We start from the raw sequence: 108551 nt of genomic DNA on the forward strand, positions 1-108551 counted from the left end.
TGCACACCCAATGGAGAATCAGAGATTTTTTTGATTTTTCCTTTATTTAACTAGGCAAGTCAGCTAAGAACAAATTCTTATTTTCAATGACGGCCTAGGAACAGTGGGTTAACTGCCTTGTTCAGGGGCAGAACAACAGATTTTTACCTTGTCAGCTCAGGGATTCGATTTTGCAACCTTTCGGTTACTGGTCCAACGCTCTAACCACTAGGCTACCTGCCGCCCCATAGATGAGGCACACATCGAAATATAGCCTAATAAGCAACACATTCTAAAACATTGAGAAATATTGAAATGTAATCAATGATAAATTACATGACACTCCCCTGGACTAGATTTAAAACATACTAAACCCTCCACTTGACTGACATTTAAAAAGCATGACCCTCCCCCATTTTCCTCCAGGTAACCATACTGTAAATTTTGATCTGTCCCTAACTCATACGCATTTAGGTACTGAAAATAATAATGGGAATACCTGTGTAAATAGTTAGTTTATAGATCATTTGTAAATCCGTAATAAGAAAGAATGATTCATTACATATAAACTAGTATCTATATCCCACTTATACGAAGTTGTATAAACCCTAAAGATAGGTCTTAAAAAAGTTATGTCCTTGTTTCATGGTAGGTAGCCAACCCCTAACTTTTCTCAAATTTCTCTCAGAGAGGAGATAATGAACAATCAATTAAATTGCATAACAAGGCAATGTACACAGCTAGTCACCAAATGTAGGCTAGGCTACCATTTGGTTACCATCTGCCTTTGCTAGGCCTCTTTGTGAATGTTTTGCATGTATGTGGTTGCTGATGTGTCTGTCACAAGGTGGAAATGTAATAGGTTCTAGGGTTGGTCTAGGTTGAGTAGGGAGACTGAAGCAGAGGCAGACAACAAACAGGACAGTTTTCAACATTTATTTTCACAAGGCATGGTTTCATTTCTGTAATCAAGTTTCAACACATTCTCAACTCATTTTTCACAATTCACTTAGAATGCTTCATTTCTGTATACCATTTTTCTCTTTGAGAAGGAGGTGAGGAGAGAGGACATGGGGAGTATGCAATTGGAGTTCTCCTTTGGGCAAACTCTGTCCTCCTCAGTGAGCCGGAAACTGAAAAGTGGTCAAGGAATGTTTCAGTTCATTAGTGGAAAAACGGAAGACGGTCCCTTCCTCAATTGCCTGCTTTTGGTGAGGAAGCACAACCTGAGTCCTTCGCGGAAGAGTTTGGAAAATATTTTACACCCTTTGAAATCAGCTATTGTTTACTCGAAGTAGAAAAGCATGCAACCATTTAAAAAAACAATATGCTAATGATCCTTTTATCTATAAAATGTATTGTACAACTATCTAAATTAGTTTTCTATCACTTTATACATTTATGACACACGATTGGAAAAAGAGAGTCTGATTTCATACAACCTCATCTTCGTTCACTATCCCTCTCCTAGCAGCATCTCTTCAATTAGCTTTGACCTTTTTCAAAAGGAGGTTAGAGAGGACAGGGGAGAGCGGATGCAGGAGTTGACCGAATCTATTTCAGAAAAGGGCATTGAGATTCTCCCAGTCATACAGCACAGACCCTGCGGCAAGGTAAAGTGACTAAGGGGACAGTTGAAATCGGTGAGGGGGACACACTTTTGGGGGGGGGTTCTTGCATTGGAAATCTATTGAATTCTAATTATATCATGCTATACCACAATAAACATAAAGTTAAAATGCCAAAACTCTGAGACCATTGAGTGCTTTTGAAGTGACAGGTTGGCGCGAAATCTATAAACCCATCTCCGCTGCACTGTATCAGCACAATGGACAGCGCCTTACGCAGTAAAGCAAGGCCTATTTGGCAATGAATATAGGCTACAAGATAGATGGGGTAAATCACCTATTATAAACAGCCTAAATGAATGCAACCGAATACAATTAGTTTTTCTTTCCACAGTGCAGTGCATTTCAAATGCTCCATGCTTGATGCGTGCCTAGCGAATCCTTTGGTTTCATCAAAAGCTTGCTTCTAGTTAGAATACCCGCTTTGGGTGAAGGCCTTGTCTGCATTAGCAATGGACCCAATACTGAACTTTCGACATTGGAACCAAAATGCAGCATCTGCAGTAACTGAGTATTCCAGCCACTCTCCTCCTATGAAGCAGTTGATATTAAATTAATGTTTTTGGACAGAAAACATGCGGTTATGGTAGGATTCTAGGCTAACCTGGGCTGGCTCTTCCAAGATCGTCAGGAACAGTCAGGGGTGGAGGGGACTGTGGAGCCATTATCCTGGTGGCATATGTGAATGGGGGGGGGGGGGGGGGGCTCTGGAGCTCAGCATATGGAGCTCAGCACCATCATTGCTGCTGGGCTTGGCGGCATCCTCGATGGTTTGATTTCTGATATCCATCGTGGCAGTGGCAGATTAGCTGGTTAGCGCTAAATAGGCTAATAACACAAACACCTTTTACAGCTAACTAAAAAGCTAACTAAACTCTGTAGTGGTGGGGCGTGAGGCAGAGTTGATTGAAGCTGCTTCAACTCTAAACTTGATCCCGTCCTTTTAAATAAACAAATATGACAGGCTGAGGCTTATCTCGTTATTCATAGCATACCACATTATTCACTAAGCAGCGTTTTTTTTCACACTTTCTATGGAAACCCAAAGAGTCATATCTAACTGCCCAGTGGCTTTCCATAGCTCCCCTACACATCATTTTGTTTAATGTTATTTAACCAGGCAAGTCAGTTAAGAACAAATTCTTATTTACAATGACAGCCTACCAGGGAACAGTGGGTTAACTGCCTTGTTCAGGGGTAGAACAACAGATCTTTAGCTCGGGGATTTGATCCAGCAACCTTTTGGTTACTGGCCCAATGCTCTAACAACTAGGCTACCTGCCGCCCCAAAACACACACACACTCCGCAGCACACCCTGTCCATGGTGCTGATATAGTGCAGCGCTGATTCAGATTTCGCGCCAATCTGTCACTCAATCATTTGAAAATGTCTGCTATTTTTATATGGGGACATAAAACTAAAACTACAACACAAGTTTCAACTTAGGGGGCTAAGCCTCCTAGTGGAGCCATGCCTGATACAGCGCAAAGTCCATTTGCCATGTGCTCTCATCGAACATTTCAGCCTTAATTTGGTATATTATTAGGATCCCCATTACCTGTTGCGAAAGCAGCTGCTACTCTTCCTGGGGTCCACACAAAACATAGCATAATAAAGAACATTTATTGACAAAAACAGCTCAACGACAGAACTACATACATTTAAAAACGGCACAGATAGCCTATATATCAATACATACACACAATTTCTAGGTCAAAAGGGGGAGAGGAGTTGCTTTATCAGTTTTTTTAAACTAGGTTTGCTGTTCATTTGAGCAATATTAGATGGAAGGGAGTTCCATGCAATAACGGCTTTATATAATACAGTAAGCTTTCTTGAATTTGTTCTGGATTTGGGGACTTTGAAAATACCCCTGGTGGCATGTCTGGTGGGGTAAATGTATGTGTCAGAGCTGTGTGTAAGTTGATTATGCAAACAATTTTCACGTTTCTTATAAAAAGAAGTGACACAGTCAGTCTCTCCTCAACTCTTAGCCAATAGAGACTGGTATGCATAGTATTTATATTAGCCCTCTGATTACAATGAAGAGCAAGACATGATTGGTTCCCATATGGTCTAGCGGTCAGGATTCCTGGTTTTCACCCAGGCGGCCCAGGTTCGACTCCCGGTATGGGAATTAACTGTTCTAATATTGGGCTCCCGAGTGACGCAGTGGTCTAAGGCACCACATCTCAATGCTGGAGGGGTCACTGCAGATACCCTGGTTCAAATCCAGGCTGTAACACAACCAGTGGTGTTTGGGAGTCCCGTAGGGTGGTGCACAGTTGGCTGGTGTAGGCTGTCATTGTAAATAATAATTTGTTCTTAACTGACTTGCCTAGTTAAATAAAAAAACATGGCACTATGTTCTTGCTCAACTAGGTCTTTCTTTGCACCACTTGACCACATGACTGGACAATAATCAAGATAAGCCAAAACTAGAGCCTGTAGGACTTGCTTTTTTGAGTGTGGTGTCAAAAAAGCAGAGCATCTCTTTATTATGGACAGACCTCTCTCCATCTTTACAACCATTGAATCTATATGATTTGACCATGACAGTTTAAAATCTAAGGTAACACCAAGTAATTTAGACTCCTCAACTTGTTCAACAGCCACACCATTCATTACCAGATTCAGTTGAGGTCTAGAACTTAGGGAATGATTTGTACCAAATACAATGCTGTTAGTTTAGGGATGTTCAGGACCAGTTTATTACTGGCCACCCATTCCAAAACTGACTGCAACTCCTTGTTAAGAGTTTCAGTGACTTCATTAGCTGTGGTTGCTGACACGTATATGGTTGAATCATCAGCATGCATGTACACACAGGCTTTGTTTAATGCCAGTGGCAGGTCATAAGCTCTGTTGCAACAAGGATCCACCATGCCTCTGGACTACATCCCTTCCTGTGGGGAAGGGGGATTTAAATAAACAATTCAATCACTTGATACGTTAACCATTCAATAGGAATGCTTGATTGTTGCACATGTAAAGTAGTGACTCCTGTGGCATTCTCACCCACTTTAAAATTAGTGTTTCCTCGCAGAGTGAGTGAAAACACTGCAAAATGACACACGTGCAATATTATGTTTGACACACCGATTAGCAAAAGCACTTTTTTTTAAATAAACCCCCCATATTTACTCAAAACAAACAACAAAGTCCCCTTGAACATAAAGGTCTCCAATACCTTCTAGCTAGCAGCTCTCCCACATGGTGTCCTAGGGCACCATTCTTGTTATCGTCTCCATCCACTGTTTCCTCTCTCCTGGTAGACCTGGGGCATCAGGTGGCCCCATCTTGGTCGCTTCAGCCCCATCGCTCACCTACTTTGAGTGGACCATTCCATCCAGCTCTCTGCGGGCCCCCATGGCAGTGTTATCCTGTCCTCTTAACTGGAACTTCCACCTCAGCTTCATCAGACCACACACATCCTTCAGCCATGTCCACAGAGCTGCTCAGTCTTCACTTATAGGGTACCTTAACACGCCAGGCCAGTTAGGTCGCACAAAGTCTCATAGACCAGCAGGGGTGGCTTCCTCTTCTGCCCCAGCTGCGTCCAGACCACCACGGGAGAGACTGCAGAACCTGGGAGGACACAGAAACACAAGACAGTAAAAGCAAAACAAAACTGTCCCCTGCTCCACAACTGCCCCTTCAATGGCCCAGACCCTGCACTTGTTAAGCCAAGTCTCACAAGGTAGAAAAGTGACAGGTTTTATAGGGACTGGGTTGAGCAAGCAGAGTGAAGCAGAGGCAAACAACTAACAGGACAGTTTTCAACATTTATTTTCATAAGGCTTGGTTTTCAAGTCACTGTTTCAGTAATCAAGTTAACATTCTAATAACATTTTCACAATTCAGTTAGAATGCTTAATTTCCATATACCATTTCCTCTTTACTTTTAACTTAATAACCATGCTACTTAAAATCATTAGAAAAACATACAAACTAAACCAAAGAAACAAAGGGGCACAGGAAGCAAAGCAGCCAGAAGGCAGGTGGCCATTTTTTCTCAAAAACGTAGTCATAAAGTGCTAAGTCCATTTGCCATGTGCTCTCAAACATTTCAGCCTTAAAGGGGAACTGCACCTGCTGATTTGGCCTCTTTTTTTTACTTGCTCCTCAAGAAATACTGGCGGCCATGACAGAAACCAAACGTGAGTTGACTTGGGGATGTGGTTTGATGTGGGTGTTTCTTGGGTGTGTCCTTGCCACCTCCAAGACACACCCATCAGTCAGAACCTTACCTGCAGCTTTTTCCACCCACTCAGTCACAACAAACAAATCTCCTGCAATGTTGAGTTCTACAGGCAGATGTATGGTGAGATTCCGGGGGAAGCTTTGGGCTTTATTAAATCCACATTGCAGAAGTTCAGCTAAGTGTGATTGAAATTTAAAGACAATGTTCCTGCTTTAGCGGAGACTGCATTTATGATAAACGGTGCATATGTCGGCTCAATCAATTTTGCTCTCAAGTGGCACAGCGGTCTAAGGCACTGCATCTCAGTGCTAGAGGCATCACTACAGACCCTGGTTCGATTCCAGGCTGTATCACAACTGACCATGATTGGGAATCCCATAGGGCGGCGGACAATTTGCCACCGTCATCCGGGTTAGGGTTTGGCCGGGATAGGCCGTCATTGTAAATAAGAATTTGTTCTTAACTGATTTGCCTAGTTAAATAAAGGTAAATTGTTTATTTTTTTTACGTCTGGCACCCAACTATGTACTTTGTCTAACAGAAAAACAGGGTCAACGATTGTCATCATCCCTCAATTATACATTTAGCTAGAGAAATAACAATCTCATTTGGAAGCTAATTCTATGGTTTACAGATGGCCGGTGACACCGTTACGCTATGCAACAAACTGTGACATGTTTTGCTATGGCCCTGGGTTGGTTTCAGTTTGTTGCTGCCAGTTAGTACAGTGTTGTAGTCAGACATGAGTTAGCTATTAACACGATAGCTGCATCCAATATTTATTTGTGTCCTAGTAGGCTGGACAATAGAACGAGTCAAAACTCACCCAAGGCTTAAAAATGGCCAAAGAACGTTGGTTGAGCTGCAACACCAGCGCGAGGTCATAGCAAATGAATTGATACGAACCATCGCTGAGCCTCTACTGACTGGAGTGATCCTTAGAATTGCATTTTCCCTAAATGGCACCAAAAATTGTCTACCTTTTATTTTACAACTACAATCTGTCTTTAGGATTAAGCTGAAAAATAACAACTTGTGTAGAAAGTAAACATCCGCACCTTTATGTTGCCAAGTGTGCTTTTGTCGGCATAACAAAGAGGTAGAGAAAAAAAGCTTTTGTGGCGCGATGGGTAACGCAGTTGTTGATGTGTGCAGAGGGTCCCTGGTTCAAGCCCGGGTTGGGGCGAGGAGAGGGACGGAAGCTAAACTGTTACACCAGCATGCCTCTCCATAGGAAAACAATGGGGGAGCTGTGTTCTAGGGCTAGCATTTCATGACAATAGAGTACGCTGCCCAGCCTTACATCATTACAAAGAGGAGATTCTCATTATTAAAATGGTGTCCGACTTGAAAAAATATAAATATACACATTGCGAGATACTTGGCGAAATAGACAGGCATTTCCTTATTTCCCCAAAACAATGGCAGTCTGAAAGTTCTAAGAGCAGTCTTTTTTATATAATTAACTAAATGTATGGTGTTTTTGGTTTGTCAGTTTCATTGTTTATTGTTATGCTATAAATTGTTATTTAATGTTTTTAACTGATAAAATGAACTACAGCATTTTATATTTTGGAATTTTTAGTAATTACGACATTGGTAAGTATATACACTTATTCTGTATTACTGCAATTAATAAATTATTCCAATAGATGGCAGCATAAAGACAATGAATGACATTTTGGAAGATTAGTTATCTCCCTGGATACACCACTCCCACACACAAGAAAACTCCCGCACACGTTTTTTTCTGTACCTTTCCACACTGCTAATGCAAGAGGAAGGACTGAAAAAGCATTTAACAGATTACTGTGAATTAATATAATGATCAGGGGTGTAACATTGGTTTTAGAAGTGTGGGGGGGGGGGGATATCCAGTTGAAGTGGAGTGTTTATCCAGTCGGATAAACACTCCAAACAACCTACCCTACCGATCGGAGGCGTCCGCATCACATTCCAATGATAAAACTGGGGGGGACAAAAATGCAATTTCAGAATGTGGGGGAAGAAGTAAGAAGAAGAGACTTGCTTGGGCCAAGAAACACGAGCAATGGACATTAGACCGGTGGAAATCGGTCCTTTGGTCTCATGAGTCCAAATTTGACATTTTTGGTTCCAACCGCCGTGTCTTTGTGAGACGCAGAGTAAGTGAACGGATGATCTCCTTATGTGTGGTTCCCCAATGTGAAGCAAGGAGGAGGTGTGATGGTGTGGGGGTGCTTTGCTGGTGACACTGTCAGTGATTTATTTATTGTTCAAGGCACACTTAACCAGCATTGCTAACACAGTTTTCTGCAGCGATACGCCATCCCATCTGGTTTGCGCTTAGTGGAACATTCATTTGTTTATCAACAGGACAAGGACCCAACACACCTCCAGGCTGTGTAAGGGCTATTTGACCAAAAAGGAGAGTGATGGAGTGCTGCATCAGATGCCCTGGCCTCCACAATCAGCCGACCTTAACTCGATTGAGATGGTTTGGGATGAGTTGGACCGCTGAGTGAAGGAAAAGCAGCCAACAAGTGTTCAGCATATGTTGGAACTCCTTCAAGACTGTTGGAAAAGCAGTCCAGGTGAAGCTGGTTAAGAGATTGCCAAGAGCGTGCAAAGCTGTCATCAAGGCAAAGGGTGGCTACTTTGAAGAATCTCAAATATAAAATATATTTGTATTTGTTTAACACTGGTTACTACATGATTCTATATGTGTTATTTTATAGTTTTGATGTCTTCACTATTATTCTACAATGTAGAAAATAGTACAAATAAAGAAAAACCCTTGAATGAGGAGATGTGTCCAAACTTTTGACTGGTACTGTATATATATACACACACACACCAGTCAATTTATTTATTTATTTTTACATAGAATTAAGCATAATCATTATGGCTCCAGATTGCAGGAAAAAAACTGTTTCAGGTGTTTGAAAAATGCTAAATTCAGGACACAGCCCCCCTCGGGACCAGCCCCAAACCATCCTCATGTACTTTGTGCCCCTCAGATTTTTGGGAGCATGGCGCCCCTGCACATACACGCACATGCATACATACACCCCCCCCCTCCCCCGGTCAGGTGACCTGGCACTCGAGCAGCTGTGCAGCCTCATTATCGTTCTCCATTAAACCAACACAGTCAGCCGCACAGCCACGGAAAAGAGCTCTGAATACATACCGACGGAACATAGAATAAACCATACATAGGACGCGTTCTGACAATAATTCGCCATGTGGGACCGTATGGCTTTGTTGCTGCTGGTTGTTGCGACCACGGCGCTAGCAGTTGAGGTAAGAAACCGGGGAAAGAAAGACGGGATAAGGCTGAGCTCCATGCCTATTCTTCTTCTCTTCCGCTGCTATTGATGGAGGGAGCAGCCGGGTGATTCCAAACCATGGGGGCTAATTACGCATGAATAGAACAAAATGAAACCAGTTATTCAGCAAGGCTGTGAACATATTCCACGCCTGAATACATGCTGGACAGCTTTTTATCTAATTTAGTCTGACTCGAAATGATAGTAGAATAGCCGGTGTTCAGATCCCTTGTTCTTTTTGCTCAGTGCTGTTATAAACTGCTCTGTCATTGCTTGAATTGAAATCTAGTTCTATAGCTTTTGGATAAGTTTTACTTTTAATAATTCAATGTGAGAAATCATTACATTTATTTTACACAAAGACCTGATGAAGCTTTCCAATCTGTAGGCTACGGCTGAGATTCCTGTGTAGCCTATGTAAACGAACGTGATTTGTTTCTGTGCATAATTGCGCTTCAACACAGCCTAGTCCAAACAGGTTTCTGTAGTGGCAATATTGATTATTGTATCCGGAGTTTATGGGTAATGTGATCACCATTTTGTAGCCACTTGTGCAGTGGTTTTTTTTTTCTTCTTCATGGCTCAAATATATATTTGAGGTGGTGGGCGTGAAAATAAACATCTATACTGGGTTATTCTTTTCCTTAGATTGAGCTTTCTGTAGCCTAAAGACATAAATTACTCCACAAAAAAGAGCCGAAGAGTAGACCTATGGCCCATTAATTCTGCACATTGCGTCCTTGGATAAGGGTAAAATCGCCTGTTTTCCCTACGTCAACCTGTTTCATGTAAGCTAGAGAATAAAGATAATGTTGTGAGACAGAAGTAAGATGGCGGCGGTGCACTGCAGCATTCCATGAACACAGGCAGAGATTTTGCACATAATCACCGATCATCCGTCTCTCTCTCAGGCGATATGCGATGTCGGTGTGAATTTGGCCTTGTAAAGAGAGAGACCACATTTTGTTCTCTTACGACAGTCTTAGTGTTACACAAACGTTACACTGCAATTGCGGCTGAGTTGCTAGATTTGGTATGTCTGAGTGTGGGAACTGCGGTTTGAATTTAACAAATGATTGCAGGCAGTAGCGGATACATTTGATGTGGGTGATACTTGTAACAGGTCGATGCCGGTCTGTGGGCTAGCTAGGCTAACCACACAATAAACATTACTCTTCACCCACCTCAAGTTCAAGATGTCAATGTCACTCAGGTTTTACTAGGCCTTTTCACCTCCAGACAGCTTACATATCTAGTTGTTGTATGTAGTACCCCTAGTGTTTCTGACTATGTATCAATTGTTCTTAATCTTAGTTCAGTATAGCCAAAGGGTGTTAGTGATATTTCAACATATTAAGAGACTTTAAATCAATTAAATGCCAAATGGGCTATGAAGTTGATGTTCAAACTTCCCAATACAGAAGTTCAGTTAGTTGGTATTTCCCCATATTGTGGGTTGTCAATAATTGACATTTCATGATTTTTTTGTGGGGTGAAAAGAAAGCTGATTTAGGCTATAATGCTTTATTGCTTGGTTTACACATGTATAAGCCACACATTGAACAGTCTAAGGACTCAGAGGACAGGGCTCTTGTTAATCCGGCCTTTATACAGACTGGAGTGTACGGTGTGGGAGCTGAATTCCAGTTTCCCATCCTTGAAAAATTGAAAATATAACCCAGGCAGTCTGTCAATGCACTGCAGTCATTCAAGCCCAAAGCAACACAGCCTCACGCCCATTAACGTACATTATAACCATTGTCTCCCTTTGGCATCCACTGCTCATGTTGCAGCTTCGTCCAACCATCCATTTAAAGCGCCAGTTTCCAATAGCGCTTTAAAGGGACAATTAGCTCTATGTTGCAGTCTCTACAATTCTTACCCTTGTAATGGTTAGTTGTTGTGTGCCAATCATTGTCTCTGTTTTGGGATGTTTCTCATGCCATGCCAACCATCCTCCATCTTAAGCCTCTTTTTATGTTTTGGTGGCGGTGCCTCTTTTTCTGCCTGCCAGACAGAAATTCCTGGCCCTTTATGGTGTTGTCATGTTACGTTTGTGTTGTTATGGGCTGTTGTGTTCTCCCCACGTTGGGATGTTCCTCCCCTTTCAGGATTTGTTTTATTTTGAACCCTCTCTCTCCCATGTTGCCACACTGGACATCCTCACCTTTAACCTGTTGAGGACAGATGTTCCGCTAGCGGAGCCCCGTTCCGTCTGCGGAACCCCTAGCCAATGGCATCGCACGGCGCGAAATACAAAACCAACTAAAATACCAAAATTCAATTTTCTCAAACAATCAACTATTTTACACCATTTTAAAGATGAGACTCTCGTTAATCTAACCACATTGTCCGATTTCAAAAAGGCTTTACAGCGAAAGCAAAACATTAGATTATGTTAGGAGAGTACATAGACACAAATAATCACACAGCCATTTTCCAAGCAAGCATATGTCACATAAACCCAAACCACAGCTAAATGCAGCACTAACCTTTGATCTTCATCAGATGACACTCCTAGGACATTGTTATACAAAACATGCATGTTTTGTTCAATCAAGTTCATATATCAAAAACCAGCTTTTTACATTGGCATGTGATGTTCAGAACTAGCATACCCACCGAAAACTTCCGGTGAATTTACTAAATTACTCATGATAAACGTTGACAAAATACATAACAATTATTTTAAGAATTATAGATACAGAACTCCTTTATGCAATCGCTATGTCCGATTTTAAAATAGCTTTTCGGGGGAAAGCACATTTTGCAATATTCTGAGTACATAGCTCGGCCATCACAGCTAGCTATTTTGACATCCGCCAACTTCGGGGTCACCTAAACTCAGAATTAGTATTAGAAAAATTGGATTACCTTTGCTGTTCTTTGTCAGAATGCACTCCCAGGACTTCTACTTAAACAACAAATGTTGTTTTGGTTCCAAATAATCCATAGTTATATCCAAATACCTCCGTTTTGTTCATGCGTTCAGGTCACTATCCGAAGGGTAACACGCGAGCGCATTGTGACAAAAAAATTCCAAATATTCCATTACTGTACTTAGAAGCATGTCAAACGCTGTTTAAAATCAATTTCTCGTAAAATAGCGATAATATTCCAATCGGGCAACGTTGTATTCATTCAAAGAGAGAAAGAAAAACATGGCGAGTTCTCGTGACCTCGCATCTCCAGTCTCACTGTCCCCAGGCTGACCACTTACAAACTCTGCTCCTATACTTTGCCCAGAGACAGCAGACACCCCATTCCACTTTCTGGCGGCTTTAGAGAGCCAATGGAAGCCTTAGAAAGTGTCACGTTACAGCACAGATGCTGTAATTTCGATAGAGATGCAACAGAAGGACAACAAATTGTCCGACAGGGCACTTCCTGCATGGAATCTTCTCAGGTTTTGGCCTGCCATATGAGTTCTGTTATACACAGACACCATTCAAACAGTTTTAGAAACTTTAGGGTGTTTTCTATCCAAAGCCAATAATTATATGGATTTTCTAGTTACTGGGCAGGAGTAGTAACCAGATTAAATCGGGTACGTTTTTTATCCGGCCATAAATACTGCCCCCTATCCCAAAAGTTAAGTAATGTGTTTGTCTGAAACGGTCATGTCACCTATCCCTTCAATGGCATAGGTTTTCAGGGGAGCTGATCACAGTGAAAACACCTGGCATGGCGGTGTAAGGCCGGCTTTGTGCGCTGTAACCTGGCCTTTCACATAGCATACATGGCTGGTTATCTCTTGCTAGCCCTGGGCCGTGTTCAGTTGGCATGAAATGGAGTGAAACAGGGAGTGACTACCTGTACTTGTCCAATAAGAGATGTTTGTTTTCACGTTGCAAAACATTTTGCGACGGTGTGTCCTAATGAACACAACCCTGAGGAGCTTCCCAGAGCAAATATATCATGGTATCATCTGATATGAATTGTGCAGCAGTCTCTGGTGCAGACCACATTTAGAGGATCTCACAACATCAGGATGGGCTCCATTGAGAAGCGACTCAAGCCCACTCTTCACAATCCCTCATCTATACAGATCGGTGGTTCTTTGCAGGTGCTGTTCCATTCCAATGAAACCTGGATGAGTTATCAGGGACCCCACCTCCAACCAGGAGAGAATGGGTGTGTTCCAGGGTGTCTTTTTGCAGTCACGCTGCACACCTCATCATAATAAAGTAGCTCCTGAATCGTTAAACGCTTCTCCAGGCTTTGTGAGTTCTGATCATCTGCAATAATGATGACCTGGAACGCACCCTATAGCCCTGCTGCTATGACAACCCCAGTGGATCACGTCTTAACCTGTTAGGGCTAGGGGGCAGTATTGACACGGCCGGATAAAAAACGTACCCGATTTAATCTGGTTACTACTCCTGCCCAGTAACTAGAAAATCCATATAATTATTGGCTTTGGATAGAAAACACCCTAAAGTTTCTAAAACTATTTGAATGGTGTCTGTGAGTATAACAGAACTCATATGGCAGGCCAAAACCTGAGAAGATTCCATGCAGGAAGTGGCCTGTCTGACAAGTTGTTGTTTATCTTGGCTCTTTTTATTGAAGTCTGAGGATCTTTGCTATAACGTGACACTTCCTACGGCTCCCATAGGCTCTCAGAGCCCGGGAAAAAGCTGAACGATATCGAGGCAGCCTCTGGCTGAAACACACTATCGCGTTTGGCAAGTGGCCGATCAGAGTACTATGGGCTTAGGCGCGTGCCCGAGTCGACCCCATGCTTTATTTTCTTTCGTCTGTTTACCTAAACGCAGATTCCCGGTCGGAATATTATCGCTTTTTTTAATGAGAAAAATGGCATAAAAATGGATTTTAAACAGCGGTTGACATGCTTCGAAGTACGGTAATGGAATATTTACAATTTTTTTTTGTCACGAATTGCGCCATGCTCGTCACCCTTATTTACCCTTTCGGATAGTGTCTTGAACGCACGAACAAAACGCTGCTATTTGGATATAACAATGGATTATTTGGGACCAAATCAACATTTGTTATTGAAGTAGAAGTCCTGGGAGTGCATTCTGATGAAGACAGCAAAGGTAATAACATTTTTCTTATAGTAAATCTGACTTTGGTGAGTGCTAAACTTGCTGGGTGTCTAAATGGCTAGCCCGGCATCACAGGGCTAGCCATTTATCTACAGAGAATATTGCAAAATGTGCTTTCACCGAAAAGCTATTTTAAAATCGGACATATCGAGTGCATAGAGGAATTCTGTATCTATAATTCTTAAAATAATTGTTATGCTTTTTTGTGAACGTTTATTGTGAGTAATTTAGTAAATTCACCGGCAGTGTTCGGTGGGAATGCTAGTCACATGCTAGTCACATGCTAATGTAAAAAGCTGGTTTTTGATATAAATATGAACTTGATTGAACAAAACATGCATGTATTGTATAACATGATGTCCTAGGGTTGTCATCTGATGAAGATCATCAAAGGTTAGTGCTGCATTTAGCTGTGGTTTGGGTTTATGTGACATTATATACTAGCTTGAAAAATGGGTGTCTGATTATTTCTGGCTGGGTACTCTGCTGACATAATCTAATGTTTTGCTTTCGTTGTAAAGCCTTTTTGAAATCGGACAGTGTGGTTAGATTAACGAGAGTCTTATCTTTAAAATGGTGTAAAATAGTAATGTTTGAAAAATTGAAGTTTTTGCATTTTTGAGGTATTTGAATAACGCGCCACGGGATTACACTGGCTGTTGAGTAGCCCATAGAGGTTAACCGTCAGTGTCACCGTCATGGCAGCTGCGTGACTGAAGTGGCGTGTCGTGTGTATGTGTGAACTTCACGTCCGCACATACAAACCTGGAACTTGATAATCTGAGCGACCAAGCGCAGTCAAAGAGCCTGGTGGAAACTAATCAAGCTGTGATGGTTGTTCGTGGTGATTTCTGTTCTTAGGGGGCTGACTTACTGTGGCTTATAGTTTTATTGAATGATTCCCAAATGGCACCCTATTCCTTATGTCGCCTTTCCAATAGGGCTCTGGTCAAAGTAGCGCACTACATGAGGAGTACAGTGCCATTTGGGACGTAGACGTAGTCCACCGTTAACCTGTTAGGGCTAGGGGGCAGCATTGACACGGCTGGATAAAAAACATACCCGATTTAATCTGGTTACCACTCCTACTCAGTAACTAGAATATGCATATACTTATTACATATGGATAGAAAACACCCTAAATTTTCTAAAACTGTTTGAATGGTGTCTGTGAGTATAACAGAACTCAAATGGCAGGTCAAAACCTGAGAGATTCCTTTACAGGAAGTGGCCTGTCTGACCATTTCTGGAACTTCTTTGCCATCTCTATCATTTACTAAGGATCTCTGCTCTAACGTGACACTTCCCACATCGTCCATAGGCTCTCATAGCCCGGGAAAAAAGAGAATGTCGTCATTCCAGCCCCAGGCTGAAACACATTATCGCCTTTCTCAAGTGGCCCATCAAGAGACACTAGCTTATGCGCGTGACCCCGACCGCCCCCGCCTTTGGGATTTTTTCCTCTGTTTGCCGAAAAGGAGATTCCCTGTCGGAATTTTACCGCTTTTCTACGAGAAAAATGACGTAAAAATTGATTTTAAACAGCGGTTGACATGCTTCGACGTACGGCAATTGAATACTTTGAATTTTATTGTCAGGAATTGCGCCAAGCGCGCGACACTTCTTTACTATTTCGGATAGTGTCTGGAACGCACGAACAAAACGCCGCTATTCGGATATAACGATGGATTATTTTGGACCAAACCAACATTTGTTATTGAAGTAGACGTCCTGGGTGTGCATTCTGACGAAGACAACAAAAGGTAATGACATTTTTATAATAGTAAATATGATTATGGTGAGTGCTAAACTTGCCGGGTGTCTAAATAGCGAGCCCGTGATGCCTGGGCTATATACTTAGAATATTGCAAAATGTGCTTTCACCAAAAAGCTATTTTAAAATCGGACATATCGAGTGCATAGAGGAGGTCTGTATCTATAATTCTTAAAATAATTGTTATGCTTTTTGTGAACGTTTATCGTGAGTAATTTAGTAAAATGTTAGCGAATTCCCCGTAAGTTTGCGGGGGGTATGCTAGTTCTGAACGTCACATGCTAATGTAAAAAGCTGGTTTTTGATATAAATATGAACTTGATTGAACAAAACATGCATGTATTGTATAACATAATGTCCTAGGGTTGTCATCTGATGAAGATCATCAAAGGTGAGTGCTGCATTTAGCTGTCTTCTGGGTTTTGGTGACATTATATGCTGGCTTGAAAAATGGGTGTCTGATTATTTCTGGCTTGGTACTCTGCTGACATAATCTAATGTTTTGCTTTCGTTGTAAAGCCTTTTTGAAATCGGACAGTGTGGTTAGATTAACGAGAGTCTTATCTTTAAATGGCTGTAAAATAGTCATATGTTTGAGAAATTGAAGTAATAGGATTTTGAAAATCGCGCCACAGGCTGGCAGTGGATGTTACGTAGGTGGGACGAATTCGTCCCGCCGGTCCCATAGAGGTTAACATATAGCCACAGAGTACCAGCGAGATGGAGAGAAAAAAATAGGGAGGGCAGTAAGGTCAATATGATGTACATCGATGTATGGGACAGTGATCTGTGTGACCCGTTGATTGAGCGTACGTGGATATATTAATTAATAATACATCCGATGGCAAAATGCTCCTGACATACACGCAGACAGTTAGACACACATGCACACTCACTCTACACAACGCCAATACACAATCACACAAACGCAGCAGCATGTGTCTTAGGAATTATGCTGCGCACTTGTCCCTCTGACTACAAAATGGCCACTTCTTCTTCAGCCTCCTTTATTCTTCATTGATTTGACCTACTTGACCAAATGTCTCCCAAAGCAATCAAATAAATACTCTAAAACATGTATTTTCTGAATTTCAAATCGACCCCTAGCCCCTACCGTGTACAGGCTACACACCTAGACACTCCTGTAGATCTGACTGTTTCTGAAAGAATTTGGTAGGTATTGGTAATAGCTTACTTTTACCTTCATTTAGCTAGGGTGTAAATATCGCCATGTTGATTCTACCGACCTAACCATCCAATCCTCTCAGATCGACAGGAGTGTATAGGGAGTAGGGGGCTATTCCTTCCTTCATCATTTATTCCTCCTTCTCCCATGTTGTTGGGTCTCTTTTTGAAATGATTGAGCTGCCCACCTCCTCCCTCCTTCTCCTGTGTTTTGGTGGCGGCAGTGCCCTCCCCGGTCGCCTGGCACCCTTGCTATAATTAGAGCACCGCCTCCCAGAGATATTCCTGTCTCTTCTCTCTCATGCTTTCTTCCTTTCATTCCTTCCTTTTACTTAAGTCTTCTTTTTTTTCACTGCCTTTTTCTTCAGAATGAGCAGGCCTATGTCTTCCCTCGTTCAATATCTGCTCTTGCTCCCATTCCTCCCTTTTCATTCCCACCTTATCTCTTTTTACTGCCTTTTTCTCCAAGACAGGCCAATCCTTCCCTCGCTCAACCCTGGACAGGGTCCCTCTGTATATTGGCCTTATGTATATTTATTGCTACATGTACTGTGAAGGGAGTTATTATATGCGTATCACTTTACAAACTTTCAGTCAACTATGACCTGACATTTGCAGAATCGAATCATTGCAGGTCTAAATGTTGATTTAAGCTTCGACTTAATGCGGTTGCTCAAAATTGCGTTGTTGATTATAGTCTGCTGTTTAAAATCTCTAATATCTCTAAAAGGTCCTCTTTGTTTCATGAACTAAATTACTTAGCAGAACTGTGAGTAGCATTGTGTGTGGCGTCAAGGAGTGGGATATTTTTGGCTGTGCCCTGCTATTCTCACTTCCTGTTTCCTTGTCCCCACCATTACCTGGGATAGGTTTCCTGTATTTGTGTGACGCATGAGACAAACAGCCTACTGTGTGCATGACAGTAATGGAACATGGGTGTGTGTTTACATTTGAGTTTGTGTGTGCGGGCATATTTGTCTCGCACTTGATTAGTTGTGTATCTCCCGTGGGTATGCATTTACATTTTACTTGATTAATTTGTTTGTTCAGTGCCCCACTAAGATATGTGGGACGGGTAAGCAAAGCATCACTGCAAGGGTATGCTGCTGACCCCATGCATTACCTTAATTTTCAGTATGGGGAGCTAGTTCTTGGAAACATGCAAACATATATCATACTCTCATACATTGAGACTTCACATAGTAGACTTGTTCCATTGTCCTAGGCTTAGGCGGTATCCAGAATGTTATACCTTCATTCCGACACTGAACACAAGGGGTGGTGTTTTCAAACCCCTCTGATACTCTGTAATTCGAAGGTTAGCAATGCTAACAAGTACATGTAAAATCCCATAGAGATCGCATTGCTAACATTTTATACAGTTTCTGACCTAAACTATGCAAGTGACTCAAAAATGCTACTCACAGTTTGCTGCACGCACAAAACAACTATTAGCCAGCAAGGTCTCTTGATCCAAAAGGGGTTTCTCTGCTGTTACCAAGCCTCCCGAGTGGTGCAGTGGTCTAAGGCACTGCACCTCAGTGCTAGAGGCATCACTACAGACCCTGGTTTGATCCCGGGCTGTAACACAACCGGCTGTGATGGGGAGTCCCATTTGGCCTAGCGTCATCTGGGTTAGGGGATGGTTTGGCCAGTGTAGGCCCTCATTGTAAATAAGAATTTGTTCTTAACTGACTTGCCTAGTTAAATTAAAGTGAATGCTTGATTTTGGAAGAAGCTAACCACTTACAGTACCTAGATAGCTACTAAATCAGCAAACCAAATGCGTAACTGCAAAGCATTTAGCACATTTTAGACAGTTAACATAATTGTTGTGAATTGCATACTGTAATTAGATCACCTGGCGCATGCTGCACAAAAGTGAGTGATTCAAAAGGCTCCCGTCTCTTGTTGTGTGCTTGTAAACAAACACCAGGTGACTGGGGACTACTATAACATTATTATGACTAGTGAAATGAAGAACACAATGTTCATCTCGTAGCATATTGCACAAGTTGACTACAGGTATTTACTTAAGTAGCTACAAATATTTATTTATTAAAAAACGCTTTTTTTCAAACACCCCGGTACACTGTATACCGCCCAAGCCTAGCTTGTACACACACACTAGGGCTGTCCCCGACTAAATAAAAAGTTGGTCAACCAAAAGTCGTCTGTTCTTTTGACCATTTGATTGGTCGAATTTTAAAAAATATATATATATTTTGGGGATTTACATTTTTTTTAATGTGTTTTTAATAAAATCAACTATATGCATTGAGCTTGTCTGATGCTTTAAGCGCACTGTTTGATGAAATAAGACACAAATGACTTGGGAGCCAGATATCTGGATAACCATAAGAAGGGAAAAAAAAAACTTAACCTGACCCAACCATTCTCCTCCCGCTCTTGCTGACTTTTGCAGATTCTGCCATTTACTCTCCTGAAGTGACCGGTAATAGGCTACATGAGGATTCGTCAACCTTTCTCATGTGGAATGCAAATTTATCTTACAATATCTACAGATCTGCGTGCCAGTTCTGGTTTTCATATTCATTTCGTACAACAGATTAATTTCATTTATAATAACGTCTTCATATCTCAATCATTGTCGTGGTTAATCAAAATTCTATGCAAATCTGAATGTAAATGATACAAACCTAAAGTCATTTCTGGCCTCCCGAGTGGCGTAGCGGTCTAAGGCACTGCATCGCAGTGCTTGAGGCATCACTATAAAAAAATAAAGAAAAACCCTTGAATGAGATGTACGTGTCTATCTCACACAGTTGATTCAGAAAGTAATCAGACCCCTTGACCTTTTCCACACTTTGTTACAGCCTTGTTCTAAAATTGTTTTTTTAATCAATCTACACACAATACCCCATAATCACAAAGCGAAACAGGTTTTTAGACATTTTTGCAAATACAAAACAAAGACCTTATTGTAAATAAGTATTCAGACCCTTTGCTATGAGACTCAGTTGAGCTCAGGTGCATCCTGTTTCCATTTTTTTTCAGAATCTACAGGGAACGCTAAGCAGTTCAAGACCCCTTGGGTGCTGCCGTAGATTTAGATTAAAAGTGCCCATATCCAAGATGGCTCAAGAATGCCACAGACAAAATCACATATCTAACATAGCTTTGCTTGGACTGATCATGTCAACATTGAAACTTTTTAATCTTAGCTAGCAAGCAGTCATGAAACATATCGACAATCTACTGTCAAATCCTTTTCAATCCCTGTCTAATTAAGAGAAATTATAGATAAAAACGTATCGGTGCTCATCAGCCAATGGTCCTATACATTACACAAAGTTGGATCTCGCAAATTCAACAATGAGTGTTTTGAAAGAATCAGTGTCTAACTGCAAGCGTTGCAAAGCAAACCCTATTTTGCTTCCCTGCCTGCTAGTCGGTGGAGAGGGTCTATAGTCTGAGTGTAAGGATTTAAATCTCTTTGGAAGTATTCAGACCCCTTGACTTTTTCCACATTTTGTTACATTCCAGCCTTATTCTAAAATGAATTAAATTGTTTCCCCCCATCAATCTCTACACACTACCCCATAATGACAAAGTAAAAACAGGTTTTTGCTCATTTATAAAATATCACATTTACATAAGTATTCAGACCCTTTACTCAGTACTTTGTTGAAGCACCTTTGGCAGCGATTACACCATGGTGTCTTCTTGGGTATGATGCTACAAGCATGGCACACCTGTATTTGGGGAGTTTCTCCCATTCTTCTCTGCAGATCCTCAAGCTCTGTCAGGTTGGATGGGGAGAATTGCGACTGGGAGACCCATGCCTGGGAGACCCATGAGGCAGCGAACAATTGTCCCAGTGTCGTCCGGGTTTGGCCGGCTGGGATGTCCTTGTCACATTGCTCTCTAGCGACACCTCTGGCGGGCCGGGTGCATGCACGCTGACATGATCACCAATTGTACGATATTTTCTCCGACACATTTGTGTGGCTGGCTTCCGTGTTAAGCGAGCAGTGTAAAAACCTGTTTCGCTTTGTGATTATGGGGTATTGTGTGTAGATTTATTTAATCAATTTTAGAACAAAGTGTGGAAAAGGTCAAGGGGTCTGATTACTTTCAGTGCACTGTGTCTATATACACACGCATTTATGCAGTACCAGTCAAGTCTGGACACATCTACTCATTCAAGGGTTTTTCTTAATTTTTTTATATGAAATAACACATGGAATCATGTAGCTTTGCACACCCTTGGTATTCTCTCAACCAGGTTCACCTGGAATTCTTTTCCAACAGTCATTCATATGTGGAGTTCCCACATGGCCACTTGTTGGCTGCTTTTTCTTCACTCTGCGGTCCAACTCATCCCAAACCATCTCAATTGGGTTGAGGTCGGGTGATTGTGGGGGCCAGGTCATCTGATGCAGCACTCCATCACTCTCCGTCTTGGTCAAATACCCCTTACACAGCCTCGAGGTGAGTTGGGTCATTGTCCTGTTGATAAACAAACAAATGATCGTACTATTAACCTCTCTGGGAAATGTGGGACGCTAGCGCCAACAGCCAGTGAAATAGCAGAGCGCCAAATTCAAAACACAAATCTCATTATTCAAATTTCTCACATACAAGTATTATACACCATTTTAAAGAGACTTCTCGTTAATCCAACCACAGTGTCCAATTTCAAGAAATCTTTACGGCGAAAGCATAGCATTAGATTGTTAGGACAGCACCTAGACAAGAAAAACCACACAGCCATTTTCCAAGCAAGGAGAGGCGTCACAAGACAGAAATACAGCTAAAATTAATCACTAACTTTTGATCTTCATCAGATGGCACTCATAGGACTTCATGTTACACAATACATGTATGTTTTGCTCAATAAAGTTCATATTTATATCCAAAACCCCATTTTTACATTGGTGTGTAATGTTCAGAAATGTTTTGCCTCAAACTTCCGCTGAATGAGCACATCAATTTCCAGAAATACTCAAACTTTGATAAGATACAAGTGTTGTGCACAGAATTATAGATAAACTTATCCTTAATGCAACCGCTGTGTCAGATTTCAAAAAAGCTTTACGGCGAAAGCACACTTTGCAATAATCTGAGTACAGCGCTCAGACACCAAAACAAGCCATACAGATACCCGCCATGTTGTGGAGTCAACAGAAGTCAGAAATAGCATTATAAATATTCACTTACCTTTGATCTTCATCAGAATGCACTCCCAGGAATCCCAGTTCCACAAATGTTCGATAAAGTTAATCTTTGTCTAAATACCTCCATTTTGTTTGTGCGTTTAGTCCAGCACTCCAAATTCACTAAGCGTGAGTTTTAGTCCAGACAAAGTCAATAGTTACATTACAGTTTGTAGAAACATGTCAAACGATATATAGAATCAATCTTTAGGATGTTTTTATCATGAATATTCCAACCGGACAATTCCTTTGTCTGTAGAATTGAAAAGAAAGGCAGCTCGCTCTCATGGCTGCGCGCATTATTGAGCTCATGCCAATTTTCCAGACACCTGATACAATCAGCTCTTATTCTCTCCCCATTCATAGTAGAAGCCTGAAACAACGTTCTAAAGACTGACATCTAGTGGAAGCCTTAGGAAGTGCAATATGACCCCACAGACACTGTGTATATTGGAGAGGCAATCACTTGAAAAACTACGAATCAGATTTCCCACTTCCTGGTTGGATTTTTTTTCTCTGGTTTTTCCCTGCCATATGAGTTATGTTATACTCAGACATCATTCAAACAGTTTTAGAAACTTCGGAGTGTTTTCTATCCAAATCTACTAATTATATGCATATTCTAGCTTTTGGGCCTGAGTAGCAGGCATTTTACTTTGGGCACGCTTTTCATCCAAGCTACTCAATACTGCCCCCCCCCTTTCCCAGAGAAGTTAAGCACAAACCAGATGGGAAAAGGTATCACTGCAGAATGCTGTGGTAGCCATGCTGGTTAAGCGTGCCTTGAATTCTAAATAAATCACCGACGGTGTCACCAGCAAAGCCCCCCCAAACCACCTCCTCCATGCTTTACAGTGGTAACCACACATGCAGAGATCATCTGTTCAGCTACTCTGCGTCTCACAAAGACACGGCAGTTGGATCCAGAAATCTCAAATTTAGACTCATCAGACCAAAGGACATATTTCGACTGGTCTAATGTCCATCGCTCGTGTTTCTTGGCCCAAGCAAGTCTCTTGTTATTGGTGTCCTTTAGTAGTGGTTTCTTTGCAGAAATTTGACCAGAAAGGCCTGATTTCAAATAGTCTCCTCTGAACACTTGTCTGTTTCTTGAACTCTGAAGCATTTATTTGGGCTGCAATTTATGAGGCTGGTAACTCTAATGAACTTATCCTCTGCAGTGAAGGTAACTCTGGGTCTTCCTTTCCTGTGGCGGCCCTCATGAGTACCAGTTTCATCATAGCGCTTGATGGTTTTTGCGATTTCTTTTTTTTTTTTTTATTTTTTTTTTTCACATTGCCCTAAAGTAATGGACTGTCGTTTCTCTTTGCTCATTTGAGCTGTTCTTGTCATAATATGGACTTGGTATTTTACCAAATATGGCTATCTTCTGTATACCACCCCTACCTTGTCACAACACAATTGATTGCTCAAACGCATTAATATGGGAAAAAAATCCACAGATAAATTTAACAAGGCACACCTGTTAATTGAAATGCATTCCAGGTGACTACGTCATGAAGCTGGTTGAGAGAATGCCACGAGCGTGCAAAGCTGTCAAGGCAAAGGGTGGCTACTTTGAAGAATCTCAAATCTAAGCTGTATTGTGATTTAACACTTTTTTTTTTTGGTTTTGGTTACTACATGATTCCATATGTGTTATTTCATAGTTTTGATGTCTTCACAATTATTCTACAATGTAGAAAATATATTTTTTTAAATACACAAAAATGTAATGTGTAGGTGTCAACTTTTGACTGGTACTATGTGTGTGTACAGGGGGTAGGCTGCCATTGTAACTAAGAATTTGTTATTAACTGACTTTCCTAGTTAAATAAAAACAGTGCATTCGGAAAGTATTCAGACCCCTGACCTTTTCCAGATTTTGTTACGTTACAGCAGTCTTATTGCTTGCCGACGAGGTTGTCAACTGTCATCATAGGGACACAGTAGCACATCTCGACCAGATGGGAATAGACGTCATCGTCATGGCGATGGCCACTGCAACCAGTCTTCCGTTCCCGGGTGCAGGGTGTAATTGGAATGTTGGCAGGCAGGGCGTGAGGGAAACGAGGGGCTGACTGCCCTCTAATCACTGTAACACACTCTCACACCCAACCCACCGGAGAATCCGGTCCCAAAGACTAGCAGATAGACTTACACAAACGCACGCACACACAGCCACACACTCCAAAGACCAAGCACATGTACCATTATACACTCTCATGCATGGAGTGTCTCTCTCACACGCTCACACACTGATAGGGTTCAAAGATGAGCTCAGGCCAGGGGTTTAAGTCACAGCAGGCCCTGCTTGGCAAGTGATTAGTGGATGTGTGTGTGCTTGCCTGTTCACGTTTCTCTGTAATTCTGCCGGCTGTCATTCGGTCACCTCTCCAGCCTTATCTAATTAAGTCGTGACTGATTTCCTTCCTAACTAGTTTCCCATGGCGTCCAACCGGTATTTCAAACATAAATAAGGCTCTGTCCTCCAGGGCAGTGGTGGGAAAAAGTACTAAATTGTTATACTTGAGTAAAAGTAAAGATACTTTCAGTGGAGTCATTTTCTATGAAGTTGAGTCAACCAGTAAAATACTACTTGAGTAGAAGTATCTGGTTTTTAAGGTACTTAAGTATAGTGGTGGAAAAAGTACTCCAATTGTCAGACTTAAGTAAAAGTTTAAAGTAAATGCTATTCATCAAATTCCTTATATAATACAAACCAGATGGCACAATTTACATTTTTTTCCTTTTGATATAAGGACAGCCAGGGGCACATTCAGACACAATTGACATACGCAATATTTGTGTTTAGTGTCCAACAGATCAGAGGCAGTAGAGATGATAGGTGCGTGAATTGGACCATATTGCTCTCCTACCTGAGCATTCAAAATGTAAAAAGCTATTTTGGGTGTCAGGGAAAATATATGGGAGTAAAAAGTACCTTTTTTTAATTTTTTTATTTTTGAATGTAGTGGAGTAAAAGTAGTTATAAATAGTAAAGATAACTACTAAAGTAGTAAGTTCAAAGTATTTTGACTTATTTAAAAAAAAAAGTGTGTTTTTATACAAGGCCTCTGGCTATTTCTCTTTCCTCCCCAGTCATTGTTGATGTGTGTCTGTCTACTCAGTATCTGTCTGTCATTCTTATCGATCTGTTTATGGTCTGTTTCTATACTGCCTGGCTGCATCTACAATGGCATCTTATTCCCTTTTAGAGTGCACAACTTTTGACCAGAGCAAATTTCAAACACAGCCAGGGAGCTAGACAGTGTTGTACTAGTAGTGCACTACATGGGGAATAGGGTGCCATTTTAGACGCACCCGCTGTCTCTGGTGGGTAGAGACAGGCAGAGGACACTCTCCAGACATTATAGCTGATCTCAGGCGACACTCGCACCGCCAGGGGGTCTCCCTAGGTCTGAAAGCTGATCCCAGATCCCAATGGCAGGCCTGGGACACAGATAACAGCTCACCGCAACAGAGCCACAATTAATGCCGCCCCGGGACTTTGGGACTGGTTCACAGAACAGGGCCCGTGAGGATTAAATCAAATCAATATTATACACTTGGTCTTTGTGTGTGCGCGTTTATGTACAACACTGCACGTGCATGCACGTTATGCATATGAGTGCGGGCGTGCATCTTCATGCTAATGTGAATAGAATGACTAGGGAGAGGGTGGACCCAGCCAGAAGAAGATTTAACCCCTGGTCAAAACCCACAAGATCCCCATGCAAACTGATGGGAAGCACCCTATACCCATTGGTAGAGCTAGAGGAACAGTCAGTGCCCCACCAATAATAGCATAAAGACACACACAGAGACACATTCTCACTGGACAATAGGTACCAGGCAAGTTTTCTGTTTAACCAAACGAGTCAATACTGACTCAATGTCTGTGGCTTTTAGATACAATATGGAGCAAAGATCATGTGTGATAGAGACCTGGTATGTTTGTCTGGTTTCAATATAGGTCACCGAACGAGGTCACCCAACTGAAATGCGGCCATGATCCAATTAAAAAAAACTTTATTTGTCCTGTGTAGGGCTGACCCCATTTTGTCGACTGGTAATGTTTTTAGTCGAGCAGTTTATTTTTTTACGGTATGTGTTTATTGACACCTTTTTCTCAGTGGACTAATCCATTGCGGAGGCCGCGGGGGATGGCTCACCAGTAGTACATTTACCATTAATTCCCATAATTTCAAATCTACAATGTTTGTTTGGTTACTGTAATTTCTGTTAATGCAATATACCCAGGTCTGCTTCCCTTACACACTGTCCTAGAAAAACTATCAATGTGGCTTCTTCTCTCTGTGTTATGGTGGATATGTAAGCATGTTGACAGTACGTTCCTACTAGCACCAGCTGGCTAGGCGCATTCCAAAGATTGGACGTGGGTTTAGGATTGACTGACTTTATTTTCAGAAACGGACACTGTCTGTTTCATTGCCTACATTTTAGGATGAGGCAAATCTTCCCTGTGTTTTCAGGCGGTGGCCGGCTCTATTGTAATGTGTTCTAGTTTCCATGGCATCAACTTTTTGTTGGTGGATCTGTGTGCAACTGGGATCATTAACCCATGCAATGCATCAGGGCGAAAGGCATGATTGATTAGAGTTCTCCACCAGTGCTGTGCTAGTAAGGCTAGTACCACTACCAAGCTTTGGATTAAGGTCGATTTTTACATTGTGGAGTGCTGAGTAGACTTGGCCGCATGTCGAATGCCTTTCTACCCAATTCTCCCAGAGTCACCCGATGTGCTATCACTTTTCATTTGGTGTGGTTGACCATTAATTGCACAGGTATAAATTGTTTGTTGGCTGTGTGGGGGGGGGAAACTCTATGTTGCGAGCTGTGACTGTTATTCCCATATTTTCCTGATTTTTAAATTAAACTTAAATCAACTGTATTAGCCTTTTACTGTGTGCTTACGACAACAGTACATAGGTCTGTTACCTCAAATATGGTCCTATATGGGGTACTTTACATTAAATATCTAGTTGGATGGAACAGTATCTTGTTGTGACAGCAGCAGGAGGGTACCATGGGTGGTATCAGTGTGGATTGGGACCACTGTGAGATATCTCAGCCAGGCAGCTCAGCGTAATCCCCCTACCCAGATTACTGCCGGCAGGCTGGCCAGCCGATAGATGAGATTGCAATGCTGGCGATGGATGAGAGTGGGCAGAGGCAAGCGAGGGAGCAGGTGGCTCAGGGAAAGCCCTGTCTCCTCTCATAATGTCCACTACTCCTCTGTTCTCTTTTTCTCTCTCGCTTTCTCTCTCCCACTCTCCCATCTTTCTTTCCTTTCTCACTTATGTTTTGAACCCTGCACCTAGGAAACCATTACTGTTAAACCTCTCGACTGTTTTGTGCTCCAGGGTGAAGTTTTCCCTAGGTACATATCTAGGATCTGCTTTCCCTCCCCCAATCCTAACCTTAAACGTTGGGTCAGCTTTATATTTCCTGTACTAAGATCAGGGTCTAGGGGCAACTTCACCCTACTCCACTGGGGCTCATAGTTTATACACCTTACGTACATCACCTTACTTGAACCTCATACGCACAAAGCCTCATTGTCCATTTATATTACGCCCTCTTTCGTCTCTCACTTTGTTGCTTTCTCTCTTTCTAACCTTTCCATTCCAAACAGTCTGATTTATAAGACTGCAGTGGGATTTGGCTGCTCCCCAGGACACCCCCCCCAACTGTTTGCAGCAGGATGGAGAAGAGAGGGAATAGAGGAAGGACATTATTTACAAGGCAAAAACAGATGAGGTGATTTTGAATACTGGGAAAGTGGTTGAGTGCAAGGGAGGGAGAGCAATTTCCCTTTAGTGTTCACACATCAGAGCAGCGGGTAGGTCTAAAAGCAATATGGGGATTGCTCCACGTAGGCCTCCATTCCAATTTCTTCACGTTTAAGACACTTAACATCTAAGTGATAAGTAGGGGGTGGGGGGCTGACATGGAACTGGGTCAAATTTCAAACAATTATTCTAAAGTCCTTTTTACATCAGCAGTTGTCCAAGTGGAATTGGGTCATCGTATAACAATAACCTTTTTCAAACTCGTGTCAACCTGAACTGTGCTCTTTTGGCTCGCTTTCCAGTGAGTACTGACTGGGATGATGGCCAGCCTGCTTCTTTCCAGCATGATTTGAATGGGGCATGGCAAGCTAACTATGCCTCTATTCACTCTGGGCTGGAAATAGAAATGTTATGGGGCCAGCTCAGCTCGCTTTTAGTGGCTGGACCTAGCCATGTGAAAAGAAAATATCCAAGCAATACGGTTTGGGTTGGGACGATAATGTGGGTATAGGAGCATCATGTCATATCTGACCCTATCTACTCCAGGGTTCTACAACTCCAGTCATTGTTGTGCATACTTTCGATCCAGCCCTGCAGTAATGCACATTATTCAAATGTTAAACTAATGAAGGTTGTCTCTCTGGAACTGAATTAGCTGAATCAAGTTTGTCAGTAACTGCAGGGGTGGATCAAAAGTTGGAAAACCCTGTTCTACACCATTGATTTCTTGTAAAGCAGAACTAAGACTCTCTGATCTTGCACACACATCACAAGCGAGGTATATACAGAAGACAATGCTATGACTGACAAGTAGATGTTTCCTCTAACTGCATATCTACCCACTGGGCAAAGACATCAGTTCAACGGCTGGTTTTGATTTACATTTGAGTTCAATGTGAAATCGACAAATGTTAACCATGAAATTGGATTTAGTCTTAAAGTTGAGTGAAAACACAACAATTTCCCAAAAACCTTTTACGTTGATTACATTTTAGCCATTTAGCAGATGCTCTTATCCAGAGCGACTTACAGTAGTGAATGCATACATTTCATTTTTTTATATATTTTTTTATATTTGTACTGTTGATGACTTCGTATCTCACAGTCATTGTCATGTGGTTAATCAAAATTATATCGAAATGAAAATGATACAAACATTAAGTAACTTCTATTACCATTGACAACTATGTAAAAAAAAATTCAAAAAAGCCTACATAAAGCCTTTCAAATATAAACATTTCATCCTGCAGGTAAAAAATATCCGGATTTTTAAAAATAATATCCTATACAGCACAGTGGGCTGTCTGCAACGAACTTGAAACATTGTATCAGCTTGGGTCTGGCCTGAAGCTTGCAGCATTGTGTAAACTATGAATGTGTATATACACTTTTAAAAATAAATGTGTGTGTGTGTGTGTGTGTAAAATATATATATTACACACTACCATTAAAAAGTTTGGGGTCACTTAGAAATGTCCTTTTTTTTGTAATTTAAAATAACATCAATTTGATCAGAAATACAGTGTAGACATTTGTGTAGGTTGTAAATTACTGTTGCTGGAAACGGGTGATAAAACATTTTTATTTTAATGGAATATCTACATAGGTGTACAGAGGCCCGTTATCAGCAACCATCAGTCCTGTGTTCCAATGGCACATTGTGTTAGCTAATCCAAGTTTATCATTTTAAACGGCTAATTGATCATTTCAAAACCCTTTTGCATTATGTTAGCACAGCTGAAAACTGTTGTGCTGATTAACCTCTCTAGGGGGTGTGAGACGCTAGCAGTGAAATTGCAGAGCGCCAAATTCAAAAACAGAAATACTCATTATAAAAATTCATGAAACATACAAGTGTTTTACATGGGTTTAAAGAAACTTCTTGTTAATCCAACCACAGTGTCAGATTTCAAAAAGGCTTTATGGCAAAAGCATACCATGCGATTATCTGAGAACAGCCCCAACAGACAAATCGTAACAAGCCAAGTAGAGGAGTTGCATAAGTCAGAAATAGTGATAAATATAATCATTTACCTTTTGATCTTCATGTTTGCACTCACAAGACTCCCATTTACTCAATAAATGTTCGTTTTGTTTGGTAAACGTCCATGTTTATATCCAAAAACATCAGTTTTGTTCAATAATCCACTGTCTCAAACAACATCCGGTGAAATTGCAGAGCGTGAAACTCAACAAAACAGAAATTCTCATAATAAACATGCATAAAAGATACAAAATCAGTCTTCAGGTTGTTTTTGTCATAATCAATAATATTTCAACCGGACAAAAGCTTCGTCAATAGAAAAGGAGGAACAAAGAGAGCGCGCTCCCGGTCATGCGCTGGACTCATGTCTGGAAATTTCCACTGTCCACTCATTGAAAGTGCTGTATCTCCCTCATGTTTCAGAGTAAAAGCCTGAAACAATGCCTAAAGACTGGCTACATGTAGAAGAAGCCATAGAGATCGTGAACTGGGCCCAAAGTCTTTGTATGGTGGATAGGCTTTCAATGGAAAAACAGCCTTTTAAAATAAAAGCACTTCCTGGATGGATTTTCCTCAGGTTTTTGCCTGCCGTATCAGTTCTGTTATACTCAGACATTATTTTAACAGTTTAGGAAATTGAGTTTTTTTCTATCCAAATCTACCAATTATATGCATATCCTAGCTTCTGGGCCTGAGTAGCAGGCAGTTTACTTTGGGCACGCTTTTCATCCAAAGTTCCGAATGCTGCCCCCTACCCTAGTGAAGTTAAAGAAGCAATAAACTGGCCTTTTAAACTAGTTGAGTATCTGGAGCATCAGCATTTTTGGGGTTTGATTACAGGCTCAAAATGGCCATAAACAAAACTTTCTTCTGAAACTCATCAGTATATTCTTGTTTTGAGAAATGGCTATTGACACCCCCCCCCCATTATTCAATTTCTGTTAGTCACGTGTCTGTGGAACTTCTTTTCAGTTTCTCAGTTGAATCTTATGTTCATACAAAAATGTACACGTTAAGTTTGCTGAAGATAAACGCAGTTGACTGTGAGAGGACGTTTCTTTTTTTTTGCTGAGTTTATATATAGCTTTGAAAGGCTATACATTTATTTTTATTTAACTAGTCAAGTCGGTTAAACTAATTCTTATTTGCACTAACCCGGACGACACTGGGCCAATTGTGCGCCGCCCTATAGGACTCCTGATTACGGCCGGTTGTGATACAGTCTGGGATCGAACCAGGGTCTAGTGACTCCTCTAGCACTTCGATGCAGTGTCTTAGAACGCTGCACCACTCAGGAGCCTCCACCCAGCTTTGGAGTAGTTGGAAGGTCTATTACCCGACACTGGCTATTGTACCGGGAGACTTCTAGCAATTGCCCTAATCTAGTGATATGCTAACTTCAATAATCTCTAAACTGCATGCAGAGACACAAAAATTGTATTCATGAGTTTCTCTAAGTAGAAAAACGACCTGAATCTTGCAGAATCCCTTTAACCCTGCACTTTGAGAGTTGTGTGGGGAGTTGATTCTCCACCCCTCTCCGGCTCCCAGATGGCACTGTAGGAGTTGTGGTGCGGTCCCCATGTCACCTCCCTCACATCCTCTGCGGGATCGGTAAACAACTAGATCCCGGTTTTCAGTAGAAATGGAAATAGAGCCTGTGATGTGACTTCCACTTTTGGACATTAGCAAGGCAACACTCCATCTTAACTCCTCCTCCACATTTACTGGATTGGTTGAACAGTGCAGAACAGAACCTCTCCCAACAGGAGTTTTTTTTTTTCTCATCAGGAGCTGAAAGGAACACCGCTCAGGCATTTTATGTTACACCTGCTACGTTAGGTTACTTCCCTCATTACAGATACCGGGGTGTTTTGAAATACACACTATGATTTTCAACACTGTTAAAAAATAATATATGTATATACTTTTTTGGGGGGGCCCATCACTACTTAGAACTATAAGTTAAGTATAAATCTAAGATGTGACCATTCCTTGGCCTTCTACACTCTCTTTATTGAAAACTGAGGATCTCTGCTGTAACGTGACACTTCCTACGGCTCCCATAGGTTCTCAGAAGGCGGCAAAACGTTGAATGATGCCTTTGCAGGCCATGGCTGAAAAACAGTAGCGCATTTGGATAGTGGTCGATCTGAGAACAATGAGACTGGGGGCGCGTGCACGAGGAGACTCCATGTTTTTATTTTCAGTCTTTGAACGAAAACAACGACTCCCGGTCGGAATATTATTTCTTTTTTACGAGAAAAATCGCATAAAAATTGATTTTAAACAGCGTTTGACATGCTTCGAAGTACGGTAATGGAAATTTTGAAATTGTCACGAAACCCTTCGGATAGTGTCTTGAACGCACAACAAAACGCCGCTATTTGGATATTAACTATGGATTATTTGGAACCAAACCGACATTTGTTATTGAAGTAGAAGTCCCGGGAGTGCGTTCTGACGAAGAACAGCAAAGGTAATCCAATTTTTCTTATAGTAAATCTGAGTTTGTTGAGGGCTAAACTTGGTGGGTGTCAAAATAGCTAGCCCGTGATGGCGAGCTATCTACTCAGAATATTGCAAAATGTGCTTTCACCAAAAAGCTATTTTAAAATCGGACATAGCGATTGCATAAAGGAGTTCTGTATCTATAATTCTTAAAATAATTTGGTTTTTGTGAACGTTTATCGTGAGTAATTTAGTAAATTCACCGGAAGTTTCGGTGGGTATGCTAGTTCTGAACGTCACATGCTAATGTAAAAAGCTGTTTTTTGATATAAATATGAACTTGATTGAACAAAGCATGCATGTATTGTATAACATAATGTCCTAGGAGTGTCATCTGATGAAGATCATCAAAGGTTAGTGCTGCATTTAGCTGTGGTTTTGTTTTTTGTGACATTATATGCTAGCTTGAAAAATGGGTGTCTGATTATTTCTGGCTGGGTACTCTGCTGACATAATCTAATGTTTTGCTTTCGCTGTAAAGCCTTTTTGAAATTGGACAGTGTGGTTAGATAAAGGAGAGTCTTGTCTTTTTAAAATGGTGTAAAATAGTCATATGTTTGAAAAATGGACGTTTTTGGATTTTTGAGGACTTTGTATTTCGCGCCACGCCCATCATTGGATATTGGAGCAGGTGTTCCGCTAGCGGAACGTCTAGATGTAAGAGGTTAAAGCAGAGACATTCAATCCCCTCCTGGAACAAGATCCCTGTTTCCTAAATAGCTTTGTGGGTTGCATTTTTCTTTTTTAAATAGCGACCCTTGTGTGCACATTCTGTAATGAAACGGTATGACTGAAAATCTAGATACCGCCCAACCCTAGTTTACTGTACACATGGACGAATACATTCACACACGCTAATCTTTTAACTTGTTTGTCGGTTTTATAACAATCTGGCCTTAAAGGGCCATGTACTCTTATCTCCACCCAGCACAGCCAGAAGAGGACTGGCCACCCCTCAGAGCCTGGTTCCTCTCTAGGTCTCTTCCTAGGTTCCTGCCTTTCTAGGTAGTTCTTCCTAGCCACCGTGTTTCTACATCTGCATTGCTTGCTGTTTGATGTTTTAGGCTGGGTTTCTGTATAGCACTTTGACCTTTGCGGATGTAAAAAGGGCTTTATAAATACATTTGATTGATAGAAGACACTAACACAAGTGATTTCACGTGGTTTTTCTACTGATTCCGTATGAGCGACCGTGTGGGAGTTACAGATTTCCATGGCGCTAGGGCATGTGGCCTTGAACTTAACTTCTTTAGGCGCCACATCCGTCCCTCATAGAACTACACTGCAATCTGGTCTGTCTGAGTTTGTTTGTGCGTGTAGACGTGCATGCCAGAATGTGTGCATGCACAGTGCACTGAGTGCGCATGCATATTAATGGACGTGTGTGCGCGAGTGTCTGAATGAATGTGCGTGTGTGTGCATGCGTCTGAATGAATGTGCGTGCACTGTGTGTGTGGATAAGGATTACATTGTGCATTAGCTCGTAAGAGAATCAACTCCATTTACAGTACGTCATCCTCTACTTCACAAACATTTGTTTTACTGCCAAACCACTAACAAGATTATAGAAAAACACAATGCAATCGGTCTCTCTTTCTCTCCTCTCGCTCTCCCTCTTTTTCCTCCCTCGTTCCCTAGTACAAGGCTGTCTTTCAGTCTTTCGTTTGTCCCCACCTCCCTTACAGGATTCTCATTACAAAACCTCCTTATGCAGTAGCAATGGACACACTCACATACTCTCAGATAGCTGTATACAGTTACATAATATAATTAGTACCCGTGAATAGGCACCGGATGGACAACAAAGGCTCGCGAAGCCAAGCATGAAAACCCCTTGGCAGGCTGGCATACTACAGTACGTATTCTTTCTCAGTGCTGCCACCTGTGGGATATCTAGGATATGTGTGCAGTGAGTGTGTGTGCATGCTATCCAATATGTTTGCGTGCGTGTGTAAAAGCTTAATAGGTTTGGGAAGGTTTCGTAAGAGTCTGCAGTGGTGCTATGGGTTTGTCAATCACAATTCAGTAGGAAAGTCTACAGTAATCTTTTCTCTCACCATCAAAGATCCTCAAAGAAAGCCTCTTTTACCATTGATGGGTGGGTGTAGTGGGAATTTTCCCCTAGGACGCAGTATTGCATTTCCCACACATCGTTAAGGTTAGGATTGGGGGAGGGGAAGCTAATCCTAGACCTGTACTAAGGGGAAAACTCACACCGGAGCCTTGTTGATGTAACAAGTCAATGCCTGAAACGGCACCCAAACTCTAATCTGTGCCTCTATCCCAAAGGGCACTCAATTGGGCCCTGGTCAAAAGTATTTTACTAATAAAGGGCCTATATCTCCTCCCTCAACCCTTTTGTCTTTTCCCCACTTACACCTCAAGCCATCTTCCCCCTATTTTTCCATCTTTGTTCTCCTCTTATTCCTGCCTCTCCCGCTTTTTTTTTCTTTAATCATTGCCCCGTTCTCTCCCTTTCTTACACATTTGTAGTTTTTTTTTTCTCCAGTCTTCCATCCCTCTGTCCTGTCCATCCCTTCTCTACATCATTATGATGTTTTACGAAAATGTATTTTTAAACATTCTTTATTATATTGTTCTACGTGTCATGTATTGTCAATTCTTTGTGGAGCATCTGTTAACCCCTGGTCGGGTGGGATGGACATCCAGCGAAAAATCCTATCGCCATTAGCATAACGAAATTTAATATTTTTTTTCAAATATAGGACTATGTTATATCGTTTTATAGATACACCTCTCCTGAATCGAACCACGTTGTCCGATTTCAAAAAGGCTTTACAGCAAAAGCAAAACATTAGATTATGTTAGAGGAATATATCGTAAAAGTAGCCACACAGCCATTTTCCGACCAACCACATGCATCACAAATAACCAAAAAACAGCTAAATGCAGCACTAACCTTTGACAATCTTCATCAGATGACACCCCTAGGATATCATGTTACACAATACATGCATTCTTTTGTTCGATAAAGTTCATATTTATATATAAAAACAGCATTTTACATCGGCGCGTAACGTTGACTAACTATTTTCCCTCAAATGCATCCGGTGAAACAGCGCTACAATTTACTAAATTACTATTCGAAAACATTTTTAAAATGTAATATTGTCATTCTAAGATTTATAGATGAATATCTCTTGAAAGCACCTGTAATGCCAGATTTAAAAAGAACTTTACTGGGTAATCACACTTTGCGATAAAAGGGGATGCGATACTCAGAAAAATAGGCTACCGTTACAGGTCAGCGCCATCTTGGAACAATCGCATATCAAATCTAGTCTTGTATACTATTGTCAATAATCCCTTACCTTTGATTATCTTCATCAGAAAGCACTTCTAGGAATCCCAGGTCCACAAATGTATTTTCGTTCGAAAAAGTTAATCCTTTATGTTCCAATAGCTTGTTCTTGTTAGCGCGTTCTGAAGGCTGCACCAAAAGTTCCGTCGGCTGCGGGACTACTCTTTCAATAAAATGCATTTTTTTTTAATTTAGGTTCGTTCAAACATGTCAAACGTTGTATAACAAATCTTTAGGGCCTTTTTCAACCAGAGCTCCAATAAGATTCAAGGGGGACGATTGCATTGTGTTTCAAAACGTTTCAAAAGGGGAGGGTTGCCAGGGGCACCGGCGTCATAATGGTGATGGCCCTCTCCGTGTGACCACGTTCCACTGCGTCTCATTCATTCAGTTTTCACAGTAGAAGGCTCAAATCACTTTGTAAAGACTGGGGACATCTAGTGGAAGCAATAGGAAGTGCTCAATGAACCATTGCTCACTGTGTGATTTACAGGCAAACTGATGAAGTTGAGTCTGCAATTCAGAATTCCACTTCCTGTTACGATCAGTCTCGGGGTTTTGACTGCCATATGAGTTCTGTTATACTCACAGACACCATTCAAACAGTTTTAGAAACTTTAGGGTGTTTTTCTATCCACAAGTATTAATTATATGCATATCCTAGCTTCTGAGTTTGAGTAGGAGGCCGTTTAAAATGGGCACGAATTTCTTTCAAAAATCGCTGTAGCGCCCCCTATCCTAGGCGAACGACAAGAGGTTAAACTGCTGCCATCTTGAACGGTTCTCCCTGGCAAACAACAATGACAGTAACCTGTAGAAATGAAAGGAACCTATTTAGTAAAATGTTGTATCAAGTCTTTGCTGCTGACCATTTGGGTTTCTTACTTCTCACACATGCCTACCTGTATAGGTGCCATTGGCACATTGTAATACTACAGAAGGAGAGTAAATGAACATCTCTTGTCTCTCCTCCCTCCCTCCTCTCAAGGTGCCGACAGATGGTGGGATGGGCCTGCTGGCGGAGCCCCAGGTGGCCATGTTCTGTGGGAAGCTCAACATGCACGTGGATGTCCAGAGCGGCAAGTGGGAGTCAGACCCTTCCGGCACCAAGAGCTGTATCGGCACCAAGGAGGGCATCCTGCAGTACTGTCAGGAGGTATGGAGATTGGGGTTGGATACAATATGATACGATACAATAACTTAATATACACTTCCAGTCAAAAGTAGAACACTTAATAATTGAAGGGTTTTTCTTTATTTTTACTATTTTCTACATTGTAGAATAATAGTGAAGACATCTAAACAATGAAATAACACATGGAATCATGTAGTAACCAAAAAATCTAAATATATTTTATATTCTTCTCATAGCCACCCTTTGCCTTGACAGCTTTGCACACTCTTGGCATTCTCTCAACCAGCTTCACCTGGAATGCTTTTTCAACAGGAGTTCCCACATATGCTGATCACTTGTTGGTTGCTTTTCCTTCACTCTGCAGTCTGACTCATCCCAAACCATCTCAATTTGGTTGAGGTTGGGTCATTTGTGAGGCCAGGGCATCTGATGCAGCACTCATCACTCTCCTTCTTGTTAAAATTGCCCTTACACAGCCTGGAGATGTGTTGGGTCATTGTCCTGTTGATAAACAAGTGATAGTCCCACTAAGCCCAAACCAGATGGGATGGCGTATCGCTGCAGAATGCTGTGGTAGCCATGCTGGTTAAGTGTGCATTGAATTCTAAATAAATCAGACAGTGTCACCAACGAAGCACCATCACACCTCCTCCGTGCTTTACAGTGCGAACTACACATGCGGAGATCATCCGTTCACCCACACCGCGTCTCACGGAGACACGGTGGTTGGAACCAGAAATCTCCAATTTGGACTCCACACCAAAGGACATATTTCCACTGGTCTAATGTCCATTGCTCAGGTTTCTTGGCCCAAGCAAGTCTCTTCTTATTGGTGTCCTTTAGTAATGGTTTCTTTGCAGCAATTCGACCATGAACAACTGATTCACACAGTCTCCTCTGAACAGTTGATGTTGAGATGTCTGTTACTTGAACTGTGTTTAGCATTTATTTGGGCTGCAATTTCTGAGGCTGGTAACTCTAATGAACTTATCCTCTGCAACAGTGATAACTCTGGGTCTTCCATTCCTGTGGCAGTCCTCATGAGAGCCAGTTTCATCATATCGCTTGATGGTTTTTGCTACTGCACTTGAAGAAACTTTCAAAGTTCTTGAAATTTTTCGTAATAACTGAGCTTCACGTCTTAAAGTAATGATGGACTGTCGTTTCTCTTTGCATATTTGAGCTGTTCTTGCCATAATATGGACTTGGTCTTTTACCAAATATGGCTATCTTCTGTATACCTTGTCACAACACAAGTGATTGGCTCAAACGCATTAGGAAGGAAAGAAATTCCACAAATAAACTTTTAACAAGGCACACCTGTTAATTGAAATGCATTCCAGGTGACTACCTCATGAAGCTGGTTGAGAGAATTCCAAGAGTGTGCAAAGCTGGCATCAATGCAAAGGGTAGCGATTTGAAGAATCTCAAATATAAAATGTTTTTTTATTTGTTTAACCCTTTTTTTTTTTTTTTTTTTTTTTTGGTTACATAGTTTTGATGTCTTCACTATTATTGTACAATGTAAAAATAAAGAAAAACCCTTGAAATGAGTAGGTGTTCTAAAACTTTTGACTGGTAGTGTTTAATAATAAAATGTATTCCATTTTGCAGACGCTTTTATTCAAAGGTGACTTAGTCAAGCGCGCATACATTTTTAGCAGATACCCATAGACTTCCAGTCATTGCGCTACACGCTAGTCAGTATTAGCTTGCGAAACTACCCCTAACTTCCTTCATACTGGACACAGAGACATAATGTTACCCACGAGTTCATCTGACTCTAGAGAATTAGATAGTAGCCTCGTTGGCAAAATCCCAAAGTATCCCTTTAAGAGTGTTGGGCCAGTAACCAAAAGGTCGCTGATTTGAATCCCTGAGCCGACTCTGTGAAAAATCTGACGTGCCCTTGAGCAAAGCACTTAACCCTAATTGCTCCAGGGTCACTGTCAGTAATGGCACTCTCCGAGGGTATCTCAGGGGGAGTGGAATATGCAAAAAACGAATTTCCAATTCACACATGCGTATAATACACACTTGCACGCGTATGAAATGGGACAATTGTAAGCACCAACATTATTATTATTAGTAGTATCAGTATTCTGCCATTGCAAGTGCCATGCTCTACCAACTAAGCTACAGAGGACCAACTATAATATCCATAGAAATACATTTTGTTAGGTCACCATACTAAATACACATTTATGTCATTTAGCAGATAATCTTATCCAGAGGGACTTACAGTAGTGAGTGCATACATTTTCATATTTGTTCGTACTAGTTCCTCATGGGAATCGAACCCATAACCCAGGCGTTGCAAGTGCCATGCTCTACCAACTGAGCCACACGGGACCTACGCACAATATCAATACACTATATAATGGGGAGGGGGAGAGAGGCATTGGTAGTAAGTGAGAAAGAGGGCTGTGACTGGATGGTAGGGACAGATGGGAGGATGTAGACGAATAGTGATTGGGAGAGAGCGAAAGAGTGCTCACCGCCCTGTGAACGGCTGGTGGGACAGATGGGTAGTGATGTGGGAGAGAGGGATGTGGAGAGGGAGAGATCAATCATAGATAGAAAATGGGATGGGGGGGTGAAAGGAGATAATGATAGACAGACTCCGTGTTTTTTCTTCTCCCAGGTATACCCTGAGCTGCAGATCACCAACGTGGTGGAGGCCAACCAGCCAGTCAGCGTCCAGAACTGGTGCAAGAAGGGCCGCAAGCAGTGCCGCAGTCACCTGCACATCGTGGTGCCCTACCGATGCCTAGGTATAAATTGAGATTTATGTGTGCGTTTGTACTATTTCAGTTCCATCCCTTAGTAAAAAGTGGTTATTTTGTTGGCTTTTTTATTTTTCTTTCTTTTCTTATGTCTGTATATTTGGCTCTGTCTGTGTATGTTGCAGTGGGGGAGTTTGTCAGTGATGCCCTGCTGGTTCCTGATAAGTGCAAGTTCCTGCACCAGGAGCGCATGGACATGTGTGAGAGCCACCTGCACTGGCACACTGTGGCCAAAGAGGTGAGATCACGCGTACACGCATACATGCTACACATTTTACAGAAAGCCACTCCATCTGCAGTAGGGGCAGGGGCGCACCCACAAGTGTTGCCCCTCTGTCTGTCTTGATTGTTTGTATGTCTGTTTGTCTTACAGGGTAAAATAAGAAAACGTTTTCTTATCTTTATCTATCTTAGTTGGATACAGAGTACTTAATAGTTCATGTAGGCCATATACTATCCCCATATACACCACCCTGAAGTGCATAAAACAAAAACATCTATGAAATTAGTGTATAGTTATACAAAAGTATGTGGACCCTTTTTAAATTAGTGGATTCTGCTATTTCTGCCACACCTGTTGCTGACAGGTGTATAAAATCAAATTTCTGCCCTGCTAGAACTGCCCGGGTCTATAACTATAAGTGTTATTATTGTGAAGGGAAATGTCTAGGAGCAACAACGGCTCAGTCGCGAAGTGTTAGGCAACACAAACTTACTGAATGACCCCGCCGAGTGCTGAAGCGCGTAGCGTGTCAAAATCATCTGTCCTCGGTTGCAACACTTACTACCGAGTTTCAAACTGCCTCTGGAAGCAAGGTCAGCACAACAACTGTTCGTCGGGCGCTTCATGGGCCAAGCAGCCGCACACAAGCCTAAGATCACCATGTGCAATGCCAAGTGTTGGCTGGAGTGGTGTAAAGCTCGCCGCCGTTGGACTCTGGAGCAGTGGAAACGTGTTCTACGGAGTAATGAATCAAGCTTCACCATCTGGCAGCCCAACGGACTAATCTGGGTTTGGCGGATGCCTGGAGAACGTTACATGCCCCAATGCGTAGTACCAACTGTAAAGTTTGGAAGAGGAATAATGGTCTGGGGCTGTTTTCCATGGTTCGGCCTAGGCCCCTTAGTTCCGGTGACTGGAAATCGTAATCCTACAACATTCTAGACAATTCTGTGCTTCCAACTTTGTAGCAACAGTTTGGGGAAGGCTCTTTCCTGTTTCAGCATGACAATGCCCCGTGCATAAAGCGATGGCCATACAGAAATGGATTGTCGAGATCAGTGTGGAAGAACTTGATTGGCCTGCACAGAGCCTTGACTTCAACCCCATTGAACACCTTTGGGATGAATTGGACCGCTGACTGCAAGCCAGGCCTAATCGCCCAACGTCAGTGCCCGACCTCACTAATGCTCTTGTGGCTGAATGTAAGCAAGTCCCCGCTGCAATGTTCCGACATCTAGTTGAAAGCCTTTCCATAAGAGTGGAGGCTGTTTATAGCAGCAAAGGGGGGACCAACTCCATGTTAATGCCCATGATTTTGTAATGAATGTTTGTCAAGCAGGTGTCCACATACTTTTGGTCATGTAGTGTATAATTAACAAAACCTGGAGCAGTATGGATCAATTATCTCAGTACCGATCTAGGATCAGTTTTGCCTTTTACATCACCATGAATGACATGGACGGGGGGGAACTGATCCTAGATCAGCACTCCTACTCTTGAAACACGCAGCCCTTGATTTAACTGCCCCATCCCTCTCTCACCCAGTCCTGTGGAGACCGCACTTTAAATCTCCACGACTACGGGATGCTGTTGCCGTGCGGCATCGACCGTTTCCGGGGGGTGGAGTTTGTGTGCTGTCCGTCAGACAGGGAGACCGACAGCACTGAGCAGGACGAGGACGACTCGGATGTGTGGTGGGGAGGAGCCGAGACTGACTACACTGACAACAGGTACACACAGGAGCTCATACGGTACTCACTTACATTCATACTGTCCTCGTCCCCAGGCTATTGCGCACAGTGCATATCAGCCTGGGATATCAACGATTCAAAGTTGGCCTTAGTGGGACAGACCATAGAATTCTATGGGAGTGACCTACTGAGTAAAGTATTTGTTATGTAATTTTAGCTAATCACACGACTGCGAGGCGCAACGTAAACTGAAGTGCGCAAGACGCATACAGGGGAGAGCTAGGGGGAAGGTGCTGTGGGAGATGATTGGTTGGTACATTAAGCCAATGCCTATGCGCCTGGAGTTTCTACCGGTCTTTCTGTGTTGGCTAACAGCGGCCAAGTTTGACACGCTGGTCCACCAGACTTTTTGCCCATTTAGGCAGAAGTGTCTGGGAACGAGGTTCTACTTATACTAGCACTCACACTGTCATGAGAATTCTGTTCCCAATGTTCATAAACTGAACTTCAATTAAACTACTCAGTCTGCACCCCAGAGTTTGTAAGATTCTGGTTAAATGACAGACGGCGGTACAGCTTACAATAGTCAACAATGTTTATTCAAGAGGGCTCTGAATCTCATACAATGTACACAGCCTTTTATACCTGACATTTGGTCATATCAATGCCCCTCTCTAACACTGCTGTTTACAAGTTTTCTACCACATATACATTGCTTATCACATCCTGCACATGTTACATAATCTACTGTAAGCCTAAAGGTTTGGGGAGACCTTCCTGTTATCAGTTTCACAGTGGTCACAAGTTGTCTGCTGTCAGTTAACAGTTCCCCTTTTCCTTGAATGTCTCACTTACATTGCTAAATAGTAAAGTCTTAGCTTGTCCTATGCACACACAGTTATAGAATTAGTCTTATCACTCAGTTATACATTTTCAGGGTGGAATCATTTAGTCAACCTTAAACATAAATTATTTTATCACACACATGCAGTACACTCACTCATAACATTACTCACACACATCCTCACCCCCCCTATTTCGCTCCCTCTCTCCACCTACCTCCATCCCTCTCTCCCTCCCTCCACCCCTCTCTCAGTATGGCAAGGGGGGCAGCAGAGCCAGCTGAATCCACGCCCCAGCAGCAACAGGAGGAAGAGGAGGAGGAGCCGGCCCCTGCCATGGTAGAGGAAGATGATGAGGTGCTGGACAACGACCAGGATGGAGACGGGGACGAGGACGACGAGGAGGAGGAGGATGATGATGACGACGACGACGTCATTGACGAGCGCGACGATAGCGAGCCCACCACCAACATCGCAATGACTACCACGACAACTACTACCACTGAGTCTGTGGAGGAAGTGGTCAGAGGTGAGAGGAACTGGGAAGGCCAGGGGCCGTGTGTGTACATCATTTACTGTCCATTTTACTCTGCTTGTCTATTTAATGGTTGAGTGAGTGTATGCAGGGGTGGAATTGGGGGGGGGAGCCAATCCATAAACTTACCACTGTAAATCAGTAGGAATTCAGCAAAATCTCCCCCCCATTCCACCCCCCCCCCCCCCCCCCCCCCATATTTCACCCGAGTGTATGACATTACAGTAGTGTGTTTGTGTGTAAATTCACACACCATTGGTATGCTCATGCCTGTAAGATTATAAGTATGCTTTCCAAATGGCACCTTATTCCCTATATAGTCCACTACTTTTTGACCAGGTCCCATAGTGCACTACTTTTGACCAGAGGCCTATGTAGGGAATAGGCCGGGTGCCATTTGGGACTCACCCTGTGTGTGTGCGTATGCTGACGGCTCCTCGCCCCCCCCCCCCCCCCCCCCACCAGAGGTGTGTTGGTCGAATGCGGAGACGGGCCCATGCCGTGCCATGCTTGCACGCTGGTACTTTGACCACGAGGAGGGCCGCTGTGCCCAGTTCATCTATGGCGGCTGCGGTGGCAACCGCAATAACTTTGAGTCGGAGGAGTACTGCCTGTCTGTATGCAGCAACGTCAGTAAGTCTGTCACACAGACAGCGTCCTGTCTACCTGTCTGTCTGCGTGTCCACGTCTGAAAGCTAGCCTCTGCCGTTAGCCCTCTGGCTAGCTAGCTGCTAACCACGCTAATACTACTTCACGTTACATGCTAACCTCTGGTCTCACTAACCACCACTTGTACTGCCTGGCTGCACTGTTAGTAAGTCAGTCACACAGACTACTTGTCTGTCTGCGTGTAGTGTCCATGCCGGCTAGTTATCTCTGACTAGCTAGCTGTTAACCACGCTAGTTCTCACTAACCTGTGGTCTCACTTAACTACATCTTGTTCTACTGTCTCTGTCTGCAGCATCATCAGTAAGTCAGTCACACGGACAGCAGAGCTTCTTGCCTAATTGTCTGTCTGTGTGTAGCACTGTTAGTGTTCACATCTGCTAGCTAGTTTCTGGTTAGCCATCAAGCTAGCATCTGGCCCTAGCCGTCTGGCTACCTTGGTGCTAACTACAATAACCATGTCAGCTAGTCGCTAACCATGCTCGCTAACCACTCAAGCATTGTGTGTTTACTGTAGGCTTGGGCGATATACCGTATACAGGGGTATTTTGAAATACAGACAGTATGATTTTCAATACCGTTAAAAATAATATGTATGTGTGTATATACTATACCCCTGTCTTGTGGGGTTGTGTGCTACACCACGGCTTATAACCAACCATAAGTATAAATATAACAAATCTAAGATGTGTCAAATAAATGTTATCCGGTTTGCTAACTGCTAGCTAAGGGGCTAGATGTAAAGATGAAGCTTGTTACCTAAATTGTTTTGGGTCGCTTTAAAAAAAAAAATAGAACCCCCCCCTGTGTGCATATTCAGTAATACTGTATACCCCGGTATGGTACAGAAACGGTATGACTGAATCTAGATACCGCCCAACCCTAGTTTACTGTACACATGGACGAATACATTCACACACACACACTAATCTTTTAACCTGTTTGTGGGTTTTAGAAGACACTAACAAGTGATTTCACCTGTTTTTCCACTGATTCCGTATGACCGAACACTGTGGGTTTCTCTCTCACGCTGATTTGAGTGTTGGAGGCAGTGTGTGTGTGTGTGTGTGTGTGTGTGAACGAGAACATATGATCCAACCAGCGACGGTTCACTCTCACCTCCCCCCCCCCCTTACTTTCTATACAGTCTTCTCACTAATTCTGTTTTTCACTCCATCTCACCTTCTCTGTAGCAGCCTCTGAAATTCTGTGCGGGTATGCACGCGCGTGTGAGATTTCCACTTGGTTGAACGTATTGGAGGTGTGAAAGACAGTTCTGTAGTATGGGAACAAGACTACAGCTTGTGTTTCCACCAACTAGCAACCCTCTACCCTCACACACTCCCTCACCTTTCACATGGTCGTTGAGCGGTCACTGCATGATCAACAAGCGTTCAGTGGGGTCAAAGCCAAGGGATCACACTGCGGTCAGACCTAAAGACGGGACTCCCTTGTTTAGGCTTAGCTTGTATGACTGTATCCATTAATTACATCATGGCCACATAGACCGAACACAGGGCAGAGTCCAATTTAGACATTTCACAGACTATTGAGTGTCTGTGAAATGAAGTCATGTGCTAATCTCTGGGAGACAAACTAAAAACAAGCTACACACACACACACACACACACACACACAGGTTCCGAAGTATCAAATCAACGCTTAATTGATGTATATATGTAAGAAATAATAAATTTATGCAGTTTCATGTTAAATTAAGGACTTTAACCAAGGACTGATGATGGGTATGTCACGTAATGTTATACACACACATACATACTCTGTTTAACCTGAGGGTATTTCACAACATCGTTACACTCAGAATGATATTACATAAATGAAAGCGATTTTTACTTTTTAATGTCAAACAGATAGATACAGGTCATGCAAGGTATCCCAGCCTTAAGGCATAACAGCTTTTTAGCAGGTTCTTCTGTAGTAGAATAAATAGGGGAATTGCTAAAGTAACTATATTCTAGAGAGGGTTTTAATCACACATCCAAATGACTTGGAATGTCTATGGCAGTCACATTAATGGAAGAGACTAGGATTAAAAGAATTCTGGTAACTACCCAAAAAGGTTTTGCAGAAATCGCGGTTGTAAGATTCCCAGAATCAGGAGGGAACAAGCAGGAAATCTGGAGTCCTCCAACCAGGACAGAGACACCCAAACCACCCTTCAAACGCACACCTCTGCTTTTTTACTCTGTATTGTTTACTCTCGTTCACTCGCTCGATGAATCACTAACCAACCTGTTGTTGCTAACGTTATTATTGATCACCTAGCCTTAGTGTCTGCTATTATGGAGCTGCTATATAGTGTTGGTAGTTTGGAACTTCTGTGTTTTTACTTTGTTTATTGGTATTTATTGGCCTCCGGTTCCTTATTGCAATCAAATCAAGTAATCTGAAGGCACTTATTGTAAATCACTCTGGAAAAGGTCTGGATTTTGAAGAAGAAAGCAATGAAACAGAAAAAGGAATGGGGGGAGGTGAAGGAATGATGGGGATATCTGAAGACCATATTATAGAAGTAATTTTCAAAATTTCTCTCCATCTCTCTCCTCAATTACACTCTCACCCTTACCCCTCTCCTCCATGTCCATCTACCCTGCTCCTCCACCACCCAGTGCCCACCGGCACCCCCAGCTCTCCCGACGCCGTGGACCGTTATCTGGAGACGCCCGGGGATGACAACGAACACGCCCACTTCGCCAAGGCCAAGGAGAGCCTGGAGGCCAAACACCGCGAGAGGATGTCCCAGGTAAGATGGAGGGAGCGGGAAGTGTAAGGTCAGAGAAGAGAAGTGGGGGGGGGCAAAGGTGGAGGGTGGAAGAACGGGGGAAAGGGGGAGGGAAGGAGAGGTTGAGAGTAGAAGGGGTGAGGTTGGGAGGGTCGAGAGTGAGGAAGGGAGAGGGAAGGATGGAAGCGAAGACACTGTCGAGGTGAAAATACATGGAAGGAAAGAGAAGGGTAGGGAGAGGAAGGGGTTAGATACAGCAGTAACCTGTCTTTCTTCTTGCATGTGTGTAGGTGATGAGGGAGTGGGAGGAGGCAGAGAGGGAGGCCAAGAGTCTACCTCGTGCTGATAAGAAGGCTGTCATCCAGGTCAGACACACAGAGGATACTCAAACATATTAATAAATGCTAAATCAGTGACTGTCAATGTCCATAGGTGTTGTGTGTCTGAAATATTTGATAATAGCGTGGTGGTGTTAGGGATTCTTACTGTCTATCATTTTTATTTGTGTGTGTGTATCATATACGATGTGTGTCTTATCGTGAACCTATCACACAGCGTTTCCAGGAGAAGGTGGAGGCCCTGGAGCAGGAGGCAGCCAGTGAGAGGCAGCAGCTGGTTGAGACTCACATGGCCCGGGTTGAGGCCCTGCTCAATGACCATCGCCGCCTGGCCCTGGAGAGCTACCTGACCTCCCTGCAGGCCGAACCACCCAGGGTAGGTAGAGCGTACAGAGTATAAACACACAGGAAGAGAGTACAGACACACTTGGTTGCCTGGCCTTGTAGAGCCAGCTAATGGCCCTGTAGAGCCAGCTAATCGCCCTGCAGTCCCAGCCACCCACCCAGGGTACGGACACACACACTATACAGACACATACAGTAGATATGGATCATCCTACCATTGTCTTACTCCTCCCACACAGACCGACGTTCTGACTCATATCTCGCTCTCCCTCTCACTTTTTCCCTTCTCTCCTTCCCTCTAACCCCCCCCCCCCCTTTCTCTCTAGCCTCGTCATGTGTTCAGCCTATTGAAGAAGTATGTCCGTGCAGAGCAGAAGGACAGACAGCACACCCTTAAACACTTTGAGCACGTCCGCATGGTCGACCCCAAGAAGGCCGCACAGATCCGACCCCAGGTAATAAGCCCACTAAGGCCCCTTTTTTTAAACACATTTTAATGTGTTTTACATGGTGACAGTAATTTTGTTGTCATTCTCGTGAAGGCCGAAACGATTTGATTTGAGCTTGAATTAGATGAATAAAGATTTTTATTGACGCTCTTATTACTTTTTGCATGCACCTCGTTTCACGTTGGTTGAGCGCCTTCTACTCCTCTCCAGTGCAGAAACAAAAAAATATTAGCCATTTGTACCAAATAAAATAATAAACCTAGAAACAACAGTTCTCATCCACTCCCAATGACAAATGTGCTCACACACATAAACACCTATACACCACTGAAGGGTATTTTGGTAACTTCCTGACATGTAAGGCTCACAGAGAACTTTTATTAAATAGCATTCAAATATACTTGTAGGTACTGACCCACCTGCGTGTGATTGAGGAGAGGATGAACCAGTCCCTGGGTCTGCTCTACAAGGTGCCCGGAGTGGCCGACGATATCCAGGACCAAGTTGGTGAGTGTTGATTTTCAGTCTCATCTCCTTCATTAACCAGGTAAAGGTTGACCAGGTCTGTGTGCAAGCATTAACTGATATGAACCAGTAACCTGCCCTCATCCACACTGTCACCAACCACTATCCATAGTTTATATCCACAAAACCCTCATCCATTTTTACTGTCATTCGTGATACAGATAATCATATAACATCGTGACATCTCTCAATTTTCACCTACACCTCCATCAAATCAATAACTATAACTTCTCCTTCCCACTCCCTCCCTCCCTCTCTGTTTGTCTGGGTCTTGAGTTGTGTGCGTCACCGAACCATCTGTGTCTGAGTCAGTCTCAGACTCTGTCTAGTTTCCGCTCTCAGGCTGCTCCCTTGCCCTCTGCACACACACACATACCGCCTCCCAGCAACAGACGTTGGTTTGCTTTTCTCCTTTCATTAAAACAAATGAGAACAGAGTGTGACATTGTGTTTCAAGTGAAGTGCCTGAGGAAGACTTAGTGTGGGTCCCAAATGGTACCCTATTCCCTATATAGTGCACTGCTTTTGACCAGGGCCCATAAGGTACCTACAGAGCATTCTGAAAGTATTCAGAGCCCTTGACTTTTTACACATTCTGTTAAAAATGCCTTATTCTAAAATGGATTAAATCGTTTTTCCCCCTCATCAATCTACACCCAATACCCCATAATGACAAAGCAAAAACAGTTTTTTATACATTTTTACAAATGTATAAAATAAAAAAATCACAATTTCATAAGTAGTCAGACCCTTTACTCAGTACTTTGTTGAAGCACCTTTGGCAGCGATTACAGACTTGAGTCTTCCTGGGTATGACGCTACAAGCTTTGCACACCTGGATTTGGGGAGTTTCTTTCAATCTTCTTTGCAGATCCTCTCAAGCTCTGTCAGGTTGGATGGGGAGCGTCACTGCACAGCTATCTTTCAGGTCTCTCCAGAGATGTTCGATCGGGTTCAAGTCCGGGCTCTGGCTGGGCCACTCAAGGACATTCAGAGACTTGTCTCAAAGCCACTGCTGCGTTGTCTTCAAATCAAATGTTATTTGTCACGTGCACTGAATACAACAGGTGTAGACCTTACAGTGAAATGTTTACTTACAAGCCCTTAACCAACAATGCAATTTAAAAAAATAAACTGAAGTAAAAAATAAGACAAATAGAAAAATAATTAAGGAGCAACAATAAAATAACAGTAGCGAGATGCTATATATAGGGGGTACCGGTACAGAGTCAATGTGCAGGGGCACTGGTTAGTCGACGTAATTAAGGTAATATGTACATGTAGGTAGAGGTAAAGTGACTATGCATGGATAGTAAACAGAGATTACCAGCAGAATAATAATGGAGATGGGGACAATGCAAATAGTCCGGGTAGCCATTTGATTAGCTGTTCAGGAGTCTTATGGCTTGGAGGTAGAAGCTGTTAAGAAGCCTTTTGGAGCTGGACTTGGCGCTCCGGTACTGTTTGCCGTGCGGTAGCAGAGAGAACAGTCTGACAGAGAAGCTATGACTTGTAAGACGAGGGGTGGGGGTGTGTGTCTTTTTTTTGTTTGTCAATAACAGATGGTGCACGATGTCTAATATTAAAGAAGTCTAGAGGTATTGCTCGCCTGAGGTAGAGTACCCTATGATAAGCTGTAGACCACACTATCTACCAAGAGTTCTCATCTGTATTATTCGTAGCTGTCTATTTACCACCAAAGACCTATGCTGGCACTAAGCGTGCACTCAACCAACTCTATAAGGCCATAAGCAAACAAGAAAATGCTCACCCAGAAACATCGCTCCTAGTGGCCAGAGACTTTAATGCAGGCAAACTTAAATCAGTTTTACCACATTTTTACCAGCATGTCACATGTCCAACCAGAGGAAAAGAAACTCTAGACAACCTTTACTCCACGCATACAAAGCTCTTCCCTGCCCTCCATTTGGCAAAACCAACCATAATTCTATCCTCCTGCTTACAAGCAAAAACTAAAGCAGGAAGTACCAGTGACTTGCTCAATACGGAAGTGGTCAGATGGAGCGGACTGTTTTGCAAGCACAGACTAGAATATGTTCCCGGGATTCATCCAATGGCATTGAGGAGTATACCACCTCAGTCATCGGCTTCATCAATAAGTGCATCGACGACGTCGTCCCCATAGTGACCGTACGTACATATCCAACCAGAAGACATGGATTACAGGCAACATCCGCATCGAGCTAAAGGCTAGAGCTGCCGCTTTCAAAGAGTGGGACACTAATCTGGACGCCTATAAGAAATCACGCTATGCCCTCAGACGAACTATCAAACAAGCAAAGCGTCAATACAGGATTAAGATTGAATCCTACTACACTGGCTCTGACGCTCATTGGATGTGGCAGGGCTTAAACTATTACGGACTACAAAGGGAAACCCAGACGCGAGCTGCCCAGTGACACAAGCCTACCAGATGAGCTAAATGCCTTTTTTATGCACACTTCGAGGCAAGCAACACAGAAGCATTTGAGAGCACCAGCTGTTCTGGATGACTGTGTGATAACGCTCTCGGTAGCCGATGTGAATAAAACCTTTAAACAGGTCAACATTCACAAAGCCGCGGGGCCAGATGGATTACCAGGACATGTACTCAAAGCATGCGCGGACCAACTGGCAAGTGTCTTCACTGACATAGTCAACCTCTCCCTGACTGAGCCTGTAATACCTACATGTTTCAAGCAGACCACCATAGTCCCTGAGGCTATAACGTAACAAAACATGGAAAATTGTAAAGGGGTCTGAATACTTTCCGTATGCGCTGTATATAGGAAATGGTGGCCATTTGGGACTTATCCATATTCTAGTGATCCTATTTTATTGTTGTCTTTGTATGTACTAATAAATAATCGTAATTGTTCAGTTAGTCATTTACCACTCTACTGCAACGTTGTTTTCTCTCCTTTTCTCTCTACCCTGGTTTTCCTTGTTTCTTACACCTTCCATCCTCCCCTTTCTATTCTTATCTCTCTCTCTTCATCCTCTCTCTGCTGCTGTCTTTCTCCCACCTTATTCTCTTCCTTTTCCTCCATCTCCTGTTCCCCTCCCTCTCTCCTTCCCTCTCCAGAGTTGTTGCAGAAAGAGCAGGCAGATATGGCCCAGCAGCTGTCCAACCTGCAGAGTGACGTGCGGGTGAGCTACGGCAATGACGCCCTGATGCCCGATAGTCTTCCAGACAGCACCAGGGCTACCCTGGACCTGCTGCCCCAGGAAGAAGACCTGGACATGGGCCTGGACGGACTGGGCTTCATCCACCCCGAGAGCTTCAACCAGGTCAACACAGATATCCAGGGTAGGTGTGCCTAAAGCTATGATCAATACACCCAGAATCAGGGTAGTGATAGTACAGACTACCAGGGTATACACCCAGAATCAGGGTGGGAACAGACAGAACCAGGGTAGGTGTACTATACATAGAACCATGTTATGTATGCATGTATGTACCGGATCCATAACTGATTGTAGTGAAACTATATTAAGAAAATACTCATCCTCCCTTTTCACTTTCGCTCTCTCCCTAGTTGAACCTGTGGATGCCCGCCCTATTCCTGATAGAGGCTTTCCAACACGACCAGTGTCTGGTCTGAAGCCAGAGGAGATCCCTGAGCTCAGGATGGAGGCAGAGGAGAGGCACAGCACTGGATTCGAAGTGCACCACCAGAAACTGGTCACACACACACACACACACACATACCACCAAAGCTGGTACACATACACCACTCCATTTTGTATATTTGCACTCTTTTCATAAATGGCCACAGATGCAAGCATCATGGAGTTATCCCAGACATATCCATGACTGTATCCATGCCCATATGGGTATATCCATATGTATTGGCTGACCATTGACATGGTAACCAAGGCCTGCCGAGACAACCAGGGTTGGTAACTGGCGTCTGCGATGCCAGGATGTTAGTTTCACACCAGTGCTAATTTATAATTGTCCTCAGATGAACACTGTCTGAAATTGAAAACGCGACACACACACACATTCACACTTCCAAATATGAGTTTCGTGCCCAATTAAATCTTTTATACATTTATAATTTTCCTCATTAAATAAGGAAAAAACCTTAATCATGTCTTTTGTATTCCGTCCAAACCCCAAATTATTCCTACTCTCCAACTTAATTTCACCTTAATGCCTTGAACTCCTGACCCCAGACCTGTCTCCATAAATCCAGTCAGTATTTGTGATTGGTTGTGCAGTGTGATTTACAGTCCCTCTTTTTCTCACTCTCCCTCTGTTTCTCTCCTCTCTCTAGGTGTTCTTCGCCGAGGATGTCGGCTCTAACAAGGGCGCCATCATCGGGCTGATGGTGGGAGGCGTCGTCATAGCGACCGTTATCGTCATCACCCTGGTGATGCTGAGGAAGAAGCAGTACACATCCATCCACCACGGAGTCGTCGAGGTGAGGGGTAGAGGAGATGTGTGTGGACTTGTATTACTATCCTAGTGGGTACCGGAAATCCCCTAAACGTCCCCACAAGTGAAACAAGGGAAATTCTCCCACGAGAAGAAAGGCTAGGGTTAGGAGGTAGGGTTAGGTTTGTGATTAGGACAAAAGGATTTTGAATGGAAATCAATTTTAGGTCTCTACAAGGATAGTAAAATATATGCTATGCATGCATGTACTGTTTTTGACTTTGGCTCAGTGTTTCCTGTCTCTTTCTGTTTGAGTTTGTTTGAGACTTGAATCTAAAGTCTGTGTAGAAGGTAAACAGTGCACATGTACCGTGTCAGCATGGGTACGAATCCATCCTACTGCATCAGTAAACATGTAAGGAGTGGGAACCGCCCCCGCTCGTTTAACAACAACAACAACACAAAAAAACGGCAATAGTGTATGACACATGTCAAACTCATTCCACGGAGGGACGACTGTCTGTGGGTTTTCGCTCCACCCTTGTACTTGATTGATGAATTACGGTCACTAATTAGTAAGGAACTTCCCTCACCTGGTTGTCTAAGTCTTAATTGAACTGAAAAAACAAAAACCCGCAGACACTTTGCCCTCCGTGGAATGACTTTGACACCCCTGGTGTACGTGGGCATACCATATTTTGTGTGTAACACATCTCTCTCTGTTCTGCAGGTGGATGCAGCAGTCACCCCTGAGGAGCGCCACCTGTCCAAGATGCAGCAAAACGGCTATGAGAACCCCACCTACAAGTTTTTTGAGCAGATGCAGAACTAAGGAATGACAAACCCCCCTCACCCCTTTGACCTCTACCCAACCCCTCTAACCCTCCACACCCCTACGCCCTTAACACTATCCCCACTCCAAACCAACCCTATCCTACCCTCAAGCAGTGCAGGTTGGAACCAGGCACCACTATCACTCCTGGTGTAGATGGAGACTGTCCCCTTCAACACTGGTCCAGAGTCAGTTTTTAGTTTGACTTGAAATGAGTTGAGTAATGGACTTCGGTAGGGAGATCTGACTCCAGACCAGTTATTTAAGGGTGCATTCTCTGGCTGTAGTGCCAGCCACACTGTCCCCTATTACACTACTGCATTCTCTCTATACACTGGGGAATAGGTGAGGTCAATGAAGCCTCCTCCTATCCTTCCTTCCTCCCGCTTTCCTTCTCTGTGCGTTCATACGACAGCTGTGCTGTGTTAGGTCACACAAGGCTAAAATGATAATGATGATGATGTACTCTGAATGAGCTCTTTATTTTAGTTACTCTATCGTTTCCAGTTTTGTTTTTCAAAAAATAAATGAAAATTAGAAGAAAAAAATCATATGTAAAGAGAAAAAAAATGTCTTTTTTAAAATTGTGTGTAATGTAACAAAGTAGCTGTTCCTATTTAGTGCATGATGACAAAAATTACGACGGGGTTATTATTGGTAAATAAAAATATCTTTCTGCGTCTCCAGAGATTCTCACATAGAGATACTCATTCTAGCAGGATTGTACATTTATCTTTCTCGTGATCACGTGACTTAAATGACGTTGGATAAAAAATGTATATGAATCTCGGTGAATGGGCTCTGCTTGGATATCATGTTAAATACACTGTAAGAGATCTGTGATTTTTGGATTTGAAAGTTTCTTCCTTGTTTTTTTCAACCATGCTATGTTCCTAAAACTGCGGGGGGCTGGCTAGATCTGTATATTATTATTATTATAATTATTATTATTATTAGATTTGATTATTATCTTTAGTTTATTGCGTTGACATCCTATTGCGTTTTGCAGCCCTATTTAATTTTGTATTTCTTTTTTTTTTTTTTTTTTCCATGTTGTCGTGTTTTTTAATTTTTTTTAAGATGTGGCGGGGAGGCCGGTTCCAGCCGGGGGAAGGGGAGAATGGAGGGAGGGGGGTGGATGATTCTGTGTGTGTTCTCCAGTCTAGTTAGTGTTCTGGTTCTATGTTTCTGCAGAAATAAACAACACTCTTCTCTGTACATTGTTTGTGATATACAAGAACAACCCAATACCATTTTGGGCTTACTTACTCTTCCCAATCGGTTCCTTTCTTCGGCTCATCTTTCTCTCTCTGCTGAGACTATAAACAGAGCAGGATCAGTGCCTGGGGGGTGTGCATGTGAAAGATTGAGAGAAGGAAGAATTGAGGTAGAGGGAATTACTAGCTGTTCCAGATGGATAGTCAGACAATCAGTCTGTAAAATGAATTTCCAACCACCCTCCTCCCGTCTTTCCCATACTTCACGCATGCTACTCACCTCTCTCAAGCACTTGTCTAGAGCCAGCCATACGACGACCTCTACCATTGCCTATAAGGCAACTTTTAGGGGGTAGCCGGGCCATCAATTGGATGGACTACAGTTTCAGTGAGGAGTAGTGCAAAATATCGGCTGGGGATAGGGTGCCATTTTGCGACACAGTACTAGAGGTAGGCAGTGTTGTGGTGGTGTGTAAAGCTGTGCATCACACACTGCTGCAGGTGGGTCAGTCCTTTGCTTGGGTTTTCAGAGGATGCATTACCTCACTATAGCCAGAATAAGGCAGTATGGAATTAGAGGGAGCAGGGTTTCTTTCTTTTTATTTCTCTGTGGCTTTATTTCCACTGTGTGTAATTGTGCAAGCCATTTGCTTTGACTGGAAAAATGCTTTCTACACTGTATTCCATAAATAAAGTTTTGAATCTACATACAGCTCTCACTGAGTCATGGCTCCTAAGTCTTGGGGGTTGGATATTTTCACTGCCGTCAACGCCCATTAGAATTATAGTGTGTGTTTATGAATTATGCACTACCTCCTTTTAAGCACAGGACCAAATGATTCCCTGATCTAGATTTTGTTTTCTACTGATACTGAAGGTACCAAAGGAGAAAAAATAAGTGTTGTCCCCTAGTGGATGCACAAAGACCACACCTTAATTACCCATGTGTGTGGATTCACAATCACACACACTTAACATTCAATTCATTCTGGTCACTGCAGTCCAAATGTCGGCAGGCACTGTTGACAGACACGGTTAGGGTACAGTATTGTTCCCTGGGTTACAAAAGATCAATATACGCAATGTACCTTTGAAGGTACATTTCTGCTTCCCAGGGTGGACGTGGGTTTTCACTAACCTTGAATGGATGTGTTGTACCAGTTTAAAGTGGTGTAGCGACCTCTTGGTTGTAATGGTTAGGGTATTAGCTTGACAATTGCAGTGCCCAGGCTTGAGTCCTGGACTGGGCTTCTCCCTGAATTTGCTTCGTTGGTGTCAAAATTGGTATAGCAAAGAGGTGTGTACATGTGAGGGACTTGATATAGAGAAGAGATACATTTTTGCCACTTAAAAAGAACAAATGGCTTTATCACTGTGGTGGTACCCTAAAAAGGCAAAAGTATATATTTTCTAAACGTACAATTTTATACCTGTGGACTATATGGTACACTATTGGCTCCTTTTAAGGTATATAAGCACCCTATGTACTGCAAAGTACCATAATTGCGGACAGACCTGAATGAATCATGAATAATGAGTGCGAAAGTTACAGATAAACAAATGTTATACCCAGTGGTGACCCATCATTCAGGGCAGGTGGGGAAGAGCACCAACTGTTTAGCTAAAATAAACTTTTTTTTTGCGTGCTTTGCATGTATTAATGCTCAAATAACATGTCACATATCAGTTTGCAACAAAAACAAATGTATAATTGAGTTAATAGTTTAGTTTTTTGCTTTCTTGAGTAAGGCAGCTCCAAAATGCAGGTGTTTCGGCCTAGCTCAGTGCTTTCTGTGATGGTGGGGCAACCAGCGGAAAATACGGAGCATAGGGGTTGGTAATGTTCTCTAGTTGTGCTGTGATTGGCTCAGTGTTCTGTCACTCATGGGGACTCTACAGTACGTCACAGCAAAATCTACAGAGAGAGCTCGAAAATTTAAGCACCTTGGGTGCTGATATAGATTTCAATCCAGCACGACTTCTGCCACGTTCAAACAACTGGAAACTCGGAACTGGGAAATCTCAGACTTCAGTCAGTTCAAGACAACTGGGAACTCCGAAAAAAACGAGCTCCAACTCGGTCATACAACTCGGAATTCCAAGTCGGGAACTCGGGCCTCTTTCTAGAGCTCCGACCTGAAGATCACTGATGTCATGATTCGACCTTGTTGTCATTCCCAGTTGTCTTGAAAGCACCAAAAATCCAGAGAATGTAAGACATTGATGACAAAGTTTGCTACCTTCCTTCTTAAGTGAGCACAGCACAACAAGTTGAGTCCAAAAATGTCTTGTATGCTGCTGCATAAATGATGTAATATGCCAGGGATATATGTATACTGTAGCTAAGAAAGTAATACTAAGTGTATGTTGTGTAGTAAGCTGTTAGTAGCCCTTGTGCCTCACCCTAATAATTTGGTCCCTTTCCCCCTCATAACTTAGCCTACTGTTCTGCACATGTAGCCTATAGCATGTTTTAGAGAAATGTAATCATTGAATATTGTAAGAACTTTCATTGTCTGCTTCTATACCCCCTTTATTTATCTTATGGTTCCGACTTGTTGTACAGGGAGAAAACTGTAAGAATGCCCCATGTTCTCAATTCTGTCGCTGTATATTTCAAAAGTGCTGAACAAATAGTTACAGTTGAAGTGGGAAGTTTACATACATTTATGTTGGAGTCATTAAAACTCGTTTTTCAACCACTCCAAAAATGTCTTGTTAACAAACTATAGTTTTAGCAAGTCAGTTAGGACATCTACTTTGTGCATGACACAAGTCATTTTTCCAACAATTGTTTACAGACAGATTATTTCACTTATAATTCACTGTATCACAATTCCAGTGGGCCAGAAGTTTACATACACTAAGTTGACTGTGCCTTTAAACAGCTTGGAAAATTCATGGCTTTAGAAGCTTCTGATAGGCTAATTGACATCACATGAGTCAATTTGAGGTGTACCTGTGGATGTATTTCCTACCTTCAAACTCAGTGCCTCTTTGCTTGACATCATGTGAAAATCAAAAGAAATCAGCCAAGACCTATATATATTGAAGCAACATCTTAAGACATCAGTCAGGAAGTTAAAGCTTGGTTGCAAATGGGTCTTCCAAATGGACAATGACCCCAAGCATACTTCCAAAGTTGTGGCAAAATGGCTTAAGGACAACAAAGTCAAGGTATTAGAGTGGCCATCACAAAGCCCTGACCTCAATCCTATAGAAAATGTGTGGGCAGAACTGAAAAAGTGTGTGAGAGCAAGGAGGCCTAAAAACCCAACTCAGTTACACCAGCTCTGTCAGGAGGAATGGGCAAAAATTCACCCAATTTATTGTGGAAAGCTTGTGGAAGGCTACCCGGAATGTTTGACCCAAGATAAACAATTTAAAGGCAATGCTACAAAATACTAATTGAATGTATGTAAACTTCTGATCCACTGGGAATGTGATGAAAGAAATAAAAGCTGAAATAAATCATTCTCTCTACTATTATTCTGACATTTCACATTCTTAAAATAAAGTGGTGATGCTGACTGACCTAAGACAATTTTTACTATGATGAAAAGTCAGGAATTGTGAAAATTGAGTTTAAATGTATTTGGCTAAGGTCTGACTTCAACTGTATCAGCGGGAATAAGAGTGTATAAAATCGCAATGAAATCCATCAGATATCCAAATAGTTTTTTTAAGTGGTTTAAAAGTGATATGCTCAATGCTGGATACAAATCTGGGAGGGGCAGCTTGTTCCTCCGAATCATGGGTTTCAGAGATGGAATGTCCACCGACCTGAGGGTAAACCTGCGCCCCAGAACAGCCATCCTCTCCTCTACTGTTCTCAAGCCTGAAAGTTAATGTATTTAGTGTGTGTTTGTGTACGTGGCGAGTCTGTCTGCCATCTTGATGTCAAGGTTTTGAATGGTCTGAAGTTTTCTGACATGAGACCTCCCTACGATACACCAGGCTGGTGTAGCATTCTCAAAGAGCGTCCGGGTGTATCTCTGGTAGAGGTCGACCGATTATGATTTTTCAACGCTGATACTGATACCGATTATTGGAGGACCAAAAAAAGCCGATACCGATTAATCGGACGATTTTTATATATATATTTGTAATAATGACAATTACAACATTACTGAATTAACACTTTTATTTTAACTTTATATAATACATAAATAAAATCTATTTTGTCTCAAATAAATAATGAAACGTTCAATTTGGTTTAAATAATGCAAAAACACAGTGTTGGAGAAAAAAGTGCAATATGTGCCATGTAAAAAAGCTAACGTTTAAGTTCTTTGCTCAGAACATGAGAACATATGAAAGCTGGTGCTTCCTTTTAACATGAGTCTTCAATATTCCCAGTTAAGAAGTTTTAGGTTGTAGTTATTATAGGAATTATAGGACTATTTCTCTCTATACTATTTGTATTTCATATACCTTTGACTATTGGATGTTCTTATAGGCACTATAGTATTGCCAGCCTAATCTCGTGAGTTGATAGGCTTGAAGTCATAAACAGCGGTGTGCTTCAAGCGTTGCGAAGAGCTGCTGGCAAACACAGTAAAGTGCTGTTTGAATGAATGCATCGAGCCTGCTGCTGCCTACCATCGCTCAGTCAGACTGCTCTATCAGATATCAAATCATAGACTTAATTATAATAAAATAAACACAGGTCATTAATATGGTCAAATCCGGAAACTATCATTTCGAAAACAAAATGTTAATTCTTTCAGTGAAATACGGAACCGTTATGTATTTTATCTAACGGGTGGCATCCCTAAGTCTAAATATTGCTGTTATTTTGCGCAACCTTCAATGTTATGTCATAATTAATCGGTCGACCTCTAATCTCTGGTACTCTCTGATTTTATAGCTACTGTTTACTTTATAGCTACTGTTTACAGGCCTCCTGGGCCATATGCAGTGTTTCTCACTGAGTTCCCTGAATTCCTATCGGATCTTGTAGTCATAGCAGATAATATTCTAATTTTTGGTGACTTTAACATTCACATGGAAAAGTCCACAGACCCACTCCAAAAGGCTTTCGGAGCCATCATCGACTCAGTGGGTTTTGTCCAACGTGTCTCTGGACCTACTCACTGCCACAGTCATACTCTGGACCTAGTTTTGTCCCATGGAATAAATGTTGTGGATCTTAATGTTTTTCCTCATAATCCTGGACTATCGGACCACCATTTTATTACGTTTGCAATCGCAACAAATAATCTGCTCAGACCCCAACCAAGGAGCATTAAAAGTCGTGCTATAAATTCTCGGACAACCCAAAGATTCCTTGATGCCCTTCCAGACTGCCTCTGCCTACCCAAGGACGTCAGAGGACAAAAATCAGTTAACCACCTAACCGAGGAACTCAATTTAATCTTGCGCAATACCCTAGATGCAGTTGCACCCCTAAAAACTAAAAACATCTGTCATAAGAAACTAGCTCCCTGGTATACAGAAAATACACGAGCTCTGAAGCAAGCTTCCAGAAAATTGGAACGGAAATGGCGCCACACCAAACTGGAAGTCTTCCGACTAGCTTGGAAAGACAGTACCGTGCAGTATCGAAGAGCCCTCACTGCTGCTCGATCATCCTATTTTTCCAACTTAATTGAGGAAAATAAGAACAATACGAAATGTCTTTTTGATACTGTCGCAAAGCTAACTAAAAAGCAGCCTTCGCAAATGGAGGATGGCTTTCACTTCAGCAGTAATAAATGTATGAACTTCTTTGAGGAAAAGATCATGATCATTAGAAAGCAAATTACAGACTCCTCTTTAAATCTGGGTATTCCTCCAAAGCTCCATTGTCCTGAGTCTACACAACTCTGCCAGGACCTAGGATCAAGGGAGATACTAAAGTGTTTTAGTACTATATCTCTTGACACAATGATGAAAATAATCATGGCCTCCAAACCCTCAAGCTGCATACTGGACCCTATTCCAACTAAACTACTGAAAGAGCTGCTTCCTGTGCTTGGCCCTCCTATGTTGAACATAATAAACGGCTCTCTATCCACCGGATGTGTACCAAGCTCACTAAAAGTGGCAGTAATAAAGCCTCTCTTGAAAAAGCCGAATCTTGATCCAGAAATTATAAAAAACTATCGGCCTATATCGAATCTTCCATTCCTCTCAAAAATTTTTGAAAAAGCTGTTGCACAGCAACTCACTGCCTTCCTGAAGACAAATAATGTATACGAAACGCTTCAGTCTGGTTTTAGACCCCATCATAGCACTGAGACTGCACTTGTGAAGGTGGTAAATGACCTTTTAATGACGTCAGACCGAGGCTCTGCATCTGTCCTCGTGCTCCTAGATCTTAGTGCCGCTTTTGATACCATCGATCACCACATTCTTTTGGAGAGATTGGAAACCCAAATTGGTCTACATGGACAAGTTCTGGCCTGGTTTAGATCTTATCTGTCGGAAAGATATCAGTTTGTCTCTGTGAATGGTTTGTCCTCTGACAAATCAATTGTAAATTTCGGTGTTCCTCAAGGTTCTGTTTTAGGACCACTATTGTTTTCACTATTTATTTTACCTCTTGGGGATGTCATTCGAAAACATAATGTTAAATTTCACTGCTATGCGGACGACACACAGCTGTACATTTCAATGAAACATGGTGAAGCCCCAAAATTGCCCTCGCTAGACGCCTGTGTTTCAGACATAAAGAAGTGGATGGCTGCAAACTTTCTACTTTTAAACTCGGACAAAACAGAGATGCTTGTTCTAGGTCCCAAGAAACAAAGAGATCTTCTGTTGAATCTGACAATTAATCTGGATGGTTGTACAGTCGTCTCAAATAAAACTGTGAAAGACCTCGGCGTTACTCTGGACCCTGATCTCTCTTTTGAAGAACATATCAAGACTGTTTCAAGGACAGCTTTTTTCCATCTACGTAACATTGCAAAAATCAGAAATTTTCTGTCCAAAAATGACGCAGAAAAATTAATCCATGCTTTTGTTACTTCTAGGCTGGACTACTGCAATGCTCTACTTTCCGGCTACCCGGATAAAGCACTAAATAAACTTCAGTTAGTGCTAAATACGGCTGCTAGAATCCTGACTAGAACCAAAAAAATTGATCATATTACTCGAGTGCTAGCCTCCCTACACTGGCTTCCTGTTAAGGCAAGGGCTGATTTCAAGGTTTTACTGCTAACCTACAAAGCATTACATGGGCTTGCTCCTACCTATCTTTCCGATTTGGTCCTGCCGTACATACCTACACGTACACTACGGTCACAAGACGCAGGCCTCCTAATTGTCCCTAGAATTTCTAAGCAAACGGCTGGAGGTAGGGCTTTCTCCTATAGAGCTCCATTTTTATGGAATGGTCTGCCTACCAATGTGAGAGACGCAGACTCAGTCTCAACCTTTAAGTCTTTACTGAAGACTTATCTCTTCAGTAGGTCCTATGATTAAGTATAGTCTGGCCCAGGAGTGTGAAGGTGAACGGAAAGGCTGGAGCAACGAACCGCCCTTGCTGTCTCTGCCTTGCCGGTTCCCCTCTTTCCACTGGGATTCTCTGCCTCTAACCCTTTTACAGGGGCTGAGTCACTGGCTTACTGGTGTTCTTCCATGCCGTCCATGGGAGGGGTGCGTCACTTGAGTGGGTTGAGTCACTGACGTGGTCTTCCTGTCTGGGTTGGCGCCCCCCCTTGGGTTGTGCCATGGCGGAGATCGTTGTGGGCTATACTCGGCCTCGTCTTAGGACGGTAAGTTGGTGGTTGGAGACATCCCTCTAGTGGTGTGGGGGCTGTGCTTTGGCAAAGTGGGTGGGGTTATATCCTGCCTGTTTGGCCCTGTCCGGGGGTATCATCGGACGGGGCCACAGTGTCTTCTGATCCCTCCTGTCTCAGCCTCCAGTATTTATGCTGCAGTAGTTTATGTGTCGGGGGGCTAGGGTCAGTCTGTTACATCTGGAGTATTTCTCTTGTCTTATCCGGTGTCCTGTGTGAATTTAAATATGCTCTCTCTAATTCTCTCTTTCTGTCTTTCTCTCGGAGGACCTGAGCCCTAGGACCATGCCTCAGGACTACCTGGCATGATGACTCCTTGCTGTCCCCAGTCCACCTGGCCTGCTGCTGCTCCAGTTTCAACTGTTCTGCCTGCGGCTATGGAACCCTGACCTGTTCACCGGACGTGCTTGTTGCACCCTCGACAACTACTATGATTATTATTATTTGACCATGCTGGTCATTTATGAACATTTTAACAATTTAACATCTTGACCATGTTCTGTTATAATATCCACCCTGCACAGCCAGAAGAGGACTGGCCACCCCTCATAGCCTGGTTCCTCTCTAGGTTTCTTCCTAGGTTTTTGGCCTTTCTAGGGAGTTTTTCCTAGGGAGTTTTTCCTAGCCACCGTGCTTCTTTCACATGCTTTGCTTGCTGTTTGGGGTTTTAGGCTGGGTTTCTGTACAGCACTTTGAGATATCAGCTGATGTACGAAGGGCTATATAAAAATAAATTTGATTTGATTTGATTTGATGACTGTTCCGGGCGTTGCTCCTCCTTTTCTTCTGCAGAGCACCCTCAGGTGGTTCATTCGCTTCCTTCCCTCTTTCTCCAGGCATTCTATGTGGGCACTCCCGGACATATTTTCCTGAAATGTGACCCCGAGGAACTTAACTATTGGGGTCGTCTGGAGTGCCTGTATATACAGTTTAAGGCGCACTTGCTTGGTTCTTTTGGGGTTTCTGGAGAAGAGTAAGCACTGGGTATTCAAGGGGTTGAGCTTGAGCCACCACAGATTGGCCCAGTTCTCGATCTCTGTTATGCTCCTCTGTAGTTTTTTTCCAGCATGGGCAAAGGCCCAATAATACAGGCCCAATAAATATCACAGATGTACATTAAAAACAGTAGAGGACTGAGGTAAAGCCAACTAGGAGAGGAGAGGTAATGCCAATTTATGCTTGCTCTGGCAATGCAACCCAGAGGCTCCGTACGGAGGGTGACGCAACACCAAATCAAGCTTTGTACCGCATCGCCACCCAAATTTTGTACAATGAGGAGGGCTCCGCATAGCTGCATATAGCTCAACATTGACATGATTGGTTGACGGTAGATGGGGGCGGTTTATCCTGTATAAATACAAACTCACTTCCTTGACAACAAACATGGAGTACTTTGATGAAAGGCTTTCAGAACAAATTCACAAATAAAAAAATATCTTTATGAAACCTTGTCGGGATTTCAAAGACACGAAAATGAGTTTCAACTCCTGTAAAGAGATCGGGGAAATATATGGAAATGTCTGCTCTACTCAAAATTACAACCAACTAATTGCAGCATTACCGCAAAAATGGAAAAGGCAAGTAGAAGGGGGAGAAAGTAAGGAACTTGTCTGTCGGGACCTGCATTAAAGACCAAAATTGGCTAAAGACAATTGTGATAAATAAAAAAGTATACCAGTTTCATTTAAGGACCCCAAAAAATGACAGCTGTGCCACATAGATTGCAAAATAGTTGGGAAGAGATTTTTGATGTACCGATTCCATGACACATGGAACTGATACACAAAATGAAGCCGGATTCAAAACGTAGAGATTTTCAATTTAAATTATTATACAAAATTCTTGCAACCAATAGAATGTTATATAGATACAACCATCCCAGCTCTGCAGATCTTGCTGCAACGAGACAGAATCATTAGATAATTTGTTTTGGTACTGTCCATATGTAGTTTTATGTTTTTGGTCGCAAGTTCAGGAGTGGCTGAAGAATTGCAACATTCACCTGGCGCTTACTCTGCAAATAGCACTGCTGGGTGATTTAAAAAGTAATAGTCAATCGATTAATAATATGATAATACTCTTAGTAAAAATGTTTATCTTTAATTTACAATATGTACAATCTATGAGAATATAAATGTTCTAAACTTTTGTGAAACATCAGAGTACAGTTGACAAATATATAGTAAATCGAAAAAGCAGCCATCAAGTGCTCAGCATATGTGGGAATTCCTTCAAGACGGCTGGAAAAGCATTCCAGGTGAAGCAGGTTGAGAGAATGCCAAGAGTGTGCAAAGCTGTCATCCAAGGCAAAGGGTGGCTACTTTGAAGAATCTCAAATATAAAATATTTTTTTATTTGTTTAACACTTTTTTGGTTACTACATGATTCCATATGTGTTATTTCATAGTTGATGTATTCACTATTATTCTACAATGTGGAAAATAGTACAAACAAACAAAAACCCTGGAATGAGTGGTTGTGTCCAAACTTTTGACTGGTAGTGTATATTTACAACAAAAAATTGAAGGGACTGGAAACAATGCAGACAATTAGATTGATGGAAGGCACAATCTATCTGCATTATTAAAGCTGATCTACCCCCTAATACATATTTTTTTTTACAAAAAAGAGATCGGGGAGGTAATGAGGATAGGTGCGGTGAAGAAGTCAATGGAATGCAGACCATGGGGGTAGAAGGATTGGCACACGTTCAATAAATCTGTTCTAACAAAGTGGATATTTGTCAAATCCTAATGATTGATGTATTGTAACAGGCCCACAATGTAGTTACAAAAAATCCGATTTGGATATAGTCTGCTGTTTCCGCTGCATAACATTTAGAAGTTGTCCCTTTTCAGGTACATTTTTTTGTTGTTGGTCAAATTAGTTTTTAACTGTATGGTAATGCAGTTAATTGATGACAATGACATGGCACCCATTCAAGGCTTGACATCCATACAATTATTATACTCCAATTTTTACCTCAACATAGTGTTAAATACACATACAGTATAAACAATAGCCTAAATGTAGGCACATTTTGCTGTGGTGAAATGGGGAGATTTGGGATGGAGATGCAGGTGGGACAACGGTGAAGTTTTTTTTTTACTTCATGCTATCTTTGCTGAGCTCCTGTGTCAAGCACCGGGAAACGGAATCCATTATCTCAGACGAGGTAAGGTGTTGTCTTTTTTGTTTAGCCAATTGCTTGTAATTACCTGGATGGCTATAGAGATTAGCCCTGAATCACTACGAGTGGTGTGGATGCCTATGATAGCTCCCCGAAGCGCCAGAAGTATGGACGCTCTGACTTCTCGCTCCTTGCCGCATCGCTGTGCGCTCCCCAACTGTTTTAACAATGCGGAAGGGCTCTGTATAGCTCCGCATTTACGTTATAGGTTGACGGTAGGTGGGGCAGGAGGTCCTACATAAACACAAGCTCACTTCCTTGCCAAATTCCTTCAAAACAGCTCTGCGAAGCGCAAGAGGTATGAATGCTCTGACTTCTGCGGAGGCCCCATCACACTAAATGCTGAACGACGACCGTTTACAAATAATCTACGGGACAATTTTTTTTATTTGTTAATCAAATAAACGTGTATTTATCATATGCGCTGAATACAGGTGGGGCAGACTTTACAGTCAAATGTTTGCTTACGAACCTTTCCCAACAATGCAGAGTTTAAACATAATAAAACATGTAATAGAAACTAACACAATAAAATACAGTACCTTCGGAAAGTATTCAGACCCCTTGACTTTTTCCACATTTTGTTATGCTACAGCCTTATTCTACATTTTTTTTATTTTGTAAATCCTCAACAATCTATACACAATACCCCATAAAAACCAAGCAAAAACATTTGCTAAAAAAAAGTTAAATAAAATGCTGAAATATCACATTTACATAAGTATTCAGACCCTTTACTTTGTTGAAGCACCTTTGGCGGCGATTACAGCCTTGTGCCCACCAGTCACCAGTATTTGGGGAGTTCCTCACATTCTTCTCTGCAGATCCCCTCAAGCTCTGACAGATTGGATGGGGAGCGTCGCTGCACAGCTATTTTCAGGTCTCTCCAGAGATTGTTCGATCAGGTTAAAGTCCGAGCTCTGGCTGGGCCACTCAGGGACATTCAGAGACTTGTCCCGAAACCACTCCTGCATTGTCTTGGTTGTGTGCTTAGTGTCGTTGTCCTGTTGGAAGGTAAACCTTTGACCCAGTCTGATGTCCTAAGCGCTCTGGAGCAGGTTTTCATTGAGGATCTCTCTGTACTTTGCTCTGTTCATCTTTCCCTCGATCCTGACTAGTCTACCAGTCCCTGCCGTTGAAAAACATCCCCACAGCATGATGCTGCCACCACCATGAGATGGTGCTAGGTTTCCTCCAGACGTGACGATTGGCATTCAGGCCCAGAGTTCAATCTTGGTTTCATCAGACCAGAGAATCGTGTTTCTCATGGTCTGAGAGTCTTTCTGTGCCTTTTTGGAAACTCTAAGCAGGCTGTCATGTGCCTTTAACTGAGGAGTGGCTTCAGTCTGGCAACTCTACCATAAAGGCCTGATTGGTGGAGTGCTGCAGAGATGGTTGTCCTTCTGGAAGATTCTCCCAGCTCTATAGAGGGACTCTGAAGCTCCTTCAGAGTGACCATCGGGTTCTTGGTTACCTCCCTGACCAAGGCCCTTCTCCCCCGATTGCTCAGTTTGGCCGGATGGCCAGCTCTAGGAAGTGTCTTGATGGTTCCTGTCATAAACGTCGTAAGGATAGGACCAAGGCGCAGTGGGCAAAGTGCTCATCTTCTTAATTTATTTAAAGAAAACACTTAAACAAAATAAACAAACGACAAAAACAGTTCCATAAGGCTCCCAGGCTATACAGAAAATAACCACTCACAAAACACAAGTGAAAACAAACCCAACTAAATATGGCCTCCAATTAGAGACAACGACAACCAGCTGCCTCTAATTGGATGTCATTGCCAAAAACCCAACATAGAAATAGAAAACTAGATATACACATAGAAATAGAAAATATAGAACATAAACCAAAAACACCGAAACACACAAAACAAACACCCCCTGCCACGCCCTGACCAAACTACAATGACAAATAACCCCTTTTACTAGTCAGGATGTGACAGTTCCAAACTTCTTCCATTTAAGAATGATGGAGGTCACTATGTTCTTGGGGACCTTCAATGTTAGAGATATTTTTTGGTGCTCTTCCCCAGATCTATGCCTCGACACAATCCTGTCTTGGACATCTACGGACAATTCCTTTGACCTCATGGTTTGGCTTTTGCTCTGACATGCAATGTCAACTGTGGGACCTTATATAGACGTGGGTGCGTTTCAAAATCATGTCCAATCAATTGAATTTACCACAGGTGGACTCCAATGAAGTTGTAGAAACATCTCAGGGATAATCAATGGAAACAGGATGCACCTAAGCTCAATTTCAAGTCTCATAACTACCGAGGTCCTGGATGGCCGGGAGCTTGGCCAAAATGATGTACTGGGCTGTCCGCACCACCCTTTCTAGCGCTTTGTGATCAAGGGGGGTGTAATTGCAATACCAAGTGGTGATGAAACCAGTCAAGATGCTCATGATTGTGCAGCTGTAGAATTTTTTGAGGATCTGAGGGCCCATGCCAAATCTATTCAGCCTTATGAGGTGAAAGAGGCACTGCCGTGCCCTGTTCAGGACTGTGCGTGTGTGTGTGTGGACCATGTTAAGTCCTTAGTGATGTGTACGCCAAGGAGCTTGAAGCTCCTAACTTGCCCCACAACATCCCTGTCGATGTGGATGAGGGCGTGCTGTCCCCTCTTTCTCCTATAGTCTACTATTAGCTCATTGGTCAAACTGACGTTGAAGGAGAGATTGTTGGAGAGATTGTTGTCCTGGCACTACACTGCTAAGTCATTGACATTCTCCCTAAGTAGTCTCTGACTGCTCACTCCCAACCGCTGCATGAAAAATGCAGACTGCGCCGCAATGATCTCTGTCGGGTCCCGCAGGTATCACATGGGAATGCAGCCCTCTAGTTTGTACCCATTTAAGTAGGCCTAGACTAGGCTACAATTATGTACCTCTTTTTCTGAGAGAGTAGGAAGGTATGTAATTGAAAAGATATGTATGTTTTTGTCCTGTTTGATTTTGCTTTGATCAACACCACATGATTGCTCATCCCCCTCTTCAAAGGGGGAGACACTCTAGACCCAAACTGTTATAGACCTATATTCATCCTGCCCTGCCTTTCTAAAATCTTCGAAAGCCAAGTTAACAGATCACCGACCATTTCAAATCCCACCGTACCTTCTCCACTATACAATCTAGTTCCCAAGCTGGTCATGGGTGCACCTCAGCCACGCTCAAGGTCCTAAACGATATAACCGCCATTGATAAAAGACAGTACTGTGCAGCCGTCTTCATCGACCTGGCCAAGGCTATCGACTCTGTCAATCACCGCATTCTTATCGGCAGACTCAATAGCCTTGGTTTCTCAAATGACTGCCTCGCCTGGTTCACCAACTACTTCTCAGACAGAGTTCAGTGTGTCAAATCGGAGGGCCTGTTGTCCGTACCTCTGGCAGTCTCTATGGGGGTGCCACATGGTTCAATTCTCGGGCCGACTCTTTTCTCTGTATATATCAATGATGTCACTCTTGCTGCTGGTGATTCTCTGATCCACCTCTATGCAGACGATACCATTCTCTTCACATCTGGCCCTTCTTTGGACACTGTTAACAAACCTCCAAACGAGCTTCAATGCCAGGTTCTGATTTAGAATATGTGGACAACTACAAATACCTAGGTGTCTGGTTAGACTGTAAACTCTCCTTCCAGACTCACATTAAGCATCTCCAATCCAAAATTAAATCTAGAATTGGCTTCCTATTTTGCAACAAAGCCTCCTTCATTCATGCTGCCAAACATACCCTCGTAAAATTGACTATCCTACTGATCCTTGACTTCGGCGATGTCATTTACAAAATAGCCTCCAACACTCTACTCAGCAAATTGGATGTAGTCTATCACAGTGCCATTAGTTTTGTCACCAAAGCCCCATATACTACCCACCACTGCGACCTGTATGCTCTCATTGGCTGGCCCTCGCTACCTATTCGTTGGCAAACCCACTGGCTCCAGGTCATCTATAAGTCTTTGCTAGGTAAAGCCCCGCCTTATCTCAGCTCACTGGCCACCATAGCAACACCCACCCGTAGCACGCGCTCCAGCAGGTATATTTCACTGGTCATCCCCAAAGCCAACACCTATTTTGGCTGTCTTTCCTTCCAGTTCTCTGCTGCCAATGACTGGAACAAATTGCAAAAATCACTGAAGCTGGAGACTTTTATCTCCCTCTCTAACTTTAAGCATCTGCTGTCAGAGCAGCTTACCGATCACTGTACCTGTACACAGCCCATCTGTAAATAGCACACCCAACTACCTCATCCCCATATTATTCTATATATTTTTTTGCTTTTTGCACCTGTGTCTCTACTTGCACATCATCATCTGCACATCTATCACTCCAGTGTTATTGCTAAATTGTCATTATTTTGCCTCTATGGACTATTTATTGCCTTACCTCCCTAATCTTACTACATTTGCACACACTGTACATACATTTTTCTGATGTGTTATTGACTGTACGTTTGTTTATGTGTAACTCTGTGTTGTTGTTTTTGTCGCACTGCTTTGCTTTATCTTGGCCAGGTCGCAGTTGTAAATGAGAACTTGTTCTCAACTGCAGTGGCGGTTCTAGACCATTTCAACTGGGGGGGCCAAGCTGGGGCCAGTTGTACTGTTAGAGGGGCCAGTTACATTAGACGTTATTATTGTCATATCGTTTTCTTCACTGCATTGCAGGCATTAGCAGGCAAAAGACCATGTTCATAATCATCATCGTTGCCACTGTCTAATAACTGACGTAAAAAAAGAACGATAGCAAAAATTAGTTATGTAAAAATTATTTCATACTCCACATTTAGGGGGCCACAAGGGGGTCCAAAATTGTTGTCACAGGGGCACTGCCCCCCCCCCCCCCCCAACCGCTAGTGCTGGTTAAATAAAGGTTAAATAAAAAATATACAGTATTTATAGTATTATAATATTAATTATAGTATTACAATTATCTATTTTATTTCAGTAGGAGATCATATACAACTAAAATTAGATTAATGAGATTAATACAATCAGTAGATTACTGCACATCCAAATTTCAATAGCCTAAAGAAAAACAAAACAGATTTAGAGGACTGTACAAAGAAGTTGAGAGAAAGACGAAATCAGTTGTGTAAATCCAGCAAGTATGTTTTTTTTGTGTGACAGTTGTTTCTTTGCCACAGGGGCAAAGATATGCACCTTCAAGGCATTGACTAGTTTGATTTTCATTTCAGAAATAAAATACTAAATAAGATAGCAAATAAAGCATAATTATTATGTCAGTGGTATGAAAGCTGTGCACATTGCTATGATAAAAAATGTGTAGCGCTGAAAAGAACATCGCTGTAGAGATGCGCAGCCAGAACGAACGTTGATGTTCGAGAACACCGACCGATTGAAAAATACCCACAATGCAAAGCGGCGTATCACATTGGAAGTAATCACTCTGAGAACGAGTGTCAAATTCAAGGTGAGTGGTGTTTTTCAGCAGAGTTAAACGCATTCTAATCCTTTTCATTGTATTAACGACAAATCTTACATGTTCGTCATCTTCATGCTAATACAATTTATAGCTAGCTGGTAAGAGACACATGATAACGCGAGTGCTAAGCTAGCTAGGGAACGTTATCAAGGGTCGACTAATACTGTTAAGTTAGCTAGTGTCATGTCTTTTGTTGTTGCTTCAGATGCATGTATGGAAGATATGTACAGTGTTGGGTTTCCACAGCCACGTTACCGCCGTCAGCTATCTACAGTAGCTAGTTAGGAACCGTTAACTTCGGCTAACTACTGTACATGCACTGTTTAGCATCCGCCGGTAATATAACGTTCCATGTTCAGTTTAACTAGTTTGGTAGCGTTACTGTCAAAGTTAACTGTTGTAATTTGTCCTTCTCTCTGTTTGACAGTATGGCGCTTCATAAACTCCGTCTGTCCTCGCTGTTCCGCTCCGCCGTGTCATTGACACTGCGCAGGAATGTCGGCCTGTCTGCTGTTCTCTTTAACCGGGCCAAGGACTTGGACCCTATCCAGAAACTATTCCTAGATAAGATCCGCGACTACAGCACCAAGAGCAAGTGAGTGCAATAAATAACCGCACTATTTGTCCTACTGCCCTACTCTAATTGACATGTTTCTTCATGTTGGTAGGCTAAAAGTTAGCTAGGCTTAAGTGGAATGACCCGTGATGTCATGACAGATGGTGGCAGGGAGTCTGCACTTCCTTTTAGCACTGCAGAGCTATTTGCAGAAGGCTGGGCCATATGTTCAGTGGGTGAACGTTGTGGGACGTTGCAAATAGAAATGTCAGGAACAGAGCTGGCACACTTGATTCTTGATTACACAGTACATGTCAGAGTAGTGTTTATTCTACATACTATATTTATATCTGAACGTTCCACAATGCTGTGCCCCTTCTGAACCCGGCCCTATATGTCTAGATGGCAAGATTCATGAAACACATAGGATGCTGAAGGTGTGTTTATAGGGTATACATGTCTGACTCATTATAGGGTATTATAATTATAGGGCTGACTACTTATGCGGTTTCTTGAGCTCACCCAGTGCAACAACAGACTATTAAAAATAGTCGAATTTGTGAAGTTGTTTCCTTGACATGTCGTTGTGATGCTTGGTGCTCACGGAATAAGTAGGCTATTAAACAAACACTCAACAGAAGCAAACACTCAACTTTTTCCACATTTTGTTACGCTACAGCCTTTTTAAAAAAATGGATTACATTTTTTTAAATCCTCATCAATATACACACAATACCCCATAAAAGCGAAAACAGGTTTGTAGAAATTTTTGTAAATGTATTAAAAACTCGAAGTTGAGCTCAAGTGCATCCTGTTTCCATTGATCATCCTTGAGATGTTTCTACAACTTGACTGGAGTCCACCTGTGGTAAATTCAATTGATTGGACATGATTTGTAAAGGCACACCTGTCTATATAAGTTCCCACAGTTGACAGTGCATGTCAGAGTGAAAACCAAGCCATTAGCTTGAAGGAATTGTCAGTAGAGCTCCGTGACAGGATTGTGTCAAGGCACAGATCTTGGGAAGGGTACCAAAACATTTCTGCAGCATTGAAGGTCCCCAAGAACACGGTGGCCTCCATCATTCTTAAATGGAAGAAGTTTGAAACCACCAAGACTCTTCCTAAAGCTGGCTGCCCAGCCAAACTGGGCAATCAGGGGAGATGGGCCTTGGTCAGGGAGGTGACCAAGAACTCGATGGTCACTCTGACAGAGCTCCAGAGTTCCTCTGTGGAGATGGGAGAACCTTTCGGAAAGACAACCATCTCTGCAGCACTCCACTAATCAGGCCTTTATGGTAGAGTGGCCAGACGGAAGCCACTCCTCAGTGGACTCTGACCATGAGAAACAAGACTCTCTGGTCTGATGAAACCAAGATTGAACTCTGGGCCTGAATTCCAAGTGTCACATCTGGAGGAAACCTGGCACCATCCCTACGGTGAAGCATGGTGGTGGCAGCATCATGCTGCGGGGATGTTTTTCAGTGGCAGGGACCGGGAGACTAGTCAGGTTTGAGGGAAAGATGAACGGGGCAAAGTACAAAGATCCTTGATGAAAACCAGCTCCCAAGTGAAGGGGTCTGAATACTTTCCAAATGCAACTGTATATGCATGATTTATAAAGCCAGGCACATTTAATAGTTAGGCTACTGATTTATAGACCTAATTAAGTTAGTTTCCTCACTTCTCTTAGACAATAAGGCAAGGGCTGTTTTCTCGTCTCCTCATTCTGCTGATGCCTCCGCTGCATTGTTCAACACCAATATGCTGGTTAACTTTGCTATTATGCTGTTAGGTTCTTATTTTTCCAGAGTAAGTAACCCACGGACACTAGAGAAGCTTAACCAAGTTTAATTCTTAGCAAAGGGTTGACACAGCTGTATTCAGACCAAAAAAAAACATTTCTCACCATCACAGGTATACCTCACTTTAGACACTCCTTCTTCTTTCCAACCCTCTTCCTGTGGAACCATAAGATGTAAGAGGATAATAAACCCTTATTACTCCCTTCAGGGGATCTGACCTCCTGACCTCAACCCCTCCGCCTAATCCACAGATCTGATTCCCCTATAGCAATCCTTTGATCTCCTCCCGTCCACCCAGCACATTCCACAGCCCCTCTGTCTTTCTACACTATGTGTCTGATCTATCATGTCTTTAATATCTCAATGTTCAAAGTTTAGAATCCAACAATACATATAGCAACATGGTCTAGGAAAAGGTGCCAATTCAACAGCGCACTGATGTGTTTCAGAACCGCGGACAGCGACCACTAGCCAACGTGGGAGAAAGCGAATGTTATAAAATATTATTGTTGCACCATTGTGTGTGTGTGTGTGTGTATATATATATAATTTCAGTAGCACATGTGTTAGAGTGATGGACTGTGCCATCCCGAAGGCCTCCACGATGGATTAGTCCACATACAGGGGCAAATCAGACAGGTGTCTTGTACACAACAATATATACAGTTGAAGTCGGAAGTTTACATACACTTAGGTTGGAGTCATTAAAACTCATTTTTCAACCACTCCACACATTTCTTGTTGACAAACTATAGTTTTGGCAAGTCGGCTAGGACATCTACTTTGTGCATGACAAAAGTAATTTTTCCAACAATTGTTTACAGACAGATTATTTAACTTATAATTCACTGTATCACAATTCCAGTGGGCCAGAAGTTTACATACACTAAGTTGACTGTGCCTTTAAACAGCTTGGAAAATTCCAGAAAATGATGTCATGGCTTTAGAAGATTCTGATAGGCTAATTGACATAATTTGAGTCAATTGGAGGTGTACCTGTGGATGTATTTCAAGGCCTACCTTCAAACTCTGTGCCTCTTTTCTTGACATCATGGGAAAATCTAAAGAAATCAGCCAAAACCTCAGAAAAATAATGGTAGACCTCCACAAGTCTGGTTCATCCTTGGGAGCAATTTACAAACGCCTGAAGGCACCACGTTCATCTGTACAGACAATAGTACGCAAGTAGAAACACCATGGGACCACGCAGCTGTCATACCGCTCAGGAAGGCGACGCGTTCTCTCTCCTTGAGATGAGTGTACTTTGACGCAAAAAGTGCAAATCAATCCCAGAACAACAGCAAAGGACCTTGTGAAGATGCTGGAGGAAACCGGTACAAAAATATCTATATCCGCAGTAAAACGAGTCCTATATCAACATAACCTGAAAGGCTGCTCAGCAAGGAAGAAGCCACTGCTCCAAAACCTCAATTTAAAAAAAAAAAAAAAAAAAAAGCCAGACTACGGTTTGCAACTGCACATGGGGACAAAGATTGTACTTTTTGGAGAAATGTCCTCTGTTCTGATGAAACAAAAATAGAACTGTTTGGCCATAATGACAATTGTTATGTTTGGAGGAAAAAGGGGGAGGCTTGCAAGGAGGAAAAAGGGGGAGGCTTGCAAGCTGAAGAACACCATCCCAACTGTGAAGCACAGGGGTGGTAGCATCATGTTGTGGGGGTGCTTTGCTGCAGGAGGGACTGGTGCTCTTCACAAAATAGATGGCATCATGAGGGAGGAAAATTATGTGGCTATATTGAGCAATATCTCAAGACATCAGTCAGGAAGTTAAAGCTTGGTCGCAAATGGGTCTTCCAAATGGACAATGACCCCAAACATACTTCCAAAGTTGTGTCAAAATGGCTTAAGGACAACAGTCAAGGTATTGGAGTGGCCATCACAAAGCTCTGACCTCAATCCCATAGATAATTTGTGGGCAGAACTGAAAAGGCGTGTGCAAGCAAGGAGGCCTACAAACCTGACTCAGTTACACCAGCTCTGTCAGGAGGAATGGGCCAACATTCACCCAACTTATTGTGGGAAGCTTGTGGAAGGCTACCTGAAACGTTTGACCCAAGTTAAACAATGCTACCGAATACTAATTAAGTGTATGTAAACTTCTGACCCACTGGGAATGTGATGAAAGAAATAAAAGTAGAAATAAATAATTCTCTTTACTATTATTCTGACATTCTTAAAATGAAGTGGTGATCCTAACTGACCTAAGACAGAATGTTTACTATGATTAAATGTCAGGGATTGTGGAAAACTGAGTTGAAATGTATTTGGCTAAGGTGTATGTAAACTTCTGACTTCAACTGTGTGTGTGTGTGTGTAATAAAACAACACTTTTTTGCTACTGCTCGACTAAAGAAATATCGCTCGACTAAATGGGGTCAGCCCTCACTATGCTACAGTGTTGTTTTTTTAAGGTTAATTCCTCATCTCTCTCTTTCCTCCAGGGCTGCAGCAGGTGGGATTGTTGATGCAGGCCCCTCTTACGAAAAGGGTGTCTCAGAGGAGATCACCAAACTGCAGAGGTTATACGGGACCGGTGACCTCACCAAATTCCCTGACTTCAAATTTACAGGTTTGTTAAAGCTGCTGTAGAGCTGGGACGATAAACTGAAAATGATCAGACATTTTACTGATATCATTAATAATGATAAGTTGCCTACAGTAGAGATGTGATTTTTGAAATATGGGCAATTGCTAATGGGACAATAGATAGCTACGACATTTATTGTAGTTTAAAAAGTAACTGGGGTGTAAGTTCATTTTACCGTATTGTTTGATTTCTCGTTATTGTGATATGGATTTTGTCCATGTCGCCCAGCTCTACTGTAGTAGTAGCATTTAGTGGTAGCTCAGTCAGACTAAATTGTAATACCACCATCTCACCCTACATAGCTTACTCATTCTATGCTTAAAGCAGGGGTGTCAGTCATTCCATGGGGGGCCTAGTGTCTGTTTTATTTTTTTCCCTTTCAATTAAGACCTAGACAACCAGTAAGGGGAGTTCTTTGCTAATTAGTGACCTTAATTCATGAAGTACAAGGGAGGAGTGGAAACCCAGTCAGTTGTCCCTCCGTGGAATGAGTTTGACAGGTGGTTCAAATGATTCATTGACCATCAACCAGGGTTGTATTCATTAGGGAACCAAACGAAGAAAAAAAATATTCAGCACATTAAAGGAACTACCGGAACAATAAATGCTTTTTTTTCTCGTTTTGCTACAATATGCACTAATGAATACAACCCAGCATTACTTACAATCTCCCTTTTCTCTTCTCCAGAGCCCCAGCTGCAGGAAGTGGCCAAGTGAACACTGGCCATGATGACGTTGTCTCTGTCCTACATGTCACACCTATAATGTACTATTTAATAAATGTGAGAACATTGTTTTCTTATGCTAAATCAGTCAAGGGGTTATAGTGAGTGATTTTGCAAATCATGTTCAACCTTAGATACTTGCATTTTTGATAATTTACTGATTTTGAATGATAACATGAGACGTTACACTAGTCTCATTCGCCTGACTCATGGCGCTCCACCCTGTTCCAGCGGCTGTAGGAAAAGACTACGTGGTGAGAAATGATTGTACAAATCTTTGATACCGAGTAAACATCTTACAAAGAATACACTTACAGCAACCCATTCATCCATAGCCTAAGAAACATACTCTTTATAAGGGAAAAAATGCAGTAGCACAATAACCGCTCCACTTTCAAAAGTAGTTGTCATATTCTAACTAGGGGCTCTTTTGTAAGGCACTGGGACGTTACACTGCATATTCAGGTGAGCAGGGGTCCATCTCAAAGGTCACAATTCAATTAGTGTTGCCGAAGTTCAGAGCTATTGAGCCAACATCTGCAGCATTTAGCGTGAAGGCAGTCTCTGGAACGTCGCCTTTAAATTTCAATCATAGCACTGAATCGATCCTAAAGTGTCCTTCACCTGCACTGTTCTGAAAGCAATATAGTGGATGGCCAATATTCAAAATGGAGAGGAAGCAATCCTTAAGACTCGGGATGTCTCCTGGTCTGACAAACACTGCAAAAAACAAGTTCTCCGTCTAAAACAGACGGATTTTGATGTGGATTTTTTTTTAAATTACCTGTATTCTAATTAGAGTAACACGGGGTATATGTAATTTTGGGCTCCAGAGTGGCGCATCATCTCTGTGCTAGAGACGTCACTACAGACCCTGGTTCGATTCCAGGCTGTATCACAATCGGCCGTGATTGGGCGGCCCACAATTGGCACTGCATCTTTAGGGTCTGGCCGGGGTAGACCGTCATTGTAAATAAGAATTTGTTCTTAACAGTCCCATAGGGCGGCGCCAATTGTGCGCCGCCCTATGGGACTCCCAATCATGGCCGGATGTGATACAGCCTGGATTCGAACCAGGAACTGTAGTAACGCCTCTTGCCCCTCCGGAGCCCTAACGTGATGGCTCCCTTGTGTTCACATCAATGCTTAGCCAATAGCCATCAGAAAATATGTACAGTATATTACACTCAGATGCCATGTTCAAGTCTTTGGTATGAAATAAGATTTAGGTAGTTAATATTTTGGCCAGTTGAGGGGGAGGTGAGCATGTGTGGAACATAATTCCACGGGTCTGCCACAGGAGGGCGATATAGGCTGTAGTTTAACAACTTGGCCACCAGAGGGGAGGAGAGTACCATGTGACTAATATAATAGGTTTGCATTGAAGGCCCAGGTACAGCAAAACAGGAGGAATAAATGGCCTCTAAGCAGAGTTGTCTGCCCCTCCTTGCTATCCATGCACAAGGGTGAGGAGAGCAGGGTTGGTCAGTCCCCCAAAAATACATTCTTAGAGCTGTTTATTTGGCTCGAATAAAACTACTCCAGTGTTGTCATGGTGCTGGTGTCTTTTTTAGGGGGTTGTCGAGAGCCTCACAGCATGAAAGACTGGGTGTGTTTGAAGTCCGCAGGCTGAGAGAGAAAAAACAGTAGCATATTTTCATTCGGTCAGAACTACTGCAGTTCAGTTCTTTCTCTTCATTATTAGTAACCATTTGGAGAATTTTACTTACTACTACTGCCAAGAGAATTCTACTAGAAATTATCATATTGTCTTTTAATATGGTTAGAAAATGTTGTGTAAGCGGTAATGCTCAAGTCAACATTTCCTGTGAATATAATACCCATCCATCCATGAATACACCAACAACAGAAAATCTGAGAAAAACTCACATCTTGGGGTGGAGGGTTGTAGTTGGCATTAGTCCTGGAAGACAGAGAGGCATTTATAAAGATACTAGATTGTTTGACACAGTGGAGGGAGCGAGAGGGAGTTTACTAAATGTGATGCAGCTGTGGTCTCAGTAAAAACATTGGCCTCGATCAAAGAACCCCCCACTACATCAAACACAGTCCTATGGAGCGTAAAGGGCAACTTGTTCTGTAAAGGACTCCTGGGAACACACGTCCACAGTATGTGCTTCTATGTAAAGTCCTGTTCATTGTCTACATTTAAATCTATTACTCTGTCTCTGGGTCAGACTCACTTGTCTTCTGTTCTGTGGAGGTTCTGGCTGCTGATGTGGGCCACACCATGACACTGAGGGATCCAAAAGGACCTGGGGGGGTCAAAGTTGATTGAGGGGGTGATGAGGTTCACACACACCATGCTCAGGGTTACTAACACGACCACACGGAGGGGATAAGTTAATCACAATACAGCAGGGAGGGGAGGTTATTAGCAGCCAGGGTTCACTTGAAAGATGTCAATCACAATGTGACTTCCCTAGATAAACAGTGATTATTATTATTTGTAATTAATAAAAAAAATAATCATGATAGTATTCTTAGTCATCTAACTGGCCTAATCTAGAGTCAGTCAGTCAAAATAACAAACTTAGTTTTTCAACCTGGGTCATGTAACACCTGTTAGTGTCTCTCTCTGTGAGAAGAGACAGGCTTGCACTGCTGGGCTCAAAAACACCTGTCACTCTACTGAACTTACTCAGCACGTTAAAACGCGCACACCTCTATTAGTCAGTGGTAGTTACACAGCAATGCAGATGTATTCAGTGTCAGGGTGTCTACACTGTATTTTAATAATTGTTATTGGAATTAAGGAGACAAGCTCTTACCTTCCTTTGTGTCCTGGAGATGGACAGAAATGAAGAGGAGAGTGGAGACAAAGTAAGAGGAAGTGAACACAAAAACTTTCACTAGAAAATTGTATTTACTAACAGACAGACAAACACATATTGTATGTACATGGACAGACAGAGAAAGGAACAGACAGACTCACTGCTGAAGTAGCCATTACGGTGTGCATAGTACCCTCCAAAGCCACAAATGGCGATGACAAGACAGATGACCACGACCGCAGCAATGACCCCTGCCGTGTTTACATCCTCTGAAAGAGTGAGAGTCATACTAGTTGGTTACAATACTAAGGACACCGCAAGTAACATTTCTCTAGAAGCAGATGACATTCTCCTCTATGTAACCAACCCTCAAGCCAGTATCTGAGATATCTTGGATCAGATTCATTTGTTTTGTACCTTCTCTGGCTACAGAATCAATTGGAATAAGAGTGAATTCATGCCTGTTTGAGTGCAGGACCCTTCTTGGTTTAAACATCTCCCATTTAAGATTTCCTCCAAAAAATGAACCTACCCAGGGATTGAAATTACAAAACTGTACTCTTCCCTATTTAAAGCTAAAACCCTGTCATGTTTTGGCTCAATGACACACCTGTGTCATCCTTTTGGCTTGACGTGGAGCATGAGGATTGCTACCCCTACTCCATTGGTGCAGTGATGATGTCCCTTATATGCCTTGGGAAATCACTTTATATACACAAACCCATTGCATATAGCACATCTGTATTTGGAAACAAGTTAAGGTACACTTTGACCAATGTCATTCCTGCTCCCAATAGTGAGGAATCCTTCCTTTGCCCCTTCCAACTTAGACAATCCTTTTGATCGCTGGGGAAAGGTTAGGATCTATGCCATAAGGGATCTGTACATAGTGGGGGCCTTTGCATCCTTTGAACAACTGAGAGAAAAGTATGACCTTAAGAATAACTTTTCAGATATTTGTGGAAAAGTGTTGCTTCTGTCCCTTTCCTCGCCCCAACCTGGCTCGAACCAGGGACCATCTGAACACATCGACAAGTCACCCTTTAAGCATCGTTACCTATCTCTCCACAAAAGCCACGGCTCGGTTATCCTTCTTGGGGTTATTCAAGAGGTCTTTTCTTTTTTGTTTTTGATGCTTGTTGTAACTGAGGGTTTTTTCTTTCCTTTTACTTTCATGACTGTTTTTGTTGTATCCATTTGTTGTAATGTTTTCTTGTATGCAATGAAGAAGCTTAGAAGGCCAATTGTACAGTTGTATGCCTGTATATCGACACTTCACAATTTAATTGAATGTATTTTGTGTAACAGACATATACAACAAAATGTACAATGTGGACCCAGAGGATATCACTTGAAAGTATTCATTAAAACGCTTGTTTCCAAAGTGGTCCTCGATGGTAAAAACAATAACACATTTAATTATTAAAAGGCAAGACAAAATTACAAAACAACCATAAATACATTCATTTATATTGACATCCTAAAAAGTGGCACTATTCACTGCACCTTTCCCTAACCTTAAAAATCAACCATATTCATTTTCACATTAAAACAATCTATTCATTGCACATCATACCGATCCTTCAAATAATACACCTGACCAGCAGTAGGGGCACAAGGGGCAGTGGAGTGGTTTCTCTTACTTAGACAACCTTGTCCAAATAAACCTTTTCCTTCTTTTTCAAGCTATTTCTACTTTTTCTTTGCTTGATCTCCAGGGGGAGGCTATTCCATAGACAAATGCCTGTATAGAAAAACATGCTCCTCACAGTACTGTTTACTCTTGGGATTTTACAAGACATAACACTAGCTCTGGTATTGTAACTGTGTTGGTTATAGACCATATCAATGTGGTTTGAAGCACGAGAGTCACGCTAGTTTGTGGAAAGACACAACTACACTCATATGAACAACAATAATTCTTATAATTACACACGCACACACACTTGCATGCACGCACACCCACCTATCTTCATGTGTTTAGCCTCACACATCTTGGACTGCCCCACTTTGTTTGATGCCAGACAGCTGTACTGTCCCGTGTCGCCTCTCGCCACCGACTTAAACTCCTGCCAGAGGAGAGGGAAAGAGACAGATGGAGGGCTCATCAGAAAGAAAAAGAGGAAGGAAGATGATATGATGCACAGAACCTGTACAGTATTTTTGGCAATTGGTCTAAAATTTACTAATGTGCTTCCAAACTAAGGGTCTATATGGGTTGATGTCTGACCAAAGGGAAGTGACCTATATCAGTATATTGATTGCAGCACTCGCAATACACCGGATCACTGCTACTCTAACTTCCACGGTGCATACAAGGCCCTCCCCCGCCCTTCTTTCAGAAAATCTGACCACGACTCCATTTTGCTCCTCCCTTCCTATAGGCAGAAACTCAAACAGGATATACCCGTGACAAGGACTATTCAACGCTTGTCTGACCAATCGGAATCCACGCTTCAAGATTGTTTTGATCACGCGGACTGGGACATGTTCCGATTAGCCTCAGAGAATAATATTGATTTATATGCTGATTCGGTGAGTGAGTTTATAAGGAAGTGCATAGGAGATGTTGTACCCACTGTGACTATTAAAATCTACCCGAACCAGAAACCGTGGATAGATGGCGGTATTCGGCCAAAACTGAAAGCGCGAACCACCGCATTTAAACATGGAAAGGTGACTGGGAATATGGCCAAATACAAACAGTGTAGTTATTTCCTCCGCAAGGCAATCAAACAAGCGAAATGTCAGTATAGAGACAAAGTGAAGCTCCAATTCAACGGCTCAGATACAAGACGAACATGGCAGGGTCTACAGACAATCATGGACTACAAAAAGAAAACCAGCCACGTCAAGGACACCGACGTCTTCCTTCAAGACAAACTAAACACCTTTGCCCGCTTTGAGGATAATACAGTGTCACCGATGCGGCCCGCTACCAAGGACTGTGGGCTCTTCTTCTCCGTGGCCAATGTGAGTAAGACATTTAAACGTGTTAACCATCGCAAGGCTGCCGGCCCAGACGGCATCCCTAGCCGCGTCCTCAGAGCATGCATAGACCAGCTGGCGGGTGTGTTTACAAACATATTCAATTTCTCCCTATCCCAGTCTGGTGTCCCCACATGCTTCAAGATGTCCACCACTGTTCCTGTACCCAAGAAGGCAAAGGTAACTGAACTAAATGACTATCGCCCCGTAGCACTCACTTCTGACATCATGAAGTGCTTTGAGAGACTAGTCAAGGATCATATCACCTCCACCTTACCTGTCACCCTAGACCCACTTCAATTTGCATACTGCCCCAATAGGTCCACAGACGATACAATCGCCATCACACTGCACACTGCCCTATCCCATCTGGAAAAGAGGAATACCTATGTAAGAATGCTGTTCACTGACTATAGCTCAGCATTCAACACCATAGTACCCGCCAAGCTCAACATTAAGCTTGAGGCCCTGGGTCTCAACCCTGCCCTGTGCAATTGGGTCCTGGACTTCCTGACGGGCCGCCCCTAAGTGGTGAAGGTAGGAAACAACATCTCCACTTCGCTGATCCTCAACACTGGGGCCCCACAAGGGTGGGTGCTCAGCCCCCTCCTGTACTCCCTGTTCACCCATGACTGTGTGGCCATGCCCACCTCCAGCATCAAGTTTGCAGATGACACAACAGTGGTAGGCTTGATTACCTTTAACTTCCTGACTGATGTCTTGAGATGTTGCTTCAATATATCCACATCATTTTCTTTCCTGATGATGCCATGATTCCTACTGCAGCAAAGCACCCCCACAACATGATGCTGCCACCCCCGAGCTTCACGGTTGGGATGGTGTTCTTCGGCTTGCAAGCCTCCCCCTTTTTCCTCCAAACATAACGATGGCCATTTCTCCAAAAAGTACGATCTTTGTCCCCATGTGCAGTTGCAAACCGTAGTCTGGCTTTTTTATGGCGGTTTTGGAGCAGTGGCTTCTTCCTTGCTGAGCGGCCTTTCAGTTTATGTCAATATAGGACTTGTTTTACTGTGGATATAGATACTTTTGTACCCGTTTCCTCTAGCATCTTCACAAGGTCCTTTGCTGTTGTACTGGGATTGATTTTCACTTTTCGCACATAAGTACGTTCATCTCTAGGAGACAGAACGCGTCTCCTTCCTGAGCGGTATGACGGCTGCTTGGTCCCATGGTGTTTATACTAGCGTACTATTGTTCGTACAGATGAACGTGGTACCTTCAGGCGTTTGGAAATTGCTCCCAAGAATGAACCAGACTTGTGGAGTTCTACAATTCTTTTTCTGAGGTCTTGGCTAATTTCTTTTGATTTTCTGATCATGTCAAGCAAAGAGGCACTGAGTTTGAAGGTAGGCCTTGAAATACATCCACAGGTACACCTCCAATTGACTCAAATGATGTCAATTAGCCTATCAGAATCTTCTAAAGCCATGACATAATTTTCTGGAATTTTCCAAGCTGTTTAAAGGCACAGTCAACTTAGTGTATGTAAACTCTGACCCACTGGAATTGTGATACAGTGAATTATAAGTGAAATAATCTGTCTGTAAACAATTGTTAGAAAATTACTTGTGTCATGAACAAAGTAGATGTCCTAACCGACTTGCCAAAACTATAGTTTGTTAACAAGAAATTTGTGGAGTGGTTGAAAAAAAAGTTTTAATGACTGCAACCTATGTGTATGTAAACTTCTGACTTCAACTGTATATGTATGTATTCTTATTCCATCCCTTTACTTAGATTTCTGTGTATTAGGTAGTTGTTGTGGAATTGTTAGATTACTTGTTAGATATTGCTGCACTGTCAGAACTAGAAGCACAAGCATTTCGCTACACGCAATAACATCTGCTAACCATGTGTATGTGACCAATAGAATTTGATTTGATTTGAGGTAGACACTGTTGGTCTGAACTGTAGCTAAGGTTTCAGTGTCCTACTGAGGTTTATATTATCATATACTATGCTAGTGGTTGGTTATACTTCCATGTATTGGAGTCTGTTTTGGAGGCCTGCTACATCGGATGCATAACTTACAGTATACGGAGTGTGAGGCACTCCTATTAATCTTAATTCAACTTGGGCGTAAGTGGGTGAAGGTAAGTAGGTGAAGCTATACTTTGGTTCTATTTTCAAGATTTTTTCCCGCAGCTCACAATAGGATAAAGAAGCTTGCACGTTGCTCTCGTTGGCCAAAAGTTACACTTCCAGTGTAGCACACAGTCAGTGGGTGTGTGGCTGGGCCCTTGTTCTGTCAAATTCAAATTGCTTTACTGACATATACAGTGCATTCGGAAAGAATTCAGACCCCTTGACTTTTTCCACATTTTGTTACGTTACAGCCGTATTCTAAAATGGATTAAATAGTTTTGGTTTTTCATCAATCTACACACAATACCCTACAAAGCATTACATGGGCTTGCTCCTACCTATCTTTCCGATTTGGTCCTGCCGTACATACCTACACGTACGCTACGGTCACAAGACGCAGGCCTCCTAATTGTCCCTAGAATTTCTAAGCAAACGGCTGGAGGTAGGGCTTTCTCCTATAGAGCTCCATTTTTATGGAATGGTCTGCCTACCAATGTGAGAGACGCAGACTCAGTCTCAACCTTTAAGTCTTTACTGAAGACTTATCTCTTCAGTAGGTCCTATGATTAAGTATAGTCTGGCCCAGGAGTGTGAAGGTGAACGGAAAGGCTGGAGCAACGAACCGCCCTTGCTGTCTCTGCCTTGCCGGTTCCCCTCTTTCCACTGGGATTCTCTGCCTCTAACCCTTTTACAGGGGCTGAGTCACTGGCTTACTGGTGTTCTTCCATGCCGTCCATGGGAGGGGTGCGTCACTTGAGTGGGTTGAGTCACTGACGTGGTCTTCCTGTCTGGGTTGGCGCCCCCCCCCTTGGGTTGTGCCATGGCGGAGATCGTTGTGGGCTATACTCGGCCTCGTCTTAGGACGGTAAGTTGGTGGTTGGAGACATCCCTCTAGTGGTGTGAGGGCTGTGCTTTGGCAAAGTGGGTGGGGTTATATCCTGCCTGTTTGGCCCTGTCCGGGGGTATCATCGGATGGGGCCACAGTGTCTTCTGATCCCTCCAGTCTCAGCCTCCAGTATTTATGCTGCAGTAGTTTATGTGTCGGGGGGCTAGGGTCAGTCTGTTACATCTGGAGTATTTCTCTTGTCTTATCCGGTGTCCTGTGTGAATTTAAATATGCTCTCTCTAATTCTCTCTTTCTCTCTTTCTGTCTTTCTCTCGGAGGACCTGAGCCCTAGGACCATGCCTCAGGACTACCTGGTATGATGACTCCTTGCTGTCCCCAGTCCACCTGGCCGTGCTGCTGCTCCAGCTTCAACTGTTCTGCCTGCGGCTATGGAACCCTGACCTGTTCACCGGACGTGCTTGTTGCACCCTCGACAACTACTATGATTATTATTATTTGACCATGCTGGTCATTTATGAACATTTTAACATCTTGACCATGTTCTGTTATAATATCCACCCTGCACAGCCAGAAGAGGACTGGCCACCCCTCATAGCCTGGTTCCTCTCTAGGTTTCTTCCTAGGTTTTTGGCCTTTCTAGGGAGTCTTTCCTAGGGAGTTTTTCCTAGCCACCGTGCTTCTTTCACATGCTTTGCTTGCTGTTTGGGGTTTTAGGCTGGGTTTCTGTACAGCACTTTGAGATATCAGCTGATGTACGAAGGGCTATATTAATAAATTTGATTTGATTTGATTTGAATACCCCATAATGACAAAGCAAAAACTGTTTTTTAGAAATGTTTTGTTTGCAAAGTTAAAAAAAAAACAACAACTGAAATATCACATTTATAGTATTCAGACCCTTTACTCAGTACTTTGTTGAAGCACCTTTGGCAGTGATTACAGCCTAGAGTCTTCTTGGGTATGACACTACACGCTTGGCACAACTGTATTTGGGGAGTTTCTCCCATTCTTCTCTGCAGATCCTCTCAAGCTCTGTCAGGTTGATGGTTGTGGACTACAGGAAAAGGAGGACCGAGCATTCCCCCATTGTCATCAACGGGGTTGTAGTGGAGGAGGTTGAGAGCTTCAAGTTCCTTGGTGTCCACATCAACAAACTATCATGGTCCAAACACGCCAAGACAGTCGTGAATTTTTATTTTTTTATTTTTTATTTAACCTTTATTTAACTAGGCAAGTCAAAGGGCACAACAAAGCCTATTCCTCCTCAGGAGACTGAAAAGATTTGGCATGGGTCCTCAGATCCTGCATCATCGAGAGCATCACTGCCTGGTATGGCAACTGCTCGGCCTCCGACCGCAAGGCACTACAGAGGGTAGTACATCACTGGGGCCAAGCTTCCTGCCATCCAGGACCTCTATACCAGGCGGTGTCAGAGGAAGGCCCTAAAAATTGTCAAAGACTCTAGCCACCCTAGTCATAGACTGTTCTCTCTGCTGCCGCACGGCAAGCGTTACCGGAGCGCCAAGTCTAGGTCCAAGAGGCTTCTTAACAGCTTCTACCCCCAAGCCATAAGACTCCTGAACAGCTAATCAAATGGCTACCCAGACTATTTGCATTGTCCCCCCACCCTTTATGCTACTCTCTGTTTATTATCGATGCATAGTCACTTTAACTCTACCTACATGTACATATTACTTCAATTACCTCGACTAACATTGACTCTGTACCGGTACCGCCTGTATATAGCCTCGCTATTGTTATTTTACTGCTGCTCTTTAATTACTTGTTACTTTTATTTTTTACTTAACACTTATTTTTCTTAAAACTGCATTTTTGGTTAAGGGCTTGTAAGTAAGCATTTCAATGTAAGGTCTACACCTGTTGTATTTGGCGCATGTGACAAATACAATTTGATTTGATTTGTATGGGGATAGTCACTGCACAGCTATTTTTCAGGTCTCTCCAGAGATGTTAGATCAGGTTCAAGTCCGGGCTCTGGCTGGGCCACTCAAGGACATTCAGAGACTTGTCCCAAAGCCACTGTGTTGTCTTGGCTGTGTGCTTAGGGTCGTTGTCCTGTTGGAAGCTGAACCTTCGCCCCCAGTCTGAGGTCCTGAGTGCTCTGGAGCTGGTTTTCATCAAGGATCTCTCTGTACTTTGCTCTGTTCATCTTTCCCTCAATCCTGACTAGTCTCCCAGTCCCTGCTACTGAAAAACATCCCCACAGCATGATGCTGCCTCCCCATGCCTCACCGTAGCGATGGTGCCAGGTTTCCTTGAGATGTGTTGCTTGGCATTCAGGCCAAAGAGTTCAATCTTGGTTTCATCAGACCAGAGAATCTTGTTTCTCATGGTCTGAGAGTCTTTAGGTGCCTTTTGGCAAACTCCAAGCGGGCTGTCGTGCCTTTTACTGAGGATTGTTTTCTGTTTGGCCACTCTACCGTAAAGGCTTGATTGGTGGAGTGCTGCAGAGATGGTTGTCTTTCTGAAAGGTTCTCCCATCTCCATAGAGGAACTCTAGAGCTCTGTCAGAGTGACCATCGGGTTCTTGGTCACCTCCCTGACCAAGGCCCTTCTCCCCCGACTGCTCAGTTTGGCAGGCGGCCAGCTTTAGGAAGTGTCTTGGTGGTTCCAAACTTCTTCCATTTAAGAATGATGAGGCCACTGTATTATTGGGGACCTTCAATGCTGCAGAATGTTTTTGGTACCCTTCCCCAGATCTGTGCCTCGACACAATCCTGTCTCGGAGCTATACAGACAATTCCTTTGACCCTATGGCTTGGTTTCTGCTCTGACATGCACTGTCAACTGTGGAACCTTATATAGACAGGTGTGTGCCTTTACAAATCATTTCCAATCAATTGAATTTACCACAGGTGGACTCCAGTCAAGTTGTAGAAACATCTCAAGGATGATCAATGGAAACAGGATGCACCTGAGCTCAATTTCGAGTCTCATAGAAAAGGGTCTGAATACTTATGTAAATAAGGTATTTCTCTTTTTTAAATTTATAATACATTTGCAAACATTTTGAAAAACCTGTTTTCACTTTGTCATTATGGGGTAATGTGTGTAGATTGATGAGGATTTTTTTATTTATTTGATCAATTTTAGAATAAAGCTGTACCGTAACTAAATGTGGAAAAAGGAAGGGGTCTGAATATTTTGAATGCACTGTACACTGAGTAAATTGTGCCAAAGCATCAATGGTATGACTGTATATACACTGTTCTTAAAAAGTATCTCACCAGTATGCCGGTGAATGGGTTGAGGTGGTAGGTGGCGTTGGCCATGCGGGAGGGGGTCAGCGGCTTGTCGTCTTTATACCAGGAGTAGGTGGCTGGGGGGATGCTCTGCTGTTCCATACAGCGCAGCTGCACCATAGAGCCCGTCAGGGCCGAGCTGGGGATCTCACAGGTTGGGGTGTGGGGGGGAACTGTGGGGAGGGTACAGCCACAATGTCAGCAGGGTTAAGTGGGTGCACAAACAGCATGTCTGAGACAACACACAGACACACTCAGTCAAACAGACGGTGTGGTACCCACCCAAGACTGTGAGGGTAATGTTAGTCTCCCCCAGGGTGATGGTGTCATGAGGGGCAGTGATCTCACAGCGGTATTCACCCGCGTCTTTCTGGGTCACCCTCTGTAAGGTCACCGTTGCCCCCTTGATCCTTGCACGCCCTGCAAAGGCTCCTGGCAGAGTGGAAACCGGTCAACACAGAGAAGAGGGGGATGTGGAGATGTGGTTTCTTAAGGAAAAATGTTCTACTTAAACTAACATCAACCATCTGGTAACTTCTGATACAAATTTCTTTGTAATGTTCATCACATCCTGCTTTATGTTGATGAAGCTCTTAAAATGAATTTCCCTCGGGAGGAAGTAAATTAAATCGGAGTCTGAAGATGGGCTCTGGACAGGGGTTAAAACAGACAGAAAGAGAGCGATGGAAGACAATGTGCCAGGACAGCTCATCACCTCTGAACTGTCCCTCATAGTAAACAAATGATACATCTGTTCCTTTCTTCTTCCACTCAATTCGAGGATTCGGTTCCTTCTCGGTCCGAAAATCACAGCTCAGAACCGCATCAGAGTTCTCACGGACCTCCACCATGGGTGTGGTTGTTGACACGGTAACAGGGACAATTGGAAGGCCTGAGGGATAGAGAGAGAGAGAGAGGTGCAACATATGGGGTTGGGGGAAAGGGTTGTAAGATGGAGGACAAGTTAACGCAGTGATAACTGATTATAATTGCTTTATAGCTGATTTATGAACAAGTTTATAATCTGTTATAAACCAGTTATATTCAGTTATGATGAACCAGTTGTAAATGTTGTATGAACCAATTATATCTGTTATGAACCAGTTTTTCCTCTGGACTAGATTGGCGGTGGAGCATGATGACTCATGGCTGATTGTTTGATTGGCTGGCTGGCTGTGTCTGTCTGTGTGCGTCTGTGCCTGTATGTGTGTGGCTCATGTTGAACATCTGCATCTTGACAGGAACAGGAAATAGGCGCAGTCCTTCCTGTTGTTTGATTGCTGCAGGGCTCAAGATTATTGTTTTGTCATCCTGTTGCTGTCCACAGGTCGCCCGGGTAACGCCCATCCATTGAGGGAGGAGTGCGTGTTGTGTGTGCATATGTATGTGTGTGTGGGGGGATTAACTGAACCACAGTTTGGTACAATAACGTTATGTACCACACACACGGACACTGAATATTTGGGTCGTTCCATGAAAAGACTGCCTTTCGCGTCCCTTTTGACATTTTAAGTAGAAATTGTGCAGCAATATTGAATTTTAAAAGCCTGTTATATTAAATGAAGAACCTTTTAATATATACTGTACCACATGGAGAAAAAAAATCCGGTTTTTCAGAGGTGGAAAAAGTACCCAATTGTCATACCTGAGTAAAAGTAAAGATACCTTAATAGAAAATGACTCAAGTAAAAGTCCTCCAGTAAAATACTATTTGAGTAAAAGTCTAAAAGTATTTGGTTTGAAACATACAGTTGAAGTCGGAAGTTTACATACACCTTAACCAAGTACATTTAAACTCAATTTTTCACAATTCCTGACATTTAATCCTAATAACAATTCCCTGTCTCAGGTCAGTTAGGATCACAACTTTATTTTAAGAATGTGAAATGTCAGAATAATAGTAGAGAGCTTTTATTTCTTTCATCACATACCCAGTGGGTCAGAAGTTTACATACACTCAATTAATATTTGGTAGCATTGCCTTTAAATTGTTTAACTTGGGTTAAACGTTTCAGGTAGCCTTTCACAAGCTTCCCACAATAAGTTAGGTGAATTTTGGCCCATTCCTCCTGACAGTGCTGGTGTAACTGAATCAGGTTATTCAGCCTCCTTGTAGCCTTTTTCAGTTCTGCCCACAAATGTTCTATAGGATTGAGGTCAGGGCTTTGTGATGGCCACTCCAATACGTTGACTTTGTTGTCCTTAAGCCATTTTGCCACAACTTTGGAAGTATGTTTGGGGTCATTGTCCATTTGGAAGACCCATTTGCGACCAAGCTTTAACTTCCTGACTGATGTGTTGAGATGTTGCTTCAATATATCCACATAATTTTCTTTCCTCGTGATGCCATCTATTTTGTGAAGTGCCCCAGACCCTCTTGCAGCAAAGCACCCCCAAAACATGTTGCTGCCACCCCCGTGCTTCACGGTTGGGATGGTGTTCTTCGGCTTGCAAGCCTCCCCCTTTTTCCTCCAAACATAACGATGGTCATTATGGCCAAACAGTTCTATTTTTGTTTCATCAGACCAGAGGACTTTTCTCCAAAAAGTACAATCTTTGTCCCCATGTGCAGTTGCAAACCGTAGTCTGGCTTTTTTATGGCGGTTTTGGAGCAGTGGCTTCTTCCTTGCTGAGCGGCCTTTCAGGTTATGTCGATATAGGACTCGTTTTACTGTGGATATAGACACTTTTGTACCTGTGTCCTCCAGCACAAGGTCCTTTGCTGTTGTTCTGGGATTGATTTTCACTTTTCGCACCAAAGTACGTTCATCTCTAAGAGACAGAACGCGTCTCCTTCCTGAGCGGTATGACGGCTGCATGGTCCCATGGTGTTTATACTTAGGTACTATTGTTTTTACAGATGAACGTGGTGCCTTCAGGCGTTTGGAAATTGCTCTCAAGGATAAACCAGACTTGTGGAGGTCTTGGATGATTTCATTTGATATTCCCATGATGTCAAGCAAAGAGGCACTGAGTTTTAAGGTAGGCCTTGAAATACATCCACAGGTACACCTCCAATTGACTCAAATTATGTCAATTAACCTATCAGAAGCTCCTAAAGCCATAATATCATTTTCTGGAATTTTCCAAGCTGTTTAAAGGCACAGTCAACTTAGTGTATGAAAACTTGTGACACACTGGAATTGTGATACAGTGAATTATAAGTGAAATAATCTGTCTGTAAACAATTGTTGGAATAATTACTTGTCATCCACAAAGTAGATGTCCTAACCGACTTGCCAAAACTATAGTTTGTCAACAAGACATTTGTGGAGTGGTTGAAAAACAAGTTTTAATGACTCCAACATAAGTGTATGTAAACTTCCGACTTCAAATGCACATAAGTATCAATGTAAAAGTATAAATCATTTCAAATTCCTTATATTAAGCAAACCAGACAGCACCAATTTCTTGTCTTTTTTACGTATTTACGGATAGCCAGGGGCTTACTCCAACATAATTTACAAACGAAGCATTTATATTTAGTGATTCCATCAGATCAGAGACAGTAGAGATGGCCAATGATGTGCTCTTGATATGTGTGTGAATTGGACCATTTTCCTGTCCTGCTAAGCATTCAAAATGTAACTAGTACTTTTGGATGTCAGGGAAAATGTATGTAGTAAAAAGTACATTATTTTCTTTAGGAATGTAGTGAAGTAAAAGTAGTCAAAAATATAAATAAGTAAAAAGTACTACTTAAGTAGTTTTGGGGGGTATCTGTACTTTACACCACTGTTTTCTTATATGAATAAAGCCTTGCTAAGGTGCCAAAATTCAGCATTTTGACATGTCCCTCTGCACACCCTCTATGATTCTAGAAAGTACTTAACCCACTTAACCCCAACATTTCACCATCATTGTAAAGCCCTAGTTATTTTGTTGCTTTGACAAAGTAATTTCTGAAGATTATTTATTTCATTATTGATTCATTTATGTCTGTCCCTCATTTTAAAGTCAACCGTGTTACGTGAACTAAACTTTTTTCAAAATAAACATTTAACATTAGTGTAAAAGCAGGTGAGCTGGTTTTACTCTTTTTGGCCATTTTCTGGTGTTTTGTGGTGGAAAGCTGAGCGGGTCAAGCATAACATGTCAACTGTTACCCATAGATAGACATGCTAGAAATGTTTTAACAATAAAACAAAAAAATGTGTGAAGCTTGCATTCAGTTGCCACTCCCTGTTGCACACATGAGACAATGTCCTGTGTAAATGCGTGCTATCCTTTGGGTACTGATAAAAACGTAATTTTATGTGACGTCGGAGCTCCAGACCGTCCACACTAGTCTCTGCTCGATTCCATCATAAATCGTTAAGTTTAATCGGCTAGCTTTACACAGATACATATTTAACACACCCAGACAAACACATTTATTTTGTGTTGTGTTTGTATAGGCCAACATACATTTTTCCTTCCATTGTTTCAGTAAATACTGAGATGTATTCAGATAACACACTTATTCACACACATGTTCAACTAGATAACTGTAATGACATCTGTATCACTGCATAACCTACTAATACTATATTCCGCTCAATTAATTAAATACTGACAATTTCTGTCCTGCAAAGCACAAGGCTATCTGTCATGGCCCAGTGCTGGTAAACGTCACATCAAAAGACCTAAAGCACCCGGTCTACACCAGTGGTTCCCAACCTTTTTCGGTCACTGTACCACCAACTGAATTTTGCTCTGCCTGGAGTACCCCTGAAGTACCCCCTCATGTGCATTTTACCAATAAGCCTATGCTCATGAGTCTTATCAAGGCCAAGTACCCCTGGTTGGGAACCCACTGGTCTACACTGTACTTAACTGAGGTCAACAACCAAATGAGCCATTCACTGCTAGCTTCCTGTTTAGTTAGCTTCTGTTTGTTGCACTACTTCCTTTTGGTTCTATTAGAGGACCAGAGGGGGGAGGGTCTGACCAATTCTCCTGGTCTCCTGCTTTCCCCTATTGAAGGGCATCCCAAATGGCATCCCATTCTTCCACTGTCTACATCCCAAATGGCATCCCATTCCCTACATAGTGGTCAAAAGTTAGTACACTATATAGGGAATAGAGACGCAAACCAGGTCTACGTGGAAGAATGGAGGCCAAAGTGAGACAAAGGCATTGGAGAGGCACAGGAAGTAATAATGGATTTACAGGTCCTCTCAGGGTGAAGGTGGCCATCTTAAATGGCCATGAAAGCAGAGAAAAAGTTGGGAAACAAAACGTAAACAACTTCCTCGCTGAAAAACAATGAAGCAAACAATGAAAGCATACTCAATTTCATTTCAATCTAGTCGATTCACAGGAAATAAACGGAAAAACAGAACGTGTCCCACATTGATTTTGAATTCTCGTTCTGAATCTTAGTTATGAGTATTTAGGCAATTAGGTCTACATAGGCCTACACATTATCAGTGGCAGAATGCTATCTCTCGTTTGATGTGCGTAAGTACGGTATGAATTCAAACTGCAGGCTCATGTTGCCTATTCACATTGTCCTTCAGGATGTTTGAGTACAGTAGGCGGTAAAAGTGCAGCCTTGTGTATTTTGTCCCTCCCTGCTTGCTGTCTGTGTTACTTTCTGAGTATGTGTAACATTGTTATCACTGCAGCTGTGTGCCCCTCATCACTCCCTCTCTCTCTGAGGAGGAGCATTGTCTCTCCCTGGCTGGATGGACAAAGAGAGAAAGGGAGAGAGAGAGGGACAGAGGATAAGGGAGAGAGACAGACAGAGAGGATGTGGAGGGAGATAGGATGGAGAATGAGAGAGAATGAGAGAGATAACGAGAGTTTTATTCTATATTATCAGGATCCATCATTAGCATCCCTGGGTTTAAGAAACTGTTGTCATAGTGTCGGCTGTGGCGAACAACAGCCACCTTGAGGAGTGTCTCCTTGAGATAACACAGACGTGATAACAACCCTGACATAATGCCTACACTTTCTCTGTCTGCTGAATGGTGACCTGTCCCTCTCTGAACCCTATGATCTATTGTTCCTGGGACCTACCAGGGTTGGGGTCAATTCAAATTGAAGTCAGTCAATTCAGGTAAGAAAACTAAAACTCCAATTCAAGAATTTAAAAATGGGAATTTATTTTAAACGGAAAATGAGACCCTACTTCTATAAAAAAAATATCTAAATGCAAATACTTACGAATTGAGTGACTTCAATTGGAATTGACCCCAAACCGGACACACACACACACAAGCCCAACTGGGTTCAAACACGGTTCTCCTGCAAGCCCCCCCACAAACTACAAAAACTACACAAGTAGACACATGACCAACCAAACAAGCACAGACACGTACACACAAGCTCATACTGCAGATAGTTTTAAATACCTATTATTATAAGCTACAACTGAGCACTAAATCTGAGCTAGGAGCATTTCATATGGTAGACATCTAAGAGGACATCCATTTCCAGACAGAGAGGGATCTAGAGAGGCAGAGAGAATGTGAGTGTTTTCCTAGAAGAACAAAGCCCCTATGTATCTGTATAACCCTGCACTGCTCTGACAGGAACAGCTGTGCCAGTCAGGGTTGGAGGTGGCGGTGCTTGCAAAATGTCTGCATCCGAAATGGCACCACAATGTTCAAGACTTAAAACAAGCCTCACCTAATCTACAGGACAGAACACAGCCCAATCAAGTCTGAAGCAAACTATTCCAAACAGTTCCAAACAATAAATCAGCAGACATCAACAGTTGGGCAGACCTGAATGCAGCCCCTCCCCTGGCTGTTTGGCATCTCACTGACACCATGGAATCGTCCCAAATGGCACCATTTGTAGTGCACTACTTTTGACCGGGGAACTATGTACCCTGCTAAAAAGTAGTGCACTATAAAGAGAATAGAGTGGCATTTGGGATGGAACCATATGATGACCTGCTGTTATCAAAGTTGGTGGTACCCACCCTTGGGTTGCCCACATCCCGATTAGACTGGCCTGTTTCCAACAATAACTTAAGGCCACATTAGTGGTCCATATCTGTTTTCTGTAGTTGCATGTAGTCCAATATCATCGCAATAACACGCACACACACACAGTGAGGAAGGCGTTAGCCAACACGTATGGAGTGTGCTCTTGGTCTAGGACATGATGCATTTACTGTATACGAAAGACCGGCAACGTTGGAAAACTTTAGTATAGGCCATATGTTTCTCCAGAAACGAAGAGGATTAAGTAATAAATTAAGTCAATTGCAACCGAATCAAGTGCTGGACCCTTTTTTATTGTGTGTGTGTGTGTGTGTGTGTGTGTGTGTGTGTGTGTGTGTGTGTGTGTGTGTGTGTGTGACTAGAAGCATCAACATGATATAGTGATCTTACAGTTCACAGTAAGATAACAATAATCATGTTTTTTTTTTAGGTGCTTTATCAATATTTTCCTATCTAAAATTGCTTCTTTTTTTCTAAACATAAACAGCTGACATGACATTACACATGGCATTACACATATAAAAGCAATAGGGATGATGGTAATTTAATTATCAAGAATACCAATACAGCTCAACCTTAACATGCATTATTACACACGCGCGCGCGCAAGCACGCAAACAAACACACACGAATTACTCGTTATCAAACGGAGGAGTAGTCTAAATGCAAAAGTTTACTTACATTGCATCAGTAGAATGACAAGGCGTAAAAACAGTGGCGCTTTCTCCATCCTGAACTCCTGCTGTTCAAAAGTCTTTCCTTTCTCGAAAGATGAGCTGCTCTTGAGCGTCAACCTGTTCCCGCACTTGTCCACAACTCCAGTAATTCCAGAATTTCGTCACTCCTTTGGGGAAATTATGTTCCAAAACTGCGTAGTACTTCCTGAGCAGTTAGTCAGCACGGGGGCGGTTCGGAAATCGCACTTTCGGACTTTCTGTAAACTATTACACTAGCCGCAGGGCATACGGCTGCAGAGTGGCTGTCCTCTGTCACTGTAGACGGGCTCTCTGCTATCTTACTGTTGTGGTAGGGAGGGAGGTTTGGAGGGGCGAGGAAGCGAGTTGGTGGGGAGCTCCTTGAGAAGGAATGTAGAGACCGAAACGCTGTGTCCAAGACGCGCACTACACTTGTCCATCGTACGCAACGCGCCAACAATGGCCAACTGCACTGATGACAGTTTTCTTCTGTGAGTATGTGTCATAGGATTTAAGTGCTGAGACTATCTACCCAGTGCCCACAGGCATAACGCCATGATATTTACTTTGATACATTTTGATGAATTACTATAAAAGAGGACCACCACGAAGAGTATAGGAAGCGACACCTGTTGCCAGGTGTGATTGTCGGACAATTGTCGAACTCGGACAATGCTTTCAGATAGAGGGAAGAAACGGCGCACAATGACACCCTTGTAATTAGTTGAAATTTTCCCTTAATGAATGATGCACATTTTTCATTATAACGTCCTTCAAAGCAATTCACAATTGCAGGGTGGTTATCATTCTTTCCGCAGTCCCTTAGGGCAATGGCGTGTATTCATGGATGCCAAGGGAATCCAGGCTTCCAATAATTTTTTTATGAATAAAATGCATACAATTAGTTTGTATCTTTCGTCTCTCTGTGATTCATAATTGTCCTTCAATTCGCAAGAGGCTGAATGTCTCACAGGAGAAAACATCCGAGCGAGCGAAACAGCGCCCCTCTGTCTCTCTATGTGTAGGCCAGCTATATGATGCTGTCAGGTCTAAACGAGTATGACATTGTTGCCGCCCGTAGGTTTGAAGGCAAGGGAAGCCAGGAAGAATCTGGCCTCCCTTGATAAAAAAAGTATACAAATGTGCCAATCAGCTTTGAGCTAAACTGAGCGAGCTCGATAGTGTGGCACACCAAAAACAAGTGTAAAAGGGAAGCCAGTTTGGATTTTGGCATCAATCCTATCAAATCCCATTGAGAGCATACTTAAATTACATAAACACTTGAATTTGTGCATGTTGTTGTTGTACTCCGGTGGCCAGCTAGCTAGCTAAAATTGTCCCATTCCTAAATTAGCCATGGATGGAGATAGGGATTTGGACTTGTGGTTTTACATCATTATTCGTACTGGCCAATGATTAATGGTGATTATGATCCAACCATTCATTCATACATGTTTGTGCCCCTGGCCTGAGAGGATGGAAGTTCAATATGTAGCTAGATGTAGAAGGCTAATGTTAACTAGTTAATGTTGCCATTGAATGGAAGTTAGGCTAGCGAGCAAGTACTTTAGCAAGGTAGACTAGAACAACAAATAAAAGCATGTACTGTATAACAGAGTGATAAGCCGTTTCGTCAACATGAAAGAGAGGATGGCATTTCTCTAGTAGGGTGAGTCAAAAAATTTTTTACTTGCACGAACGAAATAAATCAGAACCATGGACAGCCACATATTTGGCTTACATTGATTGGACTAAATTGTTTTTGGTATCTTTTAGTTGTCACTGTACTAGACTAAGCAGAGGTGATTTGATGATGTTGAAATGGTGCTGGAATAGTGGAGGTAGCTCCTGTTTTCTTTGCGACTTGTGGTAACTCTGTGGTTCTAAATCAATAGTTAGTTGTTTAGTGATCCGAAAATGTTGGAAGCGTTACCATGCTTGGCCATGCTGTAGGTCATGTAATTGTCTGTTACTACATGCAATATACCACCCTCATGGAGTCTGTTTCTGACCGTTTGAGCAGACACATGCACATTTGTGGCCTGCTGGAGGTCATTTTGCAGGGCTCTGGCAGTGCTCCTCCTGCTCCTTCTTGCACAAAGGCGGAGGTAGCGGTCCTGCTGCTGGGTTGTTGCCCTCCTACGGCCTCCTCCACGTCTCCTGATGTACTGGCCTGTCTCCTGGTAGCGCCTCCATGCTCTGGACACTACGCTGACAGACACAGCAAACCATCTTGCCACAGCTCGCATTGATGTGCCATCCTGGATGAGCTGCACTACCTGAGCCACTTGTGTGGGTTGTAGACTCCGTCTCATGCTACCACTAGAGTGAAAGCACCGCCAGCATTCAAAAGTGACCGTAACATCAGCCAGGAAGCATAGGAACTGAGAAGTTCTGCAGAACCACCACCTGCAGAACCACTCCTTTATTGGGGGTGTCTTGCTAATTGCCTATAATTTCCACCTGTTGTCTATTCCATTTGCACAAAAGCATGTGACATTTATTGTCAATCAATGTTGCTTCCTAAGTGGACAGTTTGATTTCACAGAAGTGTGATTGACTTGGCGTTACATTGTGTTGTTTAAGTGTTCCCTTTATTTTTTTGAGCAGTGTATAACAATGTATGCATATATCACAGTTTCAGTTTGAGGAATATACTGTAACTGTTGACATGTACTGTTTGTCTACAGTTACTGTATATGATCACACTTTTTCTTCATCCCAAACAGAACCCTATTCCCTATATAGTGCACTACTTTTGACCAGAGCCCAATGCACCCTGGCCAAAAGTAGTGCACTAAATAGGGAGCCATTTGGGACATAAACCATTTCAACTACTCTGATCCGGTAATCTGTGACAGGTCATGCCCACTTTCTCTCTCTCTCTCTCTCACACACACACACACACACACACACACACACACACAAACACCTGTCCCAAAGCAACAGACACAACAGCTGCTCCGCCCCTGACGGTCGAGCAGCACACAACCATCTTTGTGTGTTAGCAAACTGCTGACCACTCAATACACACACTTTGCACACATACCGTCAGCTGAGCAGTTAAAGGCCGCAGAGGGGTGTGTTAGTGTAAGGCTTTAACATGCTTGAGCATGGCACGGACCACAGCTTTCATTCCACACAAAAGACAGATGGCTAAATCACACACTACAGGTCATCAATTCATTTGACTTGGGTTTAAAATCCCTGGCAAGCATGAAAGATTAAGGAACAGTGAACTGGGCTGTGCGGTTGCAACCAAGTAGGTTCTGTCCATCACTGGGCGCAAACCAGTTACGTTCTGCGCAACAATACTTTGATTCCATATCAGCTATTATGCACAGATCTAGAATCAGCTTCCCCTCCCCCAATCCTAACCTTAACCATTAGTGGGGGGAAATACAAAACTGACCCAAGATCAGCAACTTCACTCTACACCGCATCAGCTAAACTGTCATAAACCAATAACCCACTTAATTTTCAGCAAGCATTTAGTATACAGAGGAGAGGGGATGATTTCCATACCGTACACATTTATTCCACAAATATTACAAAGACACATATAATGACAAGGTTATAGTCAAGATCATTGTTGGGCGGTAGGGGGAGGAGTCTGTTCAGGGGCAGAGGGCGGGGTCAATGTATCTGAAACGGCTTCAATGGCTGATCCTGTGGGCACCTCAACCTGCGGAGAGGGAGAGCCAATAGGATTAAATCGGCAGTTCAATAATTAAGTATGAATCTTAAAAGTGATATTTCACTTTTTAAAGGATCACTTTACTCAAACATATTCTAGAATTTTGTTCATTAGTCAACTGTTGATATGGACCCAAACAATTGTGCACGTCAGCAGTAAAGATTTGAGATACTGTAGAAACCTTTCAGTAAAAATCTAAAAGTGAGATCAGGATGGGTTTTAACTCATTTTGACTTACCTAGGTGGTGTTGTTTTATCCAAACCACTCAAAATAATGTGGAGCGATGTGAAGGGGGAAGCGTAACCTGGTTCTCAGAACATTTGTAATGCACCGCTAGCTGGTACGAACAATTTCCACTGGCATTGCGACATGCTCCAGAGATTCTGGACATTGTTGAATAGCCAGCTAACAAACTTAAAAACAGTTCAGATGAAATTACAACATCTTAGGTATGTCGCATACAAGCTCCAACTTCAAAAAAGTGAACTTGGTCTTTAAATTGTGAAGAGTAATATTTTCTTACCAGGTTCTCTGCCCTGCTCCTCAGTTTCCTCCACACAGTGTGGTGGGCCTAAGGAAAGAGAACAGGATAAATAAATGAATGACTCACTCAGTGACACTCATTCACTCAGTGACAATCGAACACATTCAAAGATGCTTCATACATTGACAGAACATGTCCTGCAGATTTGTACACATATGTACCTGTAGCTGGAGGGGCAGTGAGAGCCCCTGGGCCCGGCGGTGGAGACCCCACTCGCCCTCTCCTAGAGGGTGGATGGCGGTGACCTCATACTGAGCGCACAGCCCTGTCCTGGCCACCAAGGGGCCCCCACTCAACAGAACATGGTCCCCACACCTAAGAGACAGACAGATAGGAGGTGAGACAAGTGTGTGTGTGTGTGTGTCATGTGTATGAGAACACAGTGAAGATGAGTGTGTATTCAATAAGGATGTCAATAGTGTGTCTGAGTGAGTTCTACCGCGGAACAGTTCCTGTAGCTCACCTGTAGAGCATCACTGTGCCTTTAGGACTTTGTGCTGACTTCTCCTCCACTTCCTCCTGCTTACACCTGCAAACACAGACACAGACACAGGCACAGCTAGAACACTGGAAGAGTCCTCTGACAGAGGGTACTGATGGCCAAATTCAATATCTTTGCATTATTTCGGTTTGTCTTGTATATTTTATCCCCCCAAAATGATACAATTGAACAACAGAGGGTATAGAAATAAAGTACCTGCTGTGAGAGAAGACCTCCAGGGCCACAGGGGACGCCACCTCCAGAGGCTCCCAGGGCAGGTCCCGATGGATCAGAGAGCGCAGGGACTCCTGGGACACACACACACACACACTCAGGTCATTTCACTTTGCTTAACACGCATGCACAGTGGGGTCCGAAATTATTGACAACCTTGATAAAGAGGTAGGTGTCAAACTTATTTTTTTTGACACCCCTAAAGATTCTTATGAATAAAGTAGTCAGAGTTAAGTAATTGGTCCCATTTTCCAAGCACGCAATGACTACATCAAGCTTGTGACTCTACAAACTTGTTGGATGCATTTGCAGTTCGTTTTGGTTGTGTTTCAGATTATTTTGTTCCCAATAGAAATTAATGGTAAATAATACATTTTGCCATTTTGGAGTCACTCTTTTTATAAATGAGAATAGAATATGTTTTTAAACACTTCTACAATAATGTAATGGCTACCATGATGATGGATATTCCTGAATGAATCGTGAATATTGATGATTGAGAGGATCAAAGATCATACCCCCAAGACATTCTAACCTCCTCTGTTACTGGCAATGGTGAGAGGTTAGCATGTGCTGGGGATATGATTTTATGACCGTTTAACTTTCTCACTCATCATTATTCATGATTCATTCAAGATTATCCGTAATGATGGTAGCATTCAACATTAATGTAGAAGTGTTTAGAAACATTCTATTCTTATTTATAATAAATATGACTCCAAAGTTACATAATACATTATTTACCATTCATTTCTAAATGGACCAAAAATAATCTGAAACACAACCAAAACAAACTGCAAATGCATCCAACAAGTTCGTAGAGTCACAAGCTTGATGTAGCCATTGCTTGCTAGGAATATGTGATCAAATACTAAACTTGACTACTTTATTTATACAAATCTTTAGGAGGTGTCAATTTTAAGCCCTACCTTTTTAAGAAACAAAATCTCTCTGGGCAATTGTATTAGTTTCTTTTAGCATACAATATAGCTCAGTATTTGAATTATTTATTTTCTACAGTCATTATTCGGGCTCCTGAGTGGCGCAGGGCTGTCATGACTTCCGCCGAAGTTGGTCCCTCTCCTTGTTCGGGCGGCGTTCGTCGGTCGATGTCGCCGACCTTCTAGCCATCGCCGATACACTTTTCATTTTCCATTGGTTTTGTCTTGTCTTCCATCACACCTGGTTCCAATTCCATCAATTACATGTTGTGTATTTAACCCTCTGTTTCCCCCCATGTCCTTGTCCGTAATTGTTTGTTGTAGTGCTTGTGCACTGTATGCTGGTATCTACCGGGTTTTGTTTGACCCATTTATTGTATTATTCTGTTAACGGTGGTTTATGGTTATTAAACACAAACGTTGTAAATCAGTTTCCGCTCTCCTGCGCCTGACTTCTCTGCCGCCAGAAGCATCACATTACAAAGGCACTGCATCTCAGTGCAAGACTCGTCACTACAGTCCCTGGTTCGAATCCAGGTTGTATCACATCCGGCCATGATTTGGAGTCCTATAGGGCGGACACAATTGGCGCAGGGTTGTCCGAGTTTAGCCATCATTGTAAATAAGAATTTGTTCTGAACTGAACTTCCCTTTTTTTTTTTTTTTTTACAAATTATTGCTCTTAATCAAGGGTGTCAATCATTTTGGACTCCCCTGTATGCACACGAACACAACAGAGAATAACAAGCGTATGCACACACCAGAGATTAAGACAGATATTTACACACACACACCAGAATATAAAACACACACTGACCTCTGAAGGGTTCCAGGCGTCTAACTGAGGATCCAGAACTACATCACAACAGAATGCTCCTGAAGTTACTGCAGAGAGAGATTACATACATTGTAAGTGTTATATACACTGTGTACACAAAACATTAGGAACACCCTCCTAATATTGAGTTGCACCCCCCTTTGCCCTCAGAACCGCCTCAATTCGTCAGGGCATGGACTCTACAAGGTGTCAAAAGTGTTCCACACGGATGCTGGCCCATGTTGACTCTAATGCTTTCCACAGCTGTGTCAAGTTGATAGGATATCCTTTGGGTGGTGGACCATTCTTGATACACATTGGAAACAGTTGAGCGTGAAAAACCCAGCAGCTTTGCAGTTCGTCACACCCCGTTTTAAATATTTTGTCTTGCCATTCACCCTCTAAATGGCACACGTACACAATCCATGTCTCAATTATCTCAAAGCTTAAAAACCCGTCTTTAACCTGCCTCCTCCCCTTCAGCTACATGGATTGAAGTGGATTTAACAGGTGACATCAATAAGGGATCATAGCGTTCACCTGGATTCACCTGGTCAGTCTATGTCATGGAGAGAGCAGGTGTTAATCATGTTTTGAACACTCAGTGTACATTGTATATAACTTACAAGTAATACATAGTGTAACCATCATCCATGTACATTTTGTTGTTTATTGATAAGCATTTTCTTTTTATAATCATTTTCTTTAATTACATTTATCGACCGAAGACTACGCAATACAACAACAGTAGTATACATGATTATATTTACTATTATTACTACTGAAATGAACTGTATTTCATTATCCTTATTGCATTGTACAGTATTTACTGAAATGCTGTACCACTATACTGCTTTCGCAATATCCACAAATTGTATTTCATGCCAATAAAACAATCTGAATTTGAAAGAGACAGCGGAGAGAGAGAGAGAGCGCGAAAGAGCAAAAAAGCTAGCGATAGAATGAGTGAGTGAGCGTAAGTAAAAGCTGGTTATATACAGTGTATTCGGAAAGTATTCAGACCTCTTAACTTTTTCAAAATGTTGTTACGTTACAGCCTTATTCTAAAATGGATTAAATAGTCCCCCCCCCCCCTCAAATCTGCACACAATATCCCATAATGACAAAGAAAAAACAGCTTTTCATACATTTTTGGAAATGTATGTTAAAAAAAATAAAAAAATGAAATATTCAGACCCTTTATTCAGTACTTTGTTGCAGCACCTTTGGTGCTTCTTGGGTATGACCCTACCAGCTTGGCAGCCCTGTATTTGGGGAGTTTCTCACATTCTTCTCTGCAGATACTCTCAAGCTTTGTCAGATTGGATGGGGAGCATCGCTACACTGAAATTTGCAGGTCTTTTCAGAGATGTTCGATCAGGTTCAAGTCCGGGCTCTGGTTGGGCCACTAAAGGACATTCAGAGACTTGTCCCGAAGCCACTCCTGCGTTCTCTTGGCTGTGTGCTTCGGGTCACTGTCCTGTTTGATGGTGAACCTTCACCCCAGTCTGAGGTCCTGAGCACTCTGGAGCAGGTTTTCATCAAGGTTCTTTGCACTTTGCTCCATTCATCTTTCCCTCTATCCTGACTAGTCTTCCAGTCCCTGCCGCTGAAAAACATCCCCACAACATGATGCTGCCACCACCATGCTTCACAGGAGGCATGGTGCCAGGTTTCCTCCAGATGTGACGCATTCAGTCTCGGTTTCAATTTTGGTTTAATCAGACTAGAGAATCTTGTTAATCATGGCCTGAGAGTCCTTTAGGTGCCTTTTGGCAAACTCCAAGTGGGCTGTCATGTGCCTTTTACTGAGGAGTGGCTTCTGGCCACTCTAACATAAAGGCCTGATTAGTGGAGAGCTGCAGAGATGGTTGTCCTTCTGGAAGGTTCTCTCATCTCCACAGAAGCATTACAAGCATTTCCCTACACCCGCAATAACATCTGCTAAACATGTGTATGTGACAAAATGTGATTTGATTTTTGAACTCTGATGCGCTGTCAGAGTGACCATCAGGTTCTTGATCACCGCCCTGACCAAGGCCCTTCTCCCCCAATTGCTCAGTTTGGCCAGGCGGCCAGCTATAGGAAGAGTCTTGGTGGTTCCAAACTTCTTCCATTTAAGAATGATGGAGGCCACTGTGTTCTTGGGGACCTTCAATACTGCAAACCTTTTTTGGTACCCTTCCCCAGATCTGTGCCTCGACACAATCCTGTCTCTGAGATTTACGGACAATTCCGTCAACCTCATGGCTTGGTTCTTGCTCTGACATGCACTGTCAACTGTGGGACCTTAGACAGGAGCTTTTTGGTACCCTTTCCCAAATCATGTCCAATCAATTGAATTTACCACAGGTGGACTCCAATCAAGTTGGAGAAACATCTGAAGGATGATCAATGGAAACAGGATGTACCTGAGCCCAATTAGGAGTCTCATAGGAAGGGGTCAGAATATTTATGTAAATAAGTTATTTCTGTTTTTTCGCTTTGTCATTATGGGGTATTGTGTATAGATTATTCTAATCAATTTTAGAATAAAGCTGTAACATTACAAAATGTGTAACTAGTCAAGGTGTCTGAATACTTTCCCGAATGCACTGTCTATTGTTGAGTAGAAACACAAGAAACACCCCAATCCCCATAGGATTCAGTTCCAATCTGTTAACTAGATGCCAGTCATTTCTTGATGTTTTTTCATGAAAATGGTAGGGAAAACATGGGTATGAGTGTTTCCTGGCATTTACCTAGCACCTCGGGGACTCTGAGCAGCTCCACAGAGAACTCCTCTTTAAAGAAATCCTGAAGGACCTGGCACAGGTGGGCTGCACACGACCGCCAGTATGCCTAAGGAGGGAGAGGCCACACACACACAAACCATCAGCCAATCACCACAGTCACAGAGATTGAAGAATTAAAGTATACATGGGAAAATATTGTACAATCCAGGTATGCAAAGCTCTTAGAGACTTACCCTTAAAGACTAGTGATGCACCGATATAACATTTTTGGCCGATACAATATCTGACATTTTCCTTGCCAAAAAAAACGATACCAATATAAAAACAATTTTGCTCTCTTTTAAGCATTCTATTACAGTTAAATAGTGAACACACACACATGGACAAAGCAGTCTAAGGCACTGAATCTCAGTGCAAGAGGCGTCACTACAGTCCCTGGTTCGAATCCAAGCTGTATCACATCCGGCCGTGATTGGGAGTCCCATAGGGCGGCGCACAATTGGCCCAGTGTCGTCCGGGTTTGGCCCTCATTGTAAATAAGAATTTGTTCTTAACTGACTTGCCTAGTTAAATAAAGGTTACACACACACACACACCACACTGACAAAAAAGTTATTTTTTTGGCATTTACGTATGTCCCCATTACCAGTAAAACATAATCAAAACCTATTTCTTTCACTTACTTGCTGTGCTGTTTCGTTGTTCATTGTCAACCAGGATTTCTATGGAACGCCTTTAGGGTCTTTGCTATGGAACGCCGTTAGGGGCTTTGCGTGTCAAAAAATATACACGTCAAACATAACACTGTTTGACGTGTCAAATAAGCTTGTTGACCAATCAGGACATGAATATGACTGCACGTCACATAATAATTTAACGCATTCATTCATTTTTTATGTAGTTATTACACAATCACTCGTATTTCATATGTCACAACGATTCATCGATATGTATGCTATGATGCTGGTAAAGTTGTCTCGCACACCTAAAGTGCTGGCCATAAAAAAATCTAGCTAGCTCATGGATGCAAACAATGTTCTTCCCTAAAAACATAGCGAAACGACAATCTGTTTCAGTAGCTATAGTTAGCTAGCTAACTATACAGCTAGGTGTCATCAAAAAATAACCCTAATTTATAAGACAGTTCTTATTTGATTAATGGTGGTCGGACCCATCTATGTGAAGCTGGGCACAATAAGGATTAGCCACAATAGTAGACTTTACAATTTGCCTTCAAAATAAAAGTATGGCATAATTCTACCATTTGTATTCATTTACATCACTGTCAATGAAATACTTTTATTTTGAAAGCAAACCGCAAATTCCACTATTGGCCAAATCCTTATTGTTGCTACATTCACAACACATAACCCGGTCCGGTCAAGCCGCACTAGCCAGATGACGCTAGCTGGCTGCTTATAATGTTATGTTGGGCAACAGGGTTAAGTAGCTGGCTAGCTATTTATTTCATGAACTGAAGTTCAATTTCAATAGGCAAACAACAATACTTACTCACAATGATTCCTAAATCATTGCTAAGAATAAATGAAAATGACTGCAGTTTCTACTGGTCATTGTTTTCAGGCTGGTTGTATTGGTGCTAGCAAGTTATCAAGCTAAAGATAGCTATCCCAGAAGTTTCGGTCTAACAAATGATGCTTTATTACCAACGAGGTATAGTAAACACATCGTTTGTGGCAGGTGTTTGCAGACTTTTTTGTACAGCTTTGACAGAGCTACTTTGTCTTTTTTGACACGCAAAGATCCAAACGGCGTTCCATATGTCCGTATGTCGTGAAGCTAATAGCAGTGACGCTATTACTGTGTAAATCCAGTAAGGCAACATCTGAAAAATAGCGCACTTGGCAGTGTGTACCAGTGCTCGACCAGTCGGCGAAAGCCAACATCACACACGACAGAGAACGGTTGATTGTCAAGGGCAATGAATGCCATTATCTTGTCTTTAATGGATTCCGCCTTTTGAGTTGTCTCGCTGAAATGTTCATACTCTTTCAAATGACTGCTCAATCCACACAGCAGACATTGTGGGCTAGGTTAGGAATGCTGTGTTGCACGTGTAGCGCAAAATTTTACGAGGCGTCATTACGCCATGTACCTACATTATACAGGTACGCACATCAGCTTTGACATCGGTTTTGCACATCGGCATTAAACTAGACATTCTGATATGTTCACCGATATATTATGCATCCCTAAAAAAGACTCACAGCTGTAATTGCTGCCAACGGTGATTCTAACACGCATCTACCCAGGGGGTTGAATACTTACATTAGTTTTTTTATACTTTGACATTACGTAGTATTTTGTGTAGATCGTTGATATTCTTTACAATTTGTAACCCAACTAAACGTGGAAAAAGTCAAGGGTTGTGAATACTTTCTGAAGGCACTGTAAGATTTAAAATGTTTGCAGTGTAGATCCATGGTGCTGAACACCTCTGTTCATTATTATCTGTGGTTCTGTACGCTCCAGGGTGAAGTTTCCCCTTAGTACAGATTAAGGATCAGCTTCTCTTCTCCTAATCCTAACCTTAACCATTAGTGGTGGAAAACCTAAACTGATCCAATATCAGCGTCTAAGGGCAACTTCACCCTACACCGGTGCTGTATACCTCAGTGCATGTATACCTAGATCTGTGGTGCTGTGTTGTACCTGGTTGACCAGCAGTGGGTCTGTGTC

At 42.5% G+C, this 108551-nt stretch overlaps 3 protein-coding genes, 1 long non-coding RNA gene, 1 other non-coding gene and 1 pseudogene across 11 annotated transcripts in view; 3 read left to right on the forward strand and 3 right to left on the reverse strand.

Moving 5' to 3' along the window:
* Positions 1-901: 901 nt before the first annotated feature.
* On the reverse strand, positions 902-6995 carry LOC145861123 (uncharacterized). The gene is made up of 2 exons (XR_014380944.1): positions 6639-6995; positions 902-5196 (listed from the first exon to the last, which is right to left on the reverse strand). It is a non-coding gene; the product is annotated as an uncharacterized LOC145861123 (long non-coding RNA).
* On the forward strand, positions 3674-3745 carry trnae-uuc (transfer RNA glutamic acid (anticodon UUC)). The gene has a single exon. It is a non-coding gene; the product is annotated as a tRNA-Glu (tRNA).
* Positions 6996-8892: 1897 nt separating the features above from the next.
* LOC106574335 (amyloid-beta A4 protein) lies at positions 8893-55388 on the forward strand. Of its 5 annotated transcripts, none has more exons than XM_045697544.2 (16): positions 8893-9094; positions 36953-37120; positions 39744-39873; positions 40011-40123; positions 41654-41838; positions 42896-43170; positions 43642-43809; positions 46474-46607; positions 46877-46951; positions 47151-47300; positions 47596-47724; positions 48126-48225; positions 51329-51553; positions 51783-51928; positions 52527-52673; positions 53358-55388. In XM_045697544.2, the coding sequence occupies exons 1-16, from the start codon at positions 9035-9037 to the stop codon at positions 53457-53459; spliced, it is 2307 nt and encodes a 768-aa protein (XP_045553500.1). In that variant the 5' UTR covers positions 8893-9034; the 3' UTR covers positions 53460-55388. The 5 variants fall into 5 exon arrangements, with proteins under 5 accessions (XP_045553500.1, XP_082818937.1, XP_045553502.1 ...); XM_014150193.3 differs by having other exon boundaries at positions 8894-9094; positions 47142-47300; XM_082962811.1 differs by lacking the exon at positions 46877-46951 and having other exon boundaries at positions 47142-47300.
* A 15562-nt stretch (positions 55389-70950) lies between these two features.
* LOC106574334 (ATP synthase peripheral stalk subunit F6, mitochondrial) lies at positions 70951-76853 on the forward strand. 2 transcript variants are annotated; one of them, XM_014150192.3, is made up of 4 exons: positions 70951-71060; positions 71500-71667; positions 75896-76023; positions 76730-76853. In XM_014150192.3, exons 2-4 carry the CDS (start codon positions 71501-71503, stop codon positions 76756-76758), a joined length of 324 nt encoding a protein of 107 aa, XP_014005667.2. In that variant the 5' UTR covers positions 70951-71060; position 71500; the 3' UTR covers positions 76759-76853. The 2 variants fall into 2 exon arrangements, with proteins under 2 accessions (XP_014005667.2, XP_045553503.2); XM_045697547.2 differs by lacking the exon at positions 70951-71060 and adding an exon at positions 71077-71170.
* LOC106574333 (junctional adhesion molecule 2A) lies at positions 73464-96860 on the reverse strand. Its single transcript, XM_014150191.3, has 10 exons — positions 96388-96860; positions 89481-89657; positions 89048-89197; positions 88751-88938; positions 81528-81630; positions 79723-79830; positions 79559-79571; positions 78971-79042; positions 78657-78690; positions 73464-78395 (listed from the first exon to the last, which is right to left on the reverse strand). The coding sequence occupies exons 1-10, from the start codon at positions 96434-96436 to the stop codon at positions 78357-78359; spliced, it is 933 nt and encodes a 310-aa protein (XP_014005666.3). The 5' UTR covers positions 96437-96860; the 3' UTR covers positions 73464-78356.
* Positions 96861-98922: 2062 nt separating this feature from the next.
* Positions 98923-108551, reverse strand: part of LOC106574366 (large ribosomal subunit protein mL39-like) — a 14554-nt pseudogene continuing 4925 nt past the window's right edge. Inside the window, exons 2-9 of the transcript XR_014380806.1 lie at positions 108525-108551; positions 105858-105957; positions 103117-103184; positions 101341-101432; positions 101107-101172; positions 100805-100958; positions 100623-100670; positions 98923-100086 (exon numbers count right to left, since the gene is read on the reverse strand). The exon at positions 108525-108551 is cut by the window's right edge and continues 312 nt beyond it. The product of XR_014380806.1 is annotated as a large ribosomal subunit protein mL39-like (transcript). The remainder of the gene's footprint in view (positions 100087-100622; positions 100671-100804; positions 100959-101106; positions 101173-101340; positions 101433-103116; positions 103185-105857; positions 105958-108524) is intronic.

The sequence above is a fragment of the Salmo salar genome, chromosome 16, assembly GCF_965601325.2.
Source record: "Salmo salar chromosome 16, fSalSal1, whole genome shotgun sequence".
Lineage (NCBI taxonomy): Eukaryota > Metazoa > Chordata > Actinopteri > Salmoniformes > Salmonidae > Salmo > Salmo salar.

What these genes read in the sequence shown, in the direction of transcription:
- LOC106574335 (XM_014150193.3), top strand. Translation starts at nt 9,035, where the DNA reads ATGTGGGACCGTATGGCTTTGTTGCTGCTGGTTGTTGCGACCACGGCG. An exon ending in GGCACACTGTGGCCAAAGAG is followed by an intron (nt 40,124 to 41,653) that starts GTGAGATCACGC and finishes TCTCTCACCCAG; the next exon opens with TCCTGTGGAGACCGCACTTT. An exon ending in AAGTGCACCACCAGAAACTG is followed by an intron (nt 51,929 to 52,526) that starts GTCACACACACA and finishes TCCTCTCTCTAG; the next exon opens with GTGTTCTTCGCCGAGGATGT.
- LOC106574334 (XM_045697547.2), top strand. Translation starts at nt 71,130, where the DNA reads ATGTTCGTCATCTTCATGCTAATACAATTTATAGCTAGCTG. An exon ending in GACTACAGCACCAAGAGCAA is followed by an intron (nt 71,668 to 75,895) that starts GTGAGTGCAATA and finishes TCTTTCCTCCAG; the next exon opens with GGCTGCAGCAGGTGGGATTG. An exon ending in CCCTGACTTCAAATTTACAG is followed by an intron (nt 76,024 to 76,729) that starts GTTTGTTAAAGC and finishes TCTCTTCTCCAG; the next exon opens with AGCCCCAGCTGCAGGAAGTG.
- LOC106574333 (XM_014150191.3), bottom strand. Translation starts at nt 96,436, where the DNA reads ATGGAGAAAGCGCCACTGTTTTTACGCCTTGTCATTCTACTGATGCAA. An exon ending in TGTCATTCTACTGATGCAAT is followed by an intron (nt 89,658 to 96,387) that starts GTAAGTAAACTT and finishes TCTATCCCTCAG; the next exon opens with GCCTTCCAATTGTCCCTGTT. An exon ending in ACCCATTCACCGGCATACTG is followed by an intron (nt 81,631 to 88,750) that starts GTGAGATACTTT and finishes CTCCTCTGGCAG; the next exon opens with GAGTTTAAGTCGGTGGCGAG.